Here is a 144,179-nt window from a genome sequence, read left to right as displayed (position 1 = left end):
TCCAGTATTGGATCTAACTTAATTGATTTTGAGAGAGATTTGTTAGCATTAAACTCTGGCTCTGCAGATAAGACTTTTAGAAAGTATTGGTTGCTGGTGTAAGAAATGGCTAAAATGACTGTGATAAGCCTGTTTCCACACTGTCTGAGAGGGTGTTATGTGAGACGCTGGACTTAAATGTTTATGCTTGCACAGATGATTGACTTAAAATCCCAGCACCTGTGATCTCTGTAATGTTCAATCTATTTGTGCAGCTGTTCCTCTGAGACTGTTACGCACAGTAATTGATTAGTTCAGCAGTCCTTCAACATCGTTTCAGTGTTATGAAAGCTGGTGAATTAAAAGCTACATTTCAGCATCATGCAGCATCTTCCTGTCAGTTTGCATGATACTTCTCAGGTACCTAACCTATATTTTGCTGTAGCAGTCCTTTTTTTTCTAAAACACTTGAAAATATTTATTTTAAAGTGAAGAGGTGAATGCATCTATCTTCATCACTTCCTTTCCCAAAGTCAAAGATTCTTTCTATGTCATTTCAATCAATGAAGATAATTTATCTTAAATAGGGAACCAGGAGGTGGTGAGCATGGATGAAGTTCAATGAAGAACAAACAACCAAGACACATTGCCTTCATTCCTTTTCTGAAGGCAAAATGTTATGTTTAAAATGAACTGGTGATGGTAGAGTTCAACTGTATGCACAGAATTAATATAAGGGTATTGATTCTGAAGGATTGGTATGCTAAAAAATAAAAATAAAAATAAAGTATTCTCAATTAATCTACTATGCTAATCAAGCTGCCTAAAATGCAGTGCTCAAATTATAGATTTTATATATTTAGGGAATTATATTACTGTTCTTGTATGACCCTACAGGTTGTCTTAGATACACACCATATTGGTTCCTGCATGCCAGTTCTTCAGTTTCTCCAGGGTAAGCTTTGGTTTAGGACTGAATCAGTTTTACACCTGACAAACAATGTGGGGTTTGACAAGGGGTGCTTTATAAACATATGAACAACAGAACCTCATTTTTTCAGTATATTTCTGCCCAGCTTCCTTCAGCTCACAGATTTGCTTTGGGCTTGTTTAATACAACTGTGGTTTTTGTTTGTTTGTTTGTTTGTTTGTTTTTGTTTTCTTTTGTAGAAAAAAATAGTTGCAGACATATCTCATCATTTAAATGACTCATTAGGGCATAGTCTTGTAAAACACTGGACATTTAACAGACAGTGGTGTTCTTATGCTGTAGATGTTCATGCACCCAAATGCTTTGTTAAATCATTATCTGTGTAGTCAGATTTTGCACCTTCTGTATTTGTGTTCAGGATACACATAAAGGATTAACCAAATCGTGTTTAGGAAATATCTTGATTTCAATCAAACCAATAAAATTGCACACAGGTGTATAGGCAAAGCAACGTCAGTGGAGTGAGAGGATGGATTTTGTAAATCTGGGCTTATGTATTGAAAGATTGAAACCCAAATAAAATGTAAATAGCAAATAGATAATGGAAAAAAAAAATCACAAGAAAAGAAAAGGTATCGTTGTGATATAAAAAGTAATTGACAGTGAAAGAGAAATACTAAATAGGTAAAATTGACATAGATTTTATATATTTTGTATTAATTTAGTGAAAGCAAAGAAAAAATGCATGTTGAGTAGTAGGTAGCATGTAGTAGCATAACTATGGTAAGAGTATAGTGACAGCATTAGACTCCTATCATGTCTGAGATACTAAATGGTGCCTGTCAGGGTGGGAGTGACATGTAACACTTACCTGAGCACTATGTCAAGAGCACCACAATCACAGATAACACTTTTTTCAGTCTTGCTGTTTTATGTAGCATACATGTACATTACAGTTATTCTGGGTTTACACATAGGTAATGGAGAAAAAAAAAAGCAAAAAAAAAAAAGTGATTGTGCTTTGCTACCTGCTCCCATGTAAGAGTGTTCCAAATTACAAAGGGTAATCCAGGATGACCTGGAAGAGGAGGTCTATTTATTATTATTATTATTATTATTATTATTATTATTATTATTATTATTATTATTTCTATTCTTTCAGTAGTGCAAAAGTAGTTCATTAGGAACCTAAGACTTGAGTTACATGCTTAATAAATTCTTGTTACATTGTTCCTTCTATCTTGATGATGAAATATCTTGATGATGATAAGTCATTAAAGAAGGCAATATGAGAATAGGATGCTTTATAACCCAGCAAAGAGGAGTAAATCTAAATTTGTTTTTTTTTGTTTTTTTGTTTGTTTTTTTTTTACTTGAAACTCTTTCTGATACTAGGAGAAAGCATCTGTTGCTTTGTCTCATGACCAACCCTGAACATTTCAAAATCCATCAAGCTTCCAAAAATCAATGTTAAAAAGGAAGAATCTCATTCTCTTTGATTTCTATCTTAGCCTACATTGTGGTCATATTGGCAAGTTTTTCTTTATAGCTGTAAAGACTATAAATATTGAGGGGAGTTGTATTCTGAAAGAGAGAGAGAAATAGTGTTCTTATAAAATCTTATGACATGATGAGCTGAAAGTCATTGAATACCTTGAAGATCTCCATAAAGCTCTGAGCTAGCAAGATTTATGATGGGCATCTGGCAGTGCCTTTGAAATCAATATATGAAAATATGAAAGAAAAATACAGATGTATTGGAACCTGTAAGGAAAATACACACCTACTACATATGAAACACAGAATCTGAGGAATAAAGAGCTTGAAGATATATCATAGTCTTCTATTTCATCTTCTTGCTTTGAAGTAGGGGAATTCTCTTTTAAATGCTCTTTAACAGGTATTTACCCAACATGCTTCTGGAAATCTTCAGATTAGTTTTCATAACCTTTTCAGGTACTTGTGGCACTTTGCCATTCTTAAGTAGAAAGTTGGTATAACCTCCAACGTTTCCCTGCCATGAAACAACCTAATTATTCTTCATTTCATCCACAGTGACCTTTGAGGATAATTAACTACTATGTTCTTTTTAACTATTTACAGTATACATGGAAACGGCTACATCCACTGGATCAATTTACTGTCCTCTTCATACTTACAAATTGTTCATTTAACGTTTGCTCTGGCCCCTTTCAGGGTATGAAACAAGCTGATATATTAATTCTCTGGATCCTTTCCATGTTAAAAGAAGCACAGTGCTTGCCTTTCATCAGCTTTCCATGACATCTTGAGGATAATGATTCACAAGAGATTCTTTTGGCTTTAAGGTATATCTGAGTATGCCCTGCTGACTTGACTACAATTCATTTATCCTCTCTTTATCAAGCTTTTTAACTGTTCTGGCCTGACTTTCTACCTACCTGCTAATATTATGCTGTGTTTCGCATGCCACAAATTTTGTGAACACTAAAAAGGCACAAAAAGGCAGCTTGGTCTTCTCTGTGTCATCCACCTGTTATGTGCAAGTGGTCTTGCTCCCTCCACAGCAGCCCACAGCATCTCCTGTCCTCCCCCCTGGCCCTTCTCCAGGAATATCACCACCCTACCTTACCTGCTTTTCTTTTCATCCATGGCACTGAGTGCTGTTGCTCACCATAATACTTCATCCAAAGAATCTTCTACCTTTAGGATCTTGGGCATTTCAGCCTTATTTGTCGGGCTTGAATACAAAATAGCTGCCCATGCAGTCATTTCTTCTAACTTAAATACATAAATAAACACACAGTCAAATTATCGGCGTCCTGCTGTACTACCTTTCCTGCAGCTCTCAGATTAGCTCTTGCCTCTCATTATTAAGAGAACCTGCCCTTGAGAGCTTTTGTTATCTTTAGACAAAGTGACATTCAACATAAAAATTACTAAAATATAAACATTATATTTATGTCTTCTCAGATAAAACATTTTGAATAGACTCTCTTAAAGCTAATAAAAAGACTTAGATTGTATTCTTCTAGAGACAGATAAATGAAAGTGTTAAATAGGTTTTCTTCAAAAAATAGATTTTCCAGAAAGATATTACAAAACCTTGATGACTTGCTCATTACAGAAACCAACATCCTGCTAAGGAAATACAAGCAAATTCCCGGATTTCTGGCTAATAAAGCAAAAGCAACTAACTGCCTTATGCCATAAGAGCATAATAAAGCTTTGTAAGATTATTTATTTGTTTGTTTGTTTGTTTGTTTATTTTACTGCTGTGGAGAAGAGATAAAATAGGTTTCTTAGTTCCTAAGCTGATAATCTTGAAAGTAACATCTCTGTGGAAGGGGATGTACAAAAGCACACCCTGTGTTTAGGAATATCCCCTAGTGCTGCTCAGAATATATTTCAGTCTCTGGCTTGTGAAGACTGAAGAAATTTCACTGTACTTTTGCAGGGAGGTTTACTTCTTTTCTGTCAGAAACAGTGCAAGTCCAAATACTATATTATTGCTTTTAACTTCAGGTCAGTTGCGTGAACTCTCAAACACACAGCAGATTCTTGTTCACTCTCGGACTTATGTTGTTCTCTTTTTGACTTGTAGAGATGTCAGCTGACAAAAAGCATAGTGGTATTACGGAGATACTAAATCAAACATAAATTGCATTTTTGAAACAGTGGAGGGAGAGAAGAATTTAAACAATAACAAAATAACAGTGCATAAAATGCAAACTGTAACCCTAGGTGGAAATGCAAAACAAATTAGTGGAATTTCACCTTTTTTATTGCTGAAGTGTGACAGAGGGGAATTATAACAGATTGGAAGAGAAGACAGGAAAAAACTGCCATAATGTTCTCCTGTCCTTTGAAAGGATTATGAACCACTTTGCAGCTCACAGGTGTCCCTCTGTGGTGAATACCCTCCCCTCTTGCACTTTATCTAACCCTGCACCTGAGCAGTGGTGATCCATGGCCTGCTTCTTCTTCTTCTCCAAGACACTTACATGTATTAGATCACCTCTTGGTTACTCCATTCAAATGTCTTTCAAGCATTCAAGTGAATTAATTTAACTTAAAATTAACATCTTGCCAAAAGAAAATGTTTTACAAATGCTCATTGCCTTTGTGGGACTTATCTGAAATATTAGTCTAAACGATCACATTTTATTATCTTTCCATAACATTTTACTGCTTGTGAAATAAAAATCAGTTTAAATGTAGTTTACTGTTGTCTGCCCAGAGATAATGAATCTCTCTGAAATTAATCCAAATACATTAGCTGACTGTTCAACAGCCTTCATAATCCCATCTAGAAGTTTTATTAATTTCTATGTGTCGGAATATCTCACATTTTCCTTTGTAGATTTAGCTATTGTTTTGTATGTTAATCCAAATGGCAGCATTACCACCGTAGTACTTACCAAGGAAATTCCAGATGTGCTGATGAAGACAAAGCACATTATGTGTCCTTTATGACCCTGTTAGATTGTCTCAATTTTTTAAGTGAATTTAGCACTTAACATTCGTGGGCATCCTGTGAATGAATAGCTAATTTCCTTAGCTTTATTACACTGAAAGGCTGCAAATGAAGAGCATCAGTTAAAATGTCTCCATTTGAAAGCTTGCTGTACATGCTTACTTCCTTTTCTTCCTCTCCTCTTCCATAGCAAAAGTACTCATGAAGCTCTGAAAACCTTACTGGATTTGGCCTGGTAGATGCACTGGTATCCAAGTCAGGTACAAGTCTTTTTGATGCTTAGACCATCTTTAGACACCACAAAAACTTTACTGGTGAGAGTCTATTACAGGATTTTAGGCAACCTCGGCTTTAGGCTAGAGATGAATAGGAGTCATGTGGTCCGTCTGGCTTACAGATGCAGAAGAGAACAGGTTCTTACTGCACAGGAAGGTTTAGCCTGAAGTGCCTGGCATCATCTATTTACCTGGGAGGTGGCCAGCCCTAGGGATGAAGAGGTGCCCAGCCAGGCACCGTGTCAAGAGAGTTGTTGTCTTTCCAAGCTTATCTCTGTGGCCTAAGTGGCATTTTCATTCAAGTCACCTCACTTTCATGGATCTTCGTTTCCTCTTTCATCTTTGATTGCATACTTTCTGAGACAAGGGTTGTTATTTTATGCTTATAGCATGTAGGAGGGATCTCAGGGTACAGCTGTGATAGAGATCATTGTGAACAAAAATCTCTTTAATAGAATACTGATTTTCCTTCAAAGTACTTTTATTTATAATGAGGATATTAACAGCTTGACTTACACTCATTTTCATTGATAGGTTGTTTCCAAATGGATTTGCCTATTTACTATTCATTATTCACAATAATGGCATTGCATGGGCATAAAGTGGGTTTAATGGAATAGAGAGTGGATTTTAAATGCTCATCAGCCCTGTTGGAATTCAGTCATGTGCAAGAGCCCTATGTGCTATTTCTACATCATGATGGCAACTGTGCTTTAAATAATGATGTTTGCTAGTTCTCGATAAGTTTTACTGCCTTTAGATTTTTACTTCGGTTTAACAGGGTTTTCATTCTGAATGTGTAATACCCAATGTTATCACACACTAGCACACTCTATCATTAGCTTTATTTATGCACATTTAGAAACTGAATTTTTCAGTTGTCAGACAAGCTATGTGGTCTGTTTGTAGTGGTAAGTAGATTTCTCCTGCAGTTAGGTAGACTTCTTCAACATTTGTTTTCCTGATTAGAAGAATAATTTCAAGGCATAACTGTCCATAGTCAGGTGGAAAGGATTTTTTTAACATAGTATTAACTCGTTAATAAACCAAAACTTCTCAAGTGCCTTGAAAAAAAGCTTGTACATGGATATTTTATGTTTAAAACCTGCAACATAAACAGATACCTCAAAAATGGATACTGCAAACCACCTGGTCAAATTTAAATAATTTTCACATCCTTCTGGTCAGCTGAGGATCAGCAGAGCACGAGTATCCCTTATCCTCCTTGCCTGCCTTGAATCTGTGCCTGTGCTGATGGGTTCACTTTCAGGTTGTCAGACCAAGTTTAGGAAACTAGCGTGTTACTTCCATCTGCTGAGAAATGCTGCCCACTGCCTCCCTGGCAGCACACAGCAGGCTCCCAGCTCATGAACAGTGTGGACATGCTGGCATCCGCGTGGTGCAGGAGGTGCTCCCCAGGCTGCATCTGACCCTACAGCAATGGTGCGCAAGGTATTTCTCAGGCCTGCCTTACACACTTTATGTATGCTTTGGTGGCAGCAAAGAAAATGAAGTAATGATATACCATTGATGCCTATGTCCTTTAACACTCATTTTCTTTATCAGAAACAAAATACGTTTAACAGAAACAGAATACTTTTGTAAAAACAAATGAATGACACCTTCTGCAGCTGACCTTCTTACCTCCTGTATTCAGAAACCTCTCCAATTTTAGAAAGACCTGGAAAAGCTGTCAAGATCTCTGAAAGTGCCAACCATGTAGGCTTAGGTCACATAGTTAACCAGCACTCATTTTATTTATTTGTAGCTTATCTCGCAAGCATGAACAGAGAGATTTCCACACAGTGTGAAGGAAAGGCATTCAGTAACTGCTTCTCCTAAAGTAACTTTATTTTTTGTTGTTTGTTTGTTTAATTATTATTATTTTAATTGGGTAAGACAAAGAGATGCCAAGTTGTCCCAAAATGCAAACCAATTCCTAGAAATGTCCCTGTGCAGATGGTGCTATGAAAGCAAAGCTGTTCCGGAGATGCAGAGTGGCAGATGGAAATACACGAGCACATGTGCACAAAAACAGCTACCTCATCCCTGAGCTGCCTGGGCACAAACCACACAGCCCAGGTGATTTCCACAGGGATGCTACCTCTAGTTGGCCTCATCCTTACAGTTATTCCATCCTGCTGTGTCACCCTGTTCACACAGCTTAAGTGAATTGCATTTAAAGAGCATGGTGGCAACTTAGAGTCAGTAACTGGCTTTGTGAAAAATGACAGTAAGACATGATTTCTGGGTTCTGCTAAAGTATTTCTCTAATGCATTTATATTAGCTGTACTATAGCAGTTATTGGCTTTCCCGGATCAGTTAAAAAAAAAATAATAATAAAAAAGACGGCAGACCAATCTATCTTTTTCAGTTTTCTTTTAAGTGTATTCTGATGTCATTTCTTGGTCAGTAATTTCTGTGCCCTTTCTCAGATCCTGCAGAGACAATCTCCTAATGATTTACAAAAGCTTGTGCTGACACTGTACACGTCTTCACTACATTATCTAGACAGGTGTTTGGTACACAGAGCATTCAGGTGAAATTGTCAATAGCATTTTATAAATGAGGTTATAAACCAGTCTGGATTCAGTGTGGGAGCTGGCTCTGATTGTACTGCATTCAGTTCAGAGGTACATTTTACTCTTTCCTTTTACTTCAAAGAAAATGTAACTCCTCAAAAAGAGAGGAAAAATTTCTGACTTTTTCAGAACTGGACCAGTGGTATGCATGCAAGAGGTTTACAGTTGCTGGTTTTACAACTCTGATGGCCAAGTTACACATCTTAAACAAAATTAGTCTTTCCACAAGGAAACCAACATGACAAAACTAATATATTTTCCTCAACTGGTCTATTCCTATGAAATCTGGACTCATTTTGGGAAGCCATATTTTCAAAAATAACTTTAAACTTTGTTGGTGTAAAATGACACTTGCATTTTTGTGCAGTTGTTTTTCATTTTTGGAATATTTTGACCTTGTCTGAGGTCCCACACTCATGAAAGGATATGCTAAAAATAATTCTGCAAATTATTTAGTTGGTTCTTAAATGTTGGCTAGCACTCATAATATTGTACCTCATCTTTGTGCTCTTTTCGTGGAATGCTGCTATTAGGTGGTTCTGCTTTTTTCTTGTCTCGTTGTTGGCTTCCAGCTGCTGTTCCTTGCTTTCTTACTTTCACTTAAATGGACAGGTAACTCTTATGAATGTATAGATAAACACAGAGTCCCTTGCTTGTAGGTAGGTATGGTAGGAGATGAAAATGGGCATGTAGTATGTGATTAAATTTCTGGACAGCCTCGTAGACAACATTTCCTCATCAAGTGCATTTTCACCTATGCCTGCAAGACTTTAAATATAATTTATAGTTACAGAAGGGCAGACACTATCACTAGCACCCATCTATCTATAAAGCTCTGAACATCCAAAAGTATTTTTTAAATAAAATAAACTTACAGGAAACAATGAAGTGTAAGCAAAGCTTAATGAAGTATAAGCAAAGCTTAAAGATGCAATTTTATGAGAGCACCTAGAGACCACAGCCTTCAGTCCTCTGGCTGTTTCTCAAGGAAGGCATTCCTAGAAGACCTAAAGTCCATTTATGTTTCCATCATCGACTTATGAGACTGTGGACCAAACACTTCATCTCTTCTTCCCTTTCAGCTCTGAAATAGAACTTGTCTCTCTCTTTGTGAAGTGCTTACAGTTCCTAGGGAGAAGAAGTTGTGGATAAATCACCTCTTTATGTCCTCTCACCCATGCTTGTCACATAACTTGCATGTAAGTTTTATGAGGAGCTTCTCTTTTTGTTCCTGAGGTATGATAGAGAATGTTATTGGACAATATAAATGCTTGCATAAATTGTTATTTTTTTCTTCAGGATGCATTTTCAGTTGAGAATAGCTTCCTACAAATTTGTTTTTGATGTTTTTTTACCAACTGTCAGAAAGGAATGAACTGCAGTTACAATCTTAAAGAACAACAAGAAAGCTACACATCTAGATCCCTATCAGCTTACTTTGGATAGTTATATACTGCAGTCTTCTGTCCTTCTATGGTACTAAAAGTCAATAAAATTCTGTATTTTTTACAAAAAGGTCATTACATTTGTTGTGTCACATGTTTAGAAAATATTCGCTAGCAGTACACAGCATTAAAAGGAGAATATTTGGGGCATGTCTTTAGAGACTAACTTCACTGGCTTAAGATAATATAAGCTCTAAGGTGACTCTCTATGTAGCTGAGTTTTGTCGTTCTTCAAACAAAGAGAGATTTCAGAGGAAGCAATCAGATATAGAGAAGAAATGCCTTACTGAAGAAAAAGACTATGCTTACAGGGAATGCAGTCATAAGAAAAAAAAGGATGCCTAATGGTGAAACACATGCATATCTCCAATGAACATATAAAGGACAAAAAATCTTTCTTGAAGAATCATTTTCCTATATAAAGTAAATTTTCTGTCTTGCTATGGTAGGGAACAACGTAATTGGCAAAGCAATGAAATGTGTTCTATAGAAAAAAATGTTCAGACCTTGTTCACCACTCTCTGATTGGGTTGTGTCTGGAGGAAGGAGCTAGTGGAAATAACGTGATCAAAGCACGTTGTTCTCTTTTTTACTCAAACTTAAATTTATTTTTTAAAAGCTTTTTAAAGCATATTTTTCTAATCTCAGGTGTAAATCATCTTGCATATAATATGTATTCTTACAATCACGCTAGACAGAAAAGAAAGAATTATGTCTTTATCTGACAAAAATGATTTTACAGTGCCTGAAATGAAGGTGACTCCGGACCAGGGCACAGAAATAAGTCATGAAAGCAAGCTTCGGCCTGATGGCAGGATTTAACACTGGGAGCTCCTTGCAGCACTGTGCTTGGAAACTTGATGAGGTTTACTTGTCCTTTCAGCAGCACTTAATCTCTGAACTCCCTGGTGAGGAACACCTGAGACCTACATCATGCGCAAGCAGTGTATTTTTATAGACTCCATTTAGCAGAAGTCATACAGAAATGGTTATTAGAAATGTTATGATAGCTCAGTCCCTATAACAAACGAGACAGAAGAAAGCACCAAGCTAGTACTTCACACTACATATTCGGGTAAAAACAATGGGTCAGAGGAAAACATTAAGCCCACAGAGTGGTAAATGATATTTTTGGTCTTTCTTCTTCCCGTAATGGTGGAATTGCTTGGTTTACTTCTCTGCCATTTGTGACTGCATGGTGTTCTGCACAGCAAGAATAGCTGCATTTCTGTGCTGTGAGGGGCCTTCGTGTTCTGTTGGGGATCAGCACGTGGAAGAAAATTCAGAATGTGATCAGTGATCTAACAGCAGAGCCAGTAGTTAGGCAGTATATGTGCATAGTTGGTCTGTGTTGTTACAGTTGCTGCATTCTCTAAAATAAATCTCTTCTTGATAAAAATGAAGCTGGTCACAACTTGGTGAGTTTTACCTGTCAGTGGAGTTAAAACAAAGAAAAAAAAATGTAATTCCAGGAAAATAACTTTTAAATATCATTCTTTTCTAATTTACTGTCTGATAAATGCTGCTAGGGAAAGAGGAGAAAATTGATTTTCTCAGAAATTTTAGTGAAATATTCCTTTTCAGCTGAGATTAACTGTAAAAGGCTAGTTAAGTTTAATATATATGAAGCTGTGAGGACACATAATAATCCGTCAATTAAGCTCAGTATCCAACAGCTGCCATGTGAAAAACAGTTCATAGAGCTAAACAAAACAACAGATTCATTGGCTCTTTAAACATTAATGCAAAGATTTAGCTTAATGACATCCTATCAGTCTCATGGGCACCCTATCAACCATGGTTTGCCTGCAGGGTCTACTTCATCAATATTTTCAGAGATTAAGATGAAAAGAAGACAGTTGTTATTCAAACAGAATTGTTCCCTGTCTGAGCTACTCCTTAGCCCTCACAGTGTCGCAGCAAATTATTTGCATGAGTTCAGTATATTAACTAAAATTAATTGAATCACATTTAGTAAAGCTCATTTGCTCTTATGGCCTGGGGTCATTTTTCTGTGGATGTCACCAACTTTGTCAAATCTCTGAAGTACCCTGAAGTATCCAGAGAAAAACAGAGGTGATCTCTGTTGATGAGTATTGTAGCTCATCGAATTTCCTGTATCACAAGATACATAGGGAGAATTGAATTCACAGGAGCAGCTCTGGAATTGCTCTGTGAAGCAGGGATGTTCTATAGGATGCCAGTTTGTACTACTGAAGCACCATATCTTACTCCAAAATATTCATGGACTATAAAGAAAAATTACTGCATGCACTGGCCCACAAAAGCGGAAGTGGTGGATGACTGAATTTGACTGATATACTATTAATGTATCCCTTCATCCTTCCAGGTTATTCTGAAAAAAACAAACAACAACAACAACAAAAACAAACAAACAAACAAACAAAAACAGACAGAACAGATGAGAGTGGACAACAATAGGCCAGCAATCACAGTGCTGCTCCTGATCTCATTGTGGACAGGAAAGGTCTTGCACAAAAACATTATTCTTTGTTCTTTTAGGAAAAAAAGTGGGGGGAGGGGAATTATTTTTTTTTTATTGTTTTGATTTTCCTTACAGTTTAACTCATGGGTGATAACCTTTTCTAATTGCTCTGTCATTTGTTGGATTTTGCCGAGAGTTGTATGCAGTTGAAATCTTCATAACCTGTTGTGAGTGCTACCAGATTTTTTTCAGCATAGACAACATTATGTAAACATTCCTTGCATGTTTAAAGAAAAGATATAATAGTGAGTCAGTTGGTGGAAAAGATGTGAAGACTTTTTTTTGTAGATTACCAGAGTAATTTAATTTAATTTAATTTTTACAAATGAAGCTTTACTTTGCCTCAATACTCTCCTCAGAGGAACTTTATCAAATCCTGTAAGTAAAACCAAGATTAAAGTTTAAGGTCTTGCATTAGGTAAAAGTGGCAATGATCATCTATGTGAATGTTTCATTTATGCGTAAAAAGCCAATAGCAAACAACTTCATATGAAAAAAAAAATCAAAGGCACGCAGACTGAGACCTCATGGTTTGTTCCAGGATGATGCTTTCTTTAGCTGTTGAGCTCCAGTCTATTAACGGTGCACTAAACTTCTTAATGATGGAGATATGGTGCAACATAAGAAATTTCTGACTGGAATTCAGATCAGTTTGGTGTACACGGTACTGTTTAGATCTTAAAATTCAGCAGCAACAGGGTAAACAAGATATTTTTAAATACTTGTCTGTTTGGTCCTTAAAGAAGATGAGTGCATATGGATGTTAGGAGTCTGTAATGCGTTCTTAATGTGACTCTATTTTCAAGAAATGGAAAATATGCCAATGTTGTTTTCTTGCTTTAGTAAGTAATAGAACTTGGCTGGAAGAAAGGAAATTCAATGAATAAAAATTGTTCACAGTGAAATTAAGTCTCATCTGCATAGCTTAAAGACAGTTAAACAAAAGTGTCTGCTTTCTTAGTGCTGATTTTTATCTTAAAACTCCTTGGTCTCTTGCATAGGAAGGAGAGGACTTTCTGCCATTTTAGTGTTGGAAAATATACTACCTCCAAGCTCATCCCTCCAGTCATATCTGTTTTACAGACATTTTACATATGGTACAGCAGAGATGGCACCTTACATTCATATATTTTTCTTTCAGTAGTTTGACAACTCCATGAATGAAAAATATGTTTCTTCAGACAAGCATGCTTATCTTCAGACAAACATGGGATCTATTTCTTTAAAGGTATTGTAAACACATCCTTGTTTATGGTACAATAGTTTTGAGCACAGGCTCCAAGTATTCTAGACTGAGGAAAACATAGCCTACCTTGTAGCCAACAGCCACAAGTTAATCAGGAAATATTTGGAAATCTTTATTTCTAATTCAGTTAGAAGAGCTGAGACTCTGAGACCTCTGAGCTGAGGTCTGAGGTGCTTTTTTTGTCCTTAGAAAACCTTGTTTCTCTAATCTCCCAGCACCTATGCTCCTGCCCTTTACGATCAGAATGATTTCTGTTCCTAGGATTTCTGCCAAGAAAATTAAACAGACTATTGGAAATCTTGATGATATCAGTATGTGGAATGTCTCCAGATCAGTTTTCATGATTTGATTATTGCAAACTATAATTTGCTTATGAGAATAATACCAATTTTTAAAAGCTAATGAAAGAAACAGCCAAACTTTGGGTGATTTTCCATTCGTTTTTAGCCAGCTGTTCTCAGAGCTGTGGGAGAGTTGCTTGGAGCCTTAACCTTTCAATTCAGTTTTTTTCAATTATTCATAATACAATAACCCTGCAAGGGCTTGAACAATGGGATTCCCCTTGCTTGTGGAAAACAAATCTTCCAGCTATATTTAATATTTAAAGCACTTACAAGCTATTACTCAGTGGAGCTGGCAGCAGGAAATCACCATTCGGACACCTACACTGATCAATAAAATATCAGAAACAGCATATAAGCACTGGTCATTATAAGTTGTTCTTTATGAAGCTATAAATTGATTCAGCCTTCTGGAGGTAGCGTTTGCCAGCATATCTGAGTCACAATATCCATGCATTAGACAAAATGGGGTGGCTACTTTATTTAGCTGCTTCAAAGATCTTTCTTTGTCGCAAAGCTTTAAGCAAAAATGATCTGTGTTTTTACACTGAAATGTCATGGATCATTTGTTTTGTAAAAAAGGCCTATGCAATATTTTTAAGAGAAATGTGTAGATTATATTTCATAAAATAATTATGGGTAAAACAGCAGGTTGCAATTTCTGATGCTAGAAGCACTGCTTCTGGTGGACTCCAAAGTTACAATGCTCTCCTTGTTTGTGCACAGCTTCTATCTTCATTCTCAGTTCTGTTCTAAATGGGAAAAGTATGCTACTACAGGTATTACAGTCCTTGTTGGTATAAGATCTCTCTCAAAGTTGTTAAAACTGTTCTCACTAATCTTGTCTTCTTTTGAGAAGAATGTTCTAAGTGATGTTTACAAAATTAGTAATTGTGATTACAAAGTTAAAAGAAAAAGGAATTTCCTAACCTTGTACAATATCTGCCTAATGCTTTATGCAAATCAAAGAAAAAAAAAAAAAAAAAAAAAAAAAAAACTACAAAAAGACCAAAAAAGACTGAAAGAAACAGACATTAATCAGGTGGAGTAAGCACTGACAGAGTTAGAGTTTCAGAAAAAAAATATTCTTGTGTCCCGGCCCTCAAGGAATAGCAGAGAAGCAGCTTCTGCTGGCTCAGGAGTAAGGTCATCCCTTTGTTACCTGCTTTTTCACAGGAATCCCATGTGCTATCTTAACTGTTTTGCATTGCCTAGGTCTTGGAGACAGATGGCCACCACGGCATGTGTAATGAGACAGAGATAATCCAGACTCACAGAATCACAGAATCACAGAATTTTCTAGGTTGGAAGAGACCTCAAGATCATCGAGTCCAACCTCTGACCTAACACTAACAGTCCCCATTAAACCATTTCCCTAAGCTCTACATCTAAACGTCTTTTGAAGACTTCCAGGGATGGTGACTCCACCACTTCCCTGGGCAGCCTGTTCCAGTGCCTCACAACCCTTTCAGTGAAGAAGTTCTTCCTAACATCTAACCTAAAACTCCCCTGGCTCAACTTAAGCCCATTCCCCCTCATCCTGTCACCAGGCACGTGGGAGAACAGGCCAACCCCCACCTCGCTACAGCCTCCCTTGAGGTACTTATAAAGAGCGATAAGGTCGCCCCTGAGCCTCCTCTTCTCCAGGCTGAACAAGCCCAGCTCCCTCAGCCGCTCCTCGTAGGACTTGTTCTCCAGGCCCCTCACCAGCTTCGTTGCCCTTCTCTGTACCCACTCAAGCACCTCCATGTCCTTCTTGTAGCGAGGGGCCCAAAACTGAACACAGTACTCGAGGTGTGGCCTCACCAGAGCTGAGTACAGGGGGACAATCACCTCCCTAGCCCTGCTGGTCACACTCTGGTAAACTCTGTAAGCATTAACTAATTCTTAAGATTAACAATATATATTTTTACCCATAACATAACTGGGATGGGAAAGCATGACGAGGGAGGTTTTTACTGCCCTGTAACACCAAAAAGAACTAAAACAAGGTGTATTGGTACATAATAGCATATAAAAATAAGAAAAATAGAATGGATTGAGCTCTGTTATCCATCTAAGGAAAGTGTTGCAAATCTTTCTTTCCTTTCTTTCCTTTGTTTATTATAAAATGAGTTTTAGTAGCAGTTAGTCAGTCAATATCTGTTATGACACTGCATCTTCAGATAATGACAGAAACAATACATGAAAACGTAGGTCTTCCAGGATTGCACCCCAAAAACCTCCTACGCTAACTGAAGATCCATCAAATCTCTATACCTGCCTCTGAATATTTTCTTCTATGCAGTGTTAGTAGGGGGCTTGGCTTTATAGAATCATTGAATGGTTTGGGTTGAAAGAAACCTTAAAGACCACCCAGTTCCAAGCCCCTGCCATGGGCAGGGACACCTTGCACCAGACCAGGTTGCCCAAAGCACCACCATCCAGCCCGGCCTTGAGCACCTCCAGGGTTGGGGCATCCACAGCTTCTCTGGGTAGCCTGCGCCAGGGCTTCACCACCCTCTGTCTGAGTAATGCATTTCTGCCTAACATCTAATCCAAATCTACCCTTCTTTAGTTTAAAAACATTATTTCTTGTCCTATCACTACATGCCCTTGTAGAAAGACTCTCCCCGCTTTCTTCTTGGCCCCGTTTAGGTACTGGAAGGCTGCAAGGAGGTCTCCCCAGAGCCTTCACTTCTCCAGGCTGCAACAACCCCAACTCCCTCAGCTTGTCTTCATAGGAGAGGTGCTCCTGGCCCTAGATCATTTTTGCAGCTCTCCTCTGGGTCCACTCTAATAGGTCCATGTCCTTCTTGTGCTGGGGGCCCCAGAGCTGAACACAGGACTCCAGGTGGGGTCTCATGAGAACAGAGCAGAGTGGAAGAATCACCTCCTTTGCTCTGCTGGCCATGCTGCTTTTGATGCAGGCCAAGATATGGTTGGCTTTCTGGGCTGCAAGAACACATTGCTTGCTCATGTTGAACTTCTCATCAACCAACACCCCCAGATTCTTCTCCTCAGGAAAATAAATGGTCACAGAACAGCATCACAGCAGTGCTACAGCTGGGAGATAGCCTATCAAAACAAATCTGGTGGAGACTACAGTTAACTGTCAGAATCAGACCCACCTGTGTATGTAATTGTATCATTTCCACTACTGTGGAGGGTCAAGCGTGGGAATGGCGGTGAAATGTACAAGGAGGACATGATACATACTCTGTCATTTTTTAATTTAACAAGTGACTGGTAATATCTAGTGACTGTGGAAGCAAGTTCTGTCTTTACATCCTGCAAAGGAAGGGATTGCACTGCAAAAAAAAAAAAAATAAATAAAAGAGTGGTATTCAAGCAAAGGTGGATATCTGAAATCAGCATCAGGGAAGACCAGTTTAAATCTCTCTTTGCTGGGCTATAAAACCTGGTAATCCTTCTTCTATGTGTTGTTTCTGAGATAGCTTTTACAGACAGGTGTAGGTTCTTTTTCAGGCTTAAAAGATGTAAAATTCAGGAAGCCACAGGAAAGCTATTTGAATTCCTCATCTAGCAAGTGTATTATTAAAGTCTGTGATATTGGCAAAGCAGTGCTAACTCTCCTCATTTCCTAATCAGCAGGGTAGACTGAAAAAACTGCTTCATAAAATAGAATCAATATAAAACAAGAAAATTCTTCCAGAAATTTAGCAATACTTTTTTTGACATGGCTTCCAAGTAGTCAAGCAACACTACACAGCAAATGATGCAGATGTTATAGACCTTTATTTCTTAAGATCCCCAGATAACAAATTAACCCCAAAATGGTTTGCATGGCAAGTACTTCATACTCATGTCATCGTCCAGGAAAGAATCTAAGAGGAAAGGCCTTAGAAAACATGATGTTTGTTTACTGGTAGGTAAGAACAGAGGCAGCAATATCTAAAGATGCTCTTTCCATGTCATTTAATTCAAGTGACACTAATCATTTGTACCCATCATCTAGTATTAGTAGCCTTTATCTCATCCTAGCTGCACACTACAGGAGTTCTCTCATTGCAAGCCAATTGTTACCTGGTGAAAATCAGACATCAGGATCAAGAAAGAACACGAGACATCTCATCTCCAACATTTCCAAAAACATCAAGACCAACTGGGAAAGCTTTATCTTTTAGCAGAAGCTGCCATAATTGATTGTAGTGTCAAAAATGACTTTGGCATTCTCACAGATATCAAGACTTCAGCTGTCATTAACTTTTTCTAGTGTTGTTTTATGCATTCTACAGACAGATGAAAGGGACTGAGGACAGCTGCATCAAAGATCATATACTGTTCAGGAAATGCTGAACTAGAGGAAACAAGAGGAAAGCAAGTCATGTAATCCTAGATCAAAAGTAACAAATTGAGACCTCTAGATATAATTAGCTAAGTTGTGGTGGGATTTCTTTAACAGATGACATGAGATCTTATGTCATTAGAGAGTTGCCTCCTGTTGACTCCTTTTAATATGCTTTCTCTTCTCTAGACTTGCTAATTAACAGCAAGAATGCAAAGGAATTAGATGACAAAGACCATTTTGCATTCAGTAGCTGATGAGTAAGTAAAATTGTCATGTATGCATTCTGCAACATAGATATATTTACTTTTTAAATACTAGTTTAACTTCTGGACAAAGACTTTCTCTTTTGGATGTGAAATTGTATCAGCAAAACAGGTTTTATGCAGTTTTCTTTGCTTATTGTCCAGGACTTACCAACTAGAACTCTACACAGATTTGAAGGAGATCATGAACATTGTATCATTCCTGCCCTTTCATGGTCTTCTTTTGAGAAAATATTTCTTTATTCCTAGTGGTGGTAGATGAAACATTTTAGAAATAGTTTAACCATAAACATATGTGGCTTTGCCACCTGACACTGCAGGCAACCTTCAGGTGGGGAGCAGTACCCACAGCTGAAGTCCCTTTGTGTGGACCTCAGAGAGGTATTTGTTAGGTGAGCACAAAAGTCTGCTTTATACAGTAAAGTCAGTTAATGTGGATGGAGTTGACATGCCAAATTTCTTCTCTATGAATGGCTCTTAATACCACAACACCGACTTTGTATGCTGTCAGATAGAAAAGAAAGAGACTTTGCATTAGATTTTTCCTAGTTGGAGACCAAATGCCTGAAGTGAGGCATTTGGTCTCCAGCTGAATTGAGACCCCACTTGCAGTAGTACATCCAGGTCTGGAGCCCCCAGCACAGAAATGGTGTTGATCTGTTAGAGCAGGTCCAGCGGAGGGCCATGAGGATGATCAGAGGGCTGGAGCACCTCTCCTACAAAGGCAGGCTGAGAGAGCTGGGGCTGTTCAGCCTACAGAAGAGAAGGCTGTGGGGTGACCTCTTACCAACCTTTCAGTAGTTGAAAGGGACTTATAGAGAAAAAAAAAAAAAAAAAAAAAAGAACTCTTTGCTCAATCAGATATTGCCAGGACGAGGGGGAATGGTTTTAAACTAAAAGAGGGGAGATTTAGATTAGAGGTTAGGAGGAAATGTTTCACTCAGAGGGTGATGAGGCACTGGCACAGGTTGCCCTGAGAAGCTGTGAATGCCCCATCCCTGAAGGTGTTCAAGACCAGGTTCCAGGTTAGATGAGGCCCTGAGCAACCTGATCTAGTGGGTGGCATCCCGGCCTATGGCAGAGATGTTGGATCTAGGTGATTTTTGAGGTTCCTTCCAACCTAAGGCATTCTATGATTCTATGAAGTCTTGCCTTACTGAAACAGATGCGAATCAGGTTTCACTTCTCAAAAAGCTTCTTGTCCTGTGTGGAAGGTTCACGGTATGAAAGGTTCAGAGTCCACTTATTTGCTGTGTCTGTGGACACAATATGATATAATTTGGCATGATAAAATAGGATCTGCCTGTGGTCCAGGTATTCACATAGGTATTCGTAGGAAGGTGTTGCTAAACATATCAGCTGTCTACAAACTGGACCAGAACTATCAGAAGTTGTCTTGGATGGTCCCCTCATGCTAAGAGTGCTTTTAAGGAAAGAACAGAATAGCTTTTCCTACGGAGAGGATTGTATTGATGATATTGATTAAATAAATTACTTGTTTTTCAGGAGTCTCCCACTGAACTCAAAACGTCCGTGATCAGTGACGCCTACAACTGTCTTCTGAAATTACAAATATATCATCCCATAATAAGTATCTTTTATCAATCTGCATGAACAATTTTAATAGAAAATATAATTTCACTTCCACCTCAACTACCCTCCTCAGCCTGGGCTCTATGGAGTTAGGAGTTTAGGCTCTCTTACTCTGTCATAGTACTATGGCCTGTTTACATACCTCATTCTCTGAATATATTTTTCTGCAACAAATGAGAAGTTTGGAAGCCTCAAGACTCTGAGCTAGAGTTGTTTTGTAAATCCAGAAAAATAGAAAGACCCGTTAATAAACCCCCTCCATTTTGTAGCAACAGCACCATCAGCAGTTTCCATGGAAACTTCATTTGCAGAAGGAGGAAGTGTTCATTTTACAATTAAATTATAAGAGGTAGTTAAATTTTTGATCAAACACACATTAGAGCATGGAGAATTCCCTGCCAAGTGCCTCACGCTGTTTAAAAACAGGAAAAGTACTGCAGTATCCAGACAGTGCTGTCTGGAATAATATGTGGAGAGGGAATCTGCAGGTGAAATCAGAACAGTTTCCTCCAGTGAAAGACTCCAGTATTTGGTATTTGGTTCCCACACAGCAAGGGCTGAGCAATGGCTGGATTTGGCTCGTACTTGCAGTCCGACCTCAAATGTACTCTTTGGCTCATTAGCCACGAGGATAAGTGCAGGATGTGATGCAATTACAATTGTCTTACAATTATCTGGATAGATAATGCAAAGTCCTAGTCCCAAGGGTCTGCCTATACTGTGGTTAGTGCTATGTCATTTTTATTTAACACTGTTCATGCAGATTTGCCTGATTTTGCTTACAATTATCTATCTCCAGTATATGTTGTAGGCCAGTCACATGGAACATCACACAGGATATTTAGATGCCTTGGAAGTGAGGTAATTTGGTCAATTATCCTAGGCATAGCACATGATGTTGGTACAAGTAAACTGCTACTGATACCTAAATTAGCTATTTTAAGTTTAAATCAGGCCTGTATGTTCTAAAGCAGTACGGACATTCCCTAGTAAACTTTGTGGGGAAAAAGTATCAAACAGCTAGAGAAATTATAAGAAGAAAGGCTGAAGGGAAGAGGCTTAGCAAGAGAAAGAAGCAGGAAGTGGAAGGACTCTGTGGATATCCTGCTTAGAAGTATTAAGTATTAAGGCTCCTGGCCCAAGGTGGAGAAGGTCTGGACAGCGGAAGGGAGCCAGGGTAAGGTTCCTTGAGTTGAGTAAGAAGCAAGTGAGGGATGATCTCTCAAGTGCTGAGGGTCATCCCTCTGAACATATGAAAACTGAAGGCAAGATCCTGCTGGAGTAGAAGGTGCAAGATCTGATGACAGATTGACAGAGATACTTCCAAGAGTGTGTGCATGTGCTTATGGCACGTGACAAGGAAGTTTCTGATGTTAACCTTTCAGGAAAGAGCCTGTGTTCTGATTAGACTTTGGACGAACATGTCTTTGGGACTCTGTCTTTTCCTGAACAAGTTATTCAACAGAAAACTTAATTCACTAAGACAATGCTAGGAAGTTGGCATATTTCAGTTTGTTTATTTTAAAGAAAAGTAGTAAATTTGTAGTTATTCTTATTAGATTTGTTAGTGTAAATTCCAGATATAGTAGGAAATCTTTACTCATCTAGAACACACAACAAAACAATAACAGATCGTGAGGGATGAGTTGTTGTTCTTCAGAAATCATGACTAACTTTCTACCTCCCAAATCACATAACTGAAAAAAAAAGGGGGGGGGGGGAGAAAAAGAAAAAAAAAAAGGTACCATTTTTCTTTTCCCTTGTTTTCTGAGTCTTTATAGTCATGTTTTTGAGATGTTTTCTGAAGATATAAGCACTACAACTTCTCCTTCTCTAAGAAAACATTTGAGAATTTTGAAAGAAAACACTACCAGACTGAAGGATAATTTGAGAATTTTAAGGCATAAAAGTTAAAGTCTACAATCAAAAGGGTTTAAGAAGCTAAAAAAAATTCTGGCAGAGCCTTATTCAACCTAACTTAAAATCATCCCCACTCTCTAGTGGTTCAAACATTTTATTTATTTATTTACATTTCTACATCTTGCTGGTCTGAAAGGAAATTGGAGTACTGTTTACTGAGCATTGCTGCATATCAGTAAGTCCATGAGCCAGGACTTGTCAAGGAGAAATCCACTAAGTTATGGGTTAAAATGAGACTGTGATTGTGTTGAGTCTTGGAATACCAGAAAGAAGTCGTGATTGTGTCTCCAAAGGCTGTACAGCAGATTTAATGTCTGTTTTCTTTTTTCACTCTAACTTACAGCATTGTCATTTTTAGTATCAAACTCAACAGTTTGCCTCAGCAGTATGGCAAGATATCTATTACTAACTGCTTTGTAAAATGATGTCCAAGCAGGCTGTGTGAATAAGATAAGAATCCTGTGAAAAATGCAAATAGTCGTTAGGATTGTATCTCAGAAAGCCATTTTTCTAACTTGAACTAATGAATCTAAGGCTTATGATTTTATATTGGTTAACTGTGAGTTAAGTGCAGAAGTCTTAAATCAATGTTTATTTGCAAGAAAAAGAAGTTCAAATTCACTTATGAACCACATGTAACTTTTAGGCAAAGCATCCCTGTCATTGAAACAACTTGAGCAAACTGCAGACTCGAGAAAACTCAAGCAAGCTGCAGACAAAAACATTTAAAATACGTTAAGCTATCAACACAGCAAGTTTTCACCAGCACAACAACAACAAAAAAGAAATTTCTATGCTCAGTGCAGAGCTGGCTGTAAGGATATGGCCATACTTTATGGCTGTGCAAAACGTTGCAGCAGGCCATGCTCTTCGGTGAGTAGGAAAGCCCATCCAGGTTATTCATCCTTTTGCTGTTCTGCTTCAGAGAAACTAATTTTCTAGGTTAAGCTATGATTGCTCCAGGGTGAATCTTCAGAGACATTTTTTTCTACATGAATTTGTTTTCTTCTCTTGAATTTTGGAATTGTAGATGGAGTACAAATTACATGAATTGTGGCCCTTCTTTAGTCCTTTGCAGCTGCACTGATAATATACAGAAAGTAAATTGCTTTGTAAATAATAGTATTTCAGAAAAAGAACGTTTGTCTTAATAGCAAGACATTGTGTTCCCCCAAGAATATGTGTTATTACTGTTAGTAGCTGTTAGGGGACACTGAAGAAACATTTACCACAGTCTGAAATGAATAAGGCAGGACTTATGGTAAACAAATGCCCGATTTCTCTCATTAAGAGAAAGAAATACTTCAGTAATCCACAGAGTCCAGTTTAGGCAATATGTCATCTAGCTACTATACTGGAAAAGCACCATGGAGAGGACAGGGGAAGTACTGGAAATACAGGGCAAAAGAAAAATATGATTTTTGTCACAGTTTTAACATTTTTTTTGGCCTTTCTGAAATCAAGATGGAGGGGAAAACAAAATCAAAATTCTAGGTATATAAGAGCAAAGAGGATTTACTGACTTCAGAAGGGGAGAAACATTATTTTTCCTTTGTAAAGGTTACCTGTGTAAAACTTCCCAGCTGAGTCTGGTGATGAGAGTCTCCAGTCATAAGTAAGACTGAGCTTCCCCAGGTGTGTTTCCAAATAACAAAAGCTATCTGATTTTTGTCACAGCTCACACTTTTGATTGACAAATTAGAAGCATCAGATCACTGTCAGACACTCATAAATCATTTGATTCATTGCTGTGCAATGCATGACAGGTACAGTGTTTCAGCTATGTTTCACTGCAAGGGAAAGTCGGTGATTGAAACCAGAGCTGATGACTACCCAGTTTATATATTTTTCAGGTAAAAAGCAAAATGTAAACAGTTCCAGTGAGAACCTGAAGCTGGAGCTGATCTATTCCTGCAGAGTATGGAATTACATTCTTTTAAATTTTTAATGGCCCATGAACACCTCTGGCAGAGTTTAAATTCTCTATTGAATCCTACAGCCCACTTCTAAAACCCTGCTGATAATAATTTTTAGTTACATTCCACGTAAGTTAGGATACTAAAAGGATGAAATGTGTAGAGTCATTTTATTATTTTTTGCCTATAATAAAAACACAGGTCTTCCCTAAAGTTTAAGTTGTAAAAACTATATTCACTGGGGAAACATTATAGCTTTTTGAAAATTTCTGGTATCTGTTGGAATTGTCACCTTCCATGGCAATAAATTTGAACAGTGGCAATTTTGTTAAATAGTCAAAAAGTGTTATTCTTTAATCTAGATTGATATGGACTTTATTTAAACTAAGAGAAGGAAAAACGCTGAAGGGTGCACATGCTACCTTAAATTTATGTGGTGCACTGAACAGAAATGTCTGCTTTTGATAGCCCACTTCTGTTACACAAAACAAAAACATTTTTCTTCTTGATCTTCTATAAGATTCCTCTGATATATTTCAAAACTGCTTTAATAAAACTCCATACTAGCTATTTCTGTGCAGGAATAAATTAAACAAGTTCCTCCAATCAAGGCAAATACTGAAGCCAGAGGGGAAAAACAGATTTCATATTACATATTATACCCTAATAAAATACCTTCTTGTGAAATCTTTTTTGGCACAATTGTGTTTTACTCAGTGATTAGCACTAGATAATCTAATCTCTGTTTCAGAGATATTTAATGCATAAAAATTATTCAAACAAAACAACAAATGATTTATTTTAGCATTAACAGCTGCCTTTTATGTTCTAATAGTGGCTGAATGGCATTTCTGCACCTAGTTTCTTGGAGTTTACCATCAAGAGCAGTGTTTGGGTAACATAATAAACAGAGTATGAAGCAGAAAGGCTGGGAGGGGTAAAGATATCTCTTGTTATATTTCCTGGACAATTTCATCTAGAAATTACATATTTCCTTAAGCCGTTTTACATGGGATTTATTCTCTGCAGATTGAATTTCACATACAGTAAAAGGTTTTTAAAATTGGCTGAGTTTAATTAGTAGCTTATTCTTAATCAAAACCATGGTTCTGGCTACTTGGGACTTTGGAGATTTGTGTTTGTGAGGACCTGGTTCTTAGCTCCATAAAAATTATAATTAATTTCTAGTGTGTTTTCATTTGTGAAAGGGAGAAAACTTCTCTCTTTATAAACCTTTCTATGTATAAGCAGATATTTGTGTAATTGAGTCTATCTGAAAGGGTTTCTTAGGAGAAAGGTTTGGTTCTCAAGAGCACTGACTGATGTCAAGTGCTTCTCACAAAGTCTCTGTGGAAAGGGGCTGCTCTCCTCCTCAGCCATCCCCTCCTAATGGAGGAGACCAAACTTCAGAGAAATTTGTGGCCTCATACAAGTGGCAATTATCCATGATGGGTGTCTTTAAAAGTCCTCTTTTCACAGAAACAGAACAAGTTGCTTGTCCATTCAGAGTTTAGTACTCAGTGGGAAAAGCAAACCTCGCAGTGAACATTTTTTGGATAAGAAAATAAATTACAAAGTCAATTCATAATATTAATTCATAGTCATTTTAATATCTGTCTAGGAAAAAGGTGTTATATGTCTTCTATTTACATTAGTACAGTCTCTGTAAATATATACCAGATGTCATTGTACAATTGCTAAGAACAACCACCTCTATAAAGGGATTGTAGAGGCTGTTTAGCTTTTCCTAGTTTAGGGGGAACATATAAAATGTTCCTGCAATTTAACTTATGCCTTTTTGGAAGTCGATCAGTGAATAACTGAATTCAATCTTGATAACTTCAAGATAGAGAATTATCATGTAGAACAAGATTATAAAATCTTATTCATGTTCAGAGAGGGGATGGACGTGTGCCTGTGCAGATTATCCTCCACCAAGAGAAGGGAAATGAGTAATGTTAGTGTGAGAATGTTCCTCTTTCCATAGCAGTTCAATTATTATTTCTCAAAAAAGTACTGGCTGCTCAGCCAAACTGAGAGAAGTTGACCAAAAAAAAAAAAAAAAAAAGACACTTAATAAAGGATGTGTTGGAATCTTTCTGTTGAGGTTGTATTGGAAAGTGTAGTGGGCATCCACAGGGCTGACCAGTTCCTCTGCTGCCATGTGTTTGAGTCTGTGGTCTTCTGTGTCCAAGCCTGTATGGCAACCTCAGAATAAAAGCATTTCTTCTGTCTGGCCCTTACAGCAAAGGAGTTAAATGTTTCTCCTGGATAATGGACTAAATGGTGTGGTGCCGACACACTAGAAGATAACTAAGACCAAATTATGACAGAGGAAAGTGGGGAGAAAAACAAAGAGAAAGGAAGAATAGATATTGAAAGGGAAGAATAGTCTGAAGAAGAGGGCTGAAATCCAGCTGGACCCAAAAAGCACCTCAAAGGACTGCTAGCCTTTTGGAGTTTTGCTGAGACTTGAGCAGTAACATCTAGGTGGAAAAACAAGAAATTCATGGGAGGAGAAGACAGTCATGAGGAATGAAAAGAAAGGGTCTAGATGGCAATTTAAAAGAACTGTGTAGAGACTAAACTAGCAAGGAAAACAGTCTGGAAATAAGAAAGAAGATGAAGCATATGGGAGCTGGGTGGGCAGAGCTGGAAAGGGATGGATAGCAGATGGGTAGCTTTGCTACGACAACATGTGTGCCTTTAAACTGGTCTGCCTTCTCTTAAGTGAATTGAAGGTCTTCATCAGACTTCTCTCAGATTTGAAAATCTTGGGTTTTGTGGAAGCTGGCAGATGTCTCCCAAAGATGTTATTGATATACTAGCTTTTTGAAGTTCTATTTCCCTGAAGGTTTGCCAGGAAAATAAAATAAAATTGTAATCACCTTAGTATTCTTTTATCTGGGCTTCACATAGCAGCTTTATAATATTAACCATCTGATGACAGCTTCTTATATATTATTATGTAAAGATTTTTTTGTGAGTTAGGAATATTCACACTATTCATCGGTAGCAGCATAACTGTGCTGGGCAAATAATTTTAAATGTGTCAATAAAGTGACGTCATCATGAATTTTGGTTTTGATATATTTGTACAACTTCAGGGAATTTTAATTCTATAATATGATATAATTGCTTTTCTCTATCTAAACAGTGTATTCTTGCATTACTAAATCCTAGGATTTCTTTAAAAGAGTTCAAAATGTGTTTGGAAAATTTTTTATGTACTTGAGACCAAATGGTCAAACATGAATCTCTGTACATCTCTGGACACTCATATTCTAAAGACATCTGACAGACATTTTTGACCTAGGGAAAGGCAGGATGACTTCATACTGAAGCTATAAACATGGCTTTATTAGCTTGACTTCTTTAAAAACAACTTAGTTAAAAAAATGAATCTTGGCAAAAGGAATATATCTGTGTGATAATTTATACTATTTAAAAAAAAAAATGTGAAGATACAATCGTTCTGTATGCACAGTATTTTCTTCTACAATAGCTTTGTAAAGCATACTTAGCATATTAATGTTGGCTCCGATTTTGATTTCAATATGGAACTTGGCCAGTTCTCCATTTTTTTCTAAAAGGAGCGTCTTTCTAAGTAATTAGATTCTTTCCTTAGGACATTTTTCATATTTCATATGCATCTAGTCTATTGTAGAAATTACTTCATTGTGCCTTGTTCTTCAGTGATGGATCAGCTCTTATTTAGACCATGGGTGGTAGAAACAAGTTTACATACCATGGTGAAGACTCTGTCTTTCAGTCAGCATAGCATTACTATTTTCAGCATCATGTGACAGTTTAACTAGTTAGGAGTGATAGGTAATAATTCACATTTTATAGGATTAGCATATGTATCTTCTATTCAGTTAATAACGAAAGAAGGAAATCGGAGTTCTTAAATAGCTGATGTTTTAAGCTAAAATACTCTAAACCCATACAACTGAATATAGCTCTTTTTGAGATCAATGGAACTGTAGTGATTTCCGCTACCAAGGACTCTGATCCACAACGTCAGTGTTAGGTTAAGAGTCCCAGCTAAACCATGGCATTCAGTAGTCTGAAACGTGAACAAAACAGCTTAAATGCTGTTTAGATTTGTAACACAAAATATGACCTGGATCCATAAAATAGAAGAATATGCAATTAAAAAATATTCACAATAAAAGAGCTGTAGGAATATTCAGTGATTTTTCCCTTAAGTGTATAACACTTTGGTATGTACTCCAGGCTCTAACTTTAAATGCAAAAGAACAACAAGAACAACAGGAAATGGATGTTAGACAACATCTTTGTGTACTATTACAATTTAATACTATTAACCAAAAGTTGGTTTAATGTGTTTATTGTTGTAGTGAAAATATTGTGAATGTGAAGCTTTATAGGGGGTTAAAACATCTTGGTTTAAACTGTGCATTGTACTTAAGAGGCTTAGTCACTCATCTTTTTTTCCAAGATAAGAACTGTGTTCAGCAAATAACAACTTCCACTATACTGATTATGGTACCCACACATTTCAGTCTCCATTATTATTCTTATCAAAGTGGACATGTCCCTGAAGAAGTAAGAATGAGATAACAGATGTCTCTATCCTGCAGTGTGGAAAATTACTTCATACTTCATCTTGATTTGTGAAAAGGCAAACGATGCAATATCTTCTTCTCCGGGAAAAAAGAAAGTATTACTGTTGCGTGCCAAGAAGCTTAGAGAGCAAAGGTATCGTTCAAGTGTCACTGTGTTTACTGGGATTCATGGCCTCATAAAATGAGATAGTATGATGGAATATTTTGCAAGTCATTAAATATGTTCCTAAGGATGTGAAGTTCCTTCCTGCTTCCCATTATTCTTAATGTTAGTCATCTGCAGTAAATATTTTCCCAATGACTATCTAAACTAAGCATGAGAACCTGCCTTCAACAGAGGAGAGTTGTTACTAGGATAGTATCAGGTGACTTTATTTGCTTTCACTGTGCAGGTGGATGCGGTAATGTGGGTTTTGGCGGTGAGTGGCATTTTGCCACACGATGGGAGTGCTTGGCCAGGCATACCTGTCGGGATGACCATGATGAAGTGGCTTCCCTGACATGCAGCAGCTGCTCCTCACCCTAAGCAGGTTGGCAGTCAGATGTGAGGAGGGCTGCCTGGTTTTTGCCTGAGCTGTCCTCGTCATTAGATTCTTGCTTTCACAGAGAGTCAATTACAGCAGAGATTGCTTTAAAAAGATTAGCACCAAATTTCCTCCTTGTAACAGCAGAAATTTAATCTAACCAAGAGCCAGAAGCCTTACTTCCTCTCTCCCTGAAAGTTCCTGTTCGGCTCAGACAAGATACTCTTCTCCTCCAATGCTTTATGAAACTGGAACCTTTGTTGCTGTGCTCCATCAGCAATGCTGACTTTTTGGCTCCACCACAGAGGCTTCTCTTGCCAAACTCAAGATGAAGATCACAGGTCTTCTTTATTTTTTCAACACGTATATAAAGCTCATTGAATTAATTACTACATGTGTGGTTGTTTTCTTCTTTCCACTCTCTTGCAGGTCACTGGATTTCTAAGAAATACTATGAGCAAGTACTAACTTCTATTCAAATCTTCTGGGGCTCCAGCTCAAACACTCAGGCTTTTAGGTCCAATACATGGCAAAGGGAGATCTTGACTCACACTTGGAGGGTGTTCTTACTGGATCAGCTTGCAAGTCTTCGTGCCAGTAATTTTTCCCTTATTTGCTGTACTTTGCACTCCAGGTTTTCAGCTTTATGCATAATGAAAAATTAGTCACCTAACCTTATGAGAGTAGAGACAAAGAAATGGAGGGTAAGATAAACAAGCCCCTTACCAACATGGTAGGCAGTGATGCCTGCCTGTTTCTGTAGATGGTGCAGAACACTGAGACAGACTGGCATGGGCTAACTCTTCGTACGCGCTTTCCACAAGTTCTTTCTTTACTCTTAACAATAGGAATTTTCCTGAATACAGTTGTAAAAAGATTTGAAATAGTCTTTAAAAACTAGGACACCCTCACTTTACTCTTGCATTAGCAGAATGAGGAAGGAGAGTGTGGCTTTCCTTGGCCTGCGCTGTTCTATTTTTCACACTGATTTTTTCTTGTATTACTTGTATGTGTGCTGTATCACTATGAAGTGTGCTCAGACTAGCCCCATATTAAAATTAGTCCACATCAGCTTTTTCACCTAGCTCTAATTATGATCTCAATCAGAATCTATAACACATGTGGCCATCAAACTCTTATTTATATGCATAGAAGTCATTCTGATTCATTATCAAGACAGACTTGAGGTTATCATCTACTTCTTTTGACACAGGGTGTCATTTTACTAAACATCTGAGTTATTAAATGAAAGAATAATACGACAACATGGCAAATAAAGTCCCTAGAAATTTTTTCACACGATACAATTTTAAATAAATTAATAACTCTTAATAAAATCTTTCATCTGAAAATCCTAAGTTCAGAAAATCATCAAGGGAGATATGCATACCACCTAAGGCATTTATACCATATACATACCCTTTCTTGTTCAGGTGGGTAAGGACTGAAAATCATCAGGCTTTACCTGGGTACACCAATGGATAATCCCATGTGGAGATAAATCTTGCTTGAAAATACTATACTATCACTGTTGTTGAATACAGGGGTCAGAAACAGGACCAGTAGTTGACTAAATAAGGACTCTTAGGAGTATGTATCAGTTTTTATCTTGCTGAAACTACCTCTTTTTAATATCTTTTTGACAGTAAGGCTTTAGAAGATGTTTTTTACTGTCAAAATGAAGAGCTAATAGAAAGTGTTTTTAAACAATTGTAGAAAAGAGATCAGGATTAAGTGAAATGTTCTGTGGGTTCTTTTTTTTTAAAGGAGCAGATATTATCAAGCACATTTTTTTGTTTTTAGTTCTGTTTTGAGTACAGATACCATTAGACAGATGGATGTTGCCATGCTTTATGGCAGTCTACTAAATTACTTTTAATATCTTGAATATAAACAGCAATAACATATGCTCAAAAGTGCCTCGAGGTTAACAAATGCTCAAGAGCTTGTGCCAGTTCAGATGGGTTTGTATTTGGTCCTTGGAGCAAGAAATGGATTCTAAGAGCATGTGTCAGCTACCAAGAAATGCAAAAAAGATAATTATTTGGTTTGCCAATATTCTTTGACGGAAACCCTGCAACTTAGCAGTGCAAATAAATCCATGAAAACAAGACTGTACAAAAAGAAAATGATCTTTTTCACAAGAGAATTTAGTGTTCAGTTCAAACAAAGGCTTCTGTTACTTGTCTAAGATTGGAATAGAGCAGACACTGTTATCATAATATATGTAAAGCAGCAATGTAACATTTTCAGAGATTTCTCAATCCCCCAGGCTCCACTAGAGTTTTAAATGTTTGTCTTTTATATATATATATATATATATATCAGATTATCAATCTAATATATATATATGTATATATATATATGTATATATATTAGATTAGATATATATATATGTATATATATATATGTATATATATTAGATTGATAATCTGATTTAGATTTTTCTGAGTTTAGCTTTTCCTGTCATAAGTATAGTTACATTACTAAAAATTGTTTAAAATAATAATAAAAAGCATCAATCTCCATATATCCTTCCAACATGACAGAACAGATATAAACAACAGCTAATACGTTGCTGACACACTACAAATTCAAAGGCGTCTTACAAAGTACTGAGCCAAAGCAGTCTATTTAAACCATCACAATAAAGCTTATTTATCAAAGTAATCCCTTCTTGCCCCTACTCATTAAAGTTGAGGCCAAACAAAATCCTCTGAGGGAGTCTTTCATCTATTTTATGTGCTTTGAGAGAAAAGCACAACACATAAGCTGCACCATAGTTTCTAACAGAGCTAAGAGGTGATGAAGAAGCCTTAAAATACAGACAATAACAGACAGAAATGCATAAAAAAGAAAACAAGAGTTGTAGAATGGCCTGAAAATATGTATTGCAGTTGATTATTGCCAGAACTCTGTGCTACAGTGTCATACAGAGTGCTCTGTCAGGAACACAACAATCTATCATCTGAACTATAAAACCAGTTTATAGTTTCAGTTAAATTAAATTATGGCTATAATCAAACCCGTTAATTGGTTAGCATGGAACATAAAGAATAGCAACACCTCTGCACTTGAGACTAACATTATTATAGAGGATTTAATTTTAGTATGACAATAAGTATAGAATTATTCATTTACTATGAAGATAAACTTCTAACAAATAGAATCTTATACAAATAGAACCCAAAAATCTGTTAACTGTTAATCATTTTGATTGTGCAGACGATGGAGTATGCAGCACACATGCAAATATATCATGAATCTAAATTTGACATTGTTCAACTCACTCATAGTTTTTTCAGGCTTAACATTAAAATTATCTACATAAGTACGCAATTTTATGTCCTGAGTGGTGATGTCAACACACTGGAAGGATGTCATTCAGAGGGACCTGAACAGGTTTGAGAAGTAGGCCTCTGTGAAGCTGAGAAAGTTCGACAAGGCCAACTGCAAGGTTCTTCATCTGCACCTGGTCAATCCCCAGCACAAATACTGGCTGGGTAGGGAATGGATTGAAAACAGTGCTGGAGGTGTTGGTGAATGAGAAACTCAACATGTCATGAAGCTGGTGAAGGGCCTGGAACACAAGTCCTGTGAGGAGCAGCTGAGGGAACTGGGGTGGTTTGGTCTGGAGAAGAGGAGGCTCAGGGGAGACCTTATTGCTCTCTACAACTACCTGAAAGGTGTGGAGAGCTGGGGGTCGGCCTCTTCTCACAGATAACTACTGATAGAACTAGAGGGAATGGCCTCAAGTTGTGCCAGGGGAGGTTCAGGTTGGAAATGGGGAGACATTTCTTCTCAGAAAGAGCAGTCAGGCATCGGAACAGGTTGCTGTAGTGGGTTTATGTGGCAAGGTTTTGGTAGCAGGGAGCCATAGGGGTGGTTTCTGTGAGAAAGATCTAGAAGCTGCCCCATGTTTGGGAAGGGCCCCATTGTTTTCCAGATCCGAGCCAATAAGCGATGTTGTTTTGCGCCTCTGTGAGAGCATATTTAAGACAGGGAAAAAACGCTGCGCCACACAGCAGCCGGGAGAGTCAAGGGAGTGAGAGAACAGCCTTGCACCAAGGTCAGTGTAGAAGGAGGGGGAGAGGTGCTCCAGGCGCCGGAGCAGAAGTCCCCTGTGGCCTGTGGTGAGGACCATGGTGAAGCAGGATGTCCCCCTGCAGCCCATGGAGTACCACAGTGGAGCAGGGTTCCACGCTGCAGCCCGTGGAGGAGACCACGGTGGAGCAAGTGGCCCTGCACCGACGGAAGCTGCCGCCTGTGGAAGACCCCTGCCGGAGCAGATTCCGGGCCGGACCTGTAGCCCGTGGAGAGGAGCCCACGCAGGAGCAGGTGACCCGGCAGGAGCTGCTGCCCGTAGGGGAGCCAGGTTGGAGCAGTTTTCTCCTGAGGGATGGACCCCGTGGTACGGACCCATATCTGGAGCAGTTCTGAAAGAGCTGCTGCCTGTGGGAAGCCCACACCGGATCAGTTCATCAAGGACTGCATCCCGTGGGTGGGACCCCACAGCACAGGGGACGAGAGTGATTGAGAAGGAGCGGCAGAGAAGAAGTGCTGTAGACTGACCGTAACCCTCATTCCCCCGTTCCCCTGCGCCGCTCGGGGGGAGGAGATGGAAGAGGGTGGATGGGGGGAAGGTGCTTTTGTTTTTTTTTTCCCTTTGTTTTCTCACTTCTCTCGCTTGTTAGTTGTAGGCAATAAATCTTACTATCTCCTTATGCCGAGTCTGTTTTGCCCGTTACAATAATTATTGCGTGATTTTCTCGTCCTTATCTCAATCCTTGAGCCCTTTTCACATATTTTCTCCCCATTCCTCTTTGAGGAGGGGGAGTGAGAGAGCGGCTGTGGTGGAGCTCGGCTGCCCACTTGAGCGGAACCACGACAGTTGCCTGGGGAGGTGGTGGAGTCACCGTCCCTGGGGGTGTTCCTGGAAAGGTTCCTGGTGCTTAGGGACATGGTTTAATAGGTGGTACTGGTGGTAGGGGGTTGCTTGGACCAGGTGATCTTGGAGATCTTCTCCAATCTTAATGATTCTATGATTCTATTAGCCGCTATGTGTGTTTGCAGACCAGAAAGCCAGCTGTATCCTGGGCTGCATCAAAAGCAGCATGGCCAGCAGGCCAAGGGAAGTGATTCCCCCAGTCTGCTCTGCTCTTGTGAGACCCTGCCTGGAGTCCTGTGTTCAGATCTGGGGCCCTCAGCACAAGGACATGGGAGTATTAGAACAAGTCCAGTGGAGGGCCACAAAAATGACCAGAGAGCTGGAGCACCTCTCCTATGAAGACAAGCTGAGAGAGTTGGTGTTGAAGAGGCTGGAGAAGAGAAGACCCCTGGGAGACCATATAGCAGCTTTCCACTACCTAAAGGTGACTACAAGAAAGCTGTGGGGGGACTCTTTGTCATAGGTTATAGTGATAGGACAAGGAGTAATGACTTTAAACTAAAAGAGAGGTGATTCAGATTAGATATAAGGATGAATTTTTTTACTGTGAGGTACTGGCATAGGTTGCCCAGAGAAAGCTGTGGATGTCCCACCCCTGGAGGTGCTCAAGGCTAGGCTAGATGGGGCTTTAAGCAACCTAGTCAGAATTAGCTAATGTTCACAGATTATTCTATTATTCCTCTGGGCAGAGCAGATCCTCTGGTCCTCTGAGACCAGAAGTCACCTGGCAGTCTCTCTGGGAAGCATAGGGCTGTGAGAGAAGTCTGAGAGACTACCACTTTGCTGCAGTTTCTTGTGCACACCTCAGGTATGAGGTGCCCAGAAGTCTCACACTGAATTGAGAGATTTACAGTTGGACTCTACTCCTTGTCCCTTACAGGAGCCTGAAGTGTTACCAGAGGAAGAAATACAAAGGAATTTCCCCTTAAATAGTTAATAATAAAGAAAGTATACCAAAATTTATAAGATCATCTCTATAATTCTGCATTTTCTATCATGGTCATCAGTATGCAAGGCCTTCAAACCCTTACTGTAAAACAAGTGCTGCACACCACAAACATATAAGTAAAATCCCCCTTTTCCCTTTCATTTCCTCTCTATTTCAGAGAAAGATTCAGAAAAACCATGAATATAGCAGGTGGAGGACATCACGTTCATCATCAACTCCACCTGTTCTGCTTCTCCCTTGAATCAACACCCCTCCACCCACACACACTTCCCACACACCCCATATTACAAATAGGAGTGATATAGTTAGCAAGGTGGGAGTGTAGTTGTTCTGTGCTTGGAGATGATGGCCAGTTCCTGTTGACCAGGTTTTTTGAAATCAGCCACTGGGCATTAGCAAAAAGTGAGTAAGCCTGAACAAAAACACAGGAGAAGTGTGAAAAGAGTCAGGAGATGGAAGATGGGGCTGTTCTTGAGTAGTAATTGTTTGCTGGAGGAGGGTTAGAGTCAGTTTTTGTTACCTTTTGTCTGTTTTGATATCTGAAAATGACTATTTTCATTGGATGTCTGAAGTTGATTACAAGTAGAAAATTGGGTAAAGTAATTTGTGTATTGCTATTCATACTTTGTAATGTGCTATTTTAAATAATTAATTATGATGTATATAAGCACATAGAATTATGAATAGTGTGGAGATTAGTTAGGAAAAGAGATTCAAATTAATTTAAAAAAAAAAAAAGAGAAACAACAAAACAAAGCAGCTGTGATTTGAGACTTCTAGATTTTTGTCTACCAAACTAAAAGAAGAATTTGTTTAATTCTTTTTCCCATGCATGACCAATAAAATAGTGCTGTTCTTTATGGTCTGTGGGGACAGATATTTATTTACTTTAGCTTACTCCCTGATGCTACTAACTTCTTATGTAAAAGGCTTTAAAAACAGTGGTGTGGGTTTGTTCTGCTTGGGCTGACATGTTGGCATGCTCTGCTGGATAACAGGGTGAATCCCTCTTAGATGAAGGTGAATATACCCTCACCTCTCTTTAACCTTGAATAATTTTTTTTGCTTTAATAAAAATATGCTTCTAAAGAGAGCAGGACAGGCTTAATAGAGATAGGCATATGTTGGTGTTTCTGTGAGGAACATTAAGGAAGCTTAATATGAATTGGCAGAAATGTGACTTCATGGATGCTGCATTCTAATACAAATATCTCAGTCCTATCTTGTACCTGGAAATTAACTCTCTTAATGTACAAAATTTTTGGTGGCTTATTTCTCTGTTATAGAATGAAAAGCAATGCTGGTTTTCATTTTTTTTAATGCCTGTGAAGGCATTAAAAATTGACACAGAGAGATATTCCTCCTCAGTATACATTCATGGAGGTTGTAAAATGGTTCTGCTCAAAGACTAACTCTGTAATGCCTGAACTCTCATGTCTTTATGATGCTGACAGGAACGTTTTTTCTTTCCTGCCATTTGCATTTGCAGATCACGTTTGCAGCCTGTTGGAGGTGTTCAGGAAGGAGGGGCACAGAGTTTGGCTGGGAGCAAGCATGGCATGGCCATGTTCAATCTCTTTGGTCAGAAATTCCTCATCGCTTTCTTTTTAAGTGTCTTAGCATTGACAGATTGATGTTTTATCTACATTTAAATTAGATTAGATCATTATAATTAGAATAATACACTTCACTGATTTAATTTTGGGCCTCTGCTTTCAAGATGAAAATGATTTTCCTGGCAAATATATTGTAGGAGCTTGTAATTTGGCAAAGAATACATACTGTCTTTGTTTCCATCGCGGAAAAGCAGAAAACAGACCTCTGTATTAACCTCACTTGTTCTCAAATAAGGTCTTTACTGATGTGGGGTGGGAGATTGAAATAAAAGAATAAAACTACAAGTAAATGCTGTCTTATAAACAGTCTGGTCATGGCAATTATTGATTGTTTTATGTGCTAATCAGTAGAAATATAGCAATTCACACTAGTGTTAAGCTTGACCCTATGTTTCATAGTTCCATGTTTATTTTGAAAGTGCTTTTTCAACTGTATACGTTTAAGCACTTTTCAAATGAATAAATGCTAGGCATTCTGCACTTGAACCATACCAAGCTATTACAGGTGCACCTTCAAAGAAAGACAAATGTTTAAAGACTGTGGTCTACTGAAGATCTTCAACAATTTAAGAGTGAGCTCCATTCAAAAGCCTGAGCATATTTTTGAATAAAGGAATACACTGAATCAGCATTCAGTTTGTATATGGGGCAAAGAAGAAATCAAAGCTTGCCTTGCACTCTGGGTCTGTTTCCTCTAGTCTGTTTATCAGGTTGGTAACAACTTAAAGAATGTCAAATGTAATGTAAAACAAATAGTCTTAGCCTCAGGAATACAAGGACAGAAATGGATCATTTTACAGATTACTCCTCTCTAATGTGCAAAAACCATAATGCTCAGAGTCTAATGAAAGTAAAGCTTTAAGTGGTTGTGAAATGATCCATGAACTCCAGGCACTTTCCTTTAAGCCAGCTGACACCTGTAAATTTTAGTCCTTGTGCAGTGTCATCCATCACTATATATAATCCTAAACCTGACAGCTTTTGCCTCCATGGCAGATGTGCTCCTTTCTCTACTGCGAACATTGTGTATTGATGCCAAGTGCAAGCCAGTGCAAAGGTTGCATACAAGTTTTGTAGTGTCTTGCTTCAATCATATTTTTTCTTGGGTTGCTATGTGGAGAACAGTACAGCTGTGATGTTATCACAGTATTGAAGCAATAGGGTTATGCATGGTGAGGACTTGTGAAGCAATTTGCTATTGGTCTGGTTGTGCCTTATTTTTGCCTCTTGGGCATCTAAGATAAATGTCTGCTATTGAATTTACAATGTTTTTCTCTAGTATGCAGAATATTACTTGTTTTCTGATAGTACATAGATAATGAGTCACAGATCAAGGTGGGATGTTAGACTTGCAGATCTGCCTTGTGTCCTCTGTGTTTTGATCTCAGTAGATAGAAAAGGACTTACTGTCCTTGTTTTATAGAAGTCAGATCAAAGTATGCTCACCTAAATCCTCTTCTCAAAAATAAACCAGGCCTGTAGGTCCCTAATTTTCAACAGTATTGGTGTTCCTGGTGAAAATTCTGCCCTATAGATGACTTGGGCATCCTTTCACACCTGCTGTTTACAAATGCCTGAATCCCCAAAGCACAACACTTCTGCAGAAACAAATATTGCCTGAGGCAGGGGATCTGAGTCACCCTGTAGACCCTCAGGGTGGTACTGAGCAGATTCCCCCACTTTCACTGCTAGTAGAGCCAAGTAGCACGTAGCCATTTAGCTGTGCCATAGGTGTTACATCATGTTTTAAATAATAGAGCAGCATCAAAAATTGGGGTACTCCCAAAAGACTGCAGGGATCTGAGTACTGGGTGTCTGGGTAACATGCGCTCTGTTTTTTCATAGGTGGGTTTTAGATATATAACTCTAGAAGAGGACTTACAGGGTAGGATTCCAGACTGGGAAAGATGCCTGCTTGAGTAATCACCTTGAACCACTGAATTTCCTTTTCAGCCCACTGTAGCCTTGTCTGTGTCTATGAAAACTGATTGTTCAACCACTGAAACGTTACCCTGTAAGGATTTTGAATGGTACTGAAATTAAATGCCTTCTGTGTGCTATGTCAAACCTATGCTATATGATCATTCAAGTTGCTTTTTATGAATGTGGTATCCAAGCTGGCAAAAAAATCAGGTGGGTTGATGATGTGTAGATTTAGTTACAAAATGTGACTAAATTCATGTTTGGTGAACGTGAGTTCACTCAGAAGGGAGAGAATTTGAAGTGACAGGTGAAGAAGCTTTTATATATTCTTACAGTTAGTGTTTATGACTTGTTTTCTTTTGCTATGACAGCCTTTCTTCCCCTAAATAAGGGTTTGTTATTTTGTTTAAAAAGCCAATGGCTCTGCTAGCCACTTTTATATAACCAGCAAGTAATTACAGCAGGGACCTCAAAGTAGCGAGTGACTTCTAGAGCTAATAAGAGAATAGAGTAGGGTGAAATGAACTTCTGGAGGTCATCTAGGCCAGCCTACTCCATAAAGAAGAACTAACATTAAAGTTGGATTTTATATTTAAATTATATACGATTGATTTATTATTTTTGAATGTTTATTAATACATTTGTCATACCTTTTATGGCATACATGTGTGTTAGTTTTATACAGTATATTAATTACACTAAGTTATATGTATATGACTCTACGAGTGTGTTATGCTTCTGCCCATTTCAAATCCATTTCCTAGTCCTCTTTTCCTGGGGCTTCCTCATGATCTTCCAGAGCACAATCTCTGCACAGCAACCAGACGGGGGTGAAACCTTCCTGTCAACACTGCTGCAGCCTGAGCAGTTGCCCAGAGATGGGCAGTCAAATCTAGTTCCTTTCTCAGCCATAGCCCACATGGTTATGGCATCCCTCTAAATTGTTTACAGCACAGTGTCACAGCTTTAAGATTGTTGCTTCCCAGAGCACGAGGGAACATGTAATCTCACACAAAGGATGGCTGTACTTGTACATCCCCCTGACTGCCCTGACTTGTGCATTTATTAACTTGTTTAAGAGCTATGTGATCAAGAACTGTCCTGACAGATGCACTAAAGGGGCAGGATACAAACTGATGATTTCTGATGCATGCATTTCTTTAGGGTCACTGAGTCAACCTGTCCCCTGGAGGCCATCACTGCTCTGTCACAAGGCTGGCTGTGGGCCTCCCCCTGAGCCCTTTTCAGAGGCATGTTAGGTAAAAGAAGACTAGAGAGCAAGCTGTTAATGGAAGTGCAGCTTATGTGCTGATGTTTGATTTGCCTTTGGTCTGTAGGAAATTCCCCCTGGTTTTAGAAAGGAACTTTGCTTCTGCTTGGAGGTTTCCTAACTTCCAGCACATCTTTTAAAAGGTGGCTAATACTCTGATTTGTCAGTAATTGGTAGGTAGGTACTGCTCTGTGACCATTTACTGTGCAGGACATTTTAACTCTTCATAGCTCAGCACAAGAGGAATACCAAGACTTTGGCACTGGTAGGGTCTTTGCATAAGGAAAATATTCAACTTCTTGGTGATGCTGGGGAAGGGTATTTCAGATTTGTGCATAGAATAAGGTAACTAATGAAACAAACTTTCACTATCACTGTAGTTTGGGAGATGTTTTAGTTTTGTATATGATCCCACTACATTCCTACTCTGAATTTTGTACTGAGGTTGGAGTCTGAACAAAGCTAGCAATCTCAAGCAAATCTTACCTTATGCATGTAGCTGTGATTTAGTGAGGTTTGTGTGAATGTTTTTGTGGGAACCAAGTATCTCTTGAGAAGTAGTTGACCCACACAAGTTATATACAACTTTCTAATGGCTGGAATTGAGCATTAATGGCTTCTTTTTGGAAAACATTACTCCTAGAACACAAGGGCATGTATCTTCCAGAATCACCTAGGGCTGATGCAGATCACTTGCTGAGTAGTAAGTGTAAATGTTCTCAATTAGAGGAATTTCTTTCCCCCCACCCCTCCATTTTTTTCCCCCTCTTCTTGGTTGGAAAACAAATGGACAAAGCATTGGTGTGAGTTTCCTCAAGCCAAAACGTAGGTGGGTTCTAGAAGTAGTAATATGAGTCTGAAGTTCTGAATGTCTCTGCTAGGATCAAAACATTTGCCACAGACCTTTGGAGGGAGATGCACAATTAGAATGAGCTTTTGAGGAGGAATTCTGAAATGTGTTGTTGGGAAGCTTTTATCTTGGTTTTCACTTCACTGCTACTGAGCAACCTTGTTTTAAAACTTGTTTGCCATTAGTTGTGTTTTGAAAACAGTTGCAAAGCAAGTAGAACTGCAAATGGGTTTAGCAGTGACCTGTATTAGGGATGGATTTTCACTGTAATCTCATGAGCCAGATTGAGAGGACTCTCTTGAATTCACTTCTGAATGTTTTTTTTTTATTGACTGCAAGTTCTATACTGCTACTTTTTTTGACAACAACATAGCAAGTCACAACTTGTAGGTGATCACAGGGAGGTCTCTAAAATAGCATAACTGATTTGGAGAGCTTGTGGAAACAAGGGCAGCACTATGTGCTTTTGTTGCTGCAGTGGAATCTATGCTGCTCCTCTAAATGTTATGTAAATAAGTAGCCCTTTTGAATATTAATTTCTGCTAGAAGCTCTTGGCATTCACCAACAGGACACTTTAGGAAATGCTGCATCCTCTGGAGAATGATCACTTTCCCCATGTAGTGAACAACTGTGCAGAACTGCAGGGAATCCGTTCTGGGCTCTTCTTACAGCATTCCCCAGCTACAAACTGAGAGTCAATCCCTGGGCTCTGACTGATGAGATAGTGATTCTTGTGAGGTTTAACTGTGTAGCATTTTTTTCAGATACCTCAGGAGAAAGGGAACAAGTACCTATGGTTGGATCTAAATCAAAAGTGAGGATGGTTTCTTTTAAACCTTTTACAGAATCACAAGAGGGATGTTTTTTTCTATTTTCTCATAGAAGAAAATGAAAGAATGACTTACGGCTACAGAAAATTCAGTTTTCTAAGGAAAATGTCTCACCTGCTTTCTCTCATGAATGATATTACCACTTCTTGAAGAATGAGATTATTCCCTTGAGTTGCATCTAAACTTTGTAACATACTTGCAGCAAGCAAATCAACAACTCCATCAATCATATCCTTATTTAGTAGCACCCAGCCATTACAGTGCTCTTTTTCTCTTCTTTACAAGTAGTAACAACGAATTGTTGGCTTGGCTTTGTTCTAGATGCTGTACAGACCAAACAGGATGTAGAATTACCACTTTTTTTTTTTTGATGAAGGCAAAGGCTCATTTTGGTAAATGTTCACCACTAGCTGTAATATATTTGCAGAGTGATAAGAGTGCATTAGTGTCTTCTACATAAGCTTGGCCAGTCACTTTGGCTGGTTACTCAACTGGCACAAATTACTGTATTGGAGCCAGGCAAGTTGTGCCAGCTGTGGAGATGTTCTAGCTTGGAATATGTAAATATATCCTGCAAATGCTTCATTTGAGAGAGCTGGGTGAAAGGCATGCTAATTATTTTCACTTGCTCATCATACCAGCAAGATATGAGCAATATTGTGCTTCTCTGTTCTGTGTTCAGGGTATGAATCTGATTGTACTAATGTAAACTAGGTATAAATTACCATTTAAACATAATGGTCCCATTTAGGCATGTGAAGTGACTGCACAGATGCTAGGCCATAAAGAAACATCTGACTGTTGTTCATGTTTGTCTGAGGAGTACCTAATATGCTGCTAGAGTTACAGAAGTAATAAGGAAGAATAAAGACCAGAACGTATAAGAACCCAAGGCTGAACTGCGAGCACTGGAGATGCCTCATCTGAAAGGCAGTGAGATTTGGCCACGGAGGGATAAAATTAGTTAGGGCTAAATTGTTAGTGCTTTCAGGTGCAATTCAAATATTTTTTTTTTTTTCTGAGAGTCATGGGAAAAACACTGGCTTCTAGAATATTTATATGGTCACTATAGATCAAAAAAGATAATCTCTATATAGTGATAATGGACTGGGAAAACAACTTTTCATACATACGTGCATCTTTTAGGTTATTTGCTGGCAAGTAGAAGTGAGACTGTAAATGTTATAACACAGGTAATCATAGAATCACAGAATGGTTTTGGTTGGAAGGGACCTTAAAGACGATCTAGTTCCAACCCCCTGCCATGGGCAGGGACACCTCCCACCAGACCAGGCTGCCCAAAGTCCCATCCAGCCTGGCCTTGAGCACCTCCAGGGTTGGGGCATCCACAGCTTCTCTGGGCAGCCTGTGCCAGGGCCTCACCACCCTCTGAGTAAAGAATTTCTTCCTTATATCTAGTCTGAATGTTCACATTAGTTCAAAACCTTAACTCCTTGTCTTATCCCTCCAGTTCCTGACCAAAAGTCCATGCCCAGCTGTCCTGCAGGCCCCCTCAATTAGTAGGCCACTGTATGGTCTCCCCAGAGCCTTCTCTTCTCCAGACTGAAGAACCGTAGCTCCTTCAGCCTGTCTTCATAGGAGAGGTACTCCAGCCCTCTGATTACCCTTATGGCCTCCTCTGGACTCATTCTAATAATCCCATGTCCTTCTGCCAAAGGCCCCAGATCTGAATGCAGGGCTCCAGGTGGGTTCTCATGAAAGCAATGAATGTTTCAAAACAAAATTGTGCTACCCACTATGAAAAATAGAGAATAGAGCTTGCTTTATACAAGATCACCTGCCCTTTCAGAAATCATTAGTTTATTGTAATGGTTTTAATATATGCTATATGTAAGGAGATAAGAAATGTTAAAAAGTAAATGTTTATAGGAATGTTTTTTCACATCTTGGCATTTCTTTTATGATAGCTTATGAGAAACAGTTATGTTTCTTTAAGAATTGATAGAGCTGGAGAATTTGTGGTGTCTGAAAGGAAAAAGGAGGCACTGAGGTCAAGTCAGAGGAAGGTTTGTTTTTTTTTTTTTTTACCTAGGCAAATGTACCCTCTTTGGACCTTTGGCCTGTTTGCTCCTTTGGCCTGCTACAGCCCTGCAGCCTCTCAAATATGCTCTGCTGTGCCCTGGAGAAGGTGCATCCTCTTTTAGCACAGCCCACGTAGCCATGCAGCTCTGCTTAGATTCCTTTAAAAGTAAAAATGAATGACATGAATGTTATGAGGACCTTTTACAAAGCAGGTAAGAGTATCTGCTGTCTTTGAGCAGACACTCATAATGTCCTGCTCCAGAGTTGTAATTCTTGCGGGATCACAAATTGTCATCCTCCACCAAAAGGCGAACAGATAATTAGTGTTCAGATTGCCTAAATCTTAACAAGCTATTTTTTCAAGTGATGACCACTTGCTAATCCCAGCTTCATTTCTGAGCCTCTGAGGGGCTGGTGCTTTTTGAAAATCAAGAGACTGCATCAGCTTCATTTTCTGTTTACATAGCTCCTGACATATTCAAACTCCTCAGATATCGTGACTTTCCAGAGAACTGTGCTGATTCTTTGATATACCATTTATCATACATCCATAATTCCTTGTCTTATGGTTCAAACCACTTAACCCACACTGTCCTTTCTATTGTGTTGGGTTTTGTTTGTTTTCATCTGGCTTTTTAAAATTCTGTCCCATTTTCCATCTGTTTTTGTACCTGGGCAGTTTAAATAAGAAATCATACACTGCACCTACTACTTAAGCCATTTTATGCTTCATTTCCTTCTGAGCTCTTGGATAAATACTCTCTGGTCCTGATGAACCTATTTTATGGTCTCTTCTGAAGTTCAGTTGAATGCAGAACCTTTGAGGTAGTTTCCATTAAAACAAAAATGTGTATGTGTCAGGGGAAGCTTTTGGTGGGAGAATTTTCTAAACTCTTCCATGCTTATTATGCATAAAAATTAATTTCATTTATCCGCTCTGGCTTTCTTCTCTGAATGACTCTTCTGTCTGGACCATTTATTCTACAGGCTTGCTGGCAGACTTCTGGTTTTTGATGGTTTTGTAAAAATGACTTATTACTCCTTATGCATTCTCTAAGTTGTTCCTTAAACTATTTTGGCCTGCCTTGCTATGTTTTTACATCTAACTGGCCAGAATTCACTCTAATTCATTTTCCCCATTTGATCATGATGTCAGCTTCATAAAGGTCACCTTTTCTCTTCTGAAACCTGAATGTGAAGCCACTGCTGGTCAGTGAAAATTGTTGTATTGGTGAAAAACCCAGAGAGAATGGGAGAGCTGTGGGGTGGTCAGTAATTAAAGAGCTTCCATAGGGCTTAGAAAGTACTTCAGAATCTTTTGTCAGCTCCTGCCTGGAGACATGAACATGCTGCTGTTGCTTGTTGCCCTCAACAGAGTGGTGGTGGTGGGGATTTCTAAATGAGCAGAATTACACCCCTGTTCTTCAACATTTCCTCTTAATGGACTAAACTGAAACCCCTTGAACCTGGGTCAAAAGGGAAAATATTAAAACTATTGAGTGATAATAATACCATTAATACCCAAGCCCTGAGGGGAAGAACCTGGGGGTGTTGGTGGATGAGAAACTGAACATGAGCCAGCAATATGCGCTTGCAGCCCAGAAATCCAACTGCGTCCTGGGCTGCATCAAAAGCAGCATGGCCAGCAGGTCAAGGGAAGTGATTCTCCCCTTCCGCCCTGCTTTTGTGAGACCCCACCTGCAGTCCTGTGTTCAGATCTGGGGCCCCCAGCACAAGAAGGGCATGGAAATATTAGAACAAGTCCAGAGGAGGACCACAAAGATGATCAAGAGGTTGGAGCACCTCTCCTATGAAGAAAAAGCTGAGAGAGTTGGGATTCTTCAGCTCGGAGAAGAGAAGGCTCTGGGGAGACTACAGGAAAGCTGGGGAGTGACTCTTTGTCAGGGGGTGGAGTGATAGGACAAGGAGTGATGGATTTGAACTGAAAGAGGGGAGATTCAGACTAGATACAAGGAGAAAATTCTTTACTAGGAGGGTGGTGAGGCACTGGAACAGGTTTCCCAGAGCAGCTGTAGATGTCCCATCCCTGGAAGTGTTCAAGACCTGACTTGATGGGGCTTTGGGCAACCTGGTCTAGTGGGAGGTGTCCCTGCCTATGGCACCGGTGCTGGAATTTGATGATCTTTAAGGTCCCTTCTGACCCAAACCATTCTGTGAGATTGCTGTAACAACCAGCCAAGTATTTCAGCAAACAATTTCTCCATAAACATCAACTGGTATGGAAATATCCTATAGCTGTGCTGCATACCGGGGTTTTATTTTTTTCTCTTCTAACATCTTACACTATAGCAGCTTAGGGTTGCCCAGTAAAACGTGCTTTAATGTATTAGGTGTGATGGGATTTGCATGTATTTGAGAACCCCCTTACTGTAGTGCTTGGATTATGATTATGTTAGGTGAATCTTTTCCATTTGCTTGCTTTTATCATTTGAAAAGTAGCACAGACTTTTAGCCTACTTTCACTTGTAGTCCATAAAACTTCCTGGAATTGCAGAAGTGGCATAAGGTGGTATCTCCAACCTCTACTGTCATATAAAGGGTTGTAGAGTTACATTAATTGGTCTCCACTCCACTACTGTGGAGCCATTCATCTTATAACTCTATTCCTCACAGCTCCTTGTAGTATAACAGGCATGGTGTAGTCTGAGTTGTTTTTAACACTTTTAAAAAGTTAACATCTTAAAGCAGAATATACTGTTCATTGGCTTGGTAGCGAGAAGAAAAATGCAATGAAAAAAAAGCTATTGGGCAGCTGGTGGTACAAAAGGATTTTTTTTTGTTGTTCTTGTTATAACTATTGTTTGGACCTAGTTTTCCACTAAGTATGTTGTGTCAAGTCCTCCATTTGTAGGAGAGAAGGTGTCAGCCATTTTGGAGCAGTGGAAGGAGTTGTGGACACCTCATGTGGGTTGATACCTCTGCAAACCTGTTGTGTGACAGCTGAGTGCTTATTGAAATAACAGAATTCAGTGTGAGACCCTATGGAAGGATAAAGTGATAGTTACTTTAAGCGAAATTGATTTAACTCCCTTGAACTCAGATTTCATCCACTGCAAAGACACATGCCTACATGGTTTTACCATGACAAGGAATGTTGGCAATGGAGTTTTTACCGGTCCTCTCACTGTACTTTTTTTGTATGTGTGACATTGGCAGCAGTCAACTGGATTTTGAAGGTTTGCTTTATGCCCTTTAGATTTAGATGCTGTTCAGATTTCTTTCATGTCATCATTTTGCTGCAGCTTTAAGTCTTGGGCAATGTTTGAGTTTCACAGTTCTTTACCTTACCTGTTCTTCATCTTTTTGTCACCTAATCAGGAGGTTGACTCCAAACAACTATTCTTCCTGCCTGGAACTGAAGAAAACTGGGACCAGTCAAGAGTCTGGTACCCCTCTACCCCTAAAGAGGGGTACAGAGAAAATAAGGCTAAAATAAAATCTAATCACTTAACACCCAAGCATGAATTTCCTTGAAGGACTACCACTTTGAACTTAGCTTCTGTATGTCAGTACCCCACTGATTTAGCTCTGTACCAAAACTGTCATGTTCCTTTATGCCTCTTCTCCCTTTTCCTGTTCATCAGCATTCAGATCAGGGCTGGGGTCATTCCCCTCTCATATAGATAAGTCTACATCTTCTCCCTTCTGACTTCATTATTTCCACACCTGTTGTGAAAACATTGTTTCTTCCAAAATGCAGCTGTTAAATTCATGTTCCTTTAAACTCCTGATTTCCTGACTCTTAACACTTTGATGTGATCCTTGATCTTTCCTGCCTAGACCCTTGTCTCTCCTAACTCTACTGATACTATTAGTAAACTAAAATTTTATATAAGCACATGGAAGTAATATTTTTTATTATGCTTTGGCTTAATAACACTAAATGGCACTTTTAAACATGTTTTAATCTATATAGTGCCAAAATTTCCACTAGAATTAAACTTCAGAGCTTACTGGCTCCAGCTAAAATTTACTTTTATTTCATAATTATTACAAGAGAATTTCAGAAGCAGTCAGTTTGAAGCCCCAGTTTGACTTCTCTACTGGCCTTGCCAGCTGGGTTCCCCTAAGAGTGATAAGTGGCAAATAAAGAATGAGTAAAAAAAATTTTGTGGAGAAAGAAGTAAGCAATCCAGAATGAAAATGAATACAAGGGGGATGGGGGGGTTGGTGTGTGTGTTCATATGTAGTCCCTGAAGAATTTAGAAGCAATCAGACTCCATAATGAGGTATTTAAAACATCACATGGGTTTAAATATTGCAAATAAATTAATATTTCTATTATGCTTTCTTCCTCAACTAAACAATTGTTGTTTTGAGAAAGCAATTATGAGATACTGATAAGTCCTGCTTATCACACATTTCTAAGACAGAGAACTAGAAACATGGCAGTTATACAGGGCAAGTTCTCCCATGATGTAGTTTAAGAAACTGTTTGATTTGGTTAACGGATAAATGCATGACATCAACATGTGTGTGATTACATCCAGGGCTTTGGTGCATTCTGACTGGAGAACAACCTTGCAAATAACACTTTGGATCTGAGAGTCGTAACCTGGAGCTTTGTCTCTTAGTCTGAGGTTTTTCATATGAAATACTATCTATACCTATCTAATACTATATATAGTTTGTGTGTTTTTCTCCATATCTGTAACAAAAGAACACATTTGGAACTAAAGAGATCTGCTAACACATTTTATTATACTTATTTGAAAGGATGATTTATACTTCCATCACTCTTCTTTAAACTTGAAACATAGTTGAGTTCATCCTTACATTGTATGTAATTCTTTTAATTAATATTTTACACTCTATTGCCAAACAGAAAATACGAATTATCCTGACTAATGCAATTGAGATAATGGTGTATAGATATCATTTTTAGTCACATCTCAGCTGTGACATGAATGTATTTAGCTTTACTTCATTAAACAGCCACAACCTTGTGAGGTAGGAAAGTGGTCTGCATAGTTATGACAAATTTGTAGAGGTACATAAGAGAAGAGGAAACTTTTTAAGTGGAAAGTAATCTACTACCTTTATAATAAACACACTGCCTCCTTAACCAATTGTTGGTAATGTGCATATTCATGCTGTTTCTTAATACAATTACCATACTTTGATTTGATCACAGGAAATGTTTCAGCTCTTGACTGTCACAGATTTAGTCACAACCACAGATGAGACTTCAGAAGGCACGTGGAGTCAATGATCTAACCTTTGCTAAACAAAGTATCCTAAACTTTTCTAGTGCTAGAATGTCAAAACTTTAAAAAAATAAAATAAAATAAAAAAATCCCCAATCATTTCATCCGGGGAGTGCAGGGAAATGCAAAACTTCTGTCTTTCAAAACTTTCTAGGTTACATTTTTCTGGGGGGTTACAAAATAGCTTAAATCTGATAAAGTTCATGAAGTTCATACAGCAGCCCATGGGGTGGCTCTGCTCCCATCCCTCTCTATATTTCACTATTTTCCAGCTGACTTCTTTATGTAGCAGAAATTCTGTTACAGTTAGATTGTTCTTTCAAGCCCGTATAAAAGCTAAGGCAACAAAAACACATGAATTTTTCATCTAGTTCAGCTACCAGCTTAATATACAGTGTAAGAAAGGCACACTAGCATGAAGAGCAGCAGAGATGAGCACTTGAGTATTGAATAGGCTGGGGTAGGACAATTCAATTTTCACTAGAAATAATACAAGCTTCATTTGGACAAAAGGAGTGTAGCCTTGGAAATGGTGATGTTAATGCTCTATTGTATAGCCAACCACTGTTCCAGTACTTTTATGTTCTCCTGTAGCTGAGGAGTTTACTTAACTTGGAAACTAAATGCCTACATCAATAGTTAGTTGATGAGCATTCAGATAGCATGACCATCATGACAATTTTCCAATCAGTTTTTCTGGCCAGCTGTCAGCGAGAGTTTAGGAACTCAGCTTAAAAATAAAAATAAAAATAAATCCCAGGCCTGAGTTCAGCAGTTTTTCAGTTGGCAGGACTTCATTGTGCTGTTGTGCCCTTCAGTTCTTTATGCCTTGGGTTCCTGTGAAGAAAGCAAGGAGGTCAGTAGTGCCACCTTGCAGGCTTGCCATGGAGCATCCCCTGCAGGTCAGGATGTATGTGTATATCATGACTCATGAAACAAATAAGATGCAAGTAACTAATTGGTGTCAGCAGTCTGATGCTCTGAGCAGTAAGGAGATGAAACTTGCCAAGTTGTTACAGACTTAGCTGTAATGCTTTCTGTCATGAACTAGCAACTAAAAAACTGAATGTGTGGTGAAGTCTCAACCAAATTCACCTGAGAAAAACATTTAATCATGCTGAAATCTCAAGTAGGGGAGAGAGACGCTTGTGATATGGACAGAAGTAGTCCTGTTGCTCTTACTCTGTGCTATTCCTCCACGTATATTTCTCTGTATTTGGTGCTTGTCTTCCCCCACAAGGCAGTAAACAAAATAAGGGGAAAATAAACTGACTTACACCAACACAGCCTGTCAAGTAATAACACGTCTTCTACAATAGAGCAATGATGGTAGCACAAAACAGCAAAAATTGTAAGAAACATAACAGAACTGTATCTAAATCGTGTTTAATACATTTAAATGGCCAACACATGCAAAACAGGCTGTACAACAAGGAGAAGTTATGCCTATTATCAGCTAGTCAAAATGCTGAATATCAATCCTTACTTGGTTGTGAGGAATCTAGGGGTTAAATCTGATACACAGCCACGTTTCTGAAGGCGTTCAGCAAGAAAATTTTCTGCTTCCAAAATACTCAACTTTCTCAGGATAATTTGGAATCAAAAGATCATATTTCTTCTTAAACTACAAAGAAACATCCAAATGTTTCTTATTGAATTACATTTTAAAACAAGAATCCAAATTCCTTTAGAGTCTGGAAACCTGAGATTCTTAGGTTGTCCTTAGTGCTGGCAGATCTGGGTATTTTTGTTTGTTTCCCTAAGATGAGAAAAAGCAGTCGGAAGGTGTTCTGACTGCTGCCTTTGCTTCCCATTTGCTATCCCATAGGCTCCAAATGCAAGCAGTTGAGCTGTGAGCTTTGCCATTGCAATTTTCTCTCCTGTTCCCAAGAATTCCCCTCTCCAGGGAAACTATTAGTTAATCATCCAGAGATCTCCTTGTTGTGAGCCAAGAATCCTCCAAGTGGAAACCTGCACCTGGCTATTCACTTGAACCATGGGGGAGGGTGGAAAAGGGAGAACCAGCTCATCCATTTGTTGTATTCTGGGCACACTTTTCCCATTTGATATATTACCTCAGACAGATGTGACCATCAGAAAAGTCTTGATTTGGCTGTGCTGTCTTGTCTTCATCCCAGAATTATCAAGCCATGACTGAAGCTCCTACTTGGTCCACCCAAGGCTGTACTACTGAATACTTCTGTTTCCCTAAAAAATTTTTAAGTCTTCATTAAAGAATATTCTTTCTTTTATCCTTGCTGGTGTTAAAAACAATAACACTGAACAATCTCTTCTGCTAGCAAAACTGCAACCAGTTAACTCCTAGTGTACAAGAATAACTTCCAAAAGAGTACTAAGTTCCAAAGGGTACTAAGCAAATACAGGTATTTTAAAAAGAATTCAGATAGAGCATGCTCATTAAATATTAGTCTATAACTCAGTGGCTGAATGCTGCAGCAGCATTCCACCTGGTGTCTCAAAAGTTCTCACAAACACCTGCCTAAGGTTCTGGTGCCAAATGAATAAGTTGGCTGCTGCAGCACAGCAGCTGCTTGGCCTCCTTCTCTGGGAGGCTCCTGTCAGACCAGATAGCAAATCTCAGATCTGACCTGCTCTGGCAGTTTTCTGTTTCTAAAGAATGGCTTTTACAATGCTGGAATGTCTTATTTATTAGTTAGAACATAGATTTAGGTGTGTTTTTCTCAGGCTGCTGCTGTGCGAAATAAAAGTTGGAACAACACAGATGAGGGTGGGAGACTGTGGTGCTGAAATGCTATATTTATACCTAAAGCTATACACCATTGCTGCTGTGTGCATTAATGAATTTTGAAGTGTGGAAGTAAAATGGGAGATGCTCTCGCCCTTAGAGAGCCAAGGGGCATGAGGGCCTTCAGTGGAAAACACTGCTGTGTTCAATCTCATCTAGGAAGCACTTTTGAAGTTAATTTTGTAGCTTCTGTCACTTCCTCTCCCTGGTCCCTGAAAAAATAAGTAAAACCTATCTTGTTCTAGATATTTCCCCTGCTCCATGGGGAAGGAAGAGATTTCCTTGATTTGGTTAAAGAAAAACACAAAGAATGCCCATGTGCTGTGCTATCAGTTTCACAGTAGAGGAGAATTACCAGTCATCAATCCAGGTGGATGTTGGAAGACAGTTTGCTGCTCATGCTTGTGCCTGTTTTTCTCTTCCCCCTTCCCAAAGTAGTTTAACTACCCAGTAGAGACGTGGGTTGATTTGGGGCACGTGTCCAAAAGTAGGAGAGAATTAGATTTCCACAAGACCGATCTCTAACTGCTATGCTATATTGCTGAAAATGTCCTTCTTAACAAATGCCAGTGAAATAGCTTGAGCTCCTCCATGTAGTGGAGGAAAATAACTTATAGCCCATAACTAAAAACTGTGACTCCTTTGCTTCTCGACACTTCCATTATCCAAATTTACTTGCCAACTAACTGCTATGAATAATGCGTGGTCTGTAGATTTTCCAATAATTTCCAGTAATAAAAACCTGACTTTTGAACATTTATTAAATACAGAGGTTACATGGCATCCACGTTCTCCAGTTACACATAACTCTTTGAAATAGGCCTGCCAGTTCCAGGGTTTCTGATTACAAAATTTATCTTACCCAGCTCTTCTGCTTTATAAAGTAAATGTGTAACATTTGCTCCCTCTCTAGTTTGTAGTCAGGAACACTCCCAATTTGCCACTGTCTTCATAGGCTCCCTAAGGAGCACCAACACAGTCAAGCAAAATGCATTAAACTGTTTGAAAGAATATTCTTTAAAAGTGTTTAACTACATTTGATCATCTCAGTTCAAATGAAAGATACTATCAGCAGATGTAAGCTGGTAGATAATTAAGCAAAAGGAAAAGGGTGCTGAAGTGATAATTAGGTATTTCACTTGGAGTTGAAAATCAAAACTAACATATGCTAAGCAAAATTAGAGAATTTCTATTTCATGCTGATCCAGCATATTGATGCAAATATCCTTCCTTCAGCCCTTTGACTACACCCAAGTATTTCCAAGTTTTCCTACAAAACTGTAGTGGTAACTGAAGCAGGAGATGATAGACAGATGGACATTGCCTTGCAGACGGACCTGAATATCGGCTGCTGTAGGGACTTTGTGGCTCCACTCTCCTACCAGCCGGCTGCAACCAGGAACACAGGCTGGATCTGTCTCAGCAGCTCCCAGGTGCCTCTTCTCCCAGCACTTTCCTTTTCTGAAAGTCTCTAAAGTCTTCTTCTCGTTTAAAGTTGAACGATGCTGAAGTAATTGCAACTGGTGAGTTAGGCCACTTGAGGCTTAAAAAAACCCTATATGTTTTAAATAAACAAATACCCACAATTGTAAATCAACCTAAAACCTCACATGCATGTCAAACAGGAGAATATTTTTTGTCTGAAGTATACAGTTTTAAAATGAAAGAGATTTGGTCTGTTTCTACACAGAAGTTAAGGCACGCTGAAAAATTGCATGTGATAAAATAGGCCTTTTTTCAATGCATAGTGAACTCTCCAGTCTGTGTACACTAGCGATTAAAATTATCTACAGTATGATAAAATGTGATCTCATATCCTATTTGAGTGGCCAAGTTAAATTAGAGGCAATTAGGACTAATTTGGCTTCTTCCTGAGATCATAAATGTGCAGATGAAAGCTCTGATTAGAGTAGAGAGCGTAGCTTTATTTGATTTTTGGCTTTGAATGGCTAATGTGTTCTTACCTTTGAAGATCTGAATTACTAAAATGACAGCAAAATAATAAAAACATCAAAGTTAAATTGATTTTAAAGATTAAATGGATGAATTAAAGTGAAGAGGTACAGAAGACTTTTTTTTAAGCAACGGGCAAGAACTATTGGTATTTCAAAATACCAAAGTATCAAACCTTTTGTAATTATTCTCTGTGGCATACAATACATGAAATTGAATTAGAATGAATTTCCCACTGACTTACGAGGATGTCTTTTAGAAATAGTAATTTTTCTTCCTCAGATTACAAGAGCAAGACTTGAGAATTTAAGAATATTCTTTTATGTCCCTGAGATGAATTGTATTTTATTAAAGAACACTTTTAGACTAACTTCTCCAGCTACAGACTTCATGACTTATATCCTTCAAGCCTTTGTTCAGCTAACAAAACCAAGACATAAACCTTCAGTGTCATTTTGAGCACAATTTTATGCCTAAAGATTGTCTATTAAAATAATTGGTTTTGTTCTTCTAAGGCAAATTATTTACATGTCCCTAAATATATTTTATGTGTATATACATATAAATGAGACTATGCCGGAGTTCTGTAACCAAGAACACAATGAAAGTTTGTATATGTCATATAGTTGGAGATCAGAAAAATAATATAATATTTAAAAATAAGTCTGGCTCTTCACTGTGGAAAAATGCTGTCATAGAGAAAACACTTCAAAAGAATGTCATAGTGCAATATCTGAGTTAAATGGTCACTCTCTGCCTATTGAGCAAGTTGGTTGTGCAAGGGGAAGGCGTTTTTCTATATCTGCTTTTTAAAATCAGGCTTACTAAAATGGCCCAGCCCTTTGGTCTCCAGACACTCAGATGAACTGCTGATATTTCACTAATAGGTTTGTTTTGTGTCTTGCAAATTTTAAACCTGTCTGTCACCTCTGCAGACCAATGAAAATGTAGAATAGAAAAAGGGGAAGATACTCTGGCTTTAAATGCCATTACCATCCTGCCACAGAATGTCTCTGCTTAGACACCAAGAAGCAAGCATAATTTGTTTTCCAAAATAAAAATGCTTTAATAGCCTAAGAATTAATTTACCAGGTGGGGCTATATCTGTGTGCTGCATGAAGCAGTGCCCCTTCTTTAGAAGGCACCAGCTTGGTCTGTGTGCTCCTTTGTTATTATAGCAGAGCTGAAGGTGGAAGGAGTGGTGTCAACTCTTCTAGAGAGTTTATTTGCTACCCAGAGATCTACATCTCCCTAAGAAGGCTTGCACCACTTATTAAACTTCCTCATTGTGTATTATCAGCTTGTCTGGTTTGAGAACAACTTTCACCTGTCCTATTGAGTTCAGGTCATTAAGTAAAAAAGAATGTAAGATTAGAGCAGAAAGATAGCTACTGAAATCAGTGCGTTTTGTTTTGTTTTGTTTTGTTGTTGTTGTTTTTGTAGGATGGGGATAATTTAGGCAAATACTAAAATCCAATATTGCCAAAACACAATTGGTCTAAATCTCCCCTTTAAAAGGCAATCTAATCTTTAATCCAAGTCCCCTGGTTTTGGGAAAAGTCAGATTCTCTGAAAATAGAGGATATGGTTTGTTTTTGTCATCTCAGTTTGGTCAAGCTTTCATGGTGCTTTATATGAGCTGGTTCAGGAAGCACCTGTATGCAGAGCCTCTAGATCTGCTGTTTCAAGATTTCTTCTACTGTGTTTCAGAGTAGAATCTGTCCAGACGTGATGTCAGACACAGAAAGGGTGGGCTGTGCTTCTAGGTTGCTGCTGATTGCTACGAAGTTGTACCTTGATCAGAAGTTTTCTTAAGCTGTCAGTCATAAAACTTTCTGCAATGTTATTACTGACTGTCTGTCTGGCCAGATAGGAACACCAAAAACTGTATCACTGATTGGTACTTTGGTAAGTTGTTTTCCTCAGTCACAACACTTATGTTACAAGAGAAACAATTCATATGCAGAAAAAGGCAAATGTAACAAATGAAAATGCTTTTCCAACCGGCACCCCTTGAGATCCAGTATTTCCCCTTTCTGCTGTGCCAGTGGCATTGCCCTACGGCTACTTTTCATGCTAGTTTATAATGAAGAAAAAAAAAGAAAGAAAACAAAAATAACATGGAATAGGTTTAGAGGAGGAGGGAGGTGAGTGAGGCTTGCATTACAAGTTGGAGAGAATAGGTGCTTTTGAGAGGTTTAAGGTTTTTTTCCCCTTTGAAGTGAAATTTAGTCTACTACCTGCATAGTAATGAGTGCCTCACAAGGGTTAAGGACATGATCAAGAAAACATGGAAGAAACTCAATTTCTATTGATACCAGCAGGACTGTAACTACAAGATTTTGATTAATTCCTCTGAATTGGATTGTGAGTAGAAATAAGGGAACAGAAACCCATCCATTTGACTCCAAAAGCATACAAAACATGAGTAATTTTTTTTTTTTTAATTGTTAAAAATGGACACCTGGTGGGTCTGACTGTCTTATCTTTAGAGTGCTTTTGAGAACCTCTTACAGAATATAGGGGATACTTAAGGTGCCTGTTAGCTTTATTTAGCTCTCGAGTGAGCCCTGATGCAAAAATAACATGATCTCTCCCACCAGTTTGTTGCCTATTGTCTTCGGGTGATGTAGGAAGCTCTGTGTGTGTGTGTACAACAGACGTAGCCTACTAGTTCTGAATTGTGTGTGTGAATTGCAAATATGTCTTCTGAGAGTGAGGGAGCTTGGAAAGAATGAGGTCATTGTGCATAATAAATCCCCCATATGCTTCTCTTCTGCCCTACAGCCCACAAGAGAAACATTTCGGAGAGGGTTATTTTATAATTTACATTCCTATTGTCAAAACGGGGAAATGAAGCAGAGATACATTATGAGGAATGGCTTTTTCATTTTAAATGGGAAAAAAAAATGAGATATTACTGCCTGGAAAACAAATTTGAGGTTCATTAAATCAACCATATTTAAAGGAGGTGAGACCAGAGGTAAAAGCAAAAGAAAACTTGAGTATAATATATATTTTACTGCTGTACACAGCATCTGTGAGATATTCCAGGTGTTAAATTAGCCACAGGAGGGCTCTCCTGGTCTTCACTTGAAGGAATATATTTGTAGGAACAGTGAAAATTACAAGGAAAAGAAACAAATTTATATTCCCATAACAAGAATATTGGGCACACTGCCCTGGTTCACAGGGCATACCTGCAAATAAATATTATTTAAAATGTGGTGCTAGCACAGTAACTTCATGCCTTGCTTCTTCAAGCAAAACTAGTCATTAAATACTGTCACAAGATCAGCAAGTTTTTGGTGAAGCAGGAGAGAGGGAGAGCTCCAAGCTGTAAAGAACTTCTAAGATAGGCAGGCACTGAGCATGGGCTGGTGTTTAGTCATGAGAGAACGGTAATTACATACGGACATTTGTACCTCTGGCCCACTGCCTGCACAAGGATTAACCGCATGTTGACATCTGGAGTTATATAGCCTCTGAGGGCTGTGTTGTGGCTAAGCAACAGCCTGTTATAGGAAGTCTGAGGAAGAGCTCTGCATGTTGGCAGCTCCTGCAGGATTTCGACTTATGAGAGGCAGAAGGTCCCCAGGGGTGCCGATAGCAACTTACTGAAGTATCTGATTGCCTCGCAGTCCTGCAGTTAGTCTCATAACAGCCTTGGAAAGTGGGCAAGTATTAATGGCTCATTTAACCAGCAGAGAACAGAGTAGCCAGATTCAAAGAGGAATTAACGTACCCAAGTCCAGAATCAGGATCCAAACCTTTTGCCCATTCCCTTCCAGAAGCAGCCTGGTCTTGACACCGCCTAACTTCACTGGAGGCAAACGATTTTTGTAATACATTCCAGAAATGCTGTAGGCATAGTAAATATCCATAGTGGCCTCAGTCTGAAAAGCTTGGTTCTGTAAGCTAACCAGAGTGGTATCTGATATCTCAATGGGATTTTGGGGTCCAGGATCATCTATCCTACTTACCTGTTAGTGTTTTCCCAGTCTCAGTGTGGGGTTGTGATACTCTGGTGCTTGTCAGTGATGACACAGAATTGTACAAGAACAACATGTCAGAAACTCTTCTAAGAAGCAGCTTACATGTAGAGGCTCACAGTTTTGTATTGAAGACAACTTGGTGGACAGAAACCAAGTTGTGTACTTGGCCATAGAGCAAGACAAAGGTTTCTGAGCTGCTCTATCTAGCTGTATAGAAATAGACGTTTGGGTTCTCACAAACAGCGGTTGCATGTTTTCTGTTTGAGGTTTGAGCAGGAGCAACTATGGACTATAATATTCATCTTTGTCTCTGAACATAGGGCTGCAGTTTACTATGAACACTGGCCTGTGCATGTGGGAGAATCAAGTTCACTTTTGTCAGCTCTCCCTGCCTCCAGGAATAGCCTAATGTCAGGGTAAGTTTTGCTCTTCCTGATTTTCATTCTTAACATGGCAATTGTTGATCTTGAAGCTGTCACCATATGAGTAAGCACATAAAATTCAGGACTCATAGATAAGCAAAATGAAATTTGTTTCTGTAGGCAGAGATTACAGCAGTCCTTTGGGACTTGAGTTAAAGTCTTATTTGATTCTGCTTTGTTAAAGGCTGTAAAAAATTAAATATAAAGATATTTATATCTCCCTCAGATGAATTTGAACAGGAATGATGATCACTTTTCCTGAAGAGCCTCTTACATAGGTTGTTTTTCCCTTGTTAGAAGAGCTGCAAGAAGCTCTTGTTCCCAACTAAGTTAAGGAGCGCTTGGTTGGATGTGAAGCCTCTGGAGAGGTGAGAAGTTCATACACAGCCCCGTGTTCCATTATGTTGCCTGTTGGTAGCTCCAGGGCGTTTCCTGCTCAGTGGCTTTCTTGCATCCCCATCTTTTGAAGATTTCTGATCTTTCTTGTGTTATACAAGAATGCTAGGTTCTAAACTATGGATTTACATTTCACTCTGAGGCACTGCTCAATACAGTTTAGCTTTGAAGCTTTTAGGTCACTTACTGGATCAAGTCATTAACGCAAGGGCGTAGCATTAACATAGTCAGGCAGTGCATCTGGTTTCTAGCCCTGGCCTAAGCCCTGCTCGTTGTCCCCATGGTTTGTTTTCCTTCTTCCACATTCTTAACCTGAATGAGAATTCTTTCCTGTAAGTCACTTGTGTTACAGTGTGCTTCAACTCCTTTAAGATCAGTATCTGTAATATAGTCTACTTTTTAATGCTTTTTCCCAGAAAAGAGCTTGTTTATTCTGGAGAGCCTTGTTCAATGTGCTAAATGCAAAATGCTTCAATGATTTCCAAATATTGCCAAAGGACTTTTCTGATAATCTTACCAACAGAAGATGTCTGGATCAAACAGATGCAGGCTCTAGATCTTTTCATTCACTCTCCTTGTCAGGTAGCATAATTTTCACTTGTCAGTCAAGGCTGAGTTAGTGATCCTTTGCCTCTTTCCTTGTCAGCTCTTGTGTGTTTGAAGTGCCAGCACTTCAAAGCTCTGTCTTTCCATAACTGTTTTCTTTCTATTAGCCAAAGCTTTAAATTACTTTTCTTCTCTACATCTTCAGCTCCTGCCTCACCATAAGGAAACTTTCTATTGTTTTTATGGTTGCACTGAGTATCCAGCTCTAATTCTGTGCCTTTCCCAATGCATTCATTTTCACTTGTTTTCTGTCTCCTTGTTGTCCAGCCAGGTTCACCTGCTTTAGCATTAGTCCTCTGAAGTACTTAGCCTTGGGCAATGTGAGACTATTAATGGAAATTGTGAAAAGAGGGAGGGGAACGAGTGAACAGAAATGCTGTCATCTTTAAACAGAGTAGGGATACAACGTGTTTCCTTTGCTACTGTTCAAAGCAATGTCATCTGCTCCTAAGTTCTCCTTTGCACTTTCAGGCTGCTGAATGAAATTAGTCATTGCTACTGCCATAGTATTCTCCAGTGATCCACCATGTTAGTCTCTGGTCACAGTTTCCTCTACAATGACCCCACTATATGTTTTAATAATGTGAAGGGTTTTGTTGATCTCAGTGCTGAGGAATGGTTATTTTCTAGCATCCTGTTGACTGGAGCCCAATTTTGACATTCAAGCTGTTTTTGAGAGTACTGTAATAAAAACACCTGAAATTCTCACTTAGTTTAAAATAGTCTGATTCTTTTGGTTTTAGTGCTTTGTAATGTTCTAGCTGGCTGGATAAACCTGAGGTCCATGAAACTGCAAGCCATTTGGTGTTCAGATCATTAGCTGCTGTCTGTGGTATGCCACACAAGCATTTATTTCCTCCTGCATCATCTGCTTACGCACAAAACTGTAGGAAAATAAAGCTGAAAGAAAGCTTGGCAAGCTACAGAGTCTGTTTCTCTCCCACAACATTCCTGACTGTCTTTTAAAGAGTTCCTGTGATGGAGATCCTGATCCTGTCATTTATTTCAGTGCTTTGGTATTCTTAGCATTAAAAAATCTTTATGAAGTTTAATTAGCTCATTTCACCTCAAGTCAGTAGTTGTCTTCTCTGCTATGAATACGGAGAATAGACTGCTCCATTTTAGATATTTGAAGACTGTTAGCATATTCCTCCCCCTTAATTTTCTCTTTAAAAGAAATGATACCATTTCTCCTTAGGTCGTGTTTTCTTGACACCCCCAGCTTGACTCAAGCCAGCCCTAGCCACCTCCCTACCTCCTGGATGGACAGGGTCTGAGACCACACTAGGTAATGTAGCCTCCTATTCCTCTTCCCTGCCTTAGGGAGCAAATGCCTCTCCATACACCCAAAGAGCCCCCTGTGGGGCCTGGCGGTGAGTGCAAGCTCCCATCCTGGGCTGCTGCCATGGCCTTAACCACTATATCCAATGTGCCTGTGGGCACAAAGGGAGTCTTCAAGGAGCAGAACTGGGGTCCAAATTACTCCCTTCTGTGATCCAAGCTAACACCTTGCCTCTGGGCATTTTTCTCCTTGTGGGTCTTAAGTACATATAGGTAATGGGGCTGATACTGGCACATCAGGTAACTGCACTTACATGCTATTTTTTGAGGTCCTAGCTGACTATAAGTGCAGGACCAACCTGAGTAAGTGTGTACAATATTTTTTCCCATCTGGAGACAGCAGAACCTAAGATATGATTCACCTCCTAAATCAGGTTACACTTAGGATGATTTGCACCCTAAATATTTATTTCTCACTATTGACTCCATGGGGAAGCTAGCTCAGCCATAGCTATGTAAGTTGAAGATGCCTTAAGGTAATTCTCACCTGAAAGATGGACAGTTGCATTTAACTCCAAAATCTAGCCCATCCTCTCTGAGTGCATAGAGCTGAGCAACTCAATAAATAAATGTCTAAAAATCTCCTCTTAAAAAAAAAAGGGTGGGGGTGAGGGGGGGGGGTGGAGAGAGAAATAGTACATTGATCCCACTTAGTTTTCTGTGTTCTGTCAAGTGAATGCAAACACTGAGATCTGAGAAGGTGCAATTTATTTCCCAATGTCAGGTCTAGCAGCCTTGCAAAGGGCTGGGATGAAGGGACTGAAGATATTTCAAACAGCTATGCAGCCTGCACGGCTTGCCAAGGGGAGACTTTCTGGTCTCACAGCAGTGGTGATGCTGCAACCTCTGTTCCCATGTTCTTGGTACAGCCTGTACCTGGTAATACCCTGTACTACACTGGTAATACGGTGTCAGATACTTTAGCCTGCACTGGTTCAGGGGAAAAATAACCTCTCCTCCTTGTTTCATTTTTCTCAACATGACATGAAGTTTCAGATTTCCTGCATAAATATTACATGGGCCTCAGAAATTATTTATAACCAGTGCATTTGAATTCAGAACCAGATGTAGAAATAAATGTCCAGTATTTCTGAAGCAGTTTTACTTGTAGCAATTACAGATTAAAAATGCATTTTACCAGTTTATCACCTCTCAAAAAAACATGAGTGGAAAAGTGACAAATGTAATTATTAGGATCTAAGCATGATATAGAAGTGTCTGAGGGTTTGATTACTTGTAACTGTATGTGTAATCAAAAAGATAGGTACCAAAATACCCTTGCTATGCTTCCATTTTATACATATATATATATATATATATATATATATATATATATATATAAATCTTATATATGGGTGTCCTTAAAGATGATATATTGAGTAACTTGGAAGCAAAGTTCCTGACCTCAGGTTAAGCTTGACTTTTTTTTTTCTTTTTTTTTTTTTAATTACACCAGTCCCTTTAAGGGTATAAAGAATAAGCTCACAAAAAAATAGGAAAAAAAATATAATGCTTAAAGTCATAATGATTCTGCCAAGATCAGCAAGTAGCGTACCAGACTGGGAACAGGGATGCTATAGTCTTGCAATAACTCTGTTATGCTAAAATCACCAAAGGCATCAAAATAGGCCCTGGGGAAAACTCCCTGAATAAGACTTCCCACGCCCCCTCCCCACACACACACACACTCACCTTCAGGCAAAGTGGTTATGTCAGTAGGCAGAAAGGAACAACGGGGACTGTGAGGTATTGTTTTGGGGCTTTCAGGCTCTATAGGGTGATGGGAAGTAAAGCATTAAGCAGAATAATGAAATGGTTCTAGATGATGCCTGGAAAACACTGTATACGTCCTGGTTGTTATTCAACTATAGCTTTGTTCTTCTGTGACTTTTCAGAGAAAAAGATCCAGGAGCAAAAATGTCAGTTTGGGCTCTTTATTTCATATAAACAACTGAATAGCAATTTGCTGCAAAGTTTCATGAAGAGGACTTGTGGCAGGACATTTTTTAATTCTACTGGGATATGGCTGTTTACAAAATAAATAAATAAATAAATAAATAGACAAACCCCGATGCTGTCAAAGCATTACCCTTAAAGTAGCAAATGCATTTCTGTTCTTTTCCAAAGTCATTCCTAGTACACTCATCTCTGGGTGCAACTGTAATGGTTGGTGTCAACCTAAAGCTTTCTGGGGGTAAATTGTGTATTCAAAGCCACCCTGGAAAAGAGCGCAAATTATCCAGGTGTGAAAATCTCACAGTTTGGAGAGGAAGACAGATGAAAGACTTTTAATTCCAGGGCAGCTGTGGTCTTAGAAGAACTGTGTGTACTTCTAAGGCCTTGCCTGGCCTTAGAAGAACTCTGTACTTTGAGTAGCTTCAAACTGTTCCACATAATCGTAGACAGGTGTGGGTTGGAAGTGACCTTGAAGACCATCCAGCTGCCATGGGCAGGGACACTATCCTCTGGATCAGGTTTCCCAAAGCCCCATCCAGTCTGGTCTTGAACACCTCCAGGGATGGAGCATCCACAGCTTCTCTGGGCAACCTGTGCCAGTGCCTCACCACCCTCATATTTTCTTCCTAACTTCTAATCTAAATCTCCTCTCTTATAGTTTAAAGCCATTCCCCCTTGTCTTATCACTCCACCCCCTGACAAAGAGTCCCTCCCCAGCTTTTCTGTAGTCACCTTTAGGTACTGGAAACCTTCTGTAAGATCTCCCCAGAGCCTTCTCTTCTCCAGCCTGTTCAACACCGACTCCCTCACCCTGTCTTCACAGGAGAGGTGATTCAGACTCTTGATCATCTTTGTGGCCCTCCTCTGGACTCATTCTAATAGGTCCAGGTCCTTCTTTTGTTGGGGACCCCAGATCTGAATGCAGGGCTCCAGGCAGGGTCTCACAAGAGCAAGGCAGAGGGAAGAATCACATGTGTTGCCCAGCTGGCCACATTGTTTTTGATGCAGCCCAGGATACAGCTTTCTGGGCTGAAGGTGAATATTGTCAGCTCATGTTGAGTTTCTCATCCACCAACATCCCCAGGTTCTTCCCCTCAGAGCTGCTCTCAACCCATTCTCTGCCCAGCCTGTATTGGTGCTTGGGTTTGCCTTGGCCAAGGTGCAGGACTTTGAACTTGTCCTTGTTCAACTTCATAAGGTATGCACAGCCCTACCTCTCAGGCCTGGCCAGGTCACTCTGGATGGCATCCCTGTCCTCCTGTGTGCCGACTGCACCACAGAGCTTGGTGTCGCTGGCAAACTTGTTGAGGGTGCACTCGATCTCACTGACCATGTCGCTAACAAAGATATTAAACAGCGCCAGTCCCAGTACTGACCTCTGAGGAACACCACTTGAGTGTGATCATCCAACCAATTCCTTACCCATCGAGTGGTCCACCCATCAAATCCATGCCTCTCCAACATAGAGTCAGGGATATCATGAGAGGTATGGTCAAATGCTTTGCCCAAGTCTAGCTGGATAATGTCAGTTGCTCTTCCCTATCCACCAGAGCTATAACCCCATCATAGAAGGCCACCTGATTTGTCAGGCATGATCTGCCCCTAATGAAGCCATGTTGGCTGTCACCAGTCACCTCCTTATTTTCCATCTGCCTTAACATATTTTCCAGGAGGATCTGCTCCATGATCTTGCCAGGTGCAGAGGTGAGACTGACTGGCCTGTAGTTCCCTGGGATTTCATTTTTTTCTCTTTTTTTTAAATGGGAGTTATTTTTCCTCTTCCAGTCAGTGGGAACTTTGCCAGAATGCTGTGACTCCTCAAATACTATGGATAGTGGCTTAGCAGCTTTCTACAGCAGTTCACTCAGGATTCAGGATCTGTGGATGTATCTCATCAGGTCCCATGGACCTGTGAACCTTTAGGTTCCTGCTTGCTTACAGAATGCATAAATCCAGGTATATGCTTATCCTTCTATCAGGTGAAAATGCCAGAAGAAGAGCTCAACCATCCCTTATGGAGCCTTCCATCCTTATTTTCTGCTGCTTTGCTTCTGTGCTAGAAGAGCGTGTAACCATAAGAGCTAACACCAACTTAATCTCATAGGGCTACATACATTGCAAGACTGAGCCCTGTATGCATAATAAATTTCAGTGCTTATTAGTATTTCAGAAAGTTATGAATCTCTAATAATCTCCAGAGAGAGATAGTTATAATGTAAATTATAATAACATATAGCAATACATAAATTATAAATGTACACTGAATTATTGCAGTGTTAACAGAAGTCCACTCTGCTTATATCTAGTCACCTGAGATGAACTGAATAAGTTTGGTTTCTTTAAAGATCAAGGAATAAGTCTGCCAATAGATGACCTTTTTTTTTTTAAATTAAAAAAAAAAAAGTCACCTCTACTACCAGATGACCTTAATTCTTTGTATTTAAAAACATCAATTTAGTAGTGTCCATATATCTAAATATCTATGTGAAAGGGATTACTAATGATACTTCTACATATATAGTATTGCTATACATACCATCGGTGTGGAAACCAGGGCTTAGGTGGTTAAGTGAGTTTAGATTTTTTTCCTGTCTCTTCTGAAATGCGTTGGAATGCAAAGTCTCCCCCTGAAACAGTGAACTGAATTGATCATACCTCTTTATCAGCTAGGTTTTCTAGGTATATGCCCAAAGTGCTTGAAGAACTTCAAATTAGTGGCCACTCCTGGAAATCTCACCTTTCAGTTTCTCTGTAGGAGGACACTTGACAAAGACACTTGCCAAAAACAAGGATTAACAGGTATGCCAGCCCTGAGTACTCTAATACATCACTTATCCCCCTCTGTGCTGGATAGCCTGTGCATGTGTCTGAGGCAGTATGAAAGCAGCACGCAGGAAAAAATAAGCTAGGCATTGCTTTGTGTGTCTTCAGACAGCAGAGACCCCTTTCTGACCTATTCAATGTAAAACATTGTTCTTGCACTCTATTTTTGAAATCCTTCATCATGCTTTTCACCATCCCCATTGTATTTTTACAAAGAAATGTGTTTTCTTCCACAAGGTTTTGATACCCGGCGCAAGAACACCCACCTGTTCTCTGCGTTCATTTCTGCTGTGCTGCCACAACCTGCTGATTGCAGAGGGAGCATTTTGCTTCCATTATAGTTTAAATAAAATGATAGGCTGAGCTGCAGAGGGAATCCATTAGCCTTAAGCAGTCTAGTCACCGTTAATTACAGTTTTTTAGACCTCGGAAGCTGGGTCAAAATTCTCTGTTTTTCAGTTGAAAGCATGCTATTTAAACTTTATTTTCTGTGCACCATTCATTCACCATCTGCTGCTCAAAACTCAGTAGTGACTCTTCAGTGGTAAGTGAACATCTTCTATTTCAGTTTGTGCCCTGAACAGAACCTAGAGCAAAAACCCTCATTAAGTAGAGTTCGCTCTGCAGGTGAGTCATTTGTTTAACGGTTTGCTGGTGTGAAGTGGGAAATGCCTTGTAAAGTTGAAGCTTGTAATGTTACCTGAAAGACAGAGCTGTGAAGGAGAAAGTGAGGTGGTGGAGACCATTTGGAAATAAATGTTTAGTTCAGTCTGTGAGGGTTTCTCCAGAACAAAGTCTGAGTTCAGGAGGGTTGTTTATTGAAAATGTAAGCCTTTCAAATGGAAATGGAAATTTTATGTAAAACTGTTTAGTCAACTGTCATTCTGTGTTCAGCTAAGGAAAAAAAAATATATCGCAAACTATGTTTTGACTTCTTTTAATCATTTTTACCCTTCAGTTCAAGGAAACAATCTGGAAAAAAAAAATGCTGCAGGTTTAGCATTTTATGTTGTGTTTTGAGTCCATCAGCAAAGGCCCCCTGCTCCCTCTATGTGCAGGGGGTCCTGACCCCATGAGGGAGGGCATTGCCTCCCCTGCCCACCTTTTCTCCAGAATTGCTGCCTTTATAGAGATTACGTATTCTCAGCTGAGTGCATTTGGGCAGGGAAAACTCTCCAAACCGCCTTTGCAGTCAGAGCAGCTCCCAGACCAGCTTGCAGGAGGCTCTGCTCTGCCCAGGACAATACAGTGGAGTGGGAAGGGGGCACAGACTGCTCCTTGACAGAAATCCTCATTCCTGACAAAATATGAAATAACTGCAGGGGGAGTAGAGGATGGGGAAGCACAGGATAAACACAACCTGCTTTCTCTGTAGGAAACCTAAAGGGCAAGTTTCTGCAACAGGCTGGAAGCTTTGTTCCACCTTTTCCTGGCAATTCCCACATAAATAAAATAAAACACATATAACTCAGTGTGGCGAGATAAGAGAAGGTGTCCTTACCTGGCAGTATGTTAAAATGTTATAACTGGCAGGAGCAAATAGAAGGATGCAAAGTGTTCATATGAAATCCAGACTAATGAAGCCATGAGAGCTTCAGTGGGCTCGATACACAGATTCAGCATGAAACATAGACTGCAGAGCTCTGGCACAGAATGAGAGTCACCGCAGTGGCATTGTGCCACCTGTTTCTGAAATTTATATTTTTTTTGCTTTATAATGAAATAAGAATGCCTTCACCCGAGAGAGTTAAGTGACAACATTAAGGCATCTGGTTCAGATCTCTGCAAGACTGCCTAAAAACATGTTGGTTCAAAATACTGTGTTTAGCTCTATGTTGTAATTGGTTTCCCATTAAATTCCTCTTAGACTATTTGATCGTGACAATTCGAAATTGTGATAGAGGAGCGTTTTAGTGAAATAGGAGCTCAAACCTGACTCAAGTAGAAAATTGTTGCACAAGGGTTTAGTATCTGAAATCTTATATGCTACTAAGTCTGTTGGAGGGCTTTAATGATGCCTTTAAAGACATTGAGGCACTATTTTTGTTGATATTTTTCTAAAAGGGCTAAAAATAGCATCAGGGAGATTTTAGAAAGAAAAAACAGAATGAGAATGTGATGTGGCCACACTGTGTATGTGACTTAGCCTTCTCATACCTCAGTTCTTAAATTTTGTGGGAATAAATGATTTAGTATCTTAAAACACAAGTGTATAGCTGTGAGCATATTTTGTTCAGATTATGAAATAATTACTGTTAAATGTTTCAGTAAGACAGTACCTCTACCTGTATGATTTTTTCTTTGGTAGTACCTTATAAGTAGCAGAAGAATGAAAAAGGATGAGTTTACATCTGCCAGTGCTGACACAAATATAATATCATTCAAGTGACATCTCTTTATGACTCATCTTTAGTTAGTGACAATTTTTTGAAAGTAATTTAACATCGTTTCATGAAAAGATAATTTTTTTTTTTTGTAGTCTCAGGCAGCTGAATACAGTACAGATTTTGCTAGAAATACAAATCTAACCCTTTTCTTTAATTGCTCTTCAAGAGCAATTTCCTGTGAATCTATTAAACCATAAGCAAGCTTTTATTGAACAGAGAAGTCTGCATTAAGGTAGGCCTAACACAATTCAATTTTAAAGGTTATTTATTACCTATTGTGTCAATGTCATCACAAAAAAATGGTTGTTCGCTTGTTCATTTAATTATTAGTATTAAAAATTCAAAATGAGTGTTACCTCACAATTTAGAAACAGCATGATTTTCCACCATCCGCACGGTCACACGTTAAATCCTAATCACGGAGGTACTTCCCTCTAGTGGACAGTAAGATATTTTGATTGCAGTATTGTTCAGCCCCCTGATTAGGATTTAGGGAAGAGCCTGCCTTTACAACGGCAGAGAGCAGGAGTGAGGATGAGCAGTCGCTCCGCACAGTGGAGAGTAGGAAGAGTTGTTGGAGAGGTGGCTCAGGGCTGGTGCTGTTGGACACAGCCAGCGCGTGGGCTGCGAGAGCGGGCACCCGCTGGGAGCCGCAGCTTGCATGGGCTGCGGGAGGAGCAGTCAGGAGACAAAACAAAGCTCCGAGGAACTGCAGCGGGCTCTCCTGATCCAGTGGAAATGGCTGAGTCATAAACATTAGTAGGATTCCATACTGATAAGTGTATGGTAGCATGCCTGAGTTAAAATAAGTGAATGTGATGATAAGCTTTCTATTAGCTCTTACCAGTCAGGTAAGACCTTTTTCCCCAAGAAAGATTCTGGAGTCGCTGTGATCTCTGGTGGTTTTTCTCCAAAAACACCAGCAGTGGGGGCAAAACACAAAAAAGGTAAAGTTGAATGTTAGAAACAATTAGAAACACTGTGCCCATGTATGAATAGCAAGGCACCCTGTCTTTAAAAATATAAAGCAGAGGTAGAGAAGGATGATAGAAATACAGAACAGCTTACACATAAGATACTAGATTTGAGAGTCAAAACCAGAAGTGGATGTAAAAGAGGGCACTCCAGCCTGAAAAAAAAAAAAGCAGGTAGAAGAAGATATACTTGAAGTATATCATTCCATGAAAGGTAGGAAGGTGAACAAGGGATTTTTCCTATTTCTGATATCAGAAGGAGCAAGGAATGCTCTAATATGCTCACCTCAGAAGTTTGAAAGTATAAATAATCTTTAAAAATAATTAAATGGAATTGATGGTATGAAGACCTGTTGATGTCCACTAAGTACAACAGTCTCTTTGAACCCTCTGTCTCAGGAAGTCCCTGAGCAGCTGATTTGCAGATTCTAGTTGAGTTGGCCATGGGAGGGGAGCGGGGGATGAAAACAAACAAACAAAAATGCTATGTGCCTGCTCTGCTTCCTTATATTCTTTTCATAAATATCTGAACACAGGGATGGGAGACAGGCTGGCAATTTAAAATCTATAAGTGAAACACAGATAGTTTCAGTCATCTGCTATGTAAACTAGCATTAGAATCTTCTGTCTTGCAGGAATATGATCTAAATCAGGTCTAGAGAGGTCTAATATTTGTTTCTATGTCTTTCCCTTAAGCATAATGTGTGCATTTAAAACTTGGTAGCGTAATATAGTCCACTATATACCATGAGGATTTATAATGGGTGTAATAAATTTAACATCAAAGTTTACCTTTCTCCCTTGCTGGCTTAATCACCAAAGCTGAGGAGCTGCTTAACATCCCCTTGATGAATCCCTTGAAGAAATGAGGAGTCATTAAGCAAAAGAGTAATGCACATCCATATGTGTTACACATCACTCAGGCACCTTATAGACAAGAAACTGCTACTACTCAGAAGAAAAAAGGAAGTGTGGCTGGAGAGCAGGGATGTCTGTGGCTGCTAAAGCATGGCAGCAGAAGTATTCAGGGTGAGAGTAGCTGGATATAAGAAAGGGCATGTGCAAAAATAAAAGTGGAAATAGAGTTTAAAAAGGAAACTGGAATCATTTACAGCTCACTTATTTATGTGTTACTAGGCTTTTAACAAATTTGTAAATATTTTAGACTTAAATTTTCAGGTTCCTTTGTAAATAACAATTAATCCAACACATCCTTTTCCAATATTTTCCTCTGCTCAAAATGTCAAGCAGGAAATTAACTAACAAGTTATTTCAAGGTTCAGACAGTGCTTTTAGTGTTGTATACATTTTTGTCAGCTCACTCTCTCCTGTAATAAAAGCAGAAGGAAATTCTTTACAAGATCTCCTTTCTGTCTGTTCTTTCCTCTGCCATGCAATTTCCATCCTGCAGGAAGAGATGGATATTGAATCTTCAGGGAGTGGTAATTTAAAAAAAAAAAAAAAAAAAAAAAAAAAAGGCAGCTCATCTTCCATAAGTAAGGAGTATATACAAATGTTTTATGTCATGGTGAAATGCACAGGATGACATTGACATGAGGCCCTAACAATAGTTCTCTGGGCTCACCCATTGAATGTCTCTCCTACCAGTGCAGAAATGAAAGAACTGTTTAATCTGTTTGTGCTGAGGTCAAATTCAAAATTCATCACCATTTCCTGGCTCTCTGTACATAAGACAGGTTGTCTTGCACAGTTTGCACACTCAGTAAGCGTGCTGTCAAAACACATGTTTTTTTACCCGAAACCACATTCTTTGAGTTCTATTCAGCTCTTCGTTTTCTCAAATATTATTAATTTGTATCTTCTTAGGAAGCAATTTTGCCCCTCAGCATCCACATTCTGAAAATGCTTGTAGGTCTTCAGCAGATTGGTTGTGATTTCTTGTACATGACGAAACTGTTAGGAAGTTGTTAGCTTATGAATGAGAAAATTATGAAAGATTCATTGACAATTTTTTCCCCATATGAAGCTTGTATTTAGTATTCACATGTAACCACCAACTTCTCTGGTATAAAAAAATATTTAAATAGAATTGATGCATGTAGCTCATTACAGGCTCTGGCTCTCATTCAGAAGCAGAAAGCTGGGTGACTCACCATTTTAAGGTGAGTTAGCTTGGGGCAACAGACTCCAAACTATGAATTACTTGCTTTATCCCTTAAGAGAAGATTGTTACCTCTGTGCCCAATAGGGAGAGCCCGTGCCATCTTGGAATTGGCAAAAACATCAGAAATTAAGGAGTGTTGCATAATGTACCATCAGCATGAGAGCAGTATGCCTGTCAGATGTAAAAATCACAATTAAAAAGATTTCAAGAAATAGCACAATTGCACTTCAGAAATGTCAGCACAACCATTAGAGCTAGGAGCAATAAAAGCACAGTAGGATGATTTCTGCTCTGTCTGGATTAGTTGACTAATGAAGGAAGACTTTGCTCTTTAGCATCAGTAAAGGGGAGGAGGCCTTTAATATGTCAATGCAATAGCAACAGCCCTCATAAGGAAGATATGATGGGGTTCTTTTTCCATTGTACTCAAATCCAAGGATGAAATCTGCTAAGGCACAAAATGTCCTTTGCTTGGAACATCATCATGTTCTATGACAAGTCTAAGACAAGTTGGAAGGGAGAAGTTGAAGATGAGGTGTCAGTATGTTACTAATACTGTTCAGTTCTATGAATCATTACCAACAGATGTAGAATAAGTGAAAAGTTTTCTGTAAATTACACCAGTGAAATTCAAGAGCCGCTCTAGTGGTTTACTTTGGATTTATACCTAGGTAGCTGACACAGGAATATGGTGCAAACACAAGCTTCTTAAGAAGCAATGCTTTCAAAATAAAAATAAGTAAATGAAAACCAATACTGAGCTAATATTAACTAAAGCTAAATCAATCGTATGCTTGAAGAAAACATAAGTGTGCTTTGGTTTGGATTTACTGGTTAATCTTTGTTCAAGACACTTGTAGGACTCAAAACACATATCAGTATTTTTGACCTAAACCTATTCAAAGCAGAATAATTCAGCACTGTTGTGCAAAACAGTTTGTCTTAACACAAACTATAAATGCACAGGAAGCAAAGAAATCTTCATTTTAAGACACAAATGGCAATTATGTGAATTGCTGGCTTATCTTAGTCTATTATATTGAAATGTTTGAAATGCATTTGGAAAAGGATTTCTAAAAGCAGTTTTATTGAAGGTTATAGCTTTCCTCTGCATACTTTGTTAAATACATATACTTACTGATAAATGATGGTCCATGCTTCCCAGAATATATCTGAAATGAAGTTGCATGAATAGGCCCTGTGCTGGAGAGAACTCCTCCTGGAGAATTGAATTGAGTGTGGCTGGTGGCATTGTTGTCTGGCTCACACAAAACATGCCCTCGACCTTCTCAGGCAAACGTGGCAGTTCGCTTTTAGGAATATATTGAAAACAACCTATCTGAAGAGGTCTGTGTTTTTTGGTTTTTTTTTTCTTTTTTTTTTATGTTAAAAAAAAAAAAAAAAAAGCACCTTTTTAAAACCACACTGCATTTTATCTATTTAATGTGGAGCTCTACAAAGTACAGAAGAGGTCATTTCCCCATGGGTGCTGGAAATCTTTCTTTTTTTATTTTTTTTTTTTCTGACACTTATTTCTAGATCATCTGAACTTTCTAGCATCTGTGAAGCTACAGGGCAAATTCTTCCCCTTCCAGTAAATGTAAACCCTTGATAATTCAATCATTAACAGCATTTCTTTGAGTATTCTGTTCTTCATCTAAGCAAAACTGTTTAATACCACCTTTGCCATAATGCCTTTCCCATTGAAATAACTTTTTGTTGAGATGAAGGAAAAAACAAAGTCAAGGAAAAGCAGAAAGCTCCCAGTTTAAGGAAACACTGCTATTATGGGAACAGAGCTGCAAAAAGTATAGGCCACTTCCGAGCTGGGGTATAGGTGGCAGTCTAGCTCCAGAAGTTGTGCGGGATCTCATACCATGACTTCAGGTATTTTCATATCCGGAGATGCTTTCTAAAAGTATTATACTGTGTGCATGCTTATGTGTAGGTCTTTTCTGTTGTATTTCTATGTACAAAGTCAAATTCAGCAACAAATAAAGAACAATTCCTGGATGCTCACTAAAGCTTCCCAGCTCTGAAGCTGACAGCTACAGCTATAGGCAAAGTGCCAGGATATTAGTTCAGGTGGTATTGCCTCCTGCCAGGCTTCAGGTGGTTGCTTTTCCTCAGTCAGAGCTAGCTGCCACTAGGTCTGACCTGGCTGGTGGCTCTTTTGCTTTCAGCTATCAGGAGGGCTGAAAATACAGAGAATTTTTGACTTAGCGAATACCAAGCACAAAGGGCAAAGTACAGTCATTACTTCAAGACTTCACCTGGACAAATGATTTCTAGTTAGGCCAAAATCCTTGTTGTTCTTTTTTCTTTTCCAGAAGTATCTTCTTGCTTGTTCCATGTTTTAATCAGTTTAGAGACTTCGTTTTCATGCCTTGAATCTTCATATTTGGCATGCTTTTATGTGACTCTATTAATTTATTTTTTTTTAACTTTCATATTCAATTAAATTTAGATGTTAAGTTCCACCATTGTATTTTTAAAATGGCAATTTCTTCCAAACCTTTTTAAATGTTTGGACAAATTTAGGAAAAGGGAGGGAAAATCTTCACTGGATGCTGACTTCCTAAAAAGGTCCAGAAGTAGCAAAGGACTTCAAAGTACTAGTGCTTTAACTTGGAATGGATTTTCTGCAGTTCTCTCCCTTTGGAGGTTGGTGGGGTTTGTTTAAATCTTCTGCTACACATTGTACTGGGTCACATTTATCGAACATATAGTTCAAAAATACTTGGAGAAAGTCATTAGCCAATTTAATGACTACTTTAATGAACTTTAACGATTTAGATGTTCGTGGTTTAGAAAGATATTAAAGATATTACCTATTTTGACACCTCTGTTCATTCTGCATTAAATGCTGGAACTCATTTTGAATCTTTATTGGTGTATTTTCTTTTACAAGTTCTACTCATTTCACATTTTAATAGGTTTTTCATTTTATGTTAAAGAAGAACTAAGCTGAGGAAGTAAATAGAGATAGCATTTGGAATAGAATTTCGCAAGCTCCTAACCATAGCATACAGGCAGTCACTGAAATAACTACAGTGCATGACACAAGTACCTAGACTACCTATATAACCTATATAATCATTCATGCACAGTTGCTTTAGTAATATACAACTCATTAGGATGGGGGCTTGGGACCCATCCCCAGGTTCTGCAAAAGTCAGTTCCAATTTATTGGTCTGTTCCGAGTTGGTAGTATAGTAAGAACAAACTTGCCCTAGCTGTTGAATGCTTAATACCAGGGGGAAAAAAGAAATCAATTGCTCGATGTGGCCAAAATATAATATATTTGGGCTTCTAGCACTGATGCCTTTGGGCTTTGAATTGGTTTCATATTGTAATTCTTTCTTCAGGAAGAAAAAAAGGCATTAATATTAAATGTTAATATTTGGACTAAAACACCAGGTGTTTTTTTTTTAGCAGTTTTTACCAAATATGCAGGACTCCTAATTTCTTTGTAGACATACAGAAGTATTCCTTATATAATTCATCAATTCTATATGAATAAACTTCATAACCACTTCGAGCCCTAAAACTGTCCTATTATCTATGCAATGTGCTTAAACGCCAGGGTGATAGCCACAGACTAGGAAAGCTTGCTGCATAGGAATTTCTCTTATAGTTCCCACATACTCTTCTCAGACTGTTGCAGAACAATTTTTGCACAGAAGTAATTTATCTTTGTGGATACCAGTGTCTTAGCATCTTACTGGGAGTGGAGGTGCTGTCCTATATATCTGTTTTATAAGGGAGATTTGTTGATTATTCTACAATTTGTTTGTGACTTTGGAAGTAAAAAATAAGCATAATAAAGATCTAGTCCATGAAAAAGAAATGTGAACAAGATCAGAGAAATTAATTTTGTTTACGATACATTGCCCTCCCCCTGATGTGCAAATAACAATTACTATCAACATATTTCACACACAAATCTGAATTATTTTCTTTCTATGTTTTATATTCTGCTTGATTTTCTCCTTCCCTCCTCCACTGGATACTGCTGCTTTTTTCTTTGAATTATGTATTTCAAGTATTCTTTTAATTTCAAGTATTCTTTTAGCTGGAATAAACTATGATGAGCACTACCTTATTGATTTCAGGAAGCTGTGGAGATGAGGAAAGGAAAGCATCAATGCAGAGTTGTCCTGTTATCCTTGGTACAGCCTCATGACACAGCACAGCAGTAGTCACTAAAACTGAGGTTTGTGTTAAAAGCAGGGCTAGATAAGCACAGCATTAAGGACCTATCTCCAGAAACCTTTAGCCACATTTTCCCCAGTATCTTTAGTGATAGAAGCAACCCTGAGTTGTTTCTGTCCCATTTCCTATGGTGTGCCATAGACATGCCATTAGAACCATGTTCTTAGGAGCATGATGCCAATCCTTCTGAAGATGACTATGTCTATATTCTATATTAGCAATAAGTACAGTGGAATAGGAGCAGATCTGTGGAATGAAACAGTTGGTGCTGCGGATACAGCACCCACACTACGTGTATTCATGGAAGTGGGGTGGGTAGGAAGGGTAATGCAGACCAGCTCTTTCCTGGCCCTGTGGGCTGATTGCCTCAAAGTGGTTGAAGTGCATTAGAGGTCCTCCCAGCACATCTTTCATCTGAGCACAGATCTTGAAGGAGTCAGGCTTGCATGCTCTGAGACAGCCTCACAAGATGAACCATTGTGCAGGAGATAGGCATGGCTTGGAGATTTGCTGCAAAAACCCTCTCCCGGCACGATCCAAATATTAAATCACATGCACTTGCTGTCAGTTCCCACTTCAGCACCCATATCGAAGACACATTTTCAAATGACCTCAACACACTGAATGTTAAAGTCATGAAAGTGGGATTGGTTTGGACTGGCAAATAAGTGTTATAAAAGTCTGTGTGCCACCTGTTGGCTTACATGTTCAGAAGAAAAAATAAATCTCTTTGTAGCACTGGACATCTGAATATGCAGCCCTGAAAGATTAAGAGTCTGATCTGCAAAATGTCTGGGTTAGCTGCTTTTTGTGAAATGGGGAGATGTGACATACTGATGCTAGATCTTAGATTTTAATGCAAATCTTGTGGTTTCAAAATCCTCTGTAAACTCCAAATCCAAGAGTCATGAGTCAAGCAGAGCAGTTCAGCTCGTCTCATGCATGGATTGGCTTAGTTCATAAATGAGCAGACTCATAAATGAGTTTCAAGGCATGCAGTTTTAATGAGGCATATACATTATGAACTGAAGGTATGAAATGCAATTTTGGACATATCAATAGTATAATCTTCTACCTACCATTTGTCTCTTTTGTGAAATGACCAATTCTCAATCTCATAAAGAGCGTAAAGAGAACTGAGATAAGAATGCAGTTAGTAAGGGGTTGAATAATGTTGCAATTGCCCAACACCAAACAAGATAGATAAAGCAAACATTGGTTTTACTGTTTTTAGGAGGCAAACCTGATGACAGCAGAGATTTCTTTGATAAAATCTTTTTTTTTTTTTTTTGAAAAGAATGCACAAGGTTTTGTTTCCCTGCATGAAGTCAAATAAAACAGCAGATGATCTGTTTTTTTGACCACAGCTTGCAGCCTATCGCATTGTGCACTTGGTCCAGAAGCTCTCTATAAGCTAATATTGGGTCCTTTCAGAGGACTCATCTGGTTTGCTTCTGTGCCTTTCTTTTAACTCTAAGAAATTTGAAGATGTACATAGAAAATTCCAACATCTGTCCATATGCTGTAACTACGCTGGTAGTACACAATACTCTGCAAATTCTGGAGTGGCATGGCATGTGCATTTATGTTTAATGGTGGCATGTAACTGACTTTTGATGTAAAGGTTCAGTTGTTTCATAAATGAGTTTATCTCTTTCTGGTTTTTTGTTTTGTTTTTTGTTTTGTTTTTGTTTTGTTTTGTTTTAATGGGGGGGAAGTTGCAAACAGTTGTGCTCGCTTGGATATATTTTTTCCCAGTTCACAGTAAACAGTGAAACTCAGCAAGTGAAAGTATCTCTTCCGGTTTCTAAAAGGTAATCATGTAGATTTGAAAAGGATTTGTGATATGAAACAAATATAAACAAAAACCTGTGAAAATATCAAAATGAACTAGTTTTGGCAGAAAGTGAAAGTTGAACAGCTTTCGTTTAGTACAAGTCCCTAACCATTACTTTAAAATAGTTTGCTAGACAGCACGTCTGCTTTGCTCAGCAAAGACAGCTTTTTCTTGAACAACACAACTCCTTAAATCTTTTCCTTTTCTCAGTTCTTGAGTTCTCTCCATGCTGTGGTTCAACAAAATCAGAGCCTCCAAGAATATTTTTTATCTGTAACTTGGAAAAAATGACATAGCAGCTCAGACTACAAAGGGAAACATAAGATGGTGCGTAAATTCTAAATTTCCACCTATTTCCAGCCCAGCCTATTATATTATGATACACGGACCTTGCAAGTGGATTTTAGTTTTCTGTGCCAGAGGATTACTTTAATTATTTCATTTATGCTGTTGCCTTGTTTAGTGAATTAATGTCCTAACCTGAGGTCTGACCTACAAAATGATTAATCTTTTGACATACATTTTAATATCTTTTGTAACGCATCAATTCAGCTGCCTTCTCTGTACAGCCACCTTTCCCCTCATCACTTTTTGGGTCAAAATGCAAAACTAATTTTAAAAACAGAAATTTTCATTTAGAAGTGCAATGTTAAAAACCTCCTGAGCATTCATATGTCAGACAGTAAGGAAGAAGAGAATTTAAAACAAGGAGCTAAAATGTGACAGGCTGGGGATCTGCCCTTTAACACAATGTTTGCAATTTGTAATTAAAAATGCCTCAATATGAAATAAGCAGCTATATTGTTATATAGGTTACGCAGTAGAAGGGGCTGTGTACCTTAAGTCAAAAGAACACAATCTGAGGGCAGAGAGGGACTGGGGAATGCAGTAATTTACAGGGCTATGTCCTGCTTATAGAAAGCTCTGGTAAATTCATATTTCTGAAAGCTTTCTGAGGATTATCTGACATGGAAGTTAAATCATATCTACTGTTGTACAAGAAGTGGTCCAAAAAAGGAGAGTCAGACTGCATGGCAAGGTGAGCTACATCTAAATGGAGAGGTAAGTAATGAGCTTCTCTGCTCTGGTTCCAGCCTGCCAGTCATGAGCACCCTGTTGCAATGCACCTGTGTCATTATTCAGACTGGAAATAACAACTAAAATTAATGCCAACTCAAAGAAAAGGCTCAGGATTTGGGGCTTGTCTGCATCTGTCCATGAAGACACACCCTTAATTTCAGCAGAAATACGCAATGAGCCTGTCAGGAGCTCTCAGGCAAATTCCATCCTCTTTAGAAATCCTGCTTCCTGCATTATTTATTGCTAAGACAGCTAATGACCTTCTAACTTTTAGAAGCTTATAACTGCTTAGATTGAGTGAAGGGTACAATTAATTTCTGTCCTAATTTTTTAGCTGTTGGCTCAAGGTTTGTCAGCGCTACATATAATGCTGAATTTTGCCATTCCAGGGAGGAGATAACTGGAGGTCGGTTAAGGACAGCTGAGTCCTGGAAAGTCATTGGTGTTTGTACCACTTGCTGTTACTGGAATAGCCACCACCTGGGGGTGCCACTCAGTAGGCTCAACATGAACCAGTAGCGTGCCCTGGCAGCCAAAAGGGCAAAACGCATTTTGTAGTGCATTAAACACAGCATAACCAGCCAGTCAAAAGAGGTGATTCTCCCGCTGTATTTAGTGTTGATGCGGCCTCACCTTGAATATGGTGTGCAGCTCTGGGTTCCACAGTACAAAAAAGATGTTAAAGTACCTGAAAGTGCCCAGAGGAGGGCAATAAAGCCAGTAAAAGGGCTGGAAGGCCTGTCCTGTGAGGAAAGACTGAGGATGCTTGGGCTGTCCAGTTTGGGGAAGAGGAGGCTGAGGGACAACCTCTTTGCTCTCTGGAGTTTCCCAAGGTGGGGAAGCACGGAGGGAGATGTTGGGCTCTGCTCCTGGGAATCGATGGCAGGATGCATGGGAACAGCGTGGAGCCAGGCCAGGGAGGGTCAAACTGGGCATGAGGAAAAACATTTTTTACGGTGAGGGTGATCAGACACTGGAACAGGCTTCCTAGAGAGGTGGTTGATGCCCTACAACTGTCATTGTTCTAGAGGTATTTGGATAATGCCCTCAATGACATGCTTTAATTTTTGGTTTGGGCAGTGGGACTTGATGTCTTTGAAGGTCCCTTCCAACTGAACTGTTCTATTCTGTTCACCTCATGTAACTAACCTTCAATTTACACAGCAACAGCAGCCAGCCAGGCTTTCCAGGTGCTAGCAAAGTCAGTGTGATCCTGCTGTTCCCTAGGGCATGGCCTAGGCTGGCATTTCTTCCGCCTACACAGATACAACAGTCAATGCATAAATGAGTATATAAGCCAAAGGCCAAAAATTTATTCACCCCTTGAACCCAAAGAACCAAGCTGTTCTTTGCATGTTTTTACAGATGGAAACAGAAGAAACACAAATTCTGTTTGTATACGTCATATTTTTCTTTCAGTAGAGCAAAATGTCTTAAAAAATCCACAGATGCATGCTGAAAGGTCTTGTTACCCACTAACAAAGATATACAAGTAATGTTCATCCAGTACCCAGATGCTACTTCCCTTCAATGGCATGGTTATCAATGATTAGTGACTTTTATCTTTTACTACAGGAGCTTTAAGCACTAAGCACCACTGTATGTATGGTTAAGCTCTCTCTCTCTATTACTCTTCAATCCTCTTCTTAGGTTGTGACCCTAAATATTTTTGATCTGACACAAGAAAAGTAATCTGTTTGGTATTTAAATTTAGTGGTAAGTGTTCAAAATGAAGCCATATAAATCTTGAAGGATGAACCCTTATATAACAGTTTTCAGAAAGGTACTAAGACTGTAAAGACTAAGACTGTGTAAAGCTACTTCTGAATGCCTATAACTGATGGTATGGGCCTGCCACACCTTAAACGCCATGGGATGGAAACATGGGTCATGGCAAGGTTTCCTTATGAGGATTATTGATACAAAAGGATTAAAGAGATGTTTTTATTTTCCAAGTTGGGTTGAAAAACAGCGAGGATAAGATCATGGCTGTGGTGAACTGCAGAGCAAAGTCCTGCGGGCTTCATGTAATGGTGTTTTCACTCAAAACTGTTTTTTTCCTCTGTGCCTCCCTCAGTGGATCTTCTCATACAGCATTTTACTGAAGGACTGTGGTGATGGGCTAAAGCTTTTGTTTACTAGCAGGGATATGCCTAAAATTACAAGTCTTAATGCAGTGTGCAATTCCTGGTTTGACCCCAAAGCTCACCTGCACAAAGGCCAGCTGTGAACTAACCTAGTCACCAGTTTATGCCTAGGAAAAGCATCTGTGCGACTCCTGACACTTGCAGAGAAAAACTCAGGTGCTGGAACCGAGTTTCTAGGGAGACAGCCACACTCATCAGGCTTCATGCTCCTAAAATCTCCTTGTCCCAGGGTGAATGGGGGTTGTCATATCCCTGGGGCAGGGCCACCAGAAGCAGCAGGGGCTGCTTAGGGAGGCCAAACAGTGCTGGGCAGCCAGGGCCTGTCCCACTGCCCCAGCCAGCAGCAGGGTGTCAGGGCCATGGGGGCAGCCTGGGGATGGGCCTGGGCCACAACCAGGCCAGCACATGCGCCCGCATCTGGGCCCATGGCTGGGCAGGGCAGGGCTGTGGGGAGCTGGAGGTAGGCCCTGCTGTGGCCTTGAATGGCAGGGGCTGACAACTGTGTTTTGTGTGGGTATAGATATAAGCTAAGCACAAAACAAGCAAAACAAAAATTTGTGCCTGTTTTCTGAAGCCTGCAGGGAACTGGGCACTAGCATAGCTACTGTCATGCCTCAGGACCTGGCAGGGGCTATGTGTGCTCCTCCTGGTAATCACAGTGATGGACAGGAGAATCCTGGGCAATGAGAACATTGTAGAGGATTAGGGAAGTGATGTCTATCAGAGCCTGATAAATACATTGCCCTCTTCCAAACCTAACCCTGGATGATCAGTGCAAGCTTCCATAAGCTAAAATGGCTTTTACTATTTGTGTAAACAATTAGACACTAACAATCAGTTTGTAAAATCTCCTTATAATATGAATCCAGTTCAAAACCCAAGGTCATCAGCCAGATGGCTGTGATTTATGGGGATTTTATGTGACAAAATGCTCAAAACTGTCCATCATACACAGTGCTGTCAGAGGGGTTAACCTCTGCTTTTGGTTTGTCTGGTAAAGATTGAGAATAACAGAGCTACTTTACAGGAGTAGAATTTCTCTACTCAGTATTTGAGATATGCATTTCTCCCAAAGTCTTTCTGTGCTTTTCATTTAGCTCTACTTTTGGTGGGTTGAGAAATGTCCTGTCAAGTGGGATGTGGGGAGAAGATGGCTGCAAACAGTTTCTTCATTTTTCTGCAGCTATCAGCTCTCTTCAGGCCTAACAAAGTGGTAAATCTTTGCTCAGTGTGATGGCAGTTCAACAAATGGTGTCATTACCTACTGTTCTTTCTACCTTCACACACACACACACACAAAAAAAAAAAAAAAAAAAAAAAAAACACAACAAACAAACTAGACTGATGGATCAAACCTACAGTTTTGCATGTCTAGTTGCTATCTGCCAAACACTGTCAGATGACTACACTTCCAAGAAAAGCCAAAGTAAGGACAGAATGAGGGGGACTATTTGCATCCTCCTTTGCTGATCGTTCTGCCAGTGCAGCAATGATTTGGTCAGGGAAGGAAGAGGGTTGAGAGGGAGGCAGGGACTGGTGGCAGCTCATGAAGGCTGGGGAGCAGGGCTGAGTTTGTTTCACACTACTTGCTGTATCTCTCATACAAGCCTGAGATCAAGCTTGAAAGTCAGGTGACTAACCCCATAAAGAGAGCTTTCTAGTCAATAACTGTTCCCAAGACAAATGCTTTCAAAGCACCCATGTGATTTAACTTCCTTAGTCATGTTGGCACTTTTGAAAATGTAACCCTAAAGATCTTTTGGTATATAATTTTGTCAAATTCAAATTTTAGAGTAAGTAGGCATTTTTTACAATGGCTTCAAAAGGCTATGAATCACACTGATTCATTTTTCTTCAAATGTTTCTATCGAAATCAAGATCTTTAAAATGTCATATGTTTCCAGTTATTCTTTCACAGATGATTTTCCCCTTCTTTAGACAATTTTTCCGTGTCTGTGTTTGGTTTGCAATGAATTAGGAAATCGCTTACTGATCAAAATCAACAAGGCTAAGTTTTATTCTGTATTATAATTGCTCATTTTAAAATTCTTAAAGATAAAAAGTTACTGAGCTGAATATTCTTTTCATTAAATATTTCATGGGAGCAACAGTGAATGAAGATTGTGGTAACCCAACATTTGATCCTTTAAAGAGAGGCATTACACAAATACTCCTAAAATTACAATAAATTCTTTCTTTTTCTTCATCCCAGGTGGCTTGATCAAGGCAACCCACTGAGCACTTTATTCTGCAGTCATTTTCAAAACACAGCTATTTTTAGATTGTATTTGTCTGAAACAGCAATGTGACAATTCTAACCAAAACACTGAATTTAGACAATGAAGCAGTATAATGTTGGTTTTCCTTTTACTACAGAGGTTACCAGGACCAGATTGAGAAGATGAGGAAAATTAATTCTGGTAGCTGATGACAGACATCCTCAGGCAAACTTAAGTGTAGTGAGTAGTATGAGCTGTACTGAAGAGATGGTTTTCAGGTTTCTTTGTTTCATCAGCTATTGACAACCCCACAGTATTTGCAGGGCTTAGAGTAAGGTGATATCTAGTGTGCATAATGGAGAGCGCAGAGATTCCCAAGCTGTTTTCAGACTGCTGAATCTGTGCAAGACTGCACCATTGCATGGAGAGACAGATCAGGGTTTAAAGTGGTTTTGCTATGTCTGCCTGTGCCTGGGTTCTGCCTCACCCTCAACCGGGTCTTTGCTAGCTCAGATATTTTGCCCCACACTCTGGTGCACAGCCTAGATATGCCATTTGCAAAACAAAGGAAGGAGGGGGGAGAACTGCAGGTTTTTCTGTTCTTGGTCCTCTTTGAATCGGTACAGCAGAGCCTCTTTCCTCAAATGATGCTAAGCAATGTACTCCTCCTTTTAGGAGCTGTGCTACTCCCTGGACAGGTAGGAAAGCAATGAGATCCTTGTTGCTATGCCTCATGCAACAATAGGGACTTTCATCCATTCCAGCAGCATCTTCATCTGACTGAGTCTGACTCCTTCTGGTCCTGACCCAGTGCCTGTATCAACGTTCTGTAGGGTGATGCAAAACATTATATTATGTGGTACAGGCTTCTTGCATAAGTGATGCTCATGAAAATGAGGTATATACACCTGATCTATGGCTTTTGGTACCTGTATTTGTTCTTATATGCAAACTACATCACTTTCATCTGCTTGCAAACATCTGAACATGTAAGCAGTGTTTATTGTTAACATGGGTCTAAAATGTTAATGCAAACACAGTTAAATGTGTCAGTGTTATCACCTTGACTGAAATCGCCCTTTTTTTCTGAAAGCTTCAGAAATGAGTCCTATGGATGACTTTCACTGAGACGAACGTGCAGCATACATTTAGACTTTGATAGATGCTTTGCTCAAAAGGTGGAGAAACAACAAAGCAAGAGATCAAAGCAACACACCAAATCTTATAAGTTTTAATTAAGCATGAACAGCTGCATCCTGTCTTCTCAGAGAAGTCCTATAATTTGTGCTATGTAACATTAATGCTCACTGAATTGTAAAGCTCAGGGGAACCCCAGGCACAATTTGGAAGAGACAAACATTTGTTTTTCAGAAACAGATTCATTATCGTTTGAAGCACTGGTTTAATCTAACCCGAGATCTTATGGGAATATCTTTGAAGAGTTCCGTCTCTGCAAATCAATTTAATTTGTAGGAAAAGGAAATAAAATGACCAAAAAGGCCCAGATTAGTATTGCAAAGAGAACACTGATGATATTTCTTCAAGGATACAATGATATTCTGCCCTTCAGAAATTTGCTAGGAAAAAAATATGCCCTAAAAGAAACATAAAATGTGGATTATTTTCTACCTTATGGAGTGCTGAAAAACATTAAAATGGACATGGTTTTGGCCAGAAACTCCCAAAGGAAGTTTTTGAACTTTTGTCTTTTCAACAAAACAATCACAAAGTGGTTTAGAGCAGTGCTAATAACAGTAAGATATTTCTCCAGAGATTCTGGCAACAGAAGTGAAGCATAGCTTCAGCATAGCTCTAGTAATTCAAACGTGGTTTTGGTGTATATGCTCACACCCAGGCTGTGCTTGCACTAGCAGGAGGTTTGCGATGGAGTCAGTGGAACAACCTGTGTTGTGAAGTTTTCTTTACACAAAGCTAATAGGACTGAATGAACCAAACTGCATGAATCTGATTGATCTCTGGATTGTATTTGGTACCAGAAGTAAAACAGATTAAGAAAATGCCTTAATATGAAAAAAAATCATAACATTGGAAAGCCTCACTAGGGCTGAAACATTCTAGAAATACAACGTAGGGCAAGAGGAAGCTAAATACTGTCTTCAGTCAGTAAGCACTAGCAAAAGAAATATATAAAATGGAGGGTAGATTTATTGCCAAAATAGCTGTTCCTGTAGTGCTTACATTTTTCATTTTCATTGTATTCATTTATCGTTTTCAGTTAATTCAAAGGAAATTGCAAGGGATTCATGTTTGTTAGCACCTGCCTACACAGCATGAACACTTCAGGAGAGCAAGGTGACCATGCAACAGAGCACGAGAGCAAAGACAAACATATCTCGCTAGCTGAGTTAATCACTTATTACTTGTATCTGAAATTTTGTCTGCTGTTATGGATTTTGATTCATGTTGATATGTTTGTCTGAAAAAAGGCAGGCGTGTAGAGTATAGCACATCAAGGACAACACAGCCCTGAGCTACCTGGAATTGCTTGTTGTGTTATGCAGAGGTTTGTATTAGATACACAAGGACTGGTTAACACACAGGCACTGACTGAGGCACATCCCTGTTTAGGCTTCTAGGCTGAAAGTGGTTATCAGGGAGCACAAAACAAATTCAGATCCTGTGACAGCAATCAAAATGTCTATGCTATTCCCCAAAGCTGTTAGCTTATGCCAGAAGATACTTCTCACACCACAGTATGCTAGCTCTGAAAACCTTCAATTTCTTCCTAAAATTGCCCTAATGATCCTTATGACCAAGAAGAGATGTTCCCTTACATCTAACGAAATCTATGTGTGACTGGTGAACACACCCTTGACCTGATATTATCCCTTTTTCAATGTCAATTTAACTGACAAAGCTGTGAGCATGTCCACAGCTAATTGACTATCTAATTGCTGTCACTAGGCAGAACTGGTTAGAGGCAGAAATCCAGCTATCTATATAGGCACAGAAAGAGATAAAAAGCAGCTGAAACTGGGTGTCAAAGAATTTTGAGACTTTCTTTGTGAATTATCTTTGAATGAGAACTTCAAAATGTAAATTTCCATAAATACAATATTTGTCAAAAAAAATCTGGAAGAGGAAAAATATTGAAGACAAAAATGGACTGTGAATATGGGCTTTATTAACAAGTGAACTGCTTGGAAAAGGGATTGGAGTTTGGAAGTTTTCTTAACTATTAACAATTTCTCTCCCTAAGAGAATTCTGAGTGTATCTAAGGAGGTTAGCCATTTTGTGCAAAAATCCTCATTCGGTCTAATAGCTAGTTTTTTAATTATAAGAAAATATAGAAAATATTCATCTGTAATAGCTGATTTTCTCTACGGATCTTGAGGCAGAAATACTCTTCTGAGAGAAAAGGAAGACTCATCTTTTGGAAATAAACCTAAAAATTAAACTAAGGAACGCTTGTGGGTCAGTTGCAGACCTGACTGCTCATTTGTTTCTAATTTCATATAAAAATTAACTTGGTGATTTTTCTGTTTATTTATTTGTTTGTTTTTATCACTTGAAAAGGTAAAGACCTAATAATGCTCATGGTTAGATATAACAGTATGCCCTTTAGCATGTATTCCTTCCTTTTTCATAGCAAAATGTGTTAGTATTTTTCTTTTATAAGAAAAGAGCACTGAATGAGCAAAAATTTTTGCCTCATCCCACAATAGGAAAACTTTTTTAATGTCCTTGCAAACACAGATGTGTTTTGTCCTTGGTTATCTTCCAGACTGCTCTCAACAACATTGGCAATTCTCATACCCGAAAGTGAACAGCAAAGTATAGATTTTCATAGCATGTCTGCTGGGGAAATATTGGTCTCAACAATAACTTCTTACTTAAGTCAAGTACTTTTGTTTTTTAATATTCAGGGTTCTGTCTAGTTGTTATTTTTGTAATATTTTGAATGATCAACATTCATTTTTATGATGTGGAATTAAGGACCAGATAGGAACAAAGCCTATCTATGCTTAAACATATAACCATAAAACATAAAAAATGTGTGAATGTAGAAGAGAGATAAATTGTTATTGTTCCAAAGAGTGAAGACCTGAAAGGAAAAGGATAAAAAATCATACATGAATTGTAGGTGAAGCAATTAGCAGCAGTAGCGAGCTTGTTCTTTGATGACTTTATATTTCCCTTCCTTCAAAATAGAAGGATTTCACTGGACTTTTTTTTTTTTTTTTTTTTTTTTTTTTGTAATATATGCATATGTATATGTAATTCTTAAGGTAAGACTTTGAGAATTTGGTACCAGAAAGGAAGAGTAGAAAGTCAGGTGGAGTAATACTGGGATGAAGGAGCCAGATAGCAAGGTAATAAATGCCCAATTAGCAAAGGGTGGAGAGTACTAGCTGGGGGTTGCCCTCACTAGTTAATTGAAGTTTCTCTCCTAGCTCCTGCAGGAAACTTTCCCTGGCTTGTTTCCCTGCTGCAGGTCCTTCCTCAGCCCAGGAATGGTAGTGCTGGAGGAGCTTGAGTGTCCTTAGAGGTAAGCAAAGTTCTTCTGAATTTAGTTAGGTAAATTCCATGGGATGACAGTGGTGATCTGAGCCTGAAATCATAAGAGGAGGTCCTGTTGTGGCCTCATGTTAACTCCTATTGCAGTTTAGGATCCCTGAACCTGCCAGCACTTGCTAATGAAGCATTGTTTAAACATAAATGTCATCCTGTTAATGTAGGGCCTGATACATTTGTAGGAGCAGATCTAAATGTTCTTGAATTTTGCATCACAGCAGAAGACATGCTGGTTTTGACTTACCTGACACTAGACATGGGCAACTAGAAAGCTGACTTTTGTCTGGAGACCATATAAAGGGAAGGGGTATTGAATGAGCCAAAGGGAATTTTTTATATCTATGCATTGAGGTATTAAAATTGCATGAGCTTTAAGATATTTATACTGTGTGATATTGTGCTGATGGAAAAAGTTAATTGACGAAAATTGCTCAGAGTGTGTGAAATTGTTGAAGGGACAGTAAATTGAGGTGGTACTTGAATTTAGCACTTATTTCCATTAGAAGCTGTTGAGCTCATTTTGAAGGAAAGTATCATGGTGTGTTTTGATATTGTCTATATAGGATTAAGAAGCTTGTGAAAATTCAGAGTGTTTGGTTTTGATAGGGTAAGAGTCTGATAATCATGTGATCATGGTGTGTATAGTGTTTTATTTAATAAAATACGCCGTAACGTAGGGCTTACATTATTGTAATTGCCAGATGCTGCAACTGAGGTTAGCAAAATTGTCTCCATGTAATCTTTATAACTCTGAATAGAGAGACTGCTGTGGTACTACAGGTTTCTCCCCAGCAGAAGAGAATTAAAACACTTTAATCTCTCTTTACATGTTACTGAAAGGGCATGTGGAAGAATGAAAATACATTTCTTCTCCTGAGTCAAGGGACTCCTATCCTTCAGATCTTGACTTCTCACAAGGTTCTTCCCTCCATAGCTTCTGAACTTAAATTTTCTGTAACAGATTCTATGTAGTTATTGATTTATTTTGTTGCATTATTTTGAGGGCAGAATACTAATAAAATATTTTAGAGTATCTCTGTGAGTTGGATTTCCTGGCCTAGAAGAGAAAGGATGGACAGTTCTAAGCAGTTCTTGGTTCTCGTTTGTGAGGTAATGGATCCTGCAGCGTGAGTTCTTCGCACTTGGTTTGCTTGCTTGTTCTTTATTGTTTTTTCTGTCATGATGGATATTTGTATTTATTTATTATTTTCATGATGATGATGATTCAGCTAGTTACGTAGAACATGAAGGCTTTTCTTTCAGTGCTGTCAATTCACAGAAACATCCCTACCAAGACTTTTCTTTCCAAGCTGTAATTAATCTGGTCTAGGTGCCTCACTAAATAATTACTCATCTCTTCTGGCATTTCATGAAGCTATTTAATCTCTTATTCCTTCAAACAACAAAAGTTCCATAGTTGGCAGGTATCATTTTTAGCTTCTTTCATAGTGCACAGATAACATTCTCATTGGGGCATGGTAATACCACCCTGCTCACTCATTAACTTCCCACTTATGTTCTCACACATTCCTTCAAAGTCTTCATCTGGTTGTTTGTACCAGAAATTCATCCTCCAAAAAAGAATTGTTTAATACTTATTGCAAAAATTTCTATGAAGTTTTCAGGCCATAGCTGTCTTTTACACCATGGCCTCAATTGTCAGCTCTTTCTCTGATGGTAATGTCCTGAGCCTGTAACGGAGACATTTGTGCTGTACTCTACACCTGCACATTGGGTGAGACAGCCCTCCTTCTAAAGAACATGGAATAGGCACTGGTGGGATTTGCAGGGGTGGAAGGAGGTGACTCTTGCATTCTTATGAGTCCCTCTGAGACTCATAAAAAGCTTTGAATGATGCGATGCAGCAGAAGTCACAAGCTTGCAGTATTTCCTTCATCATGCAACACATTTACTTAGTCTAATAAGCAGGACAGAAACACTTAAGTCCGTGACTTTCTGTCTAACCTTAGAGGTAGCCCTGAGGAAGTATTTAGACAGAAGCAATTGATTGCTATGTCCATGTGCTGTTTTTCTTGTGGAGGTAACAATGGCAGCTGCTCTGCAATAGTCACAGTTTCTTCTGTTTGAGAGGACGCAGAAGTAAATTGTAAATAACAGTTTGTCAGGGAGAAATAATCCAAGTGTAATGCTTTGTGCCATTAATGGAGATTAAAAACAGCTACCCATGTTGTTTCATTGTTTTTTAGCTGCACAAGAGAAATGACAAATATGGACTCTTCTGGGCATGTGAAAGTAAGTTTGGGCTTCATCTGTACAACTAGGAGGAAGAGGAGGAAAGGAGTGATGGGAAGTTCTTGGCTTTTCTTCCTTTTTTCTTTGAACCAAGACTGTAGTGTGTGTCTGCCTGCAACACACTCTTTAGAAATAAAGGAAACATAATGGCACAGTCTCTTTCCCCTCTGATCTATTATACCCCATGGTGAAGTAGTTGAGGATTATCCACCTAGAAGAGGATGGACAAGGAATCAGAAAACGTAATGCACAATTTAGTAGTAAAAGCATTCAATTGGGAGAAGGTAGACCCCAGTCTCAGTGCCTGTCGTGCGCACATCAAGAAATCTAATACAAACCACAGGGTATATACTGTAGCAGATATTTCCAGCATTGCTCTGGGACACGAGAGAAAAGGGTGAGATTGTAGACAGGGAAGGCTTGAACCTCAGTTGCTGCATTGTATGTCTAGCTCTTCATAAAGATATGGGCAATCACTGTTATTAAGAGGGACTTTATATTGTCTGCAATGAAAGAAAGTCTGGGTGGCAAAACAGATAAAGGATACAAAGAAAAAATAGGTTGGAAAGAACTGGGCAAGGGGAAGATTGAAACTAATCATAGAAAATTATATGTTAGAAGGAGCTTCTGGATATCAAGTAGTCTAGCTTCCTTCTCCAAGCAGGTCTCGCTTTAAGATTGATTCACATAAGCAGTCTGGTATGACCAGGATCTCTCATAGTCAGCTCCCATTTACAAAACACTGTGGAGGGGAAAATAAGAAAAAAAGAAGAAAAAGTTTAAGAAAAAGAAAAAACTAAGAAGCGTTGGAAAATGCATCTTCCGTATTCACATTGCATTGGTCTAGTTCAATCAAGCGTCATATGCCAGATTTTGATGTGGTACTGAACAAAGGTGTCACAAGCCATGCCACAGAGTAATAGACAACCGTGAAACTAATCTAGGAACTGAAGAAACAAATGATACATAATGAAGCACCAGAAGAAGGTTAACAGAGAAAGCACAACTAAAAGCAAAGATCAAATAGAGCAGAAAGGCTCAGCTGCTCAATACTCGATAGTTTTGCAAAGTGACTTAGCAACAGCTAGCACGGAACAGGAGGCAAAGAACAGCTTTTCAAATCTTTTTTTTTTTTTTTTTTTTGATTAAAGATCAAGAGATTATGGTGTTAGAAAAAGAAGGATTAGGATATCCGCAGATTGCTCCTGAAGTGGTTAGTGTGAAGATAAAAGCTATAATAGATTATATGGCTCAGGGTGTAAGAACTGGAAAATTTTAGTATGAAAACCAGGAGAAGTGTTCTAAGGCAGTTAAAATAATGTTATTTCACTGCAAGTATGAACAAGTGTTCAACTGGAAGTTTATGAAGAATGAAGGAAACACAGCATTTAAAAATGTCAGCCTAAAGAAGTCACAGAATGTTCTCAGTGTTATTTAGTTTTCAGAAAGAAAAATTATACTTTCATAAAGTTTTTTTGGTCCCTTTGAGATTGGTACATGGACAGAGAGTATTTTCCAGCTTGTTCTTACTATCTTCTGGGAAGGGGAGATTAAATTATTGCAGCCTGAAAGGGCTTGGTTTCATTTCCTTCTGCAGGTGGCCGGATGCTCTCGGCTGAGGGGTGGCAGGGCATGGAGCAGAGCAGGGCCCCTTCCTCTGCTTCATGAAGCCACTTTCTGTGAGAAAACTTCAGACAGTAAGGCTTTGAATGTTAGACCAGGATGCAGTATTCAGGTCTGATGCTGGGTAGGATGGTGGGAAAAATGCTTGGTGAGGAAAGGTGAATCCACAGTCTGCTGGTAACTGGAAGAATTACCGGGATAGCTGTGTAGCTCATGCTGCAGCTCATCACTGCTTGTAGATTTTTGCACACCCTTGCTGTTTGTATAGCAAGGGTAATGCAGAGGCTCCACAAGGGAATGGTGTGTCTGAAAACAGCATGTCTGCTGGGAGCAAAAGGCTGGCAGTGTGCATACACCTCTGCTCCCACAGGGATCTGGTGGCCCCCTTGCAGACAGGGGCTGGGAGGAGAATCACCAGCTGGGCATGACAAGGACAGGCAAGGTGCACCAAAGGAGAAAGAAAAATGCACTAAGATGACGATGATCTTGAGGTCTCTTCCGACCTAGAAATTCTGTGATTCTGTGAAGTCAGGGTGACCGCAGATGGGGATTCTGTTGATCTTGTCTTATATGAATGTGTTTCTTATGTTTGGGGATTTTTTTATTATTATTATTTTTATTGTTAGTTTCATGAATTACAACTCATTTTCATCATATACTGAACCAGGATGTTGCTCTCTCTTTCCAGATTTCAAATCATCTATGACATTTGTATTGGAATTTTTTGGGTTTGTTGTTGTTGTTTTATTGTTCACCTTTTAGGAGAAGGTGTGCTTGCCTCCTTTGTTGTCCAGTTCTTGTCTTAACCATATAGTGCTCAGATGTCTTAAATGCAGCCTCACGTAAAAATTTGTCATGTTCCAGCTAGGAAAGTATGAATGAAAAAGTAATCAAAAACTGAAATTATTCTTAGACTGGAAGTGTCTGTACAAGCCTCTCTGTTGATGCTCCTACATAACAGAGTATCAACAATAATAATAATAAATAATAAATAATGCAGTACTCTTACAAACAGGACTCAGCTTTACAGAGGTGAACATAAATGTTCCAATTTTACTGATGTTAAGAACTGGACATACAGGAGTTGAGTTGTTTCCCCAAAAATGTGTGAATATTCAACAACAACATTAAGGAAGAAAATTAATGAGCAATAATGTAGTCAGATGAGGAAGGATTTAGAACTTGCTTGTACCTGGCCTGATTACAGATGGGAAGAGGGCTGTTCAATTTGTAGATAAATTTAGAATAATGAGTCTTGGAGTGTAGACTCCAGTGAAAGAATATCTGCTAATTGGAAAGTTGCTGCTGCATGCTTAATAGGAGGGCAACTGCTGAGACAATTTAGAAATATCCCCAGAAGATTTCTACTTAAGGCTTAATGCCATAAAAGAAGGGACACGAGAATGAGATTGGCATTGTGGGTGAGATGGAGCAGTTGTGGGTTGGTCTCTTTTTTTTTTTTTTTTTTTTTTCTTCCTCCTCCTCTCAGACATCTTACAAACAGAGGATTAGTTTTGACCATTTAGGTCTTAACTTTCTGTAAAGCCTGCTGTATTAAAAAAGATTCATTGAGCTAAGGAAGCTCCTTTCCATGCATTATTCCATCAAAACACTCCTTAGACTCCAAATCTTTTGCAGAGGAGGTGGCCACAGATTCCGTGCCATTGTAGCCTGTTACGTATATGGAGGTATCTGCAGAATTTAAAAAAAAAAAAATGGCAGGATTTTGATGTTTTGTTCCCACTGAATCGCACTGAGACAACCTTGTTGTCCTGGCCCTTGGAGCTCCCTGGTCACAGGGGAGAGCCATCTTACATTTTTAGGGGAATTTATAATCCTGCAGTGTGTGTCTAGGGATTGATGGTGAACCACAATCTGTGGACTGTGAATTCAAGCCTCTGAAAGAAAAGCTGCAAAAGCAGAAATACCTCTGTTCAGTGAATACTTTTGCCGCCTCAGAAAGACAAAGTACAGGTTTTAAATGTCAGAAATGGAGAGGAAGAATTGGTAGTGAGAAACTGTGGTTCGGGCTGCTAAGATTCACAAAGTCTCCCTATGCAAACAAATACTATCAGCACCATTTAGTGAAATGCATTGGCAGGGGCGGATTTGGCAGTACTGTAATGTGGTATCTCAAGTACTTGATCTATGCCAATAAGTAGGAGTTTGTGTGAATTTACCAGCCTGGCCATAAATCAGTCTGCCAGCTATTGTCCCACCTTGTCACTGAAAAAGGAGTGTGCTCAGGGAGTGGGGATGGCAGGACTGAGATTTGTCACAAATTCATTGATCTGCTTATTGGATCAAAGCAAAGCAGTTCCCAAGTGGGGTGAGTTGAACTCGCCTCCTCTGCCTGCTTGACCTGAGACTTGGAGCCACCCTTCTTTGCCTCACAGTCCTCTTCAGAGTTGCTGAAGGAAGCCAAAGTGCTTCCTTTGGAAGGCTGACTGGTGGGTGGATGCACACCATCGCAGTCTCAATTCTTCCAAGTTCACTGAAAGAGAAGAAGGCTAAACAGAACCCACAGTCTTGGCATTAGCTGGGATAAACTGAAAGATGTGTGATCACTGGAATTAGAAGTTCAGGTTGCAGGCTTGCCTTCACCTTCATGATGAGTGTCCCTTTGAAAACAGTCTAGACACTATTTAATAGCAGTTGTCTTATGTATTAAGGAGAAGTGCTAACTGCATAGCTTCTGAATACCAGGAAACCTCTCTTGTCTTAACTTATTTCATTACTATTTGTTTAGAAAATAATTCAGCGTTCTCTACTGAGATGCAAGTTAACACTCTGGGGTGGGGGAAAGGACATCTAATTGGCACCATGGTTGAGGGCAATGCTACACGAGTAGAGCTGTGGCACTGAACAGCTTGAAAGGAGAAATTGTATATGTCCTGCATGTCTGAATCTGCATACTTGAAGGAGTTAGGCCTCCTTGCTTCATCCCATGCTGCAGCCATGGCGTTGGGAGTAGTGCTTTGACTGAAAGGGAGCCTTCAAGGGTGGGAAAGGCAATTTCTCAACAAAACAAGCTCTTCCCAAATCTGACTCCCTGTAAATTGATTAAGAAGTTCTTTGCATAAGTGCAGAAAGAGGCTAATAAAGAGTGCAAAGAGCAGCACAAAGTGAAGCAAAAGCTGCCAGGAGGTGGGATCTTGTTTGTGGCTTACCCAGCAAAATATGGAGCACAACAGTACTGAAGGCCTCCCCTTGCCCTCATTAACTTGTGGAGCAGATGGCTGCCCTCCTCAACCATGTTTCCAGGGATTGGAGGGTTTTATTCTACAGCAATGCTGTTACTTTTTTGTTTGTTAATAAAATTCATACCTTTCTAAGAACTTCCTAGTGGAGGTGTGGGTCCCATGTAGCAAATACTAACCCACTGACAGTCATTTCTGAATAAAGGGGAAATATGGGAAAATACTTCCCTGTGTTGAAGACATCAACTGCCTGCCTTCCACCTGTAAGCTCACAAAGCACACAGCCCACTTTAATTGCTGAGACCTTTGTTTCACAGGCATTGTTCTTACTGCATGGGAAAACCCCAGTGTATATGGCTATTCCGTATTACTTTTTTTTTTTTCTTTTCTTTTCTTTTTACTAGCAGACTTTTTTAAAGGCAATGTGCAACAGGCTTTGAGATTCTACTAACAGACAGCATTAATAAAATGCTTTTTAATGAGACAACACTGTGATTAAAACACCACCTGGTGAATGAGAGCAATAAAAGTATTCAGTTTTTATTTTCCATGTATCATGGGTTCATAACTCACCAATAACCTTGAGACTTTAAATGCTAATAATAATGCTTAGTGTTGCTAGGGAATGATGCTGCATGACATGCAGTAAATGCTGTGTGGAAAGGATATGCCGAAGGCATGATGGCAACTCACAAAATCTTTTTATTATTTTATTGAACACAAATAGTGTTTGATGGCCCACAAAGTTGGGTGCAGTTTGCAGTGTTTGTTAATGTTGCTTGTCCTGATTAAGTGGTTAGTTAAACAGCATTTTACTGCAGCGTGGATATTTTTAGTAATATCAGTTGCTGATGACAGTATTCTAGCATGATATTAAATGTGGTTGAATTCAATGAATAGGGTTCTCCAATGCTGAGGCTGTTGTCTGCCACTAAACCATGACATGCCTGGGTGAATCATACCTCCTTGCACCTTTATCTACAAAGATGAGGCTCACGAGCAAGTATTTTGGGGCAAAGCAACAAGTGATTTGGTCTGTTGTCCAAACTGCATGCAGAACAACCTAGCTTCATTCTTACCTCCATCCTTCCACACTGCCTCATGAATGTGGAGTGCCCTGTCAGATTTATCTAGAAACATCCTCTCCTAAACAGTTAACCAATACAGACTTATTCAAATATGTCATGTGGCTTGGGTTTAGACATGAGAAGAAAAACATGCAGAAAAATAAATGCAGAGCACAGTGAGTTTGTAAGGCAGATAGGCATCATCTGTTCAAATGTGTGTTAAAATGAATCAGTTCTTACAGGATGAAGATCAAAGACTTGTTGTTCACAAGTCTCTGTCTTCCACAGATGGCCCCTCACTTTTGTGTTTTGGCTATTCAAAACAGGTACTGAGATTATTTTTTTCCCCCATGTTTTTCAAATGAGATAAATCCCCAAGCTCAGTTTCAGGCAAAGCAATCATGGTAGCCACTATGCTCTAATCCTGTCGAGCGTTGAATGTTTACTGTTTCCTTTGTGAAGCTGAACTGCAAATGTTCAATAATTTATCCAATAGAGGCTATAGTCCTTCACTGGGACTAGGAACTAAGTCCAAGTTGCCTAGGGACATTGATAGGGCTCACAGTAAAACACTGCAGATTTTCAGTAAAGCTCCCACTACAACAATGAAAAGCTTTGAATGGAAGAAACCCAAGGAGAATATTTCATCTCCTCAGCCTTCTGTGTTTCCTTTCCATACAGCACTGTATAGAACAGATTTTCATTTCTTTTCATTCTTAATGCCTCATGTCCCTCTTGGGTACTCAGAGATGTTTTTCTGAAGCCATGTATTTCCTTCAAAGTAGCTGTGAGTCTCAGCATAATCTTATGTTGCATTAATATCAGGTATTTATCAGATCAAAATGAAAATATTTCAAAGATATTATCCTATTAAGTTTTAAATATTTTTGAAATGGAGAATCACAGCTCATCAACAAGGAGAAGAAAAACATATTTACATGAAACGTTGCAACATTAAAATTCAATAGCTAGGGTTAAACACAGAGGTCAATCAACCAGAAATTATTTCCAAATCATTCTAGCTAGAAGAAGCAGTGTAGTCACTTTAATTAATAATCAAGTCTTAAGTTCCAGACAGAAAACACTGCTTAATGTTGTATTATTAAACTCTTGAGTGTTCTGCATCATCAAAGTACAGTGAAATAGGAGAAATTGAGCCTGTTTTAAAGTGTTCATGAACAGTCTTCTTCATTTTGAGCTCTATGGTCTAGGCATATGTTTGTCCAAGAAACACTTGTAAACAACCCTCTTCACTGAGATGTCTGAATGCCCTCATTGCTTTCAGAGAGACACAGGTTGCTGCACACACATGACTCTTAATGGTCTGTAATGGATGGGCTGCCTTCTGCCATCTACTCATAGACAAATGTTTCCATCATAAATGTAATTATTTGTGATAGCTGTAATAGAACAGTGAGAGGTGGGACTATCTGGGTGATGACATTGAGTGATAGTTTGGACATTCTAGGGAAATGCTACAGGGAAATTCACATTGCTATAATTTATATAATTTCTGTTCTTTGGATGTTGCTTTCAGCTTTGCATCTGAGAAACTGAGCCTGGATTCCAGCTCATGTATCCTAGCCTAGTTTTTTGTTCATTTTGTTTTTAGATTTGTAATACTCCACTAGACAATTTGAATCAGTTATTTCCTCCATACTTTTTTCTTTTAGCCTTCAAATTCACAAAATTAGCCTTCAGATTAGCCTCTGCCCTGATTCCCTATTTTCTTCTATATTGTATCCTCTATTATAGTGCATGCTCTCTGGTACTTGTGAAGGATAAATGCACTTGTTAAAAAAATAAATTGAGCCAGATGATTTTTGTGTGTATGTTTTGTTAAAAATCCTCTCTTAAAGGAGTTTGTTTCAGTGGAAGCCAAATTATTCAGAGGCTTGGGTTAAATTCAATGAAAGGTTTCATCTGCACAAGGAAGAAGGAAACAGTGAGAGATATTGAATGCATTTTATGTGAGGGTTTCATTCCAGAAATTCTGTTTGTTTTGTTGTTCTGTTTTTATCATTTAAATCTGCAGAAATAGCATTGACTTTCATTCTTCTATTTTAAAGTTAACTTTCGAAGGTTAGATTGCCCGAAAGCAGAACGTTCTGTTTCCACTTGAATGGATTGGTTTAAGAACAACTTGAAATAGGAATGCTCCAGAATTTTTCTTACCCCTAGCTGGCTACTGAATTAAAATGTCATTATCCTAAGTTTATTTTGAACAGATATAACAATTACAGCTGATAAAATAAGTGAGAGCTAGGCTCTTTTTATTTCCACAGTCCTCTTGTGCACGACGTGAAATACATTTCAACTCTTTTATTACTATATTGAAATGAATATCCTGCCTAGTTCATGCCTAGCAAAATGATATTAAAAAAAAAAAGGATTAATAGAGAAAATCACCTTTGGGTTGTAACCAAAATTATAAAAATAGCTAGAAACAGAGGACCATGTTGTATTTGTCTACTCTTAAAATTGAGCTATTGCAATTAATACTAGAGGTTGTCCTAATTTATACCCCTCCACCCCCCAAAAAAATAAAAAATAAAAAATAAATTGTTGACAAAATGAGATCCCATGGCTGTTCAGGTTGTCAGATCTGATGCTCTCTTCTGGCTCATGGATCCAAGCTGCTCACCACAAATGCAACTGGAGTGCTTACAGTTCTTAGTGCCGTCAATATTAAAAAATGCTGCTGTATCTTACAACAGGCAACTGGCTTTGTATGAGATAAAGGTGGGTTCAGAGTAAATCTAAGTAAATTAATGTGCTTTTGATTTATTCCAATGTGTCCAACCAGAACTTGCCTTTTGTTGCAAAAATTATGGCAGATACGCTGTTACTTACATATCAGATTCTGCAACTCTTTTATATGTCACTCAGGTGAAACTCCAGCCAAAATTGGCATGGACTCCTATATTGGCTTCAGTGACATACTTATGGTGAGGAACTTCCAGTCTTAATAGTACAAGACTGGTTCTTGATCCTCCAGTCTTAGTAGTACAAGACTGGTTCTTGATCCTCTTGCACGCTTAAGCAATGATTGATTTTCACATTGATCTTGTGTTATTTTTACTCAGGCTGCAGAAATGTGGCCTGTTGAAAGCTGCTTCATAAAAAAAGAAATTGTTCTCAGCTACAATTCAGCTCTCAGGAGAGATGATATAAAATAAACCTGAAGCAGGGAGGAATCTGTAGGTACTTCCCATCTTAACTTGTAAAAATGGATGGAAACTCTGCCCCCTGCCAGGGCACTTTTATTTATTATTATTATTATTAATTATGTATTTATTATTATTGTTATTATTATTACATGTGTGTGTGTAACAGACCATTGTAACAGAAACATAAAGGACTAAGGACTTTCTTCTTTCATACTCACTTTGGCCTGGATTTTGCCAGTAAGTATTTAATTTGGGGAGGTTGTTCTGCAAACCTGAATGAATGTAAGTCTTGATGATAAAATGGTGATGAGTATGGAAATGCAACCTAAAAATGAGTTAGCAACTTGTTCTGATTGAGCCCAGGAGAAAGGATCTGTCTGATGCTCAGTTGTAGAAATTTTCCACAAGCTGTGGATGATATATAGGTAGGATTCCAGTGGAGGCTGGCTTGGAGTTGGAGAACACCCTGTTTCCAGCATTTGCAGCTCTAGGATAGCAGACTTGCACTTCTTCCCAGTGAGGGTCTCCAACATACCAAACTGTTTCACAGCTGCCAACAACTGAGCTGTCGTAAAACTGAAGCAATTATTTGATGAGAGAAAGGGGTAATAGTACATATTTGTCTAAAGTGTGAAACTCCAAAGGCAGTGCAGTTAACAGTTACAGTTGTCTAGAGTGGATTTCAACACGTTAGATAAAAATATATACTTTTATAACTTCTCATTTGCCTTGTGAAGATGGGCCTCATAGGAGTCTTGTGTAACTTCATAGAATCACAGAGTGATTTGGGTTGGAAAGGACCTTAAAGATCATCTGCTTCCAAACCCCCTGCCATGGGCAAGGACACCTCCCACCAGACCAGGTTGCCTGAAGAAATTTGATTTCTTCAAGTCAGCAGTGCAAAATAGGTGAAATGTTACAGATACTGGATCCTATTTTATTATTAATTGCTGCTCCTGGAAATATGCTTTTTCCAAATTGCAACTTAAACACAGAATTAAGCCGTCCAAAGAAATAAAGCACATAATCAGTCATCTTCACACCAAGTTCTGGAACATATATTTAATGGTTTAATGGTGGACTTGGCAGTGCTAGGGTAAAAGTTGGACTTGATGATCTTAGAGATGGACTAGATGATCTCGATCTAGAGAAGATCTTAGAGATGATCTTAGAGGTCTTTTCCAACCTGAATGATTCTGTGATTATATGATACAGGGTCCATTACTAGCATCAGACCTGCATATACAAGATCAGACACTATAAAGCTCTCTCCAGGGAATGCTTGGTAGAAATATCTTAACTTCCACTGCTTTTATTAGAGCAGTTTGGGCTTCATCTAGCATCTGAAGACATTTATGCAGTCAATCAAAATTTGCAGAGAAAAAGATAAACATGAACAATGATCCTGATGAAATGTGTGGATCAGATGGTCATCTGAGTTCACAGGATGTAAAAGCTTAAGTGCATACGCAAGTGTTCACACAACAGATTGTCATCTGGTGAGAGCTGCTGAATTTTGAAAACATGGAACCCCAAAACTGTAGTTGAGATAGTGTATGTGTATATATGTAGTAATTGCCTGATCCATGCTCAGAAGTGGCATTCCCTGCAGACCACCTGCTGGTGCTGTTTACAGGTGATCTCTTCACCTAGTCCTGGTGACTTTGGCTCCAGGCACACTGAGTATCATCTTCCCGTTTCTTCCACCACTTGTACCTAAGGGCTAGCCGTGGCAGCTGGGCTTGTCATTTGACCAGCCAGAGTTTTCATGAGGATCTTCCCTTCCTCCTCAGACCATTCAGGCACGTGGGGCGCTACAGTTGCAGAGAAAAACATGGAGTCTCCCTGTTTGGCTGCATCCATAAAAGAAAGGGATTGGTGTCATGGAAACAAGTTGCATACTTTATTGCCACCCCATCTCCCTCGTTCTATCAGCAGGAAAAATCATAGCAGGAACAGGCATATGACTGCTTCTTGCTTCCTGCTCCCAGAAGCAGTGGCAGGAAAAGCACAGGCACTGACAGCAGCTCCTGGAAAGCAGCAGCAGCAAGTCAGGGAGAGGGGGAGGCCATGGTTAATATTGCTACTGATAGATTTATTTCCTTGTCTATTTTTACTTGGATCGGTTTAATCCCATAAAATTTAAATAAAGAATGTAGGATTTGAATCCGTAATCCAGGAAATCCGTATTACACAGGTTTTCTTGCAAGTGAATGTAAAAATGTGCCACACACAGATCAGAAATTTCTTAAAGGGTATGTGCTTCTCTGAATTATTCAATCACTTGAATATTGTCATGCTAGGATATTTTATTAAAACACTACTTTCTACATTTTGTAACACTGAGAGATCAAATACACAGATTCTCTAGAGTCAGCCCTAATAGGCGTTATCTGCCAGGCTCTGTGTGGCTGGGAGCATGTCTAAACAAAAGTCCAGACCTTTGTCTAGCAAGTTGTTCCTCAGTTGCCACAGAAAACTGTTAAAGGGCTTTAGGAAGGCCTCCAAGTGAATTTTTGGGAAACCTAAAAACCTTATTTTAAGATTGCCAGAAATCATCTGTTCATTGCTTTTAAAGTGTGCTTTTCTGAAGGGATTTTAAGACAGCGACGGCACTGGGAGTTTGGTTCCTTCACATCTCAGTGATCCTATGTAGACTCCAGCCTGCTTTCTGCAATTTAGGGCTTCATTGTTGTTTTATGAAAGCCTAAAAAGAAGTCTCAACCCTTGTGAATTCTGCAGGGTCATGCTGCTAATGATTAGGATGCTCAAGTGTGTTTTTTGTTATGAATATCAGCTTTATTTAATCAGTTCCAATTAGAAGACTAACACGTTTTTGTTATGCTTATGCAAGACTAAGTTTTAATGAGAAGCACTTGTTCTTTGTGCCAGGAAAACTGCATTTCATTAGTTTTGCTCCCTTGGTTGCAAGTCAGGACTGAGGTGATGGAAGTGACACTTGCTGCCTCTCCACTCCTCCCAACATGTTCTGCTCACCTCCTTCCAAAGAAGTGCTGTTACAGTTTAGATGCAGCTTGCAATTGTAGAGTATTTTGGATTAGACAGTGCTCAATCTTCTCTAGCAAGTGGGTAAGCAACTAGAGGTTATGCAGGTGGACTTCCTCATGTGTAATGCAGAACGAGGCAACATACTGAGGACTGCTTGGAGCGGCTGGGAGAGCTGCTGGTTTATGGTAGCAGGCTGTACTGAACTCCGCTGTGGATGCTGACAGCTGTCTCTGTTCTGTGCCTTGTGAAAGTTTTGTAACAGTCATATGTTATAATTAATGCCTAATTTCTATTTTTGGGTGCTCAGAGTAGGAGCTCAGTGATGAAATCAGAAAGAGAGTCTGAAGGGTCTGATGTAGCAGCAGACCACAAACACACAAAGCGATTAATAGCAAGATTGACATGTGTGCAACCGAGTTGTGAGGAAGATATAGAAATGGGTGTGATACATATTTCAGATAACGTGGCTGTAAGAATGTTGTAGGAATTAAATATTTTGCCTATTTCTTTGAGATAGGCAGTCAGGTGCTTGGAAGCAGCACGTCTTTTGATGCCCCTATGTCTGAACACCAGTCTGGCAGCTTCTTCAAAGACCTGCCATGCAGGAAGGGCTTCACCTGTGCACCTACAGCAGATGCAAAGATCATGTCATTCACAGAGGAGACTTCCAGGGTTTGTTCCAGCTCACAGAATAAAAATATATGTGACAAATGTATGCTTCCTGATATGAATATTTCAGAAGTTCTCTTGAAACATTTAGAAACAATTTCATTCCCTTTGCAGCACAGAATATTTTTAAAATGCTGTGGAGAAAGAAAAAATGAAGTAAACCAAAAAACTTTTTATGAATAAAAATGTACGATCAAGGGAGAAAAGTGATGACTGTATGTAGCTGAGGTGAAGTGAGACAAAAAGTTTCCCTCTCCCTCCCACCCCTACTAGCTTTGCAGCACTGAATCCACTGGGCAAAGCCATTTAGAAAATGTTTCAGCAGGGAGCATCCTCTCTCTTTGGAGCTACAGGATGGTAGGAATGCCTTTTGTAGGCCAGATATGGGCTGTCTGCAACAGATGGGCGAGTGGGGGTGGGGTGGGACAGACCCTTGAATTTAACTTCTTTGTATTTTGGGAGAATTCATGTACAAATGAAATGGCACCTTCTGCCTGGTGCTGTACCCAAAAGCAGTCTGTGAGCATATAGGAAGTACCAGGATAGCTCACCAGAGGATAAGATCTTGCACTAGTGAGATGCCGTACTGGTATTTGATAGTGTATGCCTGAATTCTGATTCACAGGCATGCTTGCAACTCTCTTCAACAGCAAATGGGCTTCTAATTCTTAGCAATGCAATGAAGGCTAGCTGGAATTGACTCAATCTTCAATAAACTAAGATGCAATTAGTACTGAATATGAAAAGCAAACAAAAAAACTTAAAAGGTTGTTTTGCATGCCTACTGCTAAAACTAATGCTTTTGTTTCAGGAAAGTTCTTCCCACTTTCCAGTTTAAGCAGAGATCAAACTTTTGCTTCCATGCAGTTTTGACTGAGAATAAGGACAGGAGAAGGGAAAAAAAGTTAGTATAATATCATAAAATCAAGGTACTTTGTAATACATATATACTTTAAGAACAGCTGAGCATGATTTTCTATGTAACTTACCTGATATATGCGCTTTTTCCACTTTGTGCTAAAGCATTTGGATTTTATAAATTTTAAGATTGCTGGGGTAATGGTTTGTGACAGGAGTGGAAAAACAGATCTGTGACTCTTCAGAAGCCTCTTGGGAAGTTTGAATTTGGAGGGAGGATGGTAAAAGGGGAGTAGGTACTGTGCCTTTAGTGTGTGTGTATGTGAGGAAATGGCCCTTAAACATTCTGCTCAGCTTTTTGACATCTGCAAGATTAATAAGCAACATTCGGTAGCAAGTTCAGATTTCTGATTCCCTACTTTATCTTGCTTTTATTACAGTACCTTTTGATTTGACAAGATTCACTGTAAGGGAAGGTCAATTAATTAATGTCTTGGCATTGAATATTGACAATATAAATTGTTGAAGCAAAAAATCTGTTGAGATTGCATGGTCATACTGTAATGTGGGGAAGGAATCCTTAGCATACATTTATTTTTAAAGCAGCTGAAAGACATACTTGCATACTATCAACATCTTCTCAAGTGCATTTATTCCAGTACACCCACATAAAAGTAGGGAGAAAGATCTTATTTAAAAACCATTACAAAGACATAACTATTGAATTCGGGTTGCCAGAGAGATCATTTAAGAAGGAAAACGATGGTCTCTCAACAATAAGATAATGCCATGGGGATGGATGATTATCATGAGATAATTTTATTCCTGAGTATTGTAAATCTCAGCTGCTTTCCCTTCCAACCCCAGCACCCTGGGGTATGAGAGCTTATCATAATTTATTCTCTGCTGTGCATTCAAGCCAAAACATTAGAGTATAAGCTATCACTTAAAAACGCATCTTGTTTCCTTGGACCTCACTGGTGGTATGTTGCAGGAATTCTGAGATGCACCTGAAAGGCTCTTTAAAAAATAAATAAATAAATAAATAAAAATAACAGTGAAGTTACAGTATCCAAGTCAGATTCTTGTGGGAATGAGGTAGCCTTCTTGATGCTGCAGATCACTCCTAGTTTTCCTTACTTAAGACCTTATTTAACATCAGCCCAAGGAGAAAGATTAGAAAGATTATTTATGTTAAAGGTAAGGGTGTTCTTGAGGGTTTAGGAGTAAGAAGATTAGGTGTCTCTATCACAAATAATAATTCAAAACACTTAAATCCTCTTGAATCCTCACAGAGGTCTCTGGCACCAGAACATTTTTAAAAGCATGTCTAAGAGAGCTTTTCTTTCTTAGGAAGAAAAAGGATTTACCATGTTGAAATTTCTTTATGGTGATCTCAAAACTAACTGAGAACAGGGGCACAATTTTTCCTTCTATGTCCTAACCTTTTGGCTGCAGCTTTCAAGCTTTCCTCTTCTTCAGAGCACTTTGTTGTGGGAATATAGAAATGCGGTTTCCTCTTTCTCTCAAGACTGGAGCCCTGCCCAGTGGCTGCAGACAACCAGTGATTCTTTGTTCTTTAGCCTCAACTGAAGTATGGATGCGACAAGCTGACAAGCTGAAGGAGTATTCTCATCCTGCTTCAGCTGGGTCAAGTTTATTTGTTTGTTTTGTTTTGAGAAAGGCAAAGAGAAAAGTTTTCCAGAATCCACACTGCTTAAATAAAACAATGGATCATCTAGTATCTGGTCATCTGCTAAACTCCATGGTGTTTTCTTTTTCCTTTAGCACAGAAATGCTAAATCTGACAAAAATTTGGAAAACAATAGACCCAGAGTAAAAAGATGAGTCAGATATCTATTAATTCCAATCATGACTTCTATAGCAACACATAAACCCAATATTCTAGTTGAGATCCTTTTGAAAGAAAGCTGGCCTGAGTGATGTCTCTGCTGCTTTTCTTTCCACAAGTACGTGGAAGAGTATTGCCACTGGTTAATATGCTAAAGGGGAAAAGGTTAGTTACTTCATCCACATCTACCTTAGCAAGTAGGAAGTTAACCACTGTGAACTATAAAAAATTCACAAAAAAATAAATACAAAAAAAAATCTCCAAGTCATCTCCATGAACATCTACCTGTCAAGTTTGAGGACAAAAACAAGTATCCTTTATTAGATAATTCTTTTAGGGGGTGCTTAATATATGATATGAAGACAGAAAATAAGCTACCATGCTGCTTTTTTTTTAATTATTGTTATTAATTTTGTAAAATAGACTTAACAGCCTACACAAGATTCTTAGTGCTATGGAAACATGTGCTACTTAGGATAAAATATTTTATCAGTAGAAGCAACAATATCTGACACTTCCTTCAGAACATCATTAATTGTTCCTCTTTGACTCCTCCTGTCCATACGATTTTCTTATTTAGTGAATTAATCTCTCCACTCCTGAAATACCAACATTGACTAAAAGCTGAGATCACAGCACAAGCAGCTATTTTCTTTCCTGTGGAACAGTAATAAGGCTTTAGTATAACTTAACTAGAAAACAAATCAGAATGAATTTAAAAAAGAGTGAACAGATGGAAACTTTAGGTTCCTTGATCAACTGTTTTGCTAATTTATGAGGACAATGTTTTCTTCACAGCTCTGGGAGAGATGGGTCTTTACAGAGGCCAGCAAATCCATGTTCATCCACATTCAGTGCCTGAGTGACTGGGAGTAAATATTCTGTGTTCATGAACCAGAGCAGGATCCATCCCATTAGAAAATATCCTTTGTAAAGACTTGTGTGAAACTTCCAGTTCAAGGTTATGATATTACAGAGAAAAAATGAATTAGGGTTTTATTAGTTTCCATATTGACCCATGCAGCAAAGGAAACGTGTGCTTATATGTGTATATAGATGGATATGTGTATCCACTGGAAATAACACGCAGCAGAACTATGAAATACAGTGGCTTGTTTCACCAAAACTTATAGTTAAAGACCCAACGTGTTCCAAGATAGAGTTTTAAGAGGATTAGCATCCCAAAAAGATTACAGTAGGGCAGCTGAATCCATTGTCTGGTTTAAGATCTGCAAGTTGAACCTGAGTAACAGTATGTTAATACATTTTGCTGTAAGGCCAGCTGAAGTAGTATGAAACTTTCAAGACTTGCCCATTATTCACGTAGTTATCTTTATTGCACAACAAGAGAGAGTTTGACAAATGGAAGTCCAAAAACTGGTGTACAACTGATGCTACAATATTGTTGCATTCTGTTACATACTGTGATGTTCACATTATGGAATAAATCCAGTTTACATATTCCAAGGAGCTAAGCCATTTGTCCTGCCATCAGAGGTACAAGTGTTAAATAATATACCAGCATTTGGAGAAGTTCCACTGCCACCTGGTTATGTAAAATGAGCTGTGCATGACAGAAACAGGTTCTTGCTGTTATAATAATTAAATTATTTGTTTTTACTGTTTTGGAAACTGGTAGCGTCTTCCCAATAATGAATGTAGAGCATAGCCCCGAAAGCATTTCTTCTGTCCCATCTCTAACATTGTTGAAACTGGGGGAGGGGATGAAGGAAAAATTTAACTTTCTCCAACTGTTCATACACTCCTGCAATAGAACAAGTGCAAAGCTACAACCATATGTTAAGATGATGAGTTTGTGTCTGTTTGTATTGATTTCTAGAGCACATAAGGCAACCAATTTAAACACAGTTTCTCCCAGAAATTTGATCTGAATAGTGAACCTTTTATGATCGATCACAGAATTAAGAAGCAAGGGGAGAGACATGCAGGAGGTCCTTCAGATGTCATGAGTCCCATGAGTTCATTTACTTTTGGTTTCTTGGTTGTGAGGCCATGTAGAGTGCCACTAGACAGTAGATAGTCCCGCCTATTGTTAGAGCCATAGTGGTCCGATAAAGCAGCCTATCTGGAACTCCTCGTTTCAGGTGTACTGGCAGTCCATCTGCTTTCTGTGGGAAGAGTTTAAAAACAAACAAAAGAAAATGAACACCCAGACAGAGGCCACCACAAACAAGCTACCTCAGGTAAACTTAGAGACTCCCATGAGGGAAACCTCCTGACAAACAGGCTATCTACAATCAGATGTATTAAGTGATGTTCATTTAGCAAGACAAATGCAGATGCAAGTTAATTTTATTAGCCAAAGCCATTAAGTGCAGGCAGAAAGAATATATCTTGAAATATTCCTAAAGAGGACTTTGATGAGAAAAGTGTCACTAACAAAAGAATGTGAAAAAATGCATAGAAAAGGTTATTCACCAAGTCAGACTGACATATTCCAAATGCAAGTGGCATGAAAGAGAGAAAAGGGTACATTATAAAGCACATTCTCAATGTTTTTGTTTTTTTAAAAAAAGAACTTATTCATTTTATGAGAAATCCCAGTATATTTAGAAATTGCATAGCTAACAAACTGGCTTTGAAAACCTCACTGTGCTCTTTTTAACATTGTATTAAAACAGCTTTGGTAGTATTCAAGTTATTATACTCAAACAAGTAATGATCTGCTTTGCTCCTCCCGATCTGCTTTAAATCATAAGCTTGGATTATTCCCAGATGGAAAATGCTTCTAATAGTCAAGTAATACAATCAGCATCTTTTGAAGCCCACCAAAAGAAAGATAAACTTACTAGACTTTTCACTTTCTCTATTTATGTCCCATGCAAGGTCATGGGACAGATACAATTATACTGTATACCCTTAAGTGCACTTTGAAAAGTGTAGGTATTGCAGAATGACAAAAGTAGTTAGCCACATTAAAATAGGGCAAAATATTCTCTCCAGTTTTCTTTACGTTACTCTCAAAGTTGTCGTTACCTGAAAAATTTTCTGTAGGTCTGGCACCTTGTTTTTACCCAAGAAAGAATCAGTTGCTGGTAAATCTGAAGCAAGTTTAGTTGTTGTCCCAAAAATCAGAGCTGGGGATTCAGTGGAAACTATTGGTTTGAGTCCCTGCATAAATAAAGATTAAAATATCAAGCTATATAATACTTGCAAATGTACCAATTGTCACGTTAGGCAGGCATACTGCCAGTCATTACAAGGATAGGTTACAAAGAATATTTATCTGATATGACAACCCGTGGTTTAAAAAAAAAAAAAAAGTGACAGCTAACAAAAGACACATTGTTGGCCCGTTCGTTTCTCTGCTACAACTTTGGATTTTGTGAGGAAAACAGAAGCCTCCTTTTTTATTTTTTTTTGCAAGACATAAATTCATAGCTATTATATGCTTTTCTGTGTTGGTATTTGGTCCTAATTGTTGCTTGTTTTTGCACATAGTCAGACTACCTTGATCCTATCAGAGTAGAAGGGTTAGGAGTGGGAAATTCTAGGGTCCAATGGAGTGAGGAGACTTTACCGAACTCTTTCTCCCGAATGTTCTAAGCAGTGCCTTTAGAATTGGGCCTGAAATAACTGGGATGTGTGGGCTGGAGAGGGAGGAAAAACAAAAAAAGGAAAACAACAACAACAAAAAATAATAATAAAAAAAAAATAGGTTATGACCACTTGCTGTTTCATATGAAGGTGATAAATAAGTGGTGCTCAAGGACACTTCAGATGCTTTGAAAGGGTAGATATTTTAAGCTGGTGTAAAAACACCCTGTAATTCACATGCTGTTGCAGCTTGCCACTCTTCATGTGTTCCCTCCGAGCAGCATAAGTTAATTTCCTTTCAGTTCTGATGGTCGTACCCTGCATTTGATATAAAACTACAGGATCCAGTTCTATGGATAAGATTTTAAGTGTACAAAGTTACAGCAATCGTGAGATGGCCTCCTTGCCTGTTTTATTAGAGGTACACTTAACAGTTATGCTTCAGCACATGACAGTGATGATGTAAATTATGGCTCCTGAAACAGCTGTATGTTTGGTTTTTGTAATTGCTGCAAAAGCAAAAAGCACAATACAGGCAGGTTAATGCAGCAGTCTTTCATTTCAAACAGAAACAGCAATTGCTCTCTATTAGATCAGGTTGAGGCTGCACTCAAATTTTAGTTTCTGCTCATGGGACTAGTTGATACCTTTTGTATTTAAGAGAACTGTCCGAACACTGTTTGGAGCTGAAATCAAACTTTCACTCTTTTCCTCTTAGGCCTGCTGCAGACCAGGCATGTTTTCTCCATATGGCTGTAAATTCTCTGCCACAATAGGCATCTTTGAGGGAAAGAGTAGACTTCTCAACATCCCGAAACAGCCTTCTGCTTTTCTAGTGCTTGAATATTAGAATCACGTATTTCTGACAGTCTTGGTTATATTTTGAAAGAAAGCTGGCAAAACTGGATTCTCTTACACATTCAATAACTAGCACCTTAGTACTGAGCAGTCTTCCACATGAAGTGCTGAATTAAGACCAACCAGTTCTGGTCACATCAGCAAAAGAAGCATCTAAGAAACTTAAGATTAGCTAAAAAACTTAAAATCAGCTGCTTGCTAAGCTTATTGTGGCTGGAGAGAAATCCTCAGTACTACACAGAAGAATTTTGGTACAGATCATTTTTGAGCAAGTCATTAAGACACCATAAATGACACTTGTGTTTAGATAACCCTGCAGTTTGGGTGGTGTTACTAGCACCAGTGTTTCACTACACTCAAGGTATTACTCTACATGTTTGACCTGTTTTTCTTAAGCTAATGCTTCATCTTGATAATTTCTCTTCTGATTTTAAGATGTTAATCTCTTAATCAAGCTATTAAGAATTTGTTCTAATTATTAGACAAAGTGTAGAAGGTCAACTCATACAGAAAATTCACCATCAGCTGATTTCATAAGCACACAATGACCTTCTCTGAAGTCCTTAATGAAAGGTCAGGACACGTGGCTAATCGAAAACATACAGAATCTCAGACACCAGTATGATTAGGTTTAACACTCTGTCTCTTCCTCTGTTAAGTGTGTTTGCTTCCCTGTCAGAGGTCTGCAGGTCAACCTACCCATTGGTTGGCCAACACGTTCAAAGTTAAAACAAACTTACATCTTCTTAGCATGAACTCCAAAGGGAGATTTGCATTTTCCTAGTAGCACAAAACAGGTAAGAATTAGGAACACAATTTAATAGAGAGAGCACCACACTTAAGTTTGTAAATGCTAGGGAAATTGGTCAAGCTGAATCACAGAATGAGAAAGTGGAGAAGGCTGAGGTAAGTGTAAGTGAAAAAGGAAAACTGGAAAGGAAGTGAAGCTGAGAAATGTGACTTCAGAACATGAATTGAAGTAACTTTTATGAACCTAAGTGAACTAGACACTTCTCACCTAAATAGCAGATCATTTGCAGCAGCACATACCTCACTGTATGAAGTTAAATCTGTTTGTCATCACTAACACAAGGATGCTTTTAGATAAGATTACTTGAAGCTTTGCTTGCATTGGGATGACACATTTAAGTGTTTTTGTGTATATTCAAAGTATGATGGACAGTACAAAAGGTTAATCATTAGCTTCTCAACCAATTCCAAACAATTCACACCAGTTTAAGTCAGATGTGTGTGGGGTTTATTTCTGTTTTGCTTTGTGGTTTGGTTTTGTGTTTTCATAGCTACAAGCAAAGCAAGTTGTATCATCTGAAGATGTGGCAGTATGAGAATTTCTACCTGAGCTGTGGTGTGAACTAGGAAAAAGTTCATAGAGTCATACTCACCTGATAGCATCTGAATCTGGTCCCACTGTTAGTGCTTTAAACACAGGCCAGTTCTTTGAGTGAATAGTTTGTATTGAATTTGTAATGGCTATGGCTGTCATTAGCCTCCTAATCAGAGGAATATTTTTAATCTATTTAATTCCTCACCTGCACTAGCTGAGAAAGTTCCCATTTATTCAAACAGGCTAAACAAAATTATGTAAAGTAGCATGAACTATTAAATGCAAAATTAAGTCATTTAAGAATGCTAATACTCAGATGGAAAGAAGAATACAGGTTTTAAGCTAAGGAATTTTTTGTTAGTATGAGTAGTTAGTTATGTTAGCTGTCAGCAAAAGCATTTCTGAGATACATTTTGGCTGGTATTTTGCAAGCCCACAATAAGCTTAAACTTGCATCAAAACAATACTGCATTGGGAAGCATCAGAATGTGACAGTACAGAATAGAGTGAATTACTACGTTGCATATTTAACAGAGGAGAACTTGAATGGCAAATCCTTGTTTTTCCAGAACCATCAAAATATAAATACAGCAATGCTGTATTTAATCCAAAATAGGACAAAAATCCAAAATAGGAAAAGAAATTACTTTGATTTGGACTTAGCAACTACTTACCCACATGACTCCGTTCATATTTTAGTTTATATATAGATTAAATATATTTGTATAGAACAGGTAAGAAGTACTCCAAACTTTGTAACAGTGGTGTTTTCTACCATAGGTGCCTGTTAGGATGTTAACAGATGTACTTTTATACTCAAACATATTTACTCCACTGTCTTCCCTGTGTCCTGCTCTCTCCCCAGACCCCCTCCCAATAGCTATCCAGGAAACCTAAAGAGCACTGGGGAAAGAGAAGAATAAAACCATTCTTGGGATAGAAACTGCCATTTCAGAAAGTCACGGGTAACTCGATGTTTATTTAAGATCGTGGGTTAATTCAGGAGACTCTCCAGTGCTAGCCCAAACTCCTCCCTAGAGCAGGCTGTGCCATGAGGTCAGGCTAGGTTGCTCTGGCTTTTGGCTGGTTTGGCCTTGAAAGCCTTCCAGCACTGGAGACTGCATGGCCTCCAGGAGCACCTGTTTCACTGTCTGCCCTCAAGCAAGGAAATATCTTTCCGTACACCCAGTCTGAACCTTGCTTGTTGAAGCTTGTGCCCTCCCACCAGGCACCGCTGTGCAGAGCCTGGCTCCATCCCAGTAACTCTCCTGCAGGTTCTGGCTGGCTGCTCCTAGGTCCCAGCTGCAAAATGCCTGTGCCCTCAGCTCCTCTTTTCCCGTCTGAACAAGCTCTGTCTCCTCCAAATCTCCACAAAGAGCAAGTGCTCTGACCCTCCCAACCATACTGGGGACCTCTGCTGAACGTGCTCCAGCTGATGCCACACTTTTCCATGCTGAAGAGGCCCACAGCTGGATGCAGCAGCTGGAGGCGATCACTTCCCTTCAGGTACTGGCTATACACATGGTGATACAGCCCAGGATGACATTGGTCTCCTTTGGAGGCAAGATGCATGTCTAGCCTCATGTCCCGCTTGCTGTCTGCCTCTATCTCCAGGCCATTTGCAGAGCTGCTCCCACCAGCCTCTGCCAGGAGCTCTTCCTCCCCACACACACACCTCTGCCTTTATTCCCTCAAGGAATCCCATTCCTCCACTTTGTCTAGCTCCTTCTGAATGGCAGCTCTACTTCCAGAAGTTCAGACCACCCTATGCTTTGATGTCTGCTGCAAACATTACAAGAGTGGGCTCTATTGCCTGCTCCAGGTAACTGACAGGGTTCTGCAGCACTGTGCTTGGTACCAACACCCACACAGAGTGTGACCTGCTGAACATTGATCATCCTTCTCACTGTCTACCCATCTAAACTACGAAGCCTTAAGTTCAGAAAACATCTAAATAAAACGTCTGGGTCCCTTGAAACAGCTCAGTGTTTTACACAAGCTTAGCACAGCATTGCTGCCTGCAGACTGCGCTGTCCAAGTAAAATCCGCACAGTGAAGGCTCCCAAGGAGAGCAGAACTGTGCAGCGTGGTGCTTACAGAATGAGGGTAGGGAAGGGTTAAATAAAAAAAAAAAATGGTGTATCACAACAATACACACCCTACCAAAATGTGTCTGCTTTTAATAAGCAATTATCCCTTGACTTCTCCCGTGTGTGCACATAAATGTACTCTTTTAAAATAAAGCAGCTGAGTTCACATCAGAAAAGAGAAAAATCCATCCTCCACGCCTTAACCTCTCGCAGCAATCACCTTTTTATTCCCAAACCCAGTGCCTTCTTCCTTACCGAGCCGTACGACTTGAGGCTCCCTCAGTTCCCGCAGGCCTTTCCCCAGCGCCCCCGCCACCCCGCTGAAGCCCCTGGCGTTACCCGGGGCCCTGACAACGGCCAGCCGGCCCGAGCCTAATTAACCTGTGCGCGCGTAGCCTAATTAACCTGCGCCGAACGAGCCCCGCAGCGCGCAAGGCGGCCCTAGATTGCCCCATATACCCCCTATATCGCCCCATGTATCCCCGAGCCCCCCCCCCAACGGCCGGGCAGCCCCAAGGTCACGGGCCGGGCCGGGCGGGCAGCGGCGGCCCCGATCCGCCCGGATCCGCCCGGGTGCCGCCGTGTCGGTGCCGCTGCCGTTACCTGCGGGCTGTAGGCGGCGGAGGCGGCCGCCCCGACCAGGCGCTGCGTGACGCCGCTGAAGCGGTAATACATGGCGGCACCGAGGCGCCGCGGCCACGGCCGGCTCCCTGCGCGCCGCCGCAGGGCCTCGCCGCCTCGCCGGGCGCTGCTGCTGACGCCGCCTGAGAGCGGCCGGGCCCCCGGAGCTGCCGGAGGGGTGAGGGAGGGACGCGGGCACCGCGCAAGGGGGAGCGGGGAGCGGGCGGAGGGAGGGAGGCGGCGCGGAGGCAGCCGTGGGGCTGCGCTGTGGGGAGAGGAGGGTGGCAAGGGGCAGGCGAGCGGTGGGCGCCCCGGGGGCCTCGCAGTGCTCGCAGCCAATGGGCGGGAGCGGGAGGGGAGGTGCCGCTAATGGGCGGGAGACGGGCTCGGGTTTGAAGCGGGAGACCCGGGTTCGAGGCTGCCCTCGGCCGCAGCCCTGGTGGAGGTGCTGAGCTCCCCGCGAGCTGTACGCTAGGGTACTGGGGCACTACCCAAAACGAATAGAGAAGTTGATTCAGCGGTGAAGGGCAGTTATTATTGACCATGCACTATATGGTCTGTTGGGAGTCTCGTGCACAGTTTTGCAGATATGTTTGCTGTGAAAACGTCTGTGCTCATGCACAGAGTGAAACCCAATTAAAATACACCTTTATGAGCTAGGGAAAGCTCTGCTTCCAGGAGGTGGTTCAGAAAGTAAAGCAGTCGTATATAAAGACAGTATTTCTCTACCCAGCCCTGTAACACCTACTTGGCTCCTGAGCCATGAGCATGAATGACAGCGGCAGGACGCAGCGCTGAGCCCCCTGCATCCACCCCCGCTGCCCAGCACAGCGGTGGCCCAGCCAGGAGGAAAGCCAAGCCCCTGGGCATGCTGTGGGCACAGGGCTATGACCATAAGGCCAGGCCCTTGCTGTCCATGTCCCACTGGTGCCTGCTGCCCTGCAGGCTGGGGGGGTTTCCTCGGTGGGGAGGCTCCAGCCACCATCTCCGCTGTCCTCTCCAGAGAGCCAGCTGGGTGCTCCAGACACAATTCTGAGTCGGAACGTCTTCCCAGAACATATTTGCTCAGTAAGTAGGAAATTTATGAAAATATTTTGTAAATGTTACAGAAGAATTGTGAAATCCCTGTAGCTTTTGAGGCTAGGAGGTATTAACGAACTGGTACGCAGGCTGCATAATGTACGGTGGGAAAGACTTTGCAGATCAAGATTCTGCTTAATTCTGAGAAAACTAAATCAGAAGGTGTGTTTGACTGCAAATCTCCTTATAATGGAGCAAAAGACGCTGATGATAGGGTATGCATATTCTTTTTAAAGTGGAATTTTGGCTATGTTTGTATGGTAACAGTCCCAATGCATTGAAATCCATGGGAGCTGGCTCATACTGTAACTACTCTGGAGCTTTCTGTGGGCATACACATACTGCAGATGCTTTGTCAGCCTCCCTGTCCTGCTATTTCAACGTTCACATGAAGAAATAGGCGTGCCTGTCAAGCTCTTTTATCGACGTCATTTTATATCTTGCTCTTTTATGTTTTGCTCTGATATTAATGCATCCTACAGTGCTGGAGGAGGCTGTGGCAGCTCACACGTGGAGATGATGCCATTGTATAACCAGCACTTGCTCTGTAGATGCTCTTGACTCAAGTTCTTGAAATGCCATTCAGTATTGACTGAAAGCCACGGAAAGGAGCTCTGAGGAAGCTATGGAAAATGTATAAATTTATCTTTTTACAGTTAATCAAGTTAGATTATAATGCTTATAAGTAAGCTGTGAAACTTTGCTGCTGTAGGCTGTTGAAACAAAACCTAGGTGCTGTCTCTCTATTTTTGCTCAGAAAATAGAAGATTATTTGCCTTGCAAAAGAGATGCATGAGAGGATGACATGATTAAAATTAGTTACAAATGAGGCTTCTGTTGTTCTCTTAACACAAGAGCACAGAGGCATTCCATGAAAAGGAAAGTAAAAAGCTTGGAATAACATAAATTTTGTCTTTCCTTTTAAATAAGGACATTTGTTTATGCTTTAGACTCTTGATCCAACTTTTCTTTAGTCTCTAGACTTTTGCCAAAGACTGCTTTGCTTGTCAGACTTGCTGACATAATGGGTAATTAGACTGTAAAACTTAACTGCAATGGGAAATAATGGAGGTAAAATGAGGCCACTCACCCCAGCAGGGTTAAAGAAGGATTGGGCATCTCTGTGGACCATAAAACCATGAACAGCTCATGTAAACAAAGTGTCCCAGAAGGAGAAGACTTCCTGCATCGGGCCTTAAGATGAGCTCTGACTTTTAGACACTGATACAAATAATTTATGGAGACTGCCAACTCTACAGCTGGTTTGTTAGGGCTTTTATGCCTTCATTTGCTGTGTGGTATTGGCAGCAGCTGAAGGCAATACTGCCCAAGCTACACTGTAGTCTCAAGTATTCTTTTTTTTTTTTTCCCCCAAGATTTTTTTTAAGGTAACTGATTTCATACATGTAAATTTAAGATTATGCTTCAAGGTGAGTAGGCTTCTGGGTGTGAATGAAAGAAGCAGAGTACCTTGAAGTTATTCTGCATTTGTTGTTGTTGTTGTTGAAATTTTTGTGTTTTTATTTTCTCTTTGAGGGTAAAATAAATAAAGAAACAAGACCTTACTCAGTTGCTTAATGAACAACACCTTCATATGCTGATCATAATTTCAGCACAGATGTCTGTAACTCAAACTCTGTGAATCTGCCCATGCAGATCTGTCCTTGAATTGCTGAGAACAACTGTGTGGGTGGGTTTAGAACATGAAATTGCTGTGTGCACTTATGTTTTGTTTATGCAGTACTCATTTTTAAGAGTACTAGATTGGATCTGCTTAATATTTGCCTTGTGTTTCTGTGTGTGTGTATATAAATAATATATACAAACCCCCAAACTAGATGATGATCTCCAAGCATAAGCTCTATTAATGTAAGAGACCGTGACATTGTAAACATGTTGTTTGAATCATTTTATCAACTGAAAGAAATGAAGTCTAAACACAGAATAATCATCCAAGGTATTGGTTGCCTCTAAAAACTGTACCTGAATTTATTGGTGTTTTATCACCCATATGTTTTGAATACAGCACAGGTGACTCTTGGAAATAGAATTGTATTGTCAACTGAGAATTCTTTTCAACAGGCTTAATAATATTGAAAATTAATATTAAAAAAAAAAAAAAAAAAAAAAAGCTTTTAATTTTAAAGCTATTCATGCAGTTCCAATATAAATATAACTGCAGTTACTACAGTTTTTTTTTTCTCATAACAAAATCCTTGTGTGTTTTTTTTTTTCTTTTCCCTCTGAGGGAGATAGGTTTAAAGAGGGCCGTTTATCTTCTCTGTGTATTTAAAAAGAATTCCTTGTTTCACTTTTGTTTCGTTGGTACTTCTTTGTCTTAAGTACTTCTAATTTAGAAGCCTTAAATTAAGAGCAACAGCAATTTTAGCAATAATGACATTGTGTTGTCTGTAGAGTAGCTAGAGATCAGGAATTGTTTTAAAGGTGTTGAATTTTATTTGGGGGAGTTTACCTCTTGTTCTATCTGTGTAATATTCTTTCTAGGTTCTTGGGGAGAACTTAACTGAAAAAGTTAATTAAGGAATTGAAAACTTGACTAATGTTTAAAATAATGCTTTGAGGGCAATTGGATGCTTTTAATAGTCTGTTCTGCAGTTGTGTTGCATATTTAACAGCAGATTGGAAATTGTGAAAGCAATGGTTTGTTCCAGGTTAGTGGTGAAGAATTTTTTCTCCTATTTCCAGATGTGAAAAACATTGTAGGAACCTACAGTAAATATTGCTTTTACTGCTTCCCAGCCTTGTTGTCTTTGCATTTTTTTTCACCTTTATCATCTAAATTGCAGAATTGAAGGTAAACTTTTCATCTGATTGAGACACCAGTGTTGGCTATCAGTAAAATAATAATTATCTAAATGCCCTATAAATCCTACTTTGAAGAAAGTAATCCTGAAATCCTCACACCCTATCTTTATTGCATATAACGCTTACCACTTTGGAAATGCTGTACAAGAGACAAAGCTTGGATCCTTTGTCCCTTTCTGTCAACTCTAATAAAGACAACCACAGCTCAAAGCTTGTATGTGTTTTTTTCTGCTCTGACACATTTTTTCCTCTACAACTGGAAGGGAAGTCTCAGGGTGCCAGTTCCTTAGTCTTCCTGAGCTTTTCTTTTAAACATTACACCGTAATGAAATAGGTTCCCAAGTAAAGTGAGCTGTATCTCTGGACATCTAGAGGTAGAATTTGTCTGCAAGGTTTTTTGTTTTCACACTTTTGCCGAGCTCTTCCTGCATCTCTTCTCTCTCCTTCTCTAGAGTGTTTATTTCCAAATAGTCAGCAGTCCACAGCAAAAGTGTTTGTTTGTTTGTTGGTGGTGGTTTTTGTTTTGTTTTTCAGATTTGTTGTGGATACTGGGAAGATGATGCATTGTCCTTGTATTTCATTTCTTCTTGCCAGCCTTTTCATATGTAAATCTGAAAACCCGGACTCCAGAGATAACTACATCCTTAGTGCAGTATTGTAACAATCTTCCCTGAATAAGGCAAGAAGATTTATTAATAAAGAAAAAACAAAAAAAAAACCTCCTCAGCATGCACGTTAGAGGAAATGCTCTGTTCATTTCATATAGTGTGAGGCAGATAAACAGTAGTGTGGAGTTAGGCTGAGGAAAGATCTTGTGGACTGTTTCTCAGTATTAACAGCTAAATATGATTGCCTTGGAAATGCACAGGGCAATTTATACCCAGTGGCTAGACTTGAATACCCATGTTTTTCACTTTCATGGTCCAGCACCCACTTAAAATTTACTCGTCCTTATGATTTTAGTTGTATATCTTGTAAAATATTCTTAAGATTTTTAGTTGCCTATCTTGTAAAATGTTCTGAAATGTTTGGGCTTAATGTACCATTTCCTAACAGTGACCAGCCTAGAACTAGTCTGAAATAACTCCACTTGAAGTGTGTGTGGTGTCGGTGTCAACTCTTTCATTGTGTGCATCGCTCTAGCTGTCTGCACTGCTTCCCACGGTGGCCATAACCTGCTAAACTGTGGAAGATGGGATGTGAAGATGGACTGTCTAGATCCAGATGCCTGCCTAGAATCACGTTCATGAATGCTAGCTCTAAGACACTCTTCCAGGTATTGCTATGGCTTAAAGCAGTTGAGAGCTGGCCAAACTCTCACTATACTCACTGATGAGGCCCAGCTTTGCCCGGATTATTTGTTAGCAGGCTGTACTCTAATGGATTTTTGTTTGGCTGATTTAGAAGAGGGGAGAAAGAAAAAAAAAAAGGCACACTTAAATTTAGTAATGCTAACGTCAACTGTCTGGTTACTGGAGAAATCTTTCTCATAGAAAATATTCTTGTTATTGTGAATCATTTAGTACATCAGAAGTAACATAATAAGAATAGATTGCTGCCATGTGATCAGTGTCTCCTGCACTGAAAACAGTGGATAGTTTTGACATTTATTTTTAAGGACCGTATTCTTCCAGCAGCAGGAACCATTACACTGTGATACCTTTTTCACTCTGCTCATTATCTCCCCTGCAGCATCCTGTAGCTTCACTGACATCCTGTAAGCAGGTAGCTATTCCAGTGTAGTCTCTTCATATGGTAGTGTCACTCTCATCTGTTTCAGGAAGTCTTGCAGGTTTTTAGATGCTTTCCTCCCTTGTCTTGCTGTATTAAAGTACTTTTACCTTTTAAAATACTTTCACAGTCAGCTGTTACATACCTATCTGTGCTTTCTTACTGTCATGAGAATAGGGACAGGGTAAAACTCGGTGTGCAAGCAGATGAAGGAATTCTTAACATAGCATTTCCCTGCATGGGAGGAAGAAGTGTGGAAGATTTTGTAATAGTGTGGCAGAGCACTGAGAAATTTCGGATTAAGGGGAAGAGGGAAGTGCAGTATGGGCTCTGCAGACAAGAGGACTGAAGAGTCCTTTGTAACCAGGACTTGACTGAGTGACTCGAACAATGTCAGGGAAAGCCACAAGGAAGCGTTCCTGAGCCCAGTCCTTGCACATGTTAGAGAGCTGGACAGTTGTGGAAATAGGGAACCCACCAAGTAAATGCTGCCTGCAATATCTGCCCTTGCATTGTGCAGGATCTTTTCTTCGGCAGAGTATACACAGCCTTATGAAGTCTATGGTTGGATTAGGTTTCTTTGCACAGTGCTTTGCATCTTTTTATTTTTCCTGAACAAGAGATCACCTGTGTAAGTGCAGGTGTGCGTACACGCCTGGAAGCAGTAGGATTCAGTTACTGACCGCACAACCTCTAAGCGAATGTTTTAGTTGAAAACTTGCTTATTGGCAACATCCTCTCTCCTAAAGGTTTCTCACAGTAAATTTTGCTGTGCCATTGCTGGCTGCCTTGTCTTGCATTGCTTCTGTGAAGCCAGGTGCTGGTGGAGAGTTTCATTTGGCTCAATATATAGGAGTCTGGGCTTTTGTAGTGGGAAAATCTAAGTTCCATTTTGCCAGGGAATACCAGAGCTAGCAGAAGCATCGGTAGTGCAGATGTGTTCTGGTAATTGTGCCATGTCCCGTTCTGCAGCCTGCCAGAGCTGAAGAGACAAGGAGGTATGGAAACTGAGATTTGGCACCATGATTTTATTTGCTTTTTATTATATGTATTCTTGATTGTTTCCGCTCCCCAATGTAGTTCTCATTTTAGATATTTGCAGTGTGGATCTGATGTGGTGATGATTTCCCTGTGTCCTGGCTACAGATCCTGTGGCTTGCTGTTCAAAGGCAGAAAGGAAACTTCTGTGTGTCCTCAAAATTGCTGGGGGCTCTGCTTTGACCCCGTTAATTTGCTAGTCCCAGGTCCAGTTGCAACCAAACAGCCAATATCAGATTGCTCTAATTTGAGCCTATAAACTCAAGCCTCTTAGAACTGACTAAACGCTTGCCTTGTAATGTGGAGATTACACTAAAATAATGGGAACCAAATTACTCTAATCTCTTTCTCTCTTTGCTTTCACTGTTATTATATTATAGCATCATGTTTATAGTGCTTCAGGGAGAAATGAATTGGGAGTGAGATCTACTTGCTTGCCTTACAGAAAAGTTTTATGGGTAGAGACAAGGGAACCTTTCTCCAAATGCTATTAAAAAGTCTTTGCTTAAGGTCCCATATATATTCAGTGTAATCTAAGAGCTGACTTTGCTTTGCACATAAAGCAATTTGAACTTTGGAAAAAATACTTGTGTGTTCATTTTTGTTTCTTTTTGGGTGATTGCAGCCCTAAAGCTTAAAAATTTCTTCAAGCTGGTTACAAAAAAAGTATGAAATGGTGAAATATGATTTGCCTGTTTGATGGATGAAGAGGAAATACAAGAACCAGCAGAGAGTTTATGGTTTATTTATGTCTACTAGTAAATAACTGCATGTTTCTCTGATGGACTTACCCTGTTTTTCCTCTGAACTGTAACATGCAAGCTGAATCTTTATTTCAGACTGTGAGTCTTCTTTGAACAGTGAAAATACCTAATCCAGTTCCATAGTGTTTGTCTCCTTGCTATGGTCTCGAAGAGGGTTGAAGGTGCTTCAGCTGAGCATTTGTTTCATTCTCTCTTTAAAAGCAAAGTAATAAGTATTGTTTGTAGCATACCATGTTTTAAATTAGCAGGAGAAAATTGATAAAGATGTTGCTTGGGAGCCCAAGTTCTGGAGCTGACCGCAGCAGCATTTGCTGCTGCATATGTTACCATTTGCCTGGAGCGTGAGGAGTTGGCTGATGCCGTGCTGACCGCAGCGTTAGCCTGTATAAGCAGCAAAAGCTTGTGTTTAGTCTATCAGGTGGGTAGGGACGCTCTGTGCTGAGATACCACATTTCCATGAAAATTCACATCTCAAAGGGGATGATGTGACCTTTCTGAGCTTTTAAGTCACAGAATCATTAAGGTTGGAAAAGACCTCCAGGATCATCTGGTCCAACCATCCCCCAACCTCCGATGTCACCCACCCATGCCACCCATGTCCCTAAGCACCACGTCCAACCTTTCCTTGAACACCCCCAGGAATGGTGACTCCACCACCTCCCTGGGCAACCCATCCCAGTGCCTGACTGCTCTTTCTGAGAAGAAATGTCTCCTCATTTCCAACCTGAACCTCCCCTGGTGCAACTTGGGGCCATTCCCTCTAGTCCTGTCACTGATTATCTGTGAGACAAGGCCGACCCCCAGCTCCCCACAGCTTCCTTTCAGGCAGTTGTAGAGAGCAATGAGGTCTCCCCTGAGCCTTCTCTTCTCCAGACCAAACAACCCCAGTTCCCTCAGCCGCTCCTCACAGGACTTGTGCTCCAGGCCCTTCAGCAGCTTTGTAGCTGTTCTCTGGACAAAGTCAAAGCCCTTCATTTTTTTGTGTATTTTGAGTTGCATCCTTTACTGTGGAGGCCATGTGGGTCTTTGGTCATCATTAGTGCTCTATAGAAAGGGAGATGACTGCTGAATGGGATGAGATGATGCCAGATTCTCTTCTGTTCTCCTGATCTGACAGGCTGCTTCTGCAGACAGACACTTCCAGAAGATGCTTAAAGGGAAATAGTAAATCACAAATGTTGTCAATACAAGTTGTCAGTGTGTAACCCAAAGATACAGGTGAAAGTGTTTCTCCTTAGCAAAGTAGGAAGGTATCCATTGGGTTAGGGATGAATGGACTGGGGAATTGCTTTTTAACACAGCTCCTTGGGGAGTAGGGCACTTGATTTATATAAGTAGGTACCTACAGCAATGACAGTAGGGCAAAAAAGAATGGTCAGGAGGGGGCTGGCACCATTTCAGAAATGTTTGGTGCTGGCACAGTGGCCTGCCAGTGCAGCTGGTGGCAGAAAGAAAATGGGGTGGCTATGAAAAGGGTAAGAACCAAAGAGAAAAGGAGTTGGATGAAAAAGTCTGGCAAAGGAAGAAAGCAGAGATGGATTTTCAGGGAGGGCATAGCAGGACAGCAGCAGTGATGGGGAACAGGGCTGAAAAGCACAGTGAAGCCCTATTGTGTTTAGTGTCTGGGAGTTATCTGCATCATCTGTTCTTAATTTTGGTGAGTTGGTTTTAGAAAGGACTTCATTGCTGTCCCAGAGCTTTTATGCTGTTGGAGTAACTATTTTTAACCTCTCCCCACCCCTGTACTCCATCTCCCTTTTTCATTAATTAGTCTTCCATCTGCTCTCTGTAATGTTCTTTCAGTTTGCATGGCAATCCCGGCCTCTGAATAGTGATAAATCACGAAAGGAGGGAACGTAAAAGTGATGATTCCTCTTCTGGATCCTAGATGAGGATCTTTAACATTGGAGTGAAAGGCTACCAGTTTCTGAGGCTGTCAGTTGCAGTTAGCACTACTGGGTTGCATGCTGGTTGCATGCCTGGCCAGTTTTCTTGGTAGAAACAACAATTTAGAGTAATCAAACAAAAACTAAAGAAGTAACTACAAATTGGCAGCTTGGAAGTGCCATTGGCAATTCCTACTGGGCTGCCAGGTCTGACGTTGGCAGGCACAGCACACGAGTAGGTGGCCAAATGCTCACAGGTGAGCTTTCCTGCAGAGGTGTGAGCGGGTTTGGATGGGCTGCAGGGTGCGAGGTGCCAGGTTACGGTTGTAGATGAAGGATGAGATGTGGATGATTTAGGCGATTTTATATTGCTTTGTAGAAACTTTGCTTTGCATGACTGTTTCTTCCCATTATACGTGACATTTATTGTGGGGGAGGAGAGAGCTTTTTATCCTACACTGATACAGAGAAATGTATGGATATTTGCTCTCAGCTATCTAATCTGGAATTGAACTGCATTTCAAATGTGATTGGGACAGTCTATACAAAGAGAAGGCAAAGGTAACAGCAGCCTCAGTCACTGGATGTTAATGTTTAACCTTAATGCTCCTTGAGTGACGATCAGGCAAAAGGAGAAAGAGAAGGTCTAAGAAAACAAGCAGGGTAGAGATGCTGAAGATGGAGTCTGCTATACAGAGGGAAGCAGATGAGCTTCACAGTTCCTGCTGCTTTTGCTGAGGGTAATCTGGCACTTACATCCAAGCCTTTGTCTTCCATAATCCAGTTGATAAGCAGATTTTCTACAACACAGCAAAATTTGTCTTGCTAGCTTTAATTCTGCGATGGTTGCACTTCTCCCTTTAGTTTTTTTCTCTATACATATATCTGATTTTTAAGTCTCATGAGGCAATGGAGATTAAAACTGCTGTGACCTATAAGCTCAGTTTGTACCAAAGGAGTCAACAGGTACAGCCTAAAGACATTGCACTGAAAGGAAAAAGAAAAGAGAGAGTAAGACTTTCTGGCAGGAATCCGTACATTTAGATTTGAATTTATGTTTTACTAAAGTAATTTTGTTGCTGATGCTTTTCAGTGAGTCTCTGCATGACTGTACTTAGAAAATACACTGTTGGCAATGCTTCTCTTTTACACTTACATAGCATCTATACAATAGAGCGCTTATATAGGCAGCATCAAGGATTCAGGATGCTATTTTAATAAATGGCCCCAGTTTCACTTGTTCATAGCTTCCCATCAAATGACTCAGCTGACATCCGGTTCAAATATTAAACCCTAGCAACAAAAGCCACAGTTAGAGGCAGTGCTATCTTGGTATATATAGCCAGTACAGATGACAAGGCCTTTAGCAGTGTCGGGAAGATTGTCTTCTAAATGCTGCATCCTGCGTGACCAGCTCTAAAATGGAGGGCAGGGAGGAGGAATTACATTTGAGCACTTAGTACTTAAAAGTACACCAGACTCAACAGGTTAGCAATATTCATGCTACAGAGAAAAGCTGTGTTGCTTGCTTGCAGTTTTGTCTGTATACATGTTTTGAGTTGTGTTTCAGTCTTGGATTATATGTTTTTTGAGAGCAGCATTGTAATTTTGATCTACGACTGTAGAGTACGTAGGAAAACTGGAACAGGCTGCCCAGGGAAGTGGTGGAGTCACCATCCCTGGAGGTCTTTAAAAAATGTTTAGATGTAGAGCTTAGGGATATGGTTTAGTGGGGACTGTTAGGTCAGAGGTTGGACTCGATGATCTTGAGGTCTCTTCCAACCTAGAAATTCTGTGATTCTGTGAAAACAGAAGCCTGGTTGATCCTCATTATAGCTCCTAGCTGCTACTTCAATATTGGTAAAATAGCACTGAAAAGAAATAGAATAACAAAGTCAGGGATTTTTAGGATACAAGAGAAAGAATGCCATTTTTGAATTTTTCTGACTTCCTAAATTTTATTGAATCTCTTTACTATCTTATTAAAATTCTTATAGCAAGAAGTGTATAAAATGCTTCTTGAGACAGCAAGAATTTGTCTTTTTGGCGTTCTATGTATTTACAGTTGCATCTCAGATTGATAGGAGGTGCAAGTGCTGAGAATATCTGTAAAATAATGTGATAAAACATCAAAAAAAGACTTTCTGCTTCCAAAATATTTCAGAAATTCTTTTAGCAAAACAGTTATAAAACATGATTAATTTAATGTTAAAAAAAAAAAAAAAAAAAAAAAAGATAAGTAAAATGAGAAGTAAAAATGCTCAAAATGAAAAGTCGGTCATTCCATAATAATGCAGTGGGTTGGTGGGTTGGTGCTGGAATAGTTGATAATTTACAGATCTCTTAAAATATTCAAACTTTTCTCTAAAGAACATTAGTTGCGTTTATTTTTGGAAGTACCTTTGTAATGGCTGCACTTAACAAATCAGCAGAGGGCATCTTGGCTCCGTTTGTTCTGTCCCTTTAGCTACTAGGAGGACCCATAATAATGCAAGTGTTGCACTGGTGAAACTTCTGGTTGCTTTGAAACTCCAGAACTATGAACATAGATTCATTTCTGTGAACTTGAAGCAAAATTCAATCGTTTTTCCTAATTTGTTCTTCTAAGCAATCCCCAAGGAATAACACATGTGCTACATGGCTGCTTTTTTATTTTGTTTGACAGTTGTGTTGCCTATAATTACTGTAGGTAATCAATTGCTGTCGTTGAGAAGAATAATGCTGTGTAGATTAGTTTATTATCTCATGGTAACTTGTGGACTAAATATTCAGAAGTTCTGTTGAGTAGGGCTCCTATGTCCTAAATGGCAAACTTCTCAGTAGCCAAAAATTGCTAAAGGAAAAAAGTTTTTTTCTGTGCAATACCAATATGAATAGCCACAGAATTCACTTGTTGAAAAGAACACATTTTACACAATTAAGCATCTTTGTCTTGACCCCTAGTGTATGAAATAATCAGCAAACCCAGTAAATTTTATTTTGTGATTTTACGTGTTGAATTCTGTATTCACGTCAAGAAAACACTCCTTACCTTTCAAATGATAGTATGTATTTTTCTTTACAGAGAAGCAAACAATACATAAAATTAATGTTCTATAAAATTATAAACCTTTGAGTCTGTAAAGAATAAAAGAGTCTAAAATGTGTAGTTGCAAACATCCATATTTTATTTATTTGACCAAAGATTCCTCTGTGGCTCTTAAAATTTCATGTCAAGCATATTTGTACTTGTCAGTTGTGCTTGCTCCCTGGCAGCCTTCTTGATGCTTAACCTATTACATCATCTATAAAAGATATTCCCTACTTGATGTTGCACTTCACAAATCATACAAAATATTAGCTTTCCACTATAAAACAGGTGTTATGTTGTTTGTTCCACATGTTCTGGGGCAAATCATGAGCTGACATAAACAATTATAGATTTAGCAAAACCAGAAGACTTTTTTTGCCTTTCTCACTTAAGAAGACTCCTTATTATAAACAGGGATCTGTTTTACCTAGCAGGAACTAGTGTCACGTATACTGATGTGTATGTTTGCTTTTACAAACAAATACTGGAAAATGTTTTCTGAAGAATTTCCTTTTTTTAAATCAGCGATTTTTATTTATTTTTTTTTAATAGAGCAACATAATGTTTCTTTGCTGTGCAGAGCTAAGGTTGTTTTCCATCAAACATCTCAGAAGCATATTAGGAAGGAATAATACTAAAAAAGTTAAGGTACATAAAAACGGCCAAAATTTTAATTGTGAGTTTTTATCCTGAACCTCTTATCTGGGAGAAAATTCAGAGCAGAGCAGTCCTTGTTCATCTTGCTGGTTCGCAGGAGACTCGCTGCTGTGACTACTGAATTCAGTGGCTGCTGCATGTGCATCACTGCTTCTGGCAGGCATTTAGGACTTGTATGGTTTTGTGGGCACTACACAGAGGGGAAGAGACCAAGCGACTTGATCCTGTAAGGACTTGAGTTTTATTTCAGAAACATCAGGGCTGAACACTAAAAAAAGATGAAAACTGATTCCTCTAAGGGGACCAACTTTCAGATATGTTGTTAAAACCCTGTACCTTTTCCTTTAAAAATGTGGGTATCAAGGTGGGTATAGAGGATTTTTATCTTCATCAAGCTTGCTCTGGGTATAGCAGGATCAACCACTGTACAGTAAGAATTAATATCACATATTTAAATGGCTGATCCCTGGGCTAGTAAAACCTAAAAATCACCAGTTGATTGAATTAATTATTTTTGTTTGGTTTTGGTTTTTGTTTTGTTTTGGGGAAGGTGTTCATAAAAACAGTATCATTTTATAGCCTTACATCAAAGGAAATTGTGTTCTTCCATTCTTTGTTATTTTGGGGATGGTGCTTTGTGTGGAACTGTAGAAGGAAAATATATTGTGGGCACCTTTCAGTTACAGTGATTTCAGTAATGATCAAATGTTTTTAAGTGGCACTGAGCACCTTGAAGGACTGCAGCCAATATACAGTTCCCAGTAGGTCAGTCCTAAGGATCAAACCTAGTGTGTAAGTGTGATTAACCTTTGCTGTCATCAAGATATTTAATGACAGTTCAAAATTCATTGGCATGGGGTTTAGCTTTAGACAAACAGGCTGGGTCACAATTATGTAAGTTATTTTTATTTTTGCCTAGTTTTACTATGTTTGTATTTTATCTAATTTGTTCCTGTAAATGTTTCAAATAATGAAAGAGGTACTATCCATGAAATATTTTTACTGTGTTGGCTTCAAACTGGCAATTATTAGAAATGAGCCACTTTGTCCTCATTTGGCTTTGAAATGCTGTAATTTGGAAAGAAAGCTCTGCATCCAATGTCTGCATAAAACGTGGCCTCAAGTACACTTTCAGTAAAAGCATCACCTGCTTAAAGATACACTTATTCTAGACCACAGAAAATTGACTATTGAAAATGTAACGTACCCTATTTACTTACTATAAAATTCTGTTTTAAAGTTACCATTGAGATCACGTTACTTCAACTTGGTTTCTAAGGAAACTAAAGGCTACACACTGATAACCATAATACAACAGCAAAAAATAATAATAATTAAAAAAAAAAAGTATCTCTCGTTAGTGGGCTTATAAAGAGAGCAGTTTCAAAATAATATTTTATTATAACTCAAAAATACATCAAGGTTATTCTGTCCACATTTTGCCATACAAAAAATGAACATATACTGCTTTAAAAAAGTATATAATTTCCACAGACTTTTTCTGTTACACAATTATTTTCAGTAGATAATCTTTTTACACTTCTTTAGCTGGAGAACAATCATAAAGGATCATTTTGTTTGTGTACCAGATATAGCCTGGATCTGTTCATCTTTGAAAACTTCCCATCCTTAATTGCTTATACAAAACGATTCATGATTCAAATTGGTATTCAGAAGTTATTATGTGCATTAGTTTGTATTCTTTCCTTTGTACAAAAAGTTAAATTTACACGTAGTGCTACAGTGCATTTTATTTTGTCTTGAAATCAAGATTGCAACGTACTTCAAAGTACATTCATGTTGTGTGCTGATTTCAAACTATTATCATCCTGGGGATGGGGTGTTTTGTGGAAAGAGGGTTCTACCCCAGACCATTGGTTTGGTTAAATACAAGGACAAAAGACAAAGTAAATTTTAAGGAGTTTTATTGGTATTTTTTCCCAAGCATTAATACTTGGAAAACAGCATATGAAAATCCGTAGGGCAAAGTTATTACGTGGGTTTTTTTCATTTTTAATGGAAAAAAACGGAGAAAAGTATAAAAAAAATAAAGGTTTTCTCCTTGAAAAGGGGGTTTTTCTGATACTGTCAAAATAAACTTGTCATTAGAAGATGAAAATGTCATTTTCCTCAATCAGCTCTGTTTGGATTGAAGTCTGAAATTTCAATTTTATCAAGAAGGAATTTTTTTGTAAGGAGGAGAAAACATTTCACCTGACAATAACGTATAATATATGCAGGATATATATAGGTACACATGCAGGAATACAGAGCCAGCATCTCTGCTGGTGTAAAACATCTAAGTGCCTCTGAAGTCGCTACTTACCTAGCTAACATCAGCTGTGAATCTCACCTAAGACAGAACTTTTTGCTGATATTTATCTCTCTGTGGACGCAAGAGAACATTCCTGAACTACATAATTTCAATACAAAAGGCATAAATATAGCAGTATAGGGAAGTTTAGAGCTGAACGCCAGAACATCAGTGGCAAGAAACAGAGGTATGTCTGTAACATTACTTAATAATGTGTTCTTTAAAAACTACTGAAGGAATTGTCAAGCTTGTCTGTGAGGAGGCTACTAAAGTTCTTTCCAGGTCTTCAGAAAAACTGTATTTGCAATGTAATTCCTTAAGACTACTTAAGACTAAGACCACTTAAAATGCTAAATGAGTTTTTCAAGTCTTGAGTGCTCTTTTCATGGTAGAGCCTTCAACATACTGGTCATTGACCAACGTGGCATTTCTATTTGAGTGAGCAGTTCCAGAGATGCGTTTTCTAGGTGGTACTCATTTTATTTCTAGAGCTGTTAACAAATACATATATAAAAGATGCTTTTACAGCACAGTAATAGTAAACGCATTATTTTCAGGCAAGCACATCAAATTCAACTATGCCGATGACTCTGAACTTCCAGGTTAATAATGATGTTTATTGGTACCCAAATTTGTAAAGCTATACCTAAATATGTTTTAGTATCCAACTGCACAGTTCTATATAGCAGCTTTTCAGAATTATACTGAACAAGGCTATTTAGCAGTACTACACAAGAAATGTAGTGAACAATATTTCAGAACCTAACTTGATTCATTTTAATTTTCTAGTTACATTGGAGAATATACCCTTTTGCCAAGCGCAACTTACACTTCTATATTTTACTTTCTTTGATCTCTTTTGGGCTTTTTACAGTTGTTTTTAAAACTTCTATGAAAGTAAAATGTACCCTTCTGTAAGGATTGCTGAATTTCAAGATGATGACAAGTCTCATCTGACAGGGAGCAGCTACTCTTGTTTTCCAGTGCTTTCTCTGGACTGTTTCAAGTGTTGGAATCTTATAATTGGTCTTAAAGGACTTTCACTACGATATATATATGTTCGTTTAAATGGGAAAAAATATGTTTGTGAATATGTAACTTCAGGTGGATGGAGTTGAACTGAGTGTATGTAAAATTTGGATAGCTCCCCCACTAAACTACCAGCAAATATATTTATCAATGCCTGAATTTTTATGCTGACCTTTATAAAGTACCACACTTCTATTAAACATTTGGTTGCAGAGAATAAAGTAATTGTGGTTAAGGAAGTCCTTGCTACAACGTTCAAAGGTATATGTACTCTTTTTAGTTATTCCACTATAAATTCAGAGCAAAGACACTGACTCCACTGTTTTTTAATGGAAAATCTGTGTGCTTCATCAAAGATCAGAATCAGACCTCAAGCTTTTTTTCCCTACTGACCTATATTCTTCATCTTTTCTAAGTCACAGAACCAGCTGTACTGTGTTGTGAAGCTCAAAAGTAGCAGCAATTCTCCTTCAAGTATTTAGTTTGGTTATCTGGGTTAGAAGTAGAGATACTTCAGGCAAGAGAGTATGATGCCTCTATAGAGCATTTAGATTTTTAATCTTTGAAAAACTTCTGCTACACATTGCTTTGAATGATATAGGATGTAATTATGGGAATGACGAAACTCAACGTTAAGCACATTTTTTGTTCTGCTTTTGTGTGGAAAGGCAAACTGAAGACCAAACTGGTCTGGTGGAGGACTTCTGAATCCTCTTGTGTTGTTCTCTCAAATTTGAAACATCACTCCCTCTCCTTGCAAGGTGCCCAAGGCAGGTGATCATCCTTCCTGTCTGAATGGTGACGGGCTTTCTCCAGGCTGGCGAGAATGTTGTTCCATAGGACCATCCAGTCAAGGAGGACACGTGAAGAGACTTTCCACCACCTTCTCCTAAGACAAAGCTTAGCAAGTAACTACAACAGAACTCAAGTTTGGTCAATTTAAGAATTCAGCTGAGAGGCTTCTACTGTACCGAGCAGACCGGAACTTGAGCTCATGGTAACACTGCACGAAGCTATGATAAATGAAGGTGATTGGCAAGGCTAGTAAAACGATGCCACTAACCACGCAAATTCCTCCGAGAATCCTTCCTGGTACAGTGATGGGACACATGTCACCATAACCAACCGTGGTCATAGAGATGATCACCCACCAACAAGCAGCAGGGATGCTGGCATAATCCTTATTCTTTGTTCCCAAGTCCAGCCCATTTTCAAGAAGCTGGGAAAGTGCACTGAAAATTGCCATAGCAACACAGATAAAGACAAGGAGCATCACCATCTCTCTGTAACAACGCTTCAGAGTCAGACCAAGTGTTTGAAGGCCAATGAAATGACGAGCCAGTTTAATCACCCAAAAAATCCTCATCATTCTTAAGACCCTCAAGGTGACTCCAGCCCTCTGAAGCTGTGAGTTTTCCCCTGTAAAAACTGTCATTAGAACAGAGATGTAGTAAGGAGTAATTGCCAGTAAATCAATGATGTTGAGAGGTCTTCTGACAAACTCACACTTGTTTTTTGAAACGATGAACCTCACAATGCACTCTGCAGTGAACCAGCCTATGCAGATAGCTTCAATTATCCTGTCAAAAGAAACAAAATACAGTATTTATGTTCTGAGGAAAGGCTTTAGTGCCGGTTTGTTTTTTCATGGACATTACCAAATTGACTTTCAGACCTTCACAAGCAACAAACAAAAAGCCACACTATTCTTATTCTGAAAATGTAACACCAAATTTCAGCAACTAACCTTAGGATCTAGTGCAGAGTTTAAACTGATCTGTGGTAAGAACCCCATCACTGATCACTTTCTATGAATTACAGATTCTAGTCCTAATACTGGACGCATATGCCTACAAAATCTGGAACCCTGCAGGAAATGATGGAGTGCCAGTGCATAACATAATCTAGAATACTTTGTTTGTTTTTGTTTAAAATCTGTAAGAACTGATCCACTTACAAATGCCAATGACTGTGGATCAGTGAACTGGCAATGTGTTGAACCAGACTGCTAAACTGAAATGGAAGTGAAGATGGAGTAGGAGGAAATCAGCTTTTGCATCAGATAATTCATGCAAATTGGCTGTTCAAGAACCAGCCGAAACCAGTCTTATTTGCATCCTAAACAGAGCCTAACCAAGAACTGTATTCAAAACTTTATAATATCAACACTAAATACAGGTGATATTTTATTCTTCACAGTTGGGTACACATAGTACCAAAGTAATAAGCTTGTGTCCTTCCATTTACTGCTAGGCTTGGCATTATGAAAGTTTTTCTTTTAAATGTAACTCCCCGTAAACTGTGTCACAGTGAAATGTCAAGGTAAGCAAAGCAATAGGCGAGATCATCTTCTTGCCAAATACAAATAGCAGCCCTGATTAAAGAAAGCATTGCTGTCCTGGAGGGTGATTTCATTACATTTCTGAATGTTTTAAAATCCCAGTGCAGCACATGAGACTTGAGAGAGCATTCTCAGCCTCAAACCACTAGAAGGTAGGAATGGGTATCAAAATAACCCTTAAGACTTCAAACTACACTCACTTATTTAATGTGGGAGGGAATGGGAGCTAATATTTCCCTATTTCCTTTGTTTGCTTATCTTTTTTCAACAACATTTTGTGTAAAGAAAAAGCCGTTTATCAGTGCCATCTCTACCAACAGGTCTGAAAGGAAAGTGAGATGAGATTGGAGACTGAAAATGCTAGATGAAACCAGAGAGTTTTCTTTCTACTGCAGGGATCCTAACAAGGTACTGTCTACAGAAACAGTAGTGATTTGTAAGTAATAATCTGTCATTTGAAACATAAAATTTTGTTTCCCTAACACGTTTTCTTTTTTTGTTACCATTTCTGAAATCTGTTATTATTAAGACAGTGGCCTGCTAGAAGAACAAAGTCTTCTGTAACTCCTGTAATTATACTACTAGACTCTATAAACCAACTCTCATAAAAGTGTCATACACTAAAATTTTATTTATTAATTTCATTTTATTCATTCATTCACTTTAGTTTTATGTGAAATAGTAGAGGCAACAGTAATAGTCAGTCGACATAAAGTTGTAAGTTAAGTCATAATTCCAGCCACAGAAAATTTAAATGAACATGAATTAACTACTCAGGGAAGTAGTTACATAAAATCAGACCTTGCTATGACCTTGTTATTCATGTTTCACGAATAAAAATGAAAGTCCTGTAAGCAAGAGGCCTTTCTTAATAAAGGGCTTATAAAATACTTGATCATGTTTGCAACTTCTGTTGTAAAGACCTCTGAATTTTAAAAATAGCTTCTTCTGAAGAATTAAATGTTGCTTTAAAAACTAAGCTTTTGAAGGTGTTCATGTTTCTGTTAATAATGGCAGTGGTAACTGTCATGCCAATTTGTTTGGTAAAAGAAAATTCAGGTCATAATGTCACCTAAACAAATCTTGTACTGAATATATGCAAGTGTTTGTATGAATGGATTATCATTCCTTCATGTTGAAAAATCAAGAAAAAATGTTAATGGGTAAATTCACTTCAACCATTTTAATATACATGACGAGGAAATATATAAGAGTTTCTCTAGTAAAAGTAGCCAGACAGCAAGATCATCTTAATGGACACACTGATAAAAGTTGGATGTCCTTAAAGTTGGCTATTTAAGAACTCATAATTGTTAAAAGAAAAAAATGCTTCTGGAAATAAATTTGCAGCCAGGAATATTCTACAATTCTGACAAACTCCATTACCATCTTACAAGATTTGTTTGGTAGTTATGCCTATGCCTAGGATGTTGAACATTTACATGAAAAAGCAATTCTTAATTTTACAATTTAAAGCTGTTTCAAATGGTATTTCCTGATGCCCCTATAACATTGAAGGTGTAATTCCTTGATTTTATCACAAATTAGGCAGGTTATCTCTGAGTCAAGCTTTGAGGAAGCTTGGTCCTAATAGTTGTGGTATCTTAGAAGTCATCTTTATGAATCAGTATTGATTCAGAGGTCTGGTATAACTTTGGGAAGTAGTTGTGCAAGTAAAAATCCATGTTAGATGAAATGTGATCAATCTGTTGTTTTACTCTGTCAGTCCTTAGCACAAGAGATACTGTAAATCAATTATACTTCAATAGAGAGGACTGGAGAGTCTTTTATTGTAGAACAGACTACACGACAGCTAAGAAATATTACTTGATGTAAAAATAACAAAGCAAGATCAAGATAGTGGAGATGCATTGCTTCCACTTGACAACATATTGCACTTCAATGTCTCTGTTTTTTTTATCTATCGTTCTCAGCAATTACAGACATCCTGGCTAGGAAGAAGATAAAGAAGGGTCTTTCCCTCCTACTTAGCCACCAGTGAAACGTGTTGTTCCTCCTCTTGTGTCACTCTTTTTTGCTTTTGTAGATGGGTTTCAGCAGTCCTGATGTATCGCATAAGTGCTTAGGTGAGCACAACTAGGAACCTCTGGCCTGTTGTGAAAGCTAGAGTGCTACATACTACATTTCTACTTTCAGATTAAGTCTCCCTCTCCCTTACAGTGACTTATCTTTGTAACTAAGTTATATCCTTGTGAATGGAGAAATAAAATTTAATAAGAAAACCAAAATTAAGTCCTTAACTTCATACTAAATTAAGTTGTTTTTTTTTTTTTTTAAAGCCAACTAAAATGCATTCACTTAGAAGACTAAAGTAACTGTATCTTCTGTAACCAATTCCTAAAATATTTGCTGCATATTCACATGACAGACTGCCTGTTCATGAAATAATATGCTCTTTAAGCATCTATAGCTATATAATTAAATCATGAGCTTTATTTGGTAAAATGTAGTACCTATTCTGGTTTGTTGTGTTTTTTATCTGTTCAGTTTTAAAATAGCTGGTATTCAAGAAGGAGATGGGAAATTAAAAACAAGTCTATTAAGTGTTTCCTTAAGTGTTTCCTTCCAAAATCGGAATAATTGGAGAATATTAAGTCCTAGTTTTCAATAAGTTATGGGTTATTTCTGCTCAAACTTACTGTCCATTGGCCCAGACCTAAGTACATGAGTGTGTGTTTTTTTTTCCTCCTGAAGTTGTAAGCCTCTTGGTACTTAACAGGTTTTCAAGATTGCTTTAATGAGTGTGTTGTCCATTAACTGAAAATAAAGCCTTTGTGAGCCTCATTTCTACTGTAATTCAGTTACTGTTGAATTTTCTGTTCCATCTGATAACAACCTTTCAGAATAGGCTATTTTATGTACACTGAGTTAAACTGCTTGAAAATTCTTTTTGTGCACTAACAAGACTATTTTATTATGCTAAAAAAAAAAAATCACATTGGAAACATCATCAAATATTTCAACTTAGCATTACACTTTGGCCCAGCATGCTAATGTGTATACTTTTAATATCCACTGGTGAGTCAGTTGAAATCTCCCCAAAATATTCATTAGTGGCACTATTACTGATTAAACTTGTAAATAAAACATACATATCAACAGGACACACGAGGAAAACAGATGATACAGTTAAAGACAGTATATGACAGGATTAAGGTCTGTCAGCACTGATTTGATAAATTGTTGCTAAAGCCTATTTCCATGTAAGATACATTAAGCCTCAAAAATGTCCAAGCAGTAGAGAGAATGATCAAATTCGTGCTCAGGAAGAATCCAAGCCATTTCAGCAAAAGGTCTTTTTTAATCCTTTTGAAATCAACAGGATTTCTGCCTCGCTACAAACTGCAGAGCAAGGGCAACAGAACAGCTAGTTTCACTGCATTAAAAACCTTGCTGGTGTTTTTCCCTTCTGTCCCTCTTTTGGTAGCAATCATATCTCCCGATGCATTAAATGCCGGTGCATGCCTCCTGGGGGGGACGTAATGACCAGCACTACCCTGGGAAAGAGAGGGGACAATGCCCCACAGCTCTCAGTGAACACCTGGAGTTGAACATCCCAGCCCTGGTGTCCTCAGCGTCTTTTCCATATATGTTGCTCTCAGGAGTAGCACCTAGCCCTGGTGAGGTTGTTGAGGTTCCCCTGTAGCCAGGAAGTGATGAATGTCTTTTCTTTGTGTTATCTCTATTTTTTTAAACTCTTAAATTCGTTAGAAGAATCCACATCTGTGTTTTGAAATTGGGTCTGTAGTTCCATGCATTACTTTCAGCCTACTTTTAGAACTTAGGCAAAAATATGGCGTTCAGGCTAGATCTTACACAAGAAAGAATGTCTTATTTTTATGAACGGGTGTTGGGCATGAACATTTGGGTGTTCTGAAATAATAATGATTTTTGTGCTCTAAAATTCAAATGCAACTTTTTAAGCTGATGTTTTGCAGAGATGAAAAAAGCCTACTGGCATCTGTTGAGAAATGCTGTTTGGAGAAGTTACTGTGTTTATTTGCTTTTGCTTAACAGCACGGCAATCATACATGCTTTACAACTGAGGGATTATTTCAGTACAAATTTAATCATTCTGTAAGTAAAAAAAAAAAAAAAAGGGGGGGGCAACAGTCTCTTCTTGTGCTAACAAGCTATTCATATTTAGTATTAGAAAAATAGTTTTAAGACGTGTAGATAGAACTGTACTGGCTTTAAGTCAAGCAGCTTCAAATGACTTCCTATTACAAGCTTAAACTCTCCCCAAAAGATTATGCTTACGATCAGTTAATGGATGAGTCCCTGACCAGAGACTCACAGTATGCATCTGTTGGCATTGATCAGAGGAGAGCAAAGATGACTTGAAATTGCCAGAAGCAACAGAAGGGGAGACAGGTGTCCCTGCTGTCTGCTCCTAAACTGTGCAAATCTGATGCAAATCTTTAGCTCTGATAAGTGAAACGTGCCAAGACAGGGAAGAGAGCAAAATCATAAAGTGCAAGAAAATTTCAATAACTCCTTCCTCGTCCTAAGCATGGACCTGGGGAAGGCAATCCCTCTGCAAGTCAGGGAATTGTATTATCAGTGTCCCTGAGACCTGTGAAATTCAGAGGTCAGATTCTTTATCCCTCTCCTTAAAAAGCCTTAGAGTTTTCTGTTGCCCTCTGAAGGGGATTACGGCAAAGGATCAGAAACAGCCATGCGCTGTTCACCTTTTGACAGCATGGTCATAATGAAAAGTTATAACAACATATGGGTTTCTGTGAAAGATATAGGAAAAGCTGGGTGGACTCAATTCTTCTGGTGAAGAGGTGTTTCTGTAATAATAACAAACAGAAATAATAAACACAGCTGGTATTAATTGGCAGCAGTAGTAACCCTTATTGCAAACCTCATTAAAGAGGCTGATTTTGTAAATGATGTGGAGTTAGTTACCACCTTGCCTCTAGAAATGATGTCCAGATAAGGTGGAGACACCCCAGTAGAGCTGTTTTCACTACAGCTGCCCTGAGTGGTTCTGGAGGTGGTTACCGCAGCTCAGCCACAGAAATTACCCGTGTGGCACCTTTCCAAACCATAAGTAACATAACATTGAGGAAAGGACAGTTGCTTTTTTATTGGTAAGCCTATGAGAAACTGAAAATACCAGAGAGATTTTAGGGTTGCTGAATTTCCAGAGGTAATTCTCATCTCTTCTAAGCACTGATCTAATAGTTGGTTACACCCAAAGTCTGCATTCTAAGGAGTTCTAGAGAAGCCCATTCACTTTTCATTTTTAAAAGTTTTCAAAATATGTTTTTAGGATAATGTAGTCTTTGTACTAGTAATTATAGTGCTGTATGTCAAAACCCACTTGCTTACAGTAGTAATATCACAACTTCTCCTGAGAAAAATACCGTTGTATTATGTTAGATAGAACTTTATTTTAATGAGATTTAATAAACAAAAGCCAGGATTTGGCTTCAGACTTTTAGATAGATTGAGAACTAGCAGCCAGGTGTTTACAAGCACTCTCACTTAGGATGGATGGCATCACCAGAGTACACAAATCCTTTGTGTACTTGGCAAGTAAAAGTAGTAACTTAACCAGATTGCTCAAAATTAATCGTAGCTCACTGCTTTTTTCAAGATATTGCAGGGATTTTAGTCATGACACTGCATACACAATAAAGAAAGGAGTGGCTCCCATAAGAGAACAAGGCCACCTCAGCAGGTGACAAGCTGTGGACAGACAGGAACACGTTTGTATCTGTCTTCAGTGTGTTCACCATTAAATTGCTATCAATTCACATTTGCTGTGATAGCACATGGGTGAAGACACGTGCAAAATGAGCCAGCCTGTATTTAGTGCTCATCTGCAACAAGATTTTTAGAAGAAAACAGTTAGAAACTGTTCAATGGCAACTTTTATTTATACCCCCTTTTTTTTTTTAATTGCAATTCCATAGACTGCTGCAGCTGGTCCTAAAAAAACCTCACCCTGTCATTGACAGGGTCCTTTCTTTTTTAAAAGTAACCTTCAGTGCCCTGACAAGTGCTTGGCTACACTCTATTTCACAAATACGTAAGACCTTATCCTTCAAAAGCTCAGTATACAATTTAGTCGCTCAGAGGAGTAAAATCATGTGTATATCTACGCAGGTTCTTGAAGATGAAGGCACTACGAAAGAAAAATTACATGTCATCAGCCTTGTTCATCTGCAACTCCCAGTAAGTGAAAAATCGTTAACTTCCACATCATACAGATGCGATCAAAGATATCACCAAAGTCATTTATACCACTGCATATATTTTCAGCTATGTTTTTGGGGGGAGGGGGGTGTCTAAGCAATTTGCTGCCTTACACAGATCACCCAGAGCATCTTCACTTTGAGGTAACAACAAAGATTAAGGTTTTTAACTGGAAGAACCTCTAAGAGCAACTTTTGACTGCATGTAGGCAGGAATCAAGAGCTTCTAAGTCTGTATCTGCTTTCTTTTTGTTCATACAATTAATGCTTTGGCTCAGCTACAAACAGAAATACAGGTGCACTTTCCATTAAGTTAATGGAAACTATGAAAATACTTTCCAAGGAATTAATTTGGCTACTAAGATATAATATATCACATTCCAATTAACTCTACAGTAAAGGATGGTAATTTCATAATGACTAGGCTGCAATTTCACTGTAGGGCCCCCATAGCAGAGTAGAAGCTGAAAACTTTTGTTGAATACTCTATATTTTAAACTAAAGAAGAAGGCGGAAAACATGAGAAATGTTTACTTTTATACTATCTATATCTGAATCTTGTTTATGAGAGAAGTCTTACTGGAGTGGTCCTGATCCTGTTCTCGAGAGAATGGAAGATGGAAAGCAATGGTACCGAAGTCAGCAGAGTCACATCGATGTAACCCTGAGCTGAGGTCACAAAGATGACAAAAAAAGGCCTCGGTCTGACTGGTGTAACACCAGGACTGAGCCGTATACCCCCATGCCCTGTTTGCGGCAGCTGTTCCACAACGTTAGTGTCTTTATACACGTTTTGTCAAAAGGAAATGTAAACATCTGCTACGTTCATATCCTGGGGCACTGTGCGATGCATCTGCAGGAGCTTAATGCTCAGGCTGATCATCTCCGGTGCCTCTATACAGAGGAGCCGAGCGGCAGAGGAATAGGGTCCGGCTGCCGCCCCATGCGAGGTGTTCCCAGATCAGCTCCCTAACACAGGGTGTTCTCCTGTGTGAACGCACGCAGCGCGCTCTTCCCCAAGTAAAAGAAGGGAGCTGCTTTCTTTCAGGCTTTATTTTCTTTTTTTAAATTTTTTTTTCTCCCCCTTGTGAGCCTCCCTAGGTGGGTGAGGAGCCCCCCGTGTCTCCAAAGAGGGGCACGACAGTGCTGAGACAAGAGGGGCCGGCGCCTTTGGAGGAGCGGGAGCCGCGTCCCGATCGCTCCGGCTCCGCTCCGGTTCCGCTCCGGCTCCCCCGAGCCCCCCTATTCTCCGTCCCCGGGCTGATTTCGGGGTTCAGGGGGTTCGGGCGGGGAAGCGGCGCGGCCCCGACCCCCCGACACCTGCAGAGAGCATCGCGACGAGCGGCGGGACACAGCGGACGGGACACACTGGGAGGGGGCGGACAGCGGGAAAATAAAGGATCCTCCTACCCTGAGGGCTCCCTCACTGACTCTGCTGTGTACCTGCTCTGCTCCTCCACGCTGCGGTTCTCCGGCGCCCGCCACTCGGGCAGGGTGCTGGCGCACAGCACCACCATGGACACGATGACGAAGAGGATGGAGACGGTGGCCAGGACCTGGGCGGCCAGGGAAGACGTGGGCTCCTCGAAAGTCCTCCGCATCCTCTCCAGCCACTTGCCGCCCTCGCCCCCCGCTGCCCGCCGCCCCTTGGCCCGGGGGTCGCCGCCCGCGTCCCCCGCCGGCTCCTCGGGGCAGTAATAGGGCCGCGACTCGGCCAGGCGGTCGTCGAGGCGGCGTTGGCAGCAGTAGTCGAGGTGGGAGCCCTCCAGCCCCCAGTAGAGCAGCTCGTTGTAGAAGGAGAGCTCGCACATGTGCGGCACGAAGCGCAGGTGGCCGTGCCGCACGTAGAGCATGATGAAGCCGAAAGCCTCCGAGTGCCGGTCGAAGAAATACTCGTTCCGCTCCCGGTCGTAGTCGTCGCACACCTCCAGCACGTCCTGCTCCGACAGGCAGCCGTGCAGGCGGCTCACCCGCCGCAGCGGGAAATCCTTCAGCACCTCCCGGGAGAAGGAGTACCGGGTGCCCCCGACGTTCAACACCACCGGGGGGCCGCGGCCAAAGTTCATGGCTTGGGCGGGACGGAGGAGGAGGAGGAAGAGGAGGAGGAGGAGGAGGAGGAAGAGGGGCAGGGGCCGGGCCGGGCCGGGAGAGGCGGGGGGCGGCAGCGGCTGCCCCGGCTCCGGCTCCGCTCACACCGCTGGCGGCTCCCGCTCGGCGACGGGGCGGGCGGGGAGGGAACGAGGGAGGGATGGAGGGAAGGAGGGAGGGATGGATGGAGGGAGGGAGGAGAGCCGGGGGGGGCGGGAGAGGCGCCGCCGGTACCGGGGAGGGTTGGAGGCGGCTCTCCCCCCCGCGGGTCTCCCCGGCGAAGTTGGCCGCCGGCGGTACCCGGGCAGGGGGCTGCGGAGCGGCGCTGCCGCCTCCCCCGAAGGGCTGTCCCCGGCCGGGGACCCGCGCACATCTGGAGGAGGAGGAGGAGGAGGAGGAGAGGGGGAGGAAGAAGAGGAGGCGGCGCTCCTCCTCCTCCTCCCGTGCCGTGCGGGCAGAGTCGCGAGGCGCAGCGGGCGCCCCCTGCCCCGCTCCGGCCCCCCGCCGGCTTCCCGACGCCCCGCCGCGGCTCACATCGGGCACCAGCTGGTGCCACCCGGGCCGCCCTCCAGAGCTTGGATTTCAGGGGTCTGCAGCACGCACAGGGAGCTCCTCACTTCCACCTCTCTCACCTCTCTCCCTCTCTGGTACCCTAACACTCCGGCTCTCAGGGCTGAGCCTTTTTCCGTGCTCGCCACCACCTGGAGCATCTCCCGGAGCTCTCCCCTCGGGGCGATGCCTCCAGGTGCCGGCGTGCTGCCAGGACAGAGGGCAGGTGAGTGCCTCTTCTCCCCGCTGATCCCAGAGGTTTTACGGCCCAGGGGCTCCGCCTGTAGCAGAACACCCAGGTTAGGGCAGTGCTCCGCCACCCCCGCCCTTTCCTGCTCCAGATTCAGGGGTTTCTCTTGGCAGCCTTTGCTGCTGCTGCCATGTTACTCCCCCAGCTGAGGTTTGCAGGATGCCTTACAAGAAGCGGATGGCCGTGTGATTCTGTAGAGCCGCTTGTTTTAAAGGAGAATGCGATTAAGCACTATTATCTTATCGCCGTTTGGCCTCTGTCTATAAAACACCTGGAGAGAGGTGGGGATAAATGCCCACGGTGCCTCCAAAAGGGCTTCGGCAGCGCCCCTCGCACGGCGCGGCGAGCGGCCGCTAGAGGTCACAGTCAGTCGGTGTTCTCGCTTAGCTGACTGAGAAGAAAGGAAAACCACCCAAACTCCGGCTGCAGGGTGTAGTAAAGTATACACGTCAGTGTGCTGCACCCCAGTAAGGGCATCTTTATCTCCTTTTAGTCATTCTGATTCTGGTGCTATTTTTTTTTTTCCCCATATAGCTGGAAAGATTCTTGCTTCCAGCAGCTGCAGCTATTTCATGTGTCTTGCCTGCTAGTTATTTTTATAAGCAACAAACACTCTTCTAAACCGCTTCACCTCTCTTTGGATATGCTTCTGCCCTTCATTCTTCCAGAAACAGTTACTGGAGTATCTGATTTAAAAAAAAATAAAATAGAAAAAGTAGCAAAACCTGACTAGGGCTGTCAGTGATAATGAGTTACCCAGGTGCTTCTGGCTTTGCAATTTGTCATGCTTGCTGCTCCACATGTTTTAACCCCCTTCATCCTTTGTAGCAAGTTGGCAGAAGAGGGGACGGTCCAAACTACTGGGTCTGAGGATGGATGAGCTGCATGAAAGTGTGTTGGAGTGTGCTTTCTGGAAATCTTTAGAGACAGACAAAGCTTCCTGTGCCATGAAGCTGTGTGGCAGAGCAGGTAAAGTACCAGGCATGCTACAGTCAGACTTTATCTTGCAAGTGACCCAGTGGATAAAGCATTACAGGTTGGTCTGATGCACGTTTCTATTTGAGTCTTTCTTTTAAATATGGGCTACAATGATTTCCTTCTTTGGAATAACAGCAGTAAGCAAAGCTAACCTGACAACAGCCATGCCAGTTGCTGGATTTTACCCCTCTGTAGTCTAGCATGTTGCAGTTTACTTATTTTAGTTATAATTACTGACTTTCAATTGAGGAGATTTGTTCTAGCTAGCTGGTGTCAATAGCTGTAAGCAATGTGTTCTCACACCAGGAGCAGTAATTTACCAGGAGCAAAAATTCAGATTTTAGACAGGATTTGTAATTTTCTTGCAAGTGTTCTGATCTGTGGCCTTTTCAGACTGGTCATGCTGCTGTCATTATGAAATAGCAGTTTTATTGCTAAATGTGTGGAAGTTCCAATGGCTTCGTAGGACTTACTCAGGAGTTACAAGTGTCAGTTCAGTAGCTGACTTGTTACGGCTGTCTTATTCTTCAGGAAATTTCAGTGAGCATAATAACTTTCTTTTGTTGCTGAATTTTATGTGTCAAGACATTTGAAAAATAGGATGGAGATCCCAAAAGAGACAGAGCACTTAAAACAACTTTGTGTGACCGTAAAGAGAAACATTTAGCAATATAAGAAGGAAAAAGTATTTTAAAGGCCATTCATGGGAAGGGGGGGAAGCGTTTGAAAGTTCCAGTTGCCCTGTTTTTAAAGATTGAACCAAATTAATAATAATAATAATAATAAAAGTGAGCCAATAAATCAATGTAAATAGGTCAGCACAGAAATTAGTATTCAGCCTCAAGGTTAAATGGTAAAGTACAAGGCTTCAAGCAAAATTTTAGAGGGACTGAGCTGGCTGCTAATCTGACATATAGCAAAGACCTCTTTCAAGCAGTTAGCTGAGTTCAGCTGTTGAGGTATTTGGGGGTTGTCTTTTGTGTGTGTGGCGTTGTTGTTGTTGTTGTTAAATGCTCTGGAAATACACACTGGGATGTTGAATCAAAGTAATTACCCTTCTCCTGGTGTTACAGTTGTATCATTTACTGCCCAGGAGGAACTTCACAATTAATAGTCATTATGTAAAAATAGCTTTCTGTATGTCAACATTTATTTTCATGGCTTGTATTGTGCTATTGCATCCTAAGGGTATTTAATGAACTTGAAATATTTTCTACAGTTTCCAAATCTTTCTGGCCTCGTGCTGAGACCATTGTTCTGTGTTTCGAGTGCAGCACTGTGATTGCTTATTTTTTTTAAAAAAAGAGGTCATTTGCTTCTATCTTTTATGTGAACAAGCTGGCATATTTTGTTGGCGAGCTTTTTTCATAACTCCAGATCAGATCCAGTTCCTGCTGAGGTAGCTACTGAGCGATTTTGACTTGAGTGCAGGCAAAACTGGCTTTTGGTGGAGTGTCCTCTGTCAGGATCCGTGTTTGTTTTTAGCACTGCAGCACCTAGGGGCTCCAGCTGCAGAGCAGGATGCCTGAATGACATACTTGCAGACACAGAACAAAAGGTTTTCGTGGTCAGGGAGCACACAGTACCTAACATATAAAATTGTTGGGGGGTGGGGGGGGGGGGAGTATGGGATGGGAGGGAACAATGTATTTGGCAATATTTATCTTAATTACTTGAAGAGGCAATGAATAAAGAATAGAAGAAATGCTTCAGAAGGTTCAGCGTGCACGGATGCACTAGTGTTTGCAATTATCTTCAGTTTAGATGGGGGGGGATGGTTTCCACTAGATGTTTTTGCTGTTATCTAACTTCTCTGCACCAGAGCCCCCCACTGCTTCATTGTGGTTTGTGGGCTACGTAGGAAACCTCTCAGGAGAGGGGCCTATCGCCATGTATAATTGCAAAACAAAATCTAATGACAGATGCAGTTTGGATCGTTGGTGGCACCTGACACGAGAGTACAAGTTCCCTTGTCACTGAGGCACTTACAAAGATCTGAACAATTTTGAATATGAATGTTGCTAAAAGTGGCTGAATGACATTTAGTAAGGAGCTGGGTATTCACATAGATATACATGTGCACGGAATACAATCTGCAGTTGACATTTAGAATTAGACTAAGTTATTTCATGAAACATGCTAAGAGTTTGGGAAATTTGGCTGTGAGCAATTAGCTTTGATACTGGGGACTCGATGCATTTGTGGGTCAGACAGCAAGCTTTTTCAGTGAGACACACAGCTGCCTTCCCTGTTGTCTGTCACCTCCATGTTGAGACAAAACCCAGCAAAGATTCTTGGACCTGATGCTGGGCTAATTACTGAAGGTTATTAAATTTCAGTGATCACTGGGTCAAAGGAAGCCTTCTTGGTCAGAGACTGCTGCTAGCTGGGTTCGACCAGTTTGTTACATCTGAACTCCAGGCAGCAAGACGCAAAGCACGAGGAGAAGGACGTTGCTTGCCTGAGGAAGGCAATTAGAAGGAGACTTGCTAATGGGGAATTCAAAGGCATGAACATATTTTCACAGGAGAGAAGAACACAGGAATAGATTTTCACACCACTGAGATACTTTACTAACTGCTTACCAAGGGGAAGGGAAACTGTCTGCAGAAAAGATGGAGAGAAATACTGGGATTTGGGGAAGCTGTATGTGCAGGTGAATCCAAAATATTCTCTGAGAACAGGAAGACACTGGGCCAGATGAATGCACATAAATTTTATTTTGTCGTGATCTTTACATTAGCTAATGCCAAAAATGTTAAGGGTTATGTGTTTTGTTTTTTTTTTTTTCCTTTTTCCCTCCCCATCCTCAGCAAAGATTATGGAGCTCAGTTCAATGTGTGCATTTAATACGTGTGTTAGTGTCACTTGAGATG

General features: G+C 39.6%; 2 protein-coding genes and 2 long non-coding RNA genes across 8 annotated transcripts; 2 read left to right on the top strand and 2 right to left on the bottom strand.

The window, feature by feature from the left end:
- Window positions 1-35,081: 35,081 nt before the first annotated feature.
- Window positions 35,082-59,936, top strand: LOC311433492. Its single transcript, XR_014690781.1, has 3 exons — window positions 35,082-35,160; window positions 57,555-57,650; window positions 59,857-59,936. It is a non-coding gene; the product is annotated as an uncharacterized lncRNA (long non-coding RNA).
- A 5,285-nt stretch (window positions 59,937-65,221) lies between these two features.
- LOC311433493 lies at window positions 65,222-138,853 on the top strand. 2 transcript variants are annotated; one of them, XR_014690782.1, is made up of 2 exons: window positions 65,222-65,322; window positions 137,350-138,853. It is a non-coding gene; the product is annotated as an uncharacterized lncRNA (long non-coding RNA). The 2 variants fall into 2 exon arrangements; XR_014690783.1 differs by lacking the exon at window positions 65,222-65,322 and adding an exon at window positions 130,455-131,616.
- COX7A2L (cytochrome c oxidase subunit 7A2 like) lies at window positions 105,314-112,758 on the bottom strand. 3 transcript variants are annotated; one of them, XM_084512665.1, is made up of 3 exons: window positions 112,455-112,758; window positions 106,998-107,132; window positions 105,314-106,129 (listed from the first exon to the last, which is right to left on the bottom strand). In XM_084512665.1, exons 1-3 carry the CDS (start codon window positions 112,524-112,526, stop codon window positions 105,986-105,988), a joined length of 351 nt encoding a protein of 116 aa, XP_084368791.1. In that variant the 5' UTR covers window positions 112,527-112,758; the 3' UTR covers window positions 105,314-105,985. The 3 variants fall into 3 exon arrangements, with proteins under 3 accessions (XP_084368791.1, XP_084368792.1, XP_084368793.1); XM_084512666.1 differs by lacking the exon at window positions 112,455-112,758 and adding an exon at window positions 109,116-112,009; XM_084512667.1 differs by lacking the exon at window positions 106,998-107,132 and having other exon boundaries at window positions 112,455-112,753.
- Window positions 124,942-139,634, bottom strand: KCNG3 (potassium voltage-gated channel modifier subfamily G member 3). 2 transcript variants are annotated; one of them, XM_084512663.1, is made up of 2 exons: window positions 138,849-139,634; window positions 124,942-130,447 (listed from the first exon to the last, which is right to left on the bottom strand). In XM_084512663.1, exons 1-2 carry the CDS (start codon window positions 139,502-139,504, stop codon window positions 129,802-129,804), a joined length of 1,302 nt encoding a protein of 433 aa, XP_084368789.1. In that variant the 5' UTR covers window positions 139,505-139,634; the 3' UTR covers window positions 124,942-129,801. The 2 variants fall into 2 exon arrangements, with proteins under 2 accessions (XP_084368789.1, XP_084368790.1); XM_084512664.1 differs by having other exon boundaries at window positions 138,882-139,633.
- Window positions 139,635-144,179: the final 4,545 nt, after the last annotated feature.

This window comes from Aythya ferina (assembly GCF_964211825.1).
Source record: "Aythya ferina genome assembly, chromosome: 3".
In the NCBI taxonomy this organism is placed as follows: Eukaryota; Metazoa; Chordata; class Aves; order Anseriformes; family Anatidae; genus Aythya; species Aythya ferina.
The sequence above is the reverse complement of the archived record's forward strand: the minus strand, read 5'-3'. Positions and strand labels throughout refer to the sequence as shown.

Coding starts and splice junctions, on each gene's coding strand:
- COX7A2L (XM_084512665.1), bottom strand. CDS start 112,526: ATGTATTACCGCTTCAGCGGCGTCACGCAGCGCCTGGTCGGGGCGGCC. Junction 107,133..112,454: donor CCGCCGCCTACAGCCCGCAG/GTAACGGCAGCG, acceptor TTATTTATGCAG/GGACTCAAACCAATAGTTTC. Junction 106,130..106,997: donor ACCTACAGAAAATTTTTCAG/GTAACGACAACT, acceptor CTCTTCCCACAG/AAAGCAGATGGACTGCCAGT.
- KCNG3 (XM_084512663.1), bottom strand. CDS start 139,504: ATGAACTTTGGCCGCGGCCCCCCGGTGGTGTTGAACGTCGGGGGCACC. Junction 130,448..138,848: donor TCAGTGAGGGAGCCCTCAGG/GTAGGAGGATCC, acceptor TTCTTTTGACAG/GATAATTGAAGCTATCTGCA.